Source organism: Xenopus laevis, chromosome 5S (genome assembly GCF_017654675.1).
Source record: "Xenopus laevis strain J_2021 chromosome 5S, Xenopus_laevis_v10.1, whole genome shotgun sequence".
NCBI classification, from domain to species: Eukaryota; Metazoa; Chordata; class Amphibia; order Anura; family Pipidae; genus Xenopus; species Xenopus laevis.
Window position 1 is genome coordinate 93,721,175 of NC_054380.1, and position 111,800 is coordinate 93,832,974.

The 111,800-nt window shown below is 39.0% G+C and overlaps 3 protein-coding genes across 5 annotated transcripts; 2 read left to right on the top strand and 1 right to left on the bottom strand.

Annotated features, from left to right (window-relative positions):
• The first annotated feature begins 1,655 nt into the window (after positions 1 to 1,655).
• LOC108718085 (lysosome-associated membrane glycoprotein 3) lies at positions 1,656 to 26,276 on the top strand. Of its 2 annotated transcripts, none has more exons than XM_041564830.1 (6): positions 1,656 to 1,807; positions 9,972 to 10,495; positions 12,223 to 12,342; positions 17,744 to 17,798; positions 18,153 to 18,320; positions 21,014 to 21,430. In XM_041564830.1, exons 1-6 carry the CDS (start codon positions 1,765 to 1,767, stop codon positions 21,151 to 21,153), a joined length of 1,050 nt encoding a protein of 349 aa, XP_041420764.1. In that variant the 5' UTR covers positions 1,656 to 1,764; the 3' UTR covers positions 21,154 to 21,430. The 2 variants fall into 2 exon arrangements, with proteins under 2 accessions (XP_041420764.1, XP_018121170.1); XM_018265681.2 differs by lacking the exon at positions 21,014 to 21,430 and adding an exon at positions 25,892 to 26,276 and having other exon boundaries at positions 1,658 to 1,807.
• Positions 26,277 to 38,543: 12,267 nt separating this feature from the next.
• On the top strand, positions 38,544 to 59,751 carry mccc1.S (methylcrotonoyl-CoA carboxylase 1 S homeolog). Its single transcript, NM_001092599.1, is given in 19 exon segments — positions 38,544 to 38,720; positions 38,938 to 38,984; positions 41,835 to 41,974; positions 43,481 to 43,576; positions 44,803 to 44,924; positions 45,414 to 45,561; positions 46,175 to 46,296; positions 46,543 to 46,654; positions 46,870 to 46,951; positions 48,456 to 48,583; positions 49,026 to 49,209; positions 51,234 to 51,343; positions 51,764 to 51,980; positions 53,511 to 53,597; positions 53,753 to 53,802; positions 54,155 to 54,292; positions 56,616 to 56,723; positions 58,338 to 58,409; positions 59,168 to 59,751. Coding segments are annotated over 19 exon segments (2,151 nt in total). The 5' UTR covers positions 38,544 to 38,652; the 3' UTR covers positions 59,288 to 59,751.
• Positions 59,752 to 78,504: 18,753 nt separating this feature from the next.
• LOC121394271 lies at positions 78,505 to 84,307 on the bottom strand. Of its 2 annotated transcripts, XM_041564832.1 has the most exons (9): positions 84,235 to 84,307; positions 82,288 to 82,329; positions 80,900 to 80,969; positions 80,748 to 80,787; positions 80,536 to 80,620; positions 80,387 to 80,440; positions 80,066 to 80,125; positions 79,558 to 79,707; positions 78,505 to 78,653 (listed from the first exon to the last, which is right to left on the bottom strand). In XM_041564832.1, the coding sequence occupies exons 2-9, from the start codon at positions 82,318 to 82,320 to the stop codon at positions 78,603 to 78,605; spliced, it is 543 nt and encodes a 180-aa protein (XP_041420766.1). In that variant the 5' UTR covers positions 82,321 to 82,329; positions 84,235 to 84,307; the 3' UTR covers positions 78,505 to 78,602. The 2 variants fall into 2 exon arrangements, with proteins under 2 accessions (XP_041420766.1, XP_041420765.1); XM_041564831.1 differs by lacking the exon at positions 78,505 to 78,653 and having other exon boundaries at positions 79,407 to 79,707.
• Positions 84,308 to 111,800: the final 27,493 nt, after the last annotated feature.

The window sequence follows — 111,800 nt, forward strand, 5'->3', positions numbered from 1 at the left end:
TACTTTTTTGATATACCTGTATCATTATCATAGTAAGCTCTCTCCAGATAAGACTCCATTTAACATGTGCAGGTCTGTTGATATGCAATGTAGAAGATTTAAGAGAATAGCACAACACCATATATGTTGCAGGTGGGGAGCTTACCCCTTTTATTTAAAGTGACCACCTGTGCATCAATGTTTCGGGGGGATTAACCCTCCCTTCGTCAGGATACAAACATTTGTGCTACAAACATTTTTAAAGCATAGGGATACATAGAGTCCCGCCCAATTCCCATAGTCCACCAGGGTGTTCCAAAGTGAGGCTTGACACTCAAAGTCCATGTCCTGATATTATTGTCCAAAGTCCAGTTTCACATCCAAAAACAAGCATAAATGCATATTTGAACCATTCTATCCCAATTTGGTTACTATATATTAACACACTTGGTTACCAAATATTAGGTTTAACTACTTACGACCAGCGGGAGTTTTACCATTACCTCTATCATTCATTTTTCCCACTGGCAAAGATTATCTGTGAAAAAGAAACAAAGTGTCAATCAAAGTGGAAAAGTTATTTACAAAAAACAAGTCAAGCTAAAACTCTGATTTTGGCCCTTAGGTTGTACGATGTCAAGTTTCCACATCCAGAATGCTTCCCTTTTGAGAAGGGCCAGCTTCATTTCGTTGCCTTGCAGTACCACAATTTTCTCCAGAATTTGCCACCTTATTTGCGACACTGTTTGCTTTTGTGTGTAGAAGTGTTTTGCTAATAGCGTTTCTTTTTTGACTTTCTCTTTCTGTTTACTTTTTTTTTTTTTTTTTTGATATGCAAAGCATTGTCGGCACAGGTGAAACTAAATATACATCAGACTCCATGGGGGGCCTGGACTACAGGGTATGCTGTATTGTAGCCCCAGCCCCTCACCAACTTCAAATTTTACCAAAAATCCAGAGACCGGATGAAAGAAGGTAGCAAGCAAGTGCCTGCTTTGTGCAGAACTGTATTCACAAGGGGAGGGCAGGGGGAAGAATGTAGGCCGGCTTTTTAACCCCATGTGAGGTACACAACACAGTCATATTTCCTGACAGAAGTGCTCTGCTCATAAGCACTCATACACTTCTGCATGGGCATAGTAATTGCCCCCCGGTGTCTCACTGAACCCCCTTAATATCCTGGGTCCCCAGCGCTCACAAAGTCTACTTCCTCTGCAATTATGCCTCTGAAAGTTTTAATAGAACATGTAGTCATAACAAGCAATGCAGAGAATAACTATGTACAGAAAGATACTCTTTTAATAAGCAATCACATTTACAAAATACATTTATAATCATCCAAAATGTAAATGTAAATGTAAATATATATTGAAAAGATGATGAGAATTACATTTGCCATTGTTAACTCAAAATTTGAGTTTTTATCAACTTTAAAATGTTTTTACTATTGTACTGTACAATTCATATATATTTACTTTATGAACACTGTTCGATAATTTTCATTTCTAGTGCATAGGCACCTGCAAGGGAATTTCCCTTCATGGGAGAAATATGCTGCATGTTACCACAGTAATACATGTGACCTGCTCTAATATCTTTCTAGAATGTGTCTCTTGAGCTGTGGGAAGAGTTCCTGAACACACCCTTTTCATTGCTGTACATAAAACTAAAAACGAACTTCAGCATTTCCTCATACTTGCGTAATACCTGGCAGACACTGAAGCGTTTCAGTACTTAATGCAGTTCCATTTTTCCTTTAAACATCACAAGTGAGCACAGATCACTATGGACCGCCTGAGCCTGTTTAGGACCATCCTGCTTGTGTACGGTGAGTACCTGCACCCAGCTTCTTCACTTCATACATTATTGCTGCTTTCTTTCTACACATTCAAAGCTGTAAGAAAAAAAACTGATTTAGTTACGTGTGTGCTATAGATCTTGTGTTGTATTTGCCAGCAACAGCATCAGTTCTCTTCTAACATCATTGTATTATGCCTCTGTGCAGCTTAATTCTCAAAACTATTATTTCCGAGAACAGTTCACCATTACAAGATATGGGAAAGGTCAACAAACATGATTATCACTCCTGTTTACCCATGTTGTCTCATGCTCATGAAAATTATTGGCTCCAACTAAACCTGCACTTATTACAACTACAGCCTAAGGGTCATTGTCTTTATCATGTCCCAGGGCAAAAGTACAAGAGCACAAAGGGGTGCACTTCTATCTATTCACAACAGTAACTTTCCGGCACTTGTTGGTCTCCAAATTGAATACTGTACCCCTCAAACAATGTAGGTCTCTATAAAAAGATATTGCTTAAAACAGCTCATAGGTAGAACCCTGCTTCATGTAAATAAACCATTTTCACAATAATATACTTTTTTAGTAGTATGTGCCATTGGGTAATCATAAATAGAAAATTGCCATTTTAAAAAATAAGGACAATCCACTGGGATTGTATGATTCACGGGGCACACAAACATACCAAACAAACCATACTTGTTAGGTCACATGAGCCAATTAACAGACAGAGTTATGTCTTTTGCTTCAACGCTTCTTCCTGTTACAGTTCGAGTTGTAATATTTCTTGTCAGGTGATCTCTGAGGCAGCACACAGACAATCACAAAATGGTGGTTCAAGGCAAGAGATGTAAAAGGGCAATATTTTCTTAAATATATATACCAGTTTGATAAGATTCTTTAATATGCTACATACAGTAATTTGATATAAACTATCAGTTGCTCAAGTATACATTTTGGGGGTATAGTTTTCCTTTAACTGTTTGAGACATCAGAGCTCTTTTCTCAAGGGCCAAGGCATGCAAAGCTGCTGAACTGCAGTCTGCACCACCCTTTTCTCTCAACGATCCCTAAAACTTGAGCTTATCCAAGATGCAGATTTTAGTAATCTGTGCACTAACTGCCACTGTTGCCAAGCCCTTCACTCTCTAATTACCCCTCACACTGTGGAATATTGTAGGTAGTATGCTGTAAGACATCATGGCAGTGTTCCCCAACCAGAAGCTCACAATGGCCTCAAAGCAGGTGCTTATTTTCTTAAATTCCAGGCTTGGACACAAGTTTAGTTTGTATAAAAATAAGGTGAACTGCTAAACAGATCCTCCTGTAGGCTGCCAGTCCACACACCAGACTACCAAATAGCCAACCACATCCCTTATTTGGCAGCACCTGAAACTATTTGTGTTGCGTCCCAACCATTTTTACATTTGAAAGAGGCTCATGGGTAAAAAAAGTTTGATGTCCCTGCAATAGGGGAACAGTTACCAAGAAGTAATTGTACTTACATTAAGAAAGATATATTAATGAGTAGTTAATCTGAACGTGTCCACATCACTACTAGTCACATTATTCAAAGCCAATTTGCATTGTTAATGTGGCCCCAAGGCAGATAAGGTACCTATATAACTTGGAGGGAGGCATTTGGATAGTAACATTAACTTGCTAAAATAACCACAATCTTATATAAAATATACACAAGAAAAATTGCTCACATTGCACATATTATTTTACTAGTGATTTTTAGTATATTACCCTGCTATAACTCTTGAATATTTAAAACTGAAGAGATCAATGGAGCCCACTTGAACTGTGCATGTGGAACCACTGCTGAATGTGTTGAAGAAACAGTTGTAACTGTGGCACTTTATTATTGGATCATACAGTTCTTAACCTCTCACTTTGTTAACATTGTGCAAGTGCAGTCACATGTGCGCATGATGGATGACAAATTACTTTCAGTTCTCTCCTGTCTACGGCCAAGGGAAGGAAATGAAACTTGAATTGTAATTGTAACTACAATTACTACACCAGTGTACCAGTGTAACAATTTACACATTCTACCTAAGATCTGGACAGAAATAATCATACTTATAATCCTAGTTAGTCTGAAAAGCTCTGAGCTAAGGGGTTAAAAAGGTGTATGGGAAGGTACAATGTCCGACAAATATGTATTTGTGATATACATATGCTGAAGAGACTTAGGTGCAAAGTTTGTGTAGGTTTAGTTACTCTCAGCATTAAATCAGCATGGATGCAGATAAATTATAGTTGATTGTAGTGCAACTAATTACACCATTTCTTTTAATAGGCAGTAGCCCCAAGGTTGGCTTTTGGTTAGGTCTTTCCCCTAGGAAACATCTAGAAAGAGAGAGAGAGCCAAAGACATAGAGCCTATATAAGGGGCCTATGTACCATTTTATGGTATTTTCCACAACTCCCAACTGTCCCGTTTTGAGCGGGACAGTCCCGCTTTTGACAGCTCAACCAGCAGTCTTGGCTTGTTACTGAAATGTCCCAACTTTCTGTTTGATCTCCTGTACTGAACAGCCAGAAAAAGATACAAAGTTTTTTAACTTAATTGACTTTTTGCAGAGAGCCCAGAACACCTACCAGGTGCACTTGGAAACTTTTTTAACAATTTCAGATAAGCAAATAAGTAATTGTAACAATTTAACATGTGCAAGTCCCTTGAGGAAACTGTGACTAGCAGCTTAAAGAGCAATTCACTTTCATTAGCAAAACTGTTATAACATTAAAACCACAGAAATGTGTCCAAACTTTTAAAACCTTCTAAATAAACATGGCAATTAAGGGGCATGGCCACAAAAAATGGGCATGGCCAAAAATTCACCACACTACGAACAGCAAGTCTTTTTGACCCTCTTTCTATTTCCAGTATGTTGTGAGGTATGGTATTTTCCACAGGGTTAGTCAGTGACAGGGTAGAGAAAAGTGGAGCCCACTTTAGGAGCAAGAGTTAGCCAGGCTAGTGAGTTGGGCAGCTCACATGCCAAGGGAGTGTTTCATGGGGTTGAAGAACCCATGGGGAAGCCACAGTTTGGGAAACAAAGTGACTGTAACCATAAGCAGCAGAAGGTGTTTTTGCTGGGAAGCCAGGGGGAGAAGGTATAGATCTTTAACCTTGTATCTTCTGTATACCGCCAGAACCAAGCAGGATGGCACATTGGCAATTTCATGTATAAATACCAATAGAACGCATAGCAGGATGGCACAGTGGCGATTTCATGTACAAATACCCCCAGACTAATAGCAGGATGGCACAGTGGCAATTTCATGTGTAAATACCACCAGACTCATAACAGGATGGCACAATGGCAATTCCATGTACAAATAGCCCTAGAACCCATAGCAGGATGGCACAGTGGCAATTTCATGTATAAATACCCCCAGACTCATAGCAGGATGACACAGTGGCAATTTTATGTATAAACATCCCAGAACTCATAGCACGATGGCACAGTGGCAGCTCACTAGTCAACCTAGGTGCCCTAGGCAACCTGGCTGGTCGCGCTGCCTCTCACACGCTGGCATGCATGTGCACATACATGCAGATAGGCACGTGAATAAGCGAATAGACACACTGGAACAGCCAGTGTGAGAGTGCAGAGAGGGGACCAGACTAGGGGTAGGAGGCAGAGAAGGTATGTGTCTGGTGCCCCCAAGCTTTGCGCCCTAATCATCTGCCTACTCTGCCTTCCCCTAGTTCCAGCCCTGCATAGTGGCAATTCCACGTATAAATACCCCAACCCAAGTACAAGTAAAAAAACTCTTCTTACCTCTTCTCTGCATTGAAAGTTCAGGGGGAAAGGGGGGTTCTGCAGAGTTGCCATGCCATACAAATTCCTATAGAGTCAGATAGTGTAAAAAATAAAATACATTTCTTCCCCCTCACTGACAAGCCCATTGTGTGGGTGGGAAATTTGAATACCGATCTGTAATCCAATCACTGCAGGACTTCACTTTTCTGCAGTTGATTAAGTGCCCTGCTCTCACTGTATTGACACATCATGGATGCCTGGAATGCAACTTGCCGGGAGGTGGGGCTCCGTTAACTCTGGTAATTAAAGAAACAGTAATACCAAAAAGTAAAACATTTTAAAGTAATTAAAATATAATTTACTGTTGCTATGCACTGGTAAAAGTTATGCATTTGCTTTAGAAAGACAACAACAGCATATGTAAATAGGCTATTGAGTAGCCATGGGGGCTGCCATTCAAGCTAAAAAAGGAGAAAAGACACAGGCTGCTTAACAGATAAATTCTGTAATAGAATACGATGGAACTCTACAGAGTGAATCTGGTATCTGCTCTATAACCTGTGCTATGAATGACTGCCCCCATGACTACACAGCAGTTTGTTTATATAAAATATAGTAGTGTCTTAAGCAAACACACCAGTTGTAAAACTGCAGGGACACTGTACATTATATTTTAATTATTTTAAAACACTTTAATTTTTTGGTGTTACTGTTCCTGTGTCTGCACTGCTTCTTAGCTGCCAGCTGCCTGCTCCCTGCCACGGCTCCCAGCACTGAAATGGAAAGCAGCGGCAAAGTCTGACACCAATTGGCTGCCGTTTACAAAACTCGGGGGGGGGGGGGGGGAGTGTAGTGTGGTGCTGGTGCTCTAGACCCCACCCACAAGGTGTAACATACCATAAACATGTAAAAGTTTCAGAGGATTCTATTTTATTTTTTTAATTTGCCCATGCTACTTTATTTGTATTGATGTCAAAGAAGTGTTTGAAAATCTGCTACTTTCTCATGAAGGCTGCATTTTGGCATCTGTCTGGACTGACCTTTTTTCTTAGAACATTCTTTGGTGAGCTGGCAGGAGATTATCTTGTAATAAAGTATAATTACACTTGTCCTCAAATCATCCATTGTAACATTGTTGTTAAACATTCTATTTGTAATTTTGCCTTAAAAGTATTTGCCTAACACTTTAATATTTCCAATCTGAATACCTATATTCCCCTAAGATGGGCTGCCACATTTGTGCCAAAAATGATCAATATTACTTATATGTAGGTTTTAATATACATTAATATTCCAATGAGAAGTTTTTTTTACTCACTTTGAAGAAAAAAATTGGCTGATGATAACAGTTTCAGCCTGGGTATGCAACCACACCCTGAGGCAGGTTATTAACACTTTTGTTCTTAATTAATGCCTATAAGTAGGCTTAGAACATTTATCTGTTTAAAAATATTTTGGAATTTAATCTCTTACCTTCTACCTACATACCTTTACACTTCACTTTTAAATGCAGAGCTAGACCAGAGTTTTTCAAGCTTTTTTTTTTACTCATGACTCCTTTCATACTTGAAATGTTGTCACCCCCGCCCTCACCATAAAACTTAATATGTAATAGTGTTTTTTCTAATGCTTTATAAGGTTTTATACACTTTATTTCCCAATGTCCTTACTTACCTACTTTAAGTTCTGTCTTTTAAGTTACTTCTGTCTTCTAAAATACTTTTATCCTGCTTTCATCACCTCAGTTTATTTTTTTTTCTCCTCCCTGAATCCCTTCCTTTCTCTTTTATACACAATTAACCCATGATTCTTCTCCCCATTTGTCTCCATTTCTATTTTGTTTTACCTTTTTTCCATGTACTTATTTCCAATGCTTTCACTTCTTGTCCATATCATTTCTGTTCTTTTGATCTTTGTTATATTCATGCTGATTTTACCCTTCCTTAATATATTACAATTTTATCCCACTTTTCAAGTTCTCTTCGATTGCTCTCTTTCATTTAACATTTTGTTCTGCCACTCTGAGACAGCAGACTCTCCTAGGTGAGTTTGTTATTCCCAAGAGGAATATACACAATTATTGTTGCTGGTTTTTGTCTCTTATGATCTGTCCTTGATCTGTTATTGAGCTAGCCCTTCCTGTGTTGTCAGTTCCATTGAATGCTCATGTGGTAGGCCAGTGAATTAAATATACTGTATAGGACCACTCCGTCTGCTGTTACAGCAACACAATTCTTGCTTGGATTTATCCACTTGTCACTGTAATTCCTATTGGCATTGAAATTGCTTATCTGTGCCTGCTATAGGCTAGTGTGGTAAGGGAATCACCAGCATTTTTCCACCCTCCTATGATGATGATGATGATGTCCTTTCATTCCCTGGACACCTTGTGATGTTACTTTATGGAACAACATTTCAGAATTATAATTACTGAGTTTAGGCTAATGTTACTGTCAATTGTGTGCAAAGAATATTACATATCTATCCAGCTACACATCTGAGTGCTTGCTGTCATATCTATTGAACCCTAGAGAAATCCTCCATAGAATGCAATACTATCGCACCATAGTTGTCATCAAGATATCTATCTATCTGCTATCTTCCCTTTTCACATGACTACAATCTTGGTTAGTGGTTTAGTCATATGTTATTGGCACTGTCACGTTGACCTACAGTAGAACTTTGGAAGCACATTATTATTTTAGAATATTATTGTATTGCTTTAGTCAATATCTCATTGTGCACTAAAGAAAATAACTTAAAATTTGAAAGATACATATACAATTCAAATGTTTTGTTATTGTAAAGAATTATAAGGCATGCTGCTTAATCTGTATCTTTTATTAATTGAAACCCATAGAAAATGAGGTATATTAGTTTTTGTTCTAATTTGCCTGGCAGTACACCCCATCTTCACATATCTGACCCAGTGTTTACTACATATATATGTATTAGAGTCAGATTCATCAAATGTGAAATTAGAACTCCCCTCAGTATAATTCCACCACTCTCTATTCATTCCTATGGGATTTTAAGGGGTATATTTAGCAAAGAGTGAAGTTAGAGGTCGCCACAGTCCTCTGAGTGAAATTCTGCCACTCTCCATTCATTTATATGGGATTTTTGAAAGAGTGTTGAAAGTGAAAGTTCATCCTTTGATAAATATGCTTTTCAAAATCCCGTAGAAATGAATGGAAAGTGGTGGAATTTCACTCTAGAGCACTGTGGTGCTCCAAATTGATTGTGGTTCCAGTCCCATCCAAATATACAACCTTCGCCTTTTTGTTAACATGAATTCAAGTAAATCAATTTTGCATTGACACTATAGATTGCAATTTTTAAAGGAATAGCAATATAATTTAGTGGTGCCCTGTATCGGTAAAACTGGCATGTTTGCTTTAGAAACTCTACTACAGTTTATATACACAAACTGCTGTGTAGCCATGGGGGCAGCCATTCAAGCACAGGATACACAGTAGATAACAGATAGGTTCTGAAGAATCACATTGTATACTAAAGAGCTTATTTGTTATCTGCGGTGTATCCTGTGCCTTTACTCCTTTTTCAGCTTTAAATGGCTGCCCCTATGACTACACAGCAGCTGGTTTATATAAACTACAGGTATAGTAGGGTTTCTGAAGCAAACACACCAGTTTTACCAGTACAGGGCACCACTACACTATATTTTCATTACTTTAAAATAATTTTTTGATGTTACTGTTCCTTTACAACCACTCAAACCAAATTTCCGCTGACTTTTTTACTATATTTATCAATACATTCACAAAAAAATCTGGTGCGGAAAAAGACTTAATTAAATTGTAAAAATATCTGAATCGTATGATTTTTTCAGATTTACGCCCAAAAACTGAAAATCTTTTGGATTATTGCCCGAAAACCACAAACTCTTTGGATTATTGTACAAAACCCAGAACAAATCAGAATATCTTCCAATTGTAAACGGGACATCTGTCAGCAGATTTGAGATGGAGTACTTTTTTAATTCTGACTTTTGGCACCATCGGAGTTTAATAAATCACGAAAAAATCTAGGGTTTTTTTTTCTCTGAAAAAATTGTGTTTTCCTCTTTAAAAGTCTGAACAGAAAAAAAACAGACTTTCATACATAACCCCACTAATGTAGCAACAATGATATAGTAATACATACACCTAATTCATGTTTGACAACCAGGGTAAGATAATTAAGGCAAATGGTAAATGGTTAGTATTAGTTGCACCACTAGGATGGGGTGAAGACAATATACTGCATATGGTTTGCAGCTGGAATCACTATTGTAGCACCTTTGTGACCTGAAGAGAATACTAGAGTAACAAATTGAAATAAATCAAATCAACAGTTAAAGAAAATTCTCTCTTTTGCCTTGTTTAATTTCCTTTTGTTCTTCTGCAGGACTTGTATGCATCAATGATGCATATTCTGAGAAGACATTAAAGATAAACATTCAAGCCTCTCCAAAAACAACCACTCCAGCATCCAATGCCACTACAACCCCTGCAACAACAAACACAACCACTCCAGCATCCAATGCCACTACAACCCCTGCAACAACAAACACAACCACTCCAGCATCCAATGCCACTACAACCCCTGCAACAACAAACACAACCACTCCAGCATCCAATGCCACTACAACCCCTGCAACAACAAACACAACCACTCCAGCATCCAATGCCACTACAACCCCTGCAACAACAAACACAACCACTCCAGCATCCAATGCCACTACGACTCATGCAACAACAAATACAACCACTGCAGCATCCAGTACCACAACCATCCACTCAACACCTACACCGACATTGGAACCAAAACCTTCTCCACCTGAAACTGGCAACTACATAGTGGGAAATGAACAAGAGGTTTGCATCAAAGCCATGATGGGTCTAGAACTAGAGCTGACAAATTCTTCAAAGGTACAAGTCTTTTCTAAAAAGAGAAACATTTTCTGGGGTAAACACATTGAAGTGGAAGTCCACCAAATACCTCAATGTGTAAAAATTACATAATCAATTACAGTATTATGTCTGTATTCATTATCTGTTATTTTCTTTTATTGAATAACAGCTATACTGACTTTCCAGTTAGTTGTAATATACTGGTGTATAATGGTGTTGCATGGCAGTTCCCTAAAAGTGCATAGATATTATTTGCTGAAATTAAACAGTATCACAAAAAATTCCATTTGACTTTAGATTGGGTCACATATCTGAACTCTTGTGCAGCTTAATCTTAATTGTACAGTATTTGAATATTGCACAGTACTTGAATATTGTTGACTACGGGGCTCATTTACTAGTGTGCAGCACAGCTGTAGCAGTAAGTTAAGTCAAAAAGGGGCATGGGCACACGGAGATGTAGGCTCAGCTGCTCTCGGCCTGCATATTTTTGCAGGCTGAGAGAAGCAGATGGTCAGTCAAAATATGCAAAAGGAGGCATCTTCATGGCTGACCCCGGCCACACTTTACTGAGTGTGTGTCAAAAATGACTTAGATTAAAGGGATCCTGTCATCGGAAAACTTGTTTTTTTCAAAACACATCAGTTAATAGTGCTACTCCAGCAGAATTCTGCACTGAAATCTATTTCTCAAAGGGGCAAACAGATTTTTGTATATTCAATTTTGAAATCTGACATGGGGCTAGACATTTTGTCAATTTCCCAGCTGCCCCCAGTCATGTGACTTGTGCCCTAGGAGAGAAATGCTTTCTGGCAGGCTTCTTTTTTTCCTTCTCAATGTAACTGAATGTGTCTCAGTGGGACATGGGTTTTTACTATTGAGTGTTGTTCTTAGATCTACCAGGCAGCTGTTATCTTGTAAAAGCTGAAAGAGAGGAGAGCACTCATATGCCATGAAAATACAGTTTGGACAAATCAAACTACTGTTGTACAGTATGAGGATATTAGAAGTCACCTTGGAGTTCTATGACCTGTATGTAAGCACTCAGCCTTTGGCCTCTTGCCTATAGGATTATAGAACTCATTTGTGACTAATAATATCCTTATATTTTACAGTAGAAGGTGCATTATTCACTATATCATTCACTTATAGATATATATACTCATGCTACAGAAGCTAGGATTGGCCAAGCTATGCACTGTGCTGCATTCTACCCCTCACCGACAAACTCCTGGCACACACACATACCAAAATACCAATCAGGAGTAACTTGCATCTTATATGATCAAGCTTCATTGTATACGCCATGGAAAGTGGCTAAATTGTCCAAGCAGCCGATAGTTCTGATAACAGAATATATAGAAAATAATATCATATCATCTTATTAGTTTCCAGTTATGTTACACACACTGAGCTACAGTATATAGCTATGTGTATTTTCCATTGTTACTATTACTGACTCGAACTTTATTTTCTTTGAATGGTGAATCTTTGCTTCTTTGACAGTTATTTTACTTTTACACTTATGAGCATATTTATTAACATGATGGTAAGCAATCAGCAATTAGACTTAAACACCTACAAGTCACCCGGTGGGTTGATTATTGTCTCCAATGTTAGTAAATATGCCCCTTAAACTGACAACAGGAGGGGATACAAATGTTTTGAAAGCCAATGGATCTATATATATATATATTCATTTTATTTATTTTTTTTCCATATAATATTTTCTCTTTTTCATCTAGACACAACAGTACTTTAATATTATACCAACAAAAACAGGCTTCAATGGGACATGTGCTAAGTCAACGGCAAATCTAAACCTGACATTTGCAAACGGGTTTATCAACTTTGTTTTTACACAGGTAAGTTTCTTTTATGCATGCTTATGCTCAGTAAGGGAGTCATTATTTCAATGTGTCACATGCACATCCTCTCATTTATAAATGGTCCAGTTAAAAAACTTGATATCTGCCAATATTCGTAACAACTCTAGGGATTATTAACCAGTGCTGCCCTTAGTGCTCTTTCAAGTAGTTCTCTGTATCTCATAACACCCTAACTTTTCTTTCTTCATTTGGGATGCAGGCACCTTTTGCAATTCTAAAAAGTGTAGTTGTACCATGGGGTGCAAGGTAGCTCTGTCCTTGATGCCTGTTATTACAGGGCTCAGTTACTACCTGCACCCACTAGCCCTCCCTTATTGTGCATCTGAATTTGCCGCAAGTTAGAAGATAGGTAGGGGGGAAAAAATCTGTGGCCAGATGAGTTGATGGTGGGGCAGGGTGAAAAACATGGAGGCTTGTGGCTGTTTAAACTTTTCACTCTGCCCTGCCATCAGTAAATTAGCTATTTTAAGGGTTTACATTGTAATAAAAAATAAATTGTAGCAATGATGCAATCAAAGCAAAACTTTTATGGTCCTAAAGTAGCATTCAAATCAATCTTTGGCACAATGCTTACTGATTTTTTTTTAGATAATTATAGGTAGTACTGTACTACATTTGTGACATTTACTGGTAATCTTGCAGTCTTGTGATGCATCTACATTTATTCTAATACATTAAAACTAACTTGCTTGTAACTCTGTGTGCATAAACCTTACATTTATTAGCAGTTAAAGGACATGTAAAGCCTACATTTTTACCATGTATATAAGTTGGGCATATCGTCCCCACCCAAGCCACATCATTTGTATTGTATATACCCCCTCCATTTGCAAGCACCATCTCATTTTCCTAAAACACATAGCATTTTAGCATTTTCCCTCTGAATCATCATCAGTAACATTGAGACATGTATGCTGTAAAGTTCATGCAATGCAGAATGAAGTTTTACGTAGGCACAACATACGACATGCTTGGGTTGAGCACTCAAGGAGAAAATAAATAGGATCAGACAGTTAGAGTTTCTCTGGGAACCAGCAATGCTATCTCTTCATTGGCTGTTAGACTAGAGGGTGTGTTAAGTAATCTGAGCTGAGAAGAACTAGCATGCTCATGGAGCCAACAGCCAAAGCAAATTTGTGAGAGAGGGGGCTGAGGGGGTTAGAGGAGGAAAAGTATTTTTAAGTGATTAAGGGGATGCTGCAGCCTTACTGTTAACCTTTTAACAACCAGAGTGCCAGTTATCTAAAGATTTCAAAGAGGCTGTTCATTGATTACATTTTTGTGGAGGGGGTTTACATGTCCTTTAATGTTTTTTTCTAACAACATCACATTGCTGATTCCTGCAGTAGTTGCTTGTAAATTATACTCAAACGTCCCATTTGTAAGACGTTTATGCTCTCTTACAAATTCAGATCACAAATTTTTTTACACCAATTTTGTGGGCAGACTAAATATTGTTCTAAAGTTTGAAATCCAAATATATTGCCTTTAGTCAAATTTGCCATTTTCTTCCTCATAAAAGTATGCTGACCCTTTAATTAATTTTATAGCATCTTCAAAATGTTCCCTAAGATGATAGAATTTTTAATGATCTATATTAATTGTTTATATTTACAGTATATTGTTAATAGTGTTCCTTTTTCAAAGACTGATATGAGATTGGATTAGCAGTATTTTTTCACCACTTGTATTTCATTGATACTGTATAAGTAGAACTAGAAGAAATAACAAGCCATAATTTTTATATTTGACAGATTTATTAGGCCTTATACTGAGTAGGTTAAATACAAGTCAAATTGCTGCACTATAAAAGCCACTATAAAATGTACATCCAACAATCATTCTTCTTGATATGTACGTCATTAAAAACAGCTTTTATTTTACATAAAATGCTTCTTTATAGAAAATCCTTCTTTTCTGAATCAACATTTTGATCTTCTAAAAATCATACAATTACTAAACCTTACGTTTGGTAATTTTCTACATCTACAATGTAATTCCAGTCATGCAATACATTTTACACTTGACTGAGTCTTTGTGATTGCTTTATGTGTGATCCAAACTGTCACATGATTCCTGAATTCTTGATAAGGCAGAAGAGCACACAAACGCATACACTGCAGATTTTAAGTGAACTGAGTAAGTCACTTGTCTTAAGAACACAAAAATGAAGTTTAATGTTTGCTCTGCAAGGTTGATTCTTGCACAAGGGCCAAACACACTTCCGTATTACCTGCTTGGAAGAATGTGTTTGATTTCTGTTCATGAGATCTAGCAGCAGAATACACAGATTTTAGCTACTTGAAAATGTTTATACAGTTCTATCGCCATATATGGGAACTTTCCCAATGTATAATTGAGAAATGTATTCATGGCAAAATGAAGTAGCATGTTCTTTACAGCATAAATCGGCTATTGGGTTTTTGTATACTATGATTCACGATTCTTCTAACAGTCCATCATCCTGTCCCTTATGAGATAAAGTACAGGTCTCTGTCTCTCATCCCCCACATGAGTCATGCTGGAAATTACAGCTTCCAGAAAAGCTGCAAGGCCACATCATTAAAGTAGGAGAAGACTGAAAGTAAAAGCTCTTGTGAAAGAATATTCACAGTCTAGGGAAATTATCTTGAGTTAACACAGAAAGATACTGTTATCAGATATTATTTTTAATTATACTTTTTATTTAGTGCTGCATCAGTTCCTGTCAATACAGTGATTCAGACTTCAAATATTTATAAGGGGGTCATTTACTTTCCACAGCATTCCTGCTAAAAGGCACTTGCATCAGCATGTGCTCCTTGCACACCCATATAGTTGCTCTCTAGGTCTTCAGGGTCTAACACTGCGCTGTCCTATTCACTCAATCCCTCACTGGCTGGGTACCTGCTGGAAAGCTATTCCCACTCACTCCTCTGTGGGGCTAGAGTTGCCTGTACACTGTCCTAACCTGACTCACACTGTTGCAGTGTGCTATAACAAAATGAAACCTACTGTATACTAGCTAGGCATCACACTTCCTTACTCAATTGGACACTAAGGGGCCGATTCACAAAGGGTCGAATATCGAGGGTTAATTAACCCTCGATATTCGACTGGGAATTTAAATCCTTCGACTTCGAATATCGACAGTACTTCGACTATCGAATGGTCGAATAGTCGAACGATTTTTAGTTCGAATAGTTCGATTCGAAGTCGTATTCGTAGCTGAAGGTCGTAGTAGCCCATTCGATGGTCGAAGTAGACCAAAAAACACTTTGAAATTCGAAGTTTTTTTACTTCGAATCCTTCATATGAAATTAGTGAATTGGCCCCTAACTGTAGTTTTTTCAGGTGACTTCTTTGGTATATATTTCTCCCATGATGCACACCTATCCCTGCAACTTGTCCCCTTTTACTGTATATGGTCCTAAATTCTACCCTTTCTAATTTCTAGAAACTCTTCCCACACCCTAGAACTGTATAGTTACAGAACGCTATAATTACTAAATGGAAATTAAATGGAAATTAGTCAAAAATAAACTCATTTAGGACAGCTGGAGGACAACATTTGGCTTCTACACTGCACTGAAATCTACTTTTAAGAGCAAACTTTTTTTAATTTAATTTTGAAACCTGACATGGGGCTAGACATGTTGTCAGTTTCCCAGGTGCCCTCAGTCATGTGACTTGTGCTCTGATAGACTTCAGTTATTCTTTACTGCTGCACTGCAAGTTGCCCCCCAGCAGCATATCAACAAAATAATGGAATGGTCCCAGGATAACAGTTCCCTGACACAAGATAAGAGCATCATGGTAGATATGAGAATAGCACTCAATAGTAAATATCAAAGCCCAACTGTGACTACTCTAGTTACAGTTCCCAGGATAACAGTTCCCTGACACAAGATAACAGCATCATGGTAGATATGAGAATAGCACTCAATAGTAAATATCAAAGCCCAACTGTGACTACTCTAGTTACATTAACTAGGACAGTGCTGTCCAACTTCTGTGGTACCAAGGGCCAGGCTTTTTCTGGCCTATGAGGTGGAGGGCCAATAATGAAAGCCTGTGTTGACCACTCCCTGTTTTTAAGACACACCTACTTTAAACCATACCTATTTTACCAAAGGATCTTTTAAGACCATGTCCACATTAATGGCACTAGCACACCAGAATAATCTATTGGCTGTTGCTCACTGCAGAGATATCACCCATCACTCATATATGAAAAGGGCAGAGTATGGCACACACAGGGAGCAGGCAGAGTATGACAAAAGAAAGCAGAGTACGGCACACATAGTTAAGCAAAGTACAGCACACACAGGTGAGAATACGGCACACAAAGGTAAGCAGAGTACATCCCACAGAGGTAAGCAGAGTACGGCACACACAGGTAGGCTGAGTATGACACACACAGGAAGTATAGGAAGGCAGTAGGCAGATAACGACACGCACAGGGAGAATAGGGAAAGCAGAATATGGCAGGAGACCTATCAGGTATGCTCAGGTAAGATCATACAGTATGCTACATACAGTGACACAATGCTGTTGCCCCTTCAGCAGTTTGGATGAGGTGTAAACAGGTGAACAATGAGGTTTTGGGCCTGAATCAGAACAGTACAGGGTTTTGCAGTTGTGAACAATGCAGTGGGATTACAGGTGTGAACAATGCAGTGGAATTACAGTCTGACTCTTAGATGTGAACAATGCAGGGGCCAGTTAATCTTAGTACTGATACCAAATTTTACACAAAATAAGCAGTCACAGCAGCCAGAATCTGGCCCTATGAGAACCAATATTTTAAATATGTTCCATTGTGAGGTGCTGGCTCTTTCTGATAGCACAGCATGGGACAAAATGACCGAGATAGCTGCCTACACCACAATATTACAGCTAGAAAAATACACTTGTTAGTTCAAGAATGACATTTTATATGGTAGAGCGAATTATTGGTAATGTAAACAGTGTAATTTAGAAATAACATCTGCACCATAAAAATCATGACAGAATCCCTTTGTAGTGGAAACTAGGATAATGTAATTATTGTACAGAACTGTGTATGGCTTGTAAACTTTCAGTAAATACCATATGTTATATTACCAGTCTGTTTGGGGTGAGCTATTTTAATGTATGTATTTTTTTAGCTCCCACTTTAAAAGTTATTGGTGATATATACTTTTCCTTCATGAGCATCAATGTTAACAGGCAAAGTAGTGCAGAAAACACAATAACTGTTTTATAGGAAAGTGTCATTAATAAGATAAAAATCATATTTTACAGCTTTTTCTGCCAAGATATCTAATACAATGTTCAAAACAGTATCAATATATAAAGAGCGTCTGTTGGATTGAATCATTTTCTTTAATTTTTTCTATTTTCTTTTTCCCTTCAGGATGAACATTATTACTACCTTGATGGTGTAAATGTGTCTTTTCTCACACAATCAGGTATCCAATCACTATCAGAAAAGATTCTTTTCACAAATCATTTTATTACATACGCTGAGCTTTACTACAAACATAAAATAATATATAGATATATATCTTCTAGCCAATTGGCAGTGAAAAAGTAGGTCTTGCAACAGAATTTTTAGCTTTGCATTAATAAGAGTTTGCACAACCAACAATACCCATTCAAAGCTTAAGGCTTCTCACCTATGCAATAACTTTTAAACTTTAATTAAACTGATCAATATAAATAATAAAACTTTCAGTTGAGGAAAAAAAACTCTACTCAAGGTGTCAATGTTAATCAAGCAACATCCAAATCTAACCAGCAAACTCTGTCTTCTGTTGTTTCAGAATCTTGGCGTGGTACCGCTTCTAATCAAAAATTATTACAAACAGAGAAGGGCTACTCTGTAAAGTGTAAAAACACTCCCAAAATTCAGCTGGGTGACACCATTAACCTTGTGATGACTAATGTAACACTTCAAGCTTTTAACATTAAAGATAAAGATTTTGGAAAAGGTAAGTGGCGATCACTTTCGGTTTTGTTAGCTTTACAAGTAATGGGTTAATTTCTATCCTCAACATCGATTTCATTTCAGGGCATAGTTCCCTCAACTAGTTTTTCTTGTTTTCCAAAATATGCAACATCAAGCATTTGTTGTGTTCATTGTGAAACTTTGAGTGAACTTCCGGTTATCGTATTGTAACTACTCACTAGATAAATGTTGCCACTGATGCGAATGCAACAAAAAACGTTTGCATTCTGTTCAAGGTGGTACGCCTCATTTAATTTCTATGCCTTCCCCTTATTAATTACTATATCTACCCCTAATAAAATAATAACAAGAACAATAATAATAAATCATGCTTGGCAGAGGAAAACTTTACTAATTTGTCAAAAGTGTGGGTCTTTCAGATCTGTCAGATTTCTATGCCTTCCCCTTATTAATTATCTACCCCTAATAAAATAATAACAACAACAATAATAATAATAAATCATGCTTGGCAGAGGAAAACTTCACTAATTTGTCAAAAGTGTGGTCTTTCAGATCTCAGGAGGACTTTAAAGGAATACTGTCATGGGAAAAAATATTTGTTTTCAAAATGCATCAGTTAAAAGTGCTGCTCCACCAGAATTATGCACTGAAGTCCATTTCTCAAAAGAGTAAACAGATATTTTTATATTTAATTTTGAAATCTGATATGTCAGTCTCCCAGCTGCCTCCAGTCATGTGACTTGTGCTCTGATAAACTTCAGTCAATCTTTACTGCTGTACTGCAAGTTGGAGTGATATCACCAGTGAAATAAAACAACATCATAAAAATCATAACAGAATCCCTTTAAGCATCATCATGAGACTCTTAAAAGAGGGGTCTTAAACCACCATTTTTCAGTAAGTTTAACTAGGGTTAAAACACCCTAGTAAGTAGAGTCACGAAGTGACAAAACGCCTGTGGCAAGTCACATGCAACAGAAATGAGGTAAGGGATAGAAATGTCGGATGCAGTCGCAGCGCATCGGATCGCGCCGAAAACGTCCATGTAGTCCTACCCTAAATGTAACTTTTGTTATAATTCTCGTGCTGCACTACTGTTTATTGTGACATATGCTTTTACAAGGGGCAATAAACACAGAAACATGGAGTCATAATTTCAAACAAACAACAAAAAACTGTTAACTATATTGTTATCAACTGTTTTGTGCTTTCTTTTTCTGCCATTTGTGCAAATGTATTCTTCTGTTTGAATTATGCACAAATGCATGTCATTTATACAATATTATTATTGTATAACACATTTTTGGACTATCCAGGCCAACGCGGTTAATATCCAGCTAGTATACTAGAGCATTGGTTACACTGGACACTTAAGCAGGGCCTTCGCAAAAGGGAAGTATTGATGGTGCCACTGTGCTTTAACCAATAAAGAAATGGGCACCAGGAAGTTCTTGCAGTCAATCAGAATAAACTTTTGTCATACTAACAACTGCCCCACAGGTTACTTAAATCAGTAAAGAGGCATTTGCAGAATATATAGTCACACAGCTCAGACAGTATATCAGAGGTAGATGCAGGTGCATTTTCCTGAGGCTGTAGTCAAGGCAGTTCAGCATTACCCCAGGCAGAAATACCTCAAACGTGGTCTGGATCTCACCCAGTGGAGTGGTCAGGGAGGAGAACATAAAGCCTGACACCCTATCCGCTGTGGTCCCTTCACTGTAGGCAAATCTTACAGCCTGGGAAGCTACTCCCTGCTACACATCCTTGATGGAGCACTAAGCTGCTCTTTCTCTGTTCTCTCACTGTCTTACTCTCCTAAAGAGTACTATAACTATTATATTCCTGCCACTCACTAGCCTCATTCATGGGGTCCCTGCTCCCCGACTTCCACACTAGAGGTTCAGATCCCTTTAGGGCAAACTGGCTTTACTGGGCCTTATTGTACCCAGGCTCCCTGGAAACATCCAGCTGGATCAGCAACCAGAAGCCAAAGAGGACAATCCACCACTTCTTACTCACTATACCAAAGTGTGACAGGAAGTGGTAGGGATTTAAAGCCATAGGGACACATTAAACCTATGAGTCCCTACATAATATTATAATCTACAGTTTTATAATCTATTCTTAAATAATTCTACCACAACTTTAAATCTTGTGAAGACAGCCATTGTTAGTGTCCAAAAATTAACTGGAACTCTGGGACTTAGTAAAAATGCAGTGTTGGGGGCCTATTTACCATTTGGTAATCATTGTTACCACATTGCCTCAGAACTCATTGTCATGTATGTGCTAATCTACCTTTTAATACATTTCTAACCTTTCAAAAGAAGTATTATAATTAGTGATGGGCGAATTTATTTGGCAGGCTCGAATTTGCAGCAGATTTCTATGTTTTGCCGCCGGCAAATAAATTCACAAATTTGCTGTAAAAATTCGGCAACAATTTAGATGATTAACGGACGCCCATCAACTTTGACGCCGGTGCCCATTATGACACTGGTGAATTATTGCTGGCATCAAAATCCGTGTTTCGTGAATTTTTCGTGCGTTTTGCAAATTACGTGGTGAAGCAAAATGGGACAAATTTGCCCATCACTACTTATAAGCAGCTAAACACATACTAACTACAAAAGCTATACCTGCTCTTTTATAAATACATATTTTGCTCTGCAGTATTTCATTAGAAAATGTCTGCTGTGGCTTTATTTGCAGAAAAAGAATGTTACCCAGACAGAAGCCACAAATTAATCCCCTTGGCTGTGACACTGGCGGTTGTGGGATTGATTATTATAATCCTGCTCGTGGTTTTCATTTCAAGAAGACAAAGGAATTTAGGATATCAACGGATCTAACGCAAGACAATGAATATTCTCTCTTTGTTTTATCTAGAACCAGAATCTCATTACTATATAGTGTAAAAATAGGCCCACATGATATGCTTCCATCATAAACACTTTCCCTATTAAAAAATATAATGGGGCTTCACAGCAGCCACATTTCCTCCACGCTAGTCAATATATCTAGATATATGATGAGGGAAAAACTTGGTCACCCACACTTTGGACCTTTAAAGTAATTATAATTGAAAGGGGTTGTTCACCTTCCAAACACCTTTTTTCAGTTAAGTTGTTTTCAGATTCTTTGGCAGAAATAAACTTTTTTCAATTGCTTTTCTCTCTTTTATTTTTTAGCTTTTTCCAAATGTAAATTTAAAGTTTAACGTTTCTGCGTCTGTTGTTTCAGTCTGGCAGCTCAGTAATCCAGGTGCAGATTCTGAAATGTTACACTTTGCTATATTTAATTGATACATTTCTCAGCAGCATCTGTGGAATATTAGTAACTATTGTATTAAAACAGCTGCCTTTAATGAAACTGCTCGGCAATAATAAGCTAAAAGATAAGAAATGTAACAACTAAATTTATCAATTAAGAACAGTTACAGAATCTCTAACCCCCCCCCCAAAAAAAGCTTAACAAAGACACAAGGTGATTCAACTTCAGTATTAGAAATTATTATTAGAACAATATTACATTAAACAGTCACAAATAGGAAATAGAAAGTAATTGAAATAGTCTGAAAACCCCTTTAAAACTCCTTTTATGATTACAAGTGCAAAATGGAAACAAAATTGAGCAGATATTAAGATTATTCATAAAGGTACTTAAGCTCAAGTGCATGCCTAGGCCTGCCATTAACTTAATTAAAGGGTTCCCTTATTGGTTTGCATCAATACTTTCAACAGACTGGTGAACTGGTTCACTTGCAAGCTGAGATGAATTCTGGGGGAAAAAGCTGAATTTTGGGGGGAAATGGTGATTTTTATACACACTTTGCAAAGTGCATTGAATTTGTAAATGAGGGTTTTGGTCCCTTGGGCAGATTGGGGTATTTTGAATACTGATCCATAACTCCCATCCCCACTATATATTGTTAAGATGGATTTATAAAATACCATCTGCACTTTAAAAAAGTGGGTTGGTAGTTTGTACCATGAAGCAACAGGTTGAAAACCTTTATTCATTTTCTAAAAAATGGGCCTACTTTAAGACTAATTTATCATATGGTTACAAAAAACAAGAATTTAAATATTATGGTGGGGTATGGTGGGAAATCTGACCATGGTATGATGGAAACAAAATAATTATTTACTTGGAATGGTCCAAAAAACAAGACATAGGTGACAAAGGAAATGTAAAAGGGTGGAACTAAAATAAAATAAAATAAAATATATATATATATATATATATATATATATATATATATATATATATATATATATATATATATAGGTGTATTTACAAACAAAGCATCCTAGTTCCTTTCGCGCCAATCTCTCTGAACTCGTGCTCTGCAAACTTCCGGGTTTTGACACATGTTCGCATCTGACGTCATCACCTTTGGTGCATCAAATATTTAAAGGCGCATCTTACTTCTCCCAATTGGCCAACATAAAGGTTCCTTCCAAAGTTCCTGGGTTTGTTTCTAAAGCTGGCCATAGATGCAAAGATCTGACCGTATGAATCAAGGATTCGTAAGATCAAGGATTCGTACGATTTTCGGACCACGTGTGGAGAGTCCTGACATTTTTCGTCCGGCCGAGATCGGTCGTTTGGTCGATCGGACAGGTTAAAAGATTTCTTTTGGCTGCGGGTAATATCTCTGCATGTATTGCCGATCGTACGATTTTCAGAGGGAGTCTGTCACTAGCTTTGGTCGGACATAACTTTCTTACGATTGCTGTCAGGGGTAGAACATCGGCTGATCTGTTCTTTTGTACTTTATTTGATCGGAATGGTTAGTGGCAGGTCGGGAGATGGGGAAGTCCGATCGTACCAATCATCTTTGCGTCTGTGGCCAGCTTAAGTCTCTTATTAGTCCAATATTTGGTTTTGATCCTTGCCTGCCCCTGACTTTGCCAATCTGCTGCCTGAACTGACCCCCTGCCTGTGCTCTGGATCCTGTTTCGGTGCTGCAGGTCTGCTCTGTGTATGACCTTGGCCTATGACCTTGACCTTGTCCCTGCAGTATCTGAGTAGCGGAGTGCTCCACCCAAAGCCAAAGGAGGCTGCTAGAAGAGTGGGCCGTGACCAGAACCTTGGAGTCTGTTCTGGGTTTGGGACACCCTACGTCACATAACCATTTAGATTACAAGTAGGAATAATAAATCAGATGATGTTCTAGCCATTGATTGACAGTCACCATCTGTACAAAAGTTATGTCCAAGAAATAGTAGAAATAGTCGCCCATGGATATCGTTATACAGGCAATACATGCAAAGATATTATCATAAGCCAACAAAAATATTCTGACTTGTCTGATCGACAAAACAACTGATCGCAATGGTACGAAAAATACATAGTAAGTAAGTAAGGTTGAAAAAAGACACACGTCCATCAAGTTCAACCTTTTAGTTTTTTTTTTTTAATCTACCTAACTGCTAGGCAAAAGAAAACCCATCTGAAGCCTCTCCTATTTGCCTCAGAGGGGGAAAAAATTCATTCCTGACTCCAAAATGGCAATCTGACTAGTCCCTGGATCAACTTGTTCTATGCGCTATCTCCCATAACCCTGTATTCCCTCACTTGCTAAAAAGCCATTCAACCCCTTCTTAAAGCTATCTAATGTATCAGCCTGTACAACTGATTCAGGGACAGAATTCCACATCTTCACAGCTCTCACTGTAAAAAACCCCTTCCGAATATTTAGGCGGAACCTGTTTTCTTCTATTTGGAATGGGTGACCTTGTGCCAGCTGGAAAGACCTACTGGTAAATAAAGCATTAGAGAGATTATTATATGATCCCCTTATATATTTATACATAGTTATCATATCTCCCCTTAAGCGCCTCTTCTCCAGCGTGAACATCCCCAATTTGGCCAGTCTTTCCTCATAGCTAAGGTTTTCCATACCTTTTACCAGCTTAGTTGCCCTTCTCTGTACCCTCTCTAATACAATAATGTCCTGTTTGAGTGATGGACACCAAAACTGTAAGGCATATTCTAGATGGGGATATTCTTACATCCCAGGTGCATGACTTTACATTTATCAACATTGAATCAACATTGAATATTGAATGGCTGAACAATTATTCCCACAAACAGTCTGAAAATCATATGAAATTAACTATACTGTAACTACTATATCAACTATATCTAGCTTAATGCTTCAGCAAGTCAAGCAGTAATCTGAGATAGATGTCAGCTAATGTCCTTCTGCAGTTAAATGTTATTAAGTAATTACCCATACAGAGGAGTCAACCTTTCCTACTGCCTAATTTTTTAAGACTTTAGTCCACATCCTTGATCCAAACTGACTATGTCCCGACCCACCAGTTACACCCCCTGCCCCTTAAATTCATTATTTTCAGTTCAGTTGATACCTGCAAACAAGCTGTGGTACTCTGTTTTAAATGTTTTAAAACTGACCTTTTTGCCATTATATGCAAATATTGGAATTGGAATTATGCATGGAATTGGATTGGTGGTTTTCTTCCTTGATGCAGGCTAAAACAGAAGAAAGGTTAAAAAGTTAAAATGATAAACACAGAATTAACTTTTTTTTAGGTTTTGAATGTGCTTGGACTGTACTGTTTTCTTTCAGATCATCAATTATCACTTCCCCAATCAAGTGGGTCAGTTGACTTTGTAAGGTTTAGGGTATATTTATGATAACACGTGAATAATAATACATATTGCATGAATAACATACAGACAGCAGTCAGGGGAAATCTCCATCCTCTGTATTTCACATTACTGTTAGGTAACTCAAAGAAAGACTCATTAACTTAGATCCAGTAGCTTACAACTTGTAATATTCTTTAAAAATTAAAGCAACAATTGAAATAATCAAAAGCATAAATCAGAAGGTATAACTTTTTCAGCCTGTTTTTCTAGCTAATTGTGTTAAATGTGCAATAACCTTCTCTGTTCAGCATACAGCATTACATTGGCCTTTCAGACAATGTGTGTATAATGTCTAATAGGCAGAATTCCAGTTAATGAAGGCACAAAAATATCTTTCTATTTACTACCAACAAGCATTTGCAACATGGTTATGATTTTCTACATAATAATAAAGGATGTGGGCAGAGCCAGTTTAAGACACATGGACAGCCATTTGAAATAATTGATCACCATTGCTGATACAGCAAGAAAAGTAATTAACATTCATTTTCAAGGCGACAATGCAATGGAGTAAAAGGAAGACATATAGCCATAAATATTGAGTGAATACGCAGAAGTTTAATGTGATAATAACTGTTCCATTCAGGCACAGGTTTAGACGTTGTGCCTAAATATGCATTTTCACATTAAACAAATTATGGTGACATAGCACCTGCAATTGTGTCACAAACACGTCTATAGGCAGTTTAGGACTTTGCTGGGAAACAGTGCTTTAATTTTGTCACTGCATAACATATTGTGTTATCTGGCTAAACATCTTGTCAGCAGGAAAAGATACTGTATGTGTTAGTATCACTACAATAGATATTGTTGCATTATTATATTAATCCAAAACACTTGGAATATTCATGTTATTTGGTGATGAATATAGCAGTTTCCTTACAATTATTTATTCTGTCTTTCCAGAAACATCATGCAAATATGATCGCAACTATGGTCCAATGATTGCTGGTATAGTTATTGTAGTTATTGTTGTTTTGGGAATAATCATCTATTTTATCTGGCACAAGAAAAAATCATCAGGATATCAGAGAATATAACTGCTGAAAGTAATATGGTACCTTGGGAAATAAAGAAGTGCCTTTTAATGAAGAACCCAAACAACCTAAATGATCAACATCGCAAGAATAACTATGCTTATAACGCGCTAATTTTACTGGATCCACTTTGCTTTGTAGTAACCTTCTGAAAATCAATGTTAGGACCCATTTGGACAAGTCATTTTACAAGTGAACATTTACTGCTTTACAGTTGCTAAGTCATGTTAGTAAAAGGGATTTCTGAAAAACTCTCATCGGGAAACGTTGTGGTATTTTGACTACACCTAACTGTATTGGATGAAATTGAATTACTCTCATTTACCGTATATACTCGAGTATAAGCCGTCCCGAGTATAAGCCGAGGTACCTAATTTTACCTCCAAAAACTGGGAAAGCTTATTGACTCGAGTATAAGCCGAGGGTGAGAAATGCAGCAGCTTCTGGTAAGTTTCAATCAAAAAATTGAGGGTTTCTGCTCCCATTGGAGGTGCCGGCGTCTCGTTTTTGGATGCCGGCAACCATTCTTGGACGCTGGCGAATATTCTTGGAGACTATTCTTGGATGCCGGCGACTATTCTTAGGCGCTGGCGACTATTCTTAGACGCCGGCGACCGTTTTTGCGCTTGATCCGAGTATAAGCCGAGGTAGAGTTTTTCAGCATATTTTGGGGGCTTATACTCGAGTATATACGTATGTACATATATATATATAATTACTTTAAAGAATAAAAGTACTATGATCGTTATTCAGTCAAATGACAAGCAGTCTCAGAGAAGACTGCACAAATGAAGTAAACTAACCAAAATGCATGTTTATACACCACTGGCTTATAAAATGTACACATGATGTTTCAGTTTCAATGATCTATGGTATTTCCCAATGGTACTGACGAAACCTTGGGGACAATGGGATAATGAAATCAAAATATTGTGTTTACTCATTAAAAATAAGTGGACATTTTAGGGGAATTGTTTCAGGGTTATGGGTGGTGGTTTCCTTCTATACAAACAGTGGTAGCAGTGGAATAGAATAATATAATGTTTTAGTTCTTGTTTTTAACGATGGTATTTTCCAATGTTACTGATGAAACCTTGAGGAGATTGGGACAATGAAATTAAAATATTGTATGTAATCATCAAAAATAAGGGGAATTGTTTCAGGGTTATTGGTGGTGGTTTCCTGCTATAAAAAAGTAGTGGAATGGAATCATATAATATTTTAGTTCTTGCTTTTAACAAACATTATACTACACTCATCTTAATGTTTACATACAGGAGATTATTTCCCAACAATTATTTGATTATAATCCTTTGATACACAGGTAATCTTTGCACTGCTGAAGATAAAACTTTGGCTTTAATGGTGATTGTTGATCTGTTTAGCATATACTGTGAAAGTTTACAGCTCTGTACCTCCCATCAGTACCTATGTAGGTGAGATAGTCCTGAACTGCATACCCAAGGGGTGGGCTTTCTGAAAAGTGAGCAGAGTTTGGATAAATTGATGGTCTAGCTGGTTGTGCCCTGAGCAATGTAATGTGGGTTGGTGACACTACCCAAGTACATTTTTTTTTTGTCAATGAATGACAACAGTCAACCCCCACAAATATGCATTATACAGTGACAACCAGTCTTCACAGAGACAGAGCTGCTAACTGGGGAAACACAGGGAGTTCAGAATGCACCCTATAGTAAATTGCTAAAACTGTTCCAAGAGTTGCAGTTGCTGCAAAAGTTTCATATGAGAGCTTCCTTCTAAGCAAAATACAATTGTAAAATACTACTGAATGACTATAAAATCTGAGCAGTTATAACATTGCATAAATTCAACTTAAAGTGTATTATAAAATGTATTATAAGCATCGTCTTAAAAGAACAGTTCAGTGTAAAAACTGGGTAAATACATAGTATGTGCAAAATAATAAATTTTTCTAATATAGTTACTTAGGCAAAAATGTAATGTATAAAGGCTGGAGTGACTGGATGTCTAACATAACAGAACACTACTTCCTACTTTTCAGTTCTAACTCTGAGTTAGTCAGCAACTTTCAGGTGGGGCACATGGGACATAACTGTTCAGTGAGTTTCCAATTGATCATTAGCATTCAGCTCAGATTCAAAAGCAAACAGTTATGACCCATTATTCTTGAATCTGATACATCCACGTGACCAGAGTGGAGTGTTTGGGAACCTGGATAGCATGCTCACCTGACCTCAATTTGGACTTCGTTCGTGTACTATTCAGAGCAGTTATGACCCATATGCCCCCAATGTACTACTACTACTACCAGGAAGTAGTATTTGGATATTATGTTAGACATCCAGTCACTCCAGCCTTTATAGATTACATTGCCAGGTAAAAATTCACCAGATAAAAGTTGAGGTCCTATTAAAGTCAATGGGAGCTGAGCTGATCCTATTGGACCATTCTAAATCAATTCAGAATTGTAGAGGTTTTCTAATTTTTTTTCAATAGTAATTGTCCAAATAAATCACATTTTTAGAAGCCTAAGAGGTATCCATATATTTTAGGGGATTGTTCCGTGTTTTTTTCTCCATTTGTGCTTTTTACAATTTTAAATTGTTGATAAATAGGCTTCTAATAGTAAAGGTAAATTCAGTCTCCATATTTGAAATCCAAATTTGCCAATTTGAAATCCAGACCATGAACTGCGATATGATTAACCACGAAAAATGGGTCTTATGATTTGCATCCACCAACAATTTCACTTCTTGCTTTTGAATATCCTATCACATTGTTGGTGGTTCTCGCTGAGTAATATATAAAAGAGGAAGAAGTTTAGCCATATGTTAATACATATGTAGTCTTGAAAATCAGTTAGCTTCAGACTTATGTTACCAGAGCAGAGAAGTTTAATTGCTGATTAAGTGGTACTGGCTACTGTAACCCCAGAAAAGCATCACCAATTGCTGATTTAAAAGCTTTCTACACTTACTAGCTCATGTCAAATATGGTATCTGCCCTGAAGGCCTTTATGTAAGTAAACAGAATTGGCTGTAAAAAGACACCGATGTGATGTATGATCATTTTAGGGCTATTTTGGGGTGGTGATGAATATATAATATCTTTTGAGCCACTGAGCACAACAGACAAAGTAAGGCTTTGTTTAAACAACAGAGAAGACACCAAAGATGCTGCAATAAAAAACACACCTTCCATTGAAATAAAACATTTTAAAATGTACATAATTTAGAAAATGGGTATGTGAATTTGTGTTAGGGATGCACCGAATCCAGGATTCGGTTCAGATTCGGCCTAATCCTTTTGCACGGCCAAACAGAATCCTAATTAGGATTCGGTTCGGAATTCGTCCGAATCTTTCGCAAAGGATTCCAAAATAGTGGATTCGGTACATCCTTAATTTGTGTGCTTTTACTTTTTGGTTTTACTTGTCCTTTACATGCTTGGCCAATTAATTTTTTTCATTATTTCTGAAGAATAAACTGGTAAAAATTGACTTCTTATGTATATTTTTGCATAATAAACATTGTTTAAATAAGAACACGATATAGAAGTCATTATTACGTTAGAGAGGTATTGCTAAAATAGGTCGAAAAGTTGTATGTATTGATGCCAATTATTTTAAGTACTTGCATCCAAACATGCTCGTTTTGAAACTGGGGGAACCCTACAAATACCAACAAATACCACAGTTGTGGTAGTGCTAAGGTCCCTAACAGTGCTGTATGGGTAGACACACCAAACTTTTACCAAAATAATCACACGCTTACTGAATTGTAATGCTGGAACGCAATCCCCCAACAAAATGCTGCACTGCTACAAATACATTGAAATTCTGGGAAAAAGTTTTGGATTGCGGTTATAAACTTGACAATTTGCATCAGAAAATGGCAGTTTGCACACTGCATTTGCTAAGTTTATGCCCATATACCTGTATGTCTTTAAAAACTGTCTAATTATTATTATAAATATTTTTAAAAGTATAGTTTCAGTACTGAATTCCTAAATGAAGCAGTGGCATTGTATGTGTCTCATGAAACAGTGGTAAGTACATAAGGAGAAGTGTAATTCATAGTGGTTGCTAGGAATACTGTATTGCATACCCTGGAATATGGCACAAAGCCAGAAACTACCTACATACCAGGGAGTTGGCATTATCCCTTTTCAGCTTATTGTTGCAGTTTCAGTTTATCATGTGGACATTTGTTAAATTAATACAACAAAGAAGTATACTTTTTTTTTTTTTAGAAAAAGTTGCTTTTACTGGATACACAATAAAAGTTTGTGTAAAGTTGTCATTGAAGAAAAGGGCATTCTCATCGGTGTTAACTGCTCAGTATCTGCTGTCTGTTGCATTTTTTCTTTTTTTACTTACAGTATGTTCATAATATACAAAAATACTATAAACTCATATAAAATGCAGACAGTGTTTGCAGTTATCCTTTAAAGGGGAACTATTGAGAAAATGAAATTTAATATAAGCTTTGTCATACAGAAATAAGAACATTCCTAAATATAGTCAATTTAAAATGTTTAGGGTTTTTTCCTGGTGTACCGTCAAACTAAATAGGATTCTGTTGAACTGAATTGAATTTAAGGGGTTGTTCACAACTTTTAGGGGCACATTTACAAAGCTCGAGTGAAGGATTCGAATTAAAAAAACTTCGAATTTCGAAGTGTTTTTTGGGCTACTTCGACCATCGAATGGGCTACTTCGACCTTCGACTACGAATCGAACGTTTCGAACTAAAAATCGTTCGACTATTCGACCATTTGATAATCGAAGTTCTGTCTCTTTAAGAAAAACTTCGACCCCCTACTTCGGCAGCTAAAAGCTACCGAAGTCAATGTTAGCCTATGGGGAAGGTCCCCATAGGCTTGCCTGAGTTTTTTTGATCGAAGGATATTCCTTCGATCGTTGGATTAAAATCCTTCGAATCGTTCGATTCGAAGGATTTAATCGTTCGATCGTTCGATCGTAGGATTTGCGCTAAATCGCTCGACTTCGATATTCGAAGTCGAACGATTTTTGTTCCTAGTCGAATATCGAGAGTTAATTAACCCTCGATATTCGACCCTTCATACATCTGCCCCTTAATGTGATGTATTTATGTTTGGCAGTGCTGGAATTAGGGAGGGATGCTATCTAGTGCTGGGCACTCTAGGCAACCGGCCAGCACATTGCTCCCCCACAAGTGCATGTGCAAAAGAACAGGTAAGTGCATACATGTGATAGTGATCGCACACACGCTTGTGTCGCCAATTGTAAAATTGCTAGGGACAGAGTATTCTATGACATACTTAAAGTTGACTGAATCTCTGATACATTTGAACTTATTGCAGCTTGTTGGACTCAAGAGTTTTTTTTTTTAAAATACAATTAATACAATCATTGAACAAATTAACTCTGCTCTGACTAACATGGTTCATTATTTTACATCAAATTGGTCTACTTTGTATGTGGATCTCAGAAGATATAATATAAACTATGCAAGAGGCCATTCAGTACTGTATTTTATGTGGATAGGTGTGTTTTTATTGGCAAGATATCTTTATTACATACTCATAAAATATCACATGTTTTAACTTAGTTTTAAGGGTCACTTTCTTTGTCTGGAATTACTTTAGTATTTAAAGGACCAGTATTCCATTAAAAACATTTTCTATTATATCTGTTCAAAGTGCAGCTACAAATTATCCAGTTCCTGTGGAAGCAATTTATGCTTTTTGTATAGTTCATACAGATGCTAACAGTATACCCTTATTTGCACAGCTGGCATAACAATATAAGACAATTACATGAACTGCTTGCACCGGTATAATCTTTATTTCTGCACAGCAATCTAAATGTAGACTTTGGACTGCTGGCAACAGTAAACACTTGTTATCTAAAATGCTAGCATAACATTAAATACACAGAATTTGCACTGTCAGATTAAAAATACACTAATAAGTTTGCAAAAAAATATGCATTTACTGTTCGTGCTGATACAATAACATGTTGTTGTACAGTCTCTCTGTTTGACAGTAGACGAAGCCCAGGGTTTACATGTGCAGCCATGGGGTATTTATATCATTTCTGACATAAATAATATTTCTACATTTCAGTGACAGATGTCCAGGAGGTAGCAGAAGGAAGGTGTCTATCCAGTGGCACAGCTCACCCTTACAGGCAGTCACAGTTGAATATAAATTTAGGGGGTTATTTTTTAAGATCAGAATTTTTCTAAAAGGGGAAAATACATTTTTTTGGAGGATTTTTTTGGGATTTATAAAAGTCCAATGGTGTTGAAAGAAAAATGAAATAATTACTCCAACTCACACCTGCCAAGAACATGTAAAAGTCAATGGCAGACGTCCTGCTTATAATTGGAAGATTTTCTGAGTTGCGCTGGGTTTCCGAAAAAAAATCATAGGTTTCGGGCTTAGGTTTCGAGCACAAAATCCAAAAAATTGTAGGATTCAATTTTTTTCAAGATTTTATAGTGACTTTTTCTGTATTAATAAATAGGGGAGAAAGTCCATGCGGATTTGGAGTGGTTTTCAGAAAAAAGTGAGAACATTTCGGAGTTTGATAAATAACCCTCTTAGTGTATGAGTGCCTCAGGATTATAGGTATAGCATAAATAATTTCCCTAACATACTTACAGTACTTTTAAAAATAATAATATTTTATAGTGTACTGTATATAGAAGTTATGCTGAAACTTTATTCTGCCCTAATTAAAATATAAGAAAGCATGCTTTCTTACCTGAATATAAGCTTAAGTCTATTGCAGACAAACTGTTACAATTTGATATATCTGTTGCTAGAAACCCAGTGAACAGTTATGTCCCATGTGGCTGCCCTTCAAGTCGCTGACTAACTCAGATTTCGAGAGCTGAAAAGCAGGAAGTTGTATTTTGTTCTGTTATATTAGACATCAGCTTACGCCAGCCTTTATAGGTTACATTTTTGGCTAACTAACTAACTAACTATATTAGAAACATTTTTTATTTTGCACAGCCTATCTATTTACTCAGTTTTTATTTTTACACTGAACTGTTCCTTTAAATGCACAACAAATATTTACCATTTTTTCATCAAACAGAAGCTAAAGGTTCTTATATATTTTGAGCTTAGCACATTTACTTCATAATAATAATTCTATACAGCAAGATATGTATGGAGATGAATGTCAATAAGGAAGTGTAAGGAGATTGCTGACTAAAGTGATATTAAATAAAAAAAAATAACCAGGGAAGTTAACAGTTATGCATTCTGCAAAATAGTGGCAGCAGTAGGCAGTGCCGCCCTACTGATGTTAAAAGATCTTTATACCTTCAACCTTATAACTCCAACATCAGGTCTGTCATTGAAATATTGAGAAATGTGCTGTTTCCAAAAAAATAATTTTTTAAATTTAATTTCAGTAAAGCATCTTCATCACTGGCATACAGCCTACCATGACACCCACTTTTTGGCCTGTACTGATATTCTTCAGAACTCTAAATAAGGTTTCTCTACTGTCCTGTTTTTCGCAGGATAGTCCTGATTTTTACAGCATAACCTGCAGTCCCGGATTGTTACTGAAATGTCCCGACTTTCTCTATGATCTCCTGTACTGATCAGCCAGAAAAAGATACAAAGTTTCTAAAACTTTATTGGCTTTTGGCAGAGACCAGAATATGTGGCAGGTGCACTTAGATACTTTTGTAACAATTTAAAATAAGCAAAGAAGCAATTGTAACAATTTAAGATGAGCCGGTATCTTGGGGAAACTGTGACTTGCATCTTAAAGGGCAATTCACCTTCATAAGCAAAACTGTAATAACACAGAAATGAGTTCAAACTTTCATAACCTGTCAAATTTTGTCAAATGATCATGGTAATTAGGGGGTGTGGCCACACAAATCTGTGTTGGGAGGTATGGGGACATCTTTTCACTTTTTCAGTTTGGCTTCTATAACAGATGGACATAATAGATATGATATGAAAAATAAATAAATGAGTGTTCAGGATTCTACAGACAAACTTTCCATTATATAATTACACTATAAATAAGGCAACAAAGTTCTAGGCAAAAAGTGGGTTATGAAGATTTTTATCAGTCAATATCTATTATATTTATATTCATTTTGTTAAATGTAAGTTTTGTTGCACAGACCCCCCCCCCACTGTGTAAAATATAAATAAATAATATAAAATAAACAGAATACAATAATTATATAATCATCTGGAGATCACCTGTCTGTAGCTGGGAATGATGGAAGCTACAAAATTAAGCTGGCCACAGCTCCTATATAAACTAGAGCAAAAAAGAGAAAGTTGTTCTCAAGGCTAAATTTTCAACCATTTGGCAGAGGCAGAGCATTTTTAGTAGCTTAATGCACAATTTTGGAGGAATGTAATATAAGTCGCAAAGAGCAAAACAATTAGCACAAATATGAATAAAAAGTCTCATTTTGCAATGTAATACTCTTCCTTAAACTATTACATTGCGAATTTTAATTACACATTGCAAATTTTAATTGCGCATTGCCCACTTTTAAGAAGTGCTTGAAAGTGTCGTAATCTTTTGGAGCAAACATAACAACTTTTTCAGTAAGAAGTTTTATTACATTCACTGCGCACTGGCGCTAACTAGAAAATTTGCAAACCTTCTTCCACTGTCGGAAGTGGTCGCTAAACAGTTTCCGGGTTGCAAAAACAATATTAAATTTGCACAAAGGCAAATTTGTTCGCACAGAGTCATAACATTTTGTGGTCACAGCCTCATTGCACCCCATCTAATGATTTAAAATGTAGTGGTGAGCACAACTTACCTTTTAGACAAACACAGTTTATATTTACTTTTTACCAGCACCCTCGACAGCTGACCTATATAGTAAGGAAAGGGTAGCGCACCTCTTTCTCCGTGTGTGTGTATAGATAGATAGATTTATTTTTAAGAAAATTGTTTCCCACACTTAGGGGTCAATTCACTAACTTCGAGTGAAGGATTCGAAGTAAAAAAACTTCGAATTTCGAAGTTTTTTTTGGGCTACTTCGACCATCGAATGGGCTACTTCAACCTTCGACTACGACTTCGAATCGAAGGATTCGAAGTAAAAATCGTTCGACTATTCGACCATTTGATAGTCGAAGTACTGTCTCTTTAAAAAAAACTTCGACCCCCTAGTTCGGCATCTAAAAGCTACCGAAGTCAATGTTAGCCTATGGGGAAGGTCCCCATAGGCTTGGCTAACTTTTTTTGATCGAAGGATATTCCTTCGATCGTTGGATTTAAATCCTTCGAATCGTTCGATTCGAAGGATTTAATCGTTCGATCGAAGGAATAATCCTTCGATCGTTCTATCGAATTATCTGCGCTAAATCCTTCGACTTCGATATTCGAAGTCGAAGGATTTCAGTTCCCAGTCGAATATCGAGGGTTAATTAACCCTCGATATTCGACCCTTAGTGAATCAGCCCCTTAGCATTGCAATAAATGTCCTGTAGTGCCTATTGTGCACTCATGATCATGCATAGAAGAGAAGGTCTTAAAAATGGCTGAATAAATGAGTTATGTAACAACATTGTAACCAGTGTTTTTTCTACATATATTTTAAAGGGGTGGTTCATCTAAAAGTTAATTTTTAGAATGGCTTATTCTAAGTTTTCAATTGACCTTTATTTTTTTATATAGTTTCTTAATTATTTGCCTACAAATGTATTGTTATTGCTATTTACTTATCTTCAGGCCCTCTCCTATTTATATTCCAGTCTCCTATTAAAATCAGTGATTGGTTGCTAGGGTCATTTTGACCCTGGCAATCAGATTACAGAAATTGCAAACTGGAGAGCTGCTGAATAAAAAGAAGTGTAAAACCAGAGCAACTGAAATGCAATATTGTGACACTTTTGACATGTTCTGTGCAGGAAGTATAGCAGTGACTGCCATATGAAAAATGTTTCAGTTTCTGGAGTGTTTTTTAAAATTTGTTTGAAATTAAGTAATCCAGAAATGTGACGCTGAATATCACAGTGACCACTAGATGGTGATCTAAACAGGTAATATGTTGTGTTGTCTGGAAGTGATCATGGACCTGCTGCAGATTAAAGCACCTTTCATTAAACACCACAGTTACAGCATTAGAGGACCATGGTTATTAAAGTGGAGCTATAGCAAAAATGAAAATGTAATATAAGCTCCATCTGATTGAAATAAGACACTTTCTAGATTTAATCAATTATCATTATCAGCAACCTGACATTCTTCATGCTGCTCTCCACTAGTAGAAAGAAAGATGATTCCCCTACAGACTCAGATATCATCTACTTGTTGAGTTATGCTGAAATATGATTATTATCAGAACAGTAGATTAAACAAAATAGAAATAAAGTATCCCACATTTCCCAACTTTTATTTAAAATCTATTCCCAATTGTGATAGATTAATTCTCAAGATTAATTCTTAAACTTAATTCATTTGACTGCAATTAATCAGTGTACATATATTAATTAATTACCCCTAAGCTTTTCTATAAAGTACCAGTGCTATGAAATGATTCATGAATTGTTAAAAAACTAATTACATTTTAAATATGCTCAAAAATTCATTGTACGGAAATAAAAGTTAGGAAAATAAATAGAACATGGAGCTGTCTCTACTTCTACTGACTCAATTTTTTGCTATTTAGACTGTGGCCATGCAATTTACCTTCCCTATCTGATAAAAGAACTCCCTTCCCTAAAAGACCACAAATCAAAGGTACCTTAGAGTAAAAAGGAGAAGAAGATTGGAGGGGTTAATCAATAATAAGAACACATAAAAGCTGTTGGTTAAAACAGCCCCTGTATCTCAATTAGTATACTAATTTAAAATAATGTAGAGGTTTTGCCGATATGCATTTTACAGTAAGCTTTCTCAAGGCAAAAATAATCTTCATGCTCTCTTCATGCAGAGGTCTGGGTCACATTTTGATTGACAGATTGGTCTAATACGTCTTTTAGGGGGCACTCCCTTTTCCAGAAGATATTTTAGAGTTAATTCAAATAACCAACTCCAGCTCAAACAAAATCTAACAAAATAACTGACTCTGGCACACACAATGCATGTAGCAAAACAAGATTTCCATTAGAGCTGGTTATTTTAAAAGAGTGAGTTCTAATACATCTTCTAGACCAGTGATCCCCAACCAGTAGCTCGTGAGCAACATGTTGCTCTCCAACCCATTGGATGTTGCTCTCAGGGGCTTCAAAGCAGTTGCTTATTTTTGAATTCCAAGCGAGAAAGCAAGTTTTAATTGCATAAAAGCTAAGTATAGTGCCGAGTAGAGCCTCTTGTAGGCTGCCACTCCACATAGGGGATATCAAATAGCCAATCATAGCCCTTACTTGGCACCCCAGTAGACGTTTTCATGCTTGTGTTGCTCCCCAACTCTTTTTACATTTGAATGTGGCTCACGGTTTAAAAAGGTTGGGGACCCCTGTTCTAGACAAAGGGTGCAGCTCCCCCAAAGGATGTATTAGACACTCAAATACTGACTCCACCTACTACATGAAGAGTAAAGAAAGAGAGACAGTTTGTTGAGTGTGGGACAGTGAAGAGTAATTTGGTTATTTCATACACGTTACGGAATGTTTAATTGATTATATTTAAAAAGTTTCTTGTTTCAGTGAGATGAAGCTTATATTACAATTTTATTTTCACAATAGGTCCCCCTTTAATGCACCCTGTGTGCTACTGTCCTTTACACGTATTTAATATTGTTTATCTCATGAATTCTATATGTCTTTTTGCCTGTCCTAGGTTATTTTCTTTAATTTTCTATATAATCTGAATACTAATTGCACTATGCCCGTATCTGTGTGCTGCTACAAAGGAATGTTTGGTTTTTTTCATATACAGGGGCCAGGCTAATAATACAATATGTGACATGCTGGTAACAAACAATTTTTTTACTTCGAAAATTCCCTCGAATTGACTTCGACCTTTGATAAATCTGCCCCCTGGTGTCACACAGAACAGTTATAATTTTTCATTTTAGAACCTGAACTGCAGCAAATTGACTGCAATAAAGCAACAGGTACTCAATAACGTACAGACAAGGGGATCATTTGAGGCTTTTACCATTGTGACTTCAAAAAGCCGAGCACTCAGCACTGATTTGTTGCTAAGGGTTACTACGCATGCGCACCCGCAGCGTTAGGAACGCGTATACGTAATAAGGAAGTCACCCTCTGAGCACAAAAAAAAAATATCCCGAGCAATAGCAACAGTAGCTTTCACAGTAATGTCACTCACTCGATGCACAACCAAAACACCCCTTCTATCGTCTTTGCCTGAAATATTTACCTTTGGCACCTCCCATTTTTGTTATTGACTGTGAACTTGTATTAATTGTCAATGACTTGAGGCCCTCGCGCAAGCATTACAACGCGTGATACGATTGGCTGTGCTGACACGCCTCCTTATCCCAATTGGATCCTGTTATGTTTTACTTTCTACGGGCGCTCGCAGCGCCCAAACTACTTGTGATACGGATAGTGGCTTGAATGACAAGTAGAGACAAAAATTAGCGTATATCTTTGGCACAGATGAATATCTGCATGAACACCGTATCTAGTATCGTGTGCAGCTGATTTGGCTTTTGGGACTTAGTACAGCTAAAAAGAATCAACATGGCGGCCACCTTGGTACTGCTTAGAGGGAGAACCTGTCCTGGCTTCTCTGTACTCCTGCACCGGCGGTGGGTTTTCAAGTACACGGGTGTATAACGATGGGAACCCATGTAGCTCAGAGATGTCAAACCCAGTGCCTGTTGTACTATAACTTCCGGCGACCCCAGCAGCCTGGGTGACTGTTCGAGACAGTGGAAGATTTATGACTTAAAAGTTTTCATATTAATTATTTTTTTTTCACAGTTTATTTGTGTAAGTAGTGAGTTTCATTTGTTCTGTTTCTAGGCAATGGACTTGCGGCCCAAAACTAATCAGATATGCTTCAGAAACAGGTATGGTTATCATATTGGAATCTTGATGGTGTATCTTAAAGGGGTAGTTCACCTTCAGGTTAACTTTTAGTATGTTATAGCATGGCCAATTCTAAGAAACTTTTCAATTGGTCTTCATTATTGATAATAGTTTTTTAATTATTTGCCCCCCTCTAAAAAAAATCCTCTCTAAAGCTACACATTTATTATTATTGCTACTTTTAATTACTAATGTTTCTGTTCCAACCCTCCCCTATTAAAATTCCATATTCTCATTCAAATCGGTGCATGGTTGCTAGGGTAATTTGGATCCTAGCAACCAGATTGCTGACACTGCAAACCGGAGAGCTGCTGACTAAAAATCGAATTAACTCAAAAACCTTCAATAATAAAAAATGAAAACCAATTGCAAGTTATCTCAGAATAACAGTCTGTACGTCATACTAAAAGTTAACTCAAACCCTTTAACCTTATTATGCTTATAGGAAAAAAATATTTTATGGCTTCTGATCAAAACTCTGATGAGGCTCTGTTTGGCCAAGTCCAGATAAGCTGCTGGGTTAAACCAGTAGCTACTAATTAAAAAAAAGAGCAGGCACTTGCAAATACCAATCTTCCAGGCAGACTTGTCAAATCACAAGTAGTTTTATTCCAGTACACAAGGCTACAGCCTCACGTGTTTCATATTACTCAGATACTTAATCATAGGCTAAGTGCTCACATTTCCCATAGCATATTTAAAACAATATGGAGCCAATCAGTGTTAGGTAAACTTCAGCATCACAAACAAGGCAACATGGAACACAGCAATTGGTAGCATTTGATATTACATCATTATGTAGAATAGTAGGCAGGTTAGACACCATCTTGGTACTCTATATTGAAGTTATTTCAAGACAACATCAACTTTATAAAGACAAACTTAACAATAGTATAATAAACAAAGATATTTAAGAAAATGGTAACTAAGGAATAGAACAGCCGTAACAGACTATAATAGTAAGCAGTGCAGACCATGTTCACTACATTTAAAAGGCAAGTTAAATACTTCAAATTAGTTAGATATGTTGCTACTAATGTATGGCAAGATCTCCTGTCATTAGGGATGGGTGGATTTTTTCGCCTTGTGTCTTGTGCTCACCCCCATTGCCCCATGTGGGCAAAGTTTCAAAGCTTGTTCAGTAAGGCTCTACTATATGAATACAATACATTAGGGCTCATTTACACAATGAAAATGCAAAAACCTTGTGCAATCTGTTTTTTGGGGTTTTTTTTTTTTTTTTTTTTTTGCACCTTGCTTTTGCACTCACTGAATTACTGCAGTTCTCTGCACTCTGTTTGGGCCCCATACATACAGTGCTACCTGTGTTCTGTAGCATTGAATTTGTGAGGGGTAAGGCATGTAGGTGCCCTTCCACCCATAACTTGCACATCATTCATATGCACATGTTATGGAGCAGTGGAGGCTGCTGGCAAAGCCCTGTCAGTATGTTTTAAAGGAATTGTTCTGTGTAAAAATAAAAACTGGGTAAATAGGCTGTGCAGTATAAAAAATGTTTCTAATATAGTTAGTTAGGCAAAAATGTAATGTATAAATGCTGGAGTGACTGGATGTCTAACATAATAGCCAGAACACTACTTCCTGTTTTTCAGCTCTCTTGGTTTACGTTGACTGGTTACCCTGGTTACCAGGCAATAACCAATCATAGACTTGAGGGGGGGCCCATGGGTCATAACTGTTGCTTTTGAATCTGAGCTGAATGCTGAATTGCAAACTCACTTAACAGTTATGTCCCATGTGCCCCCCCTTCCAAGTCGCTAACTCAGAGTTATAGAGCTGAAATGCAGGTATTGTTCTGGCTATTATGCTACACATCCAGTCAGCCCATGGCCAAAAGAGTGGATCAGCCCAGTTTAGCCACCCAAATGACCATCGATTCACTCATTTGGCGGCCTTGCTAAATGGCAGAGCTTGCAGTGTATATCTGATTTAATCAAGTAGCTTTTTGGTGGATTAACGTGTGGGGTAGTTCTTTGTTAGGTGCCTTTAAAGCGGACTACACATAGGCTAGCACAATGAGCTGGCAGCTTATTTTACAGTGAAAAGCTCCAAAATTATTCAGGCTGGCTGGAAAATTGTGTTGGGAGGAGACCACATACAGCCAGCTCCTTAAGCTTCTGCAGTCCTCGCCCAATATGATTTTACAGCCTACACAGAATTTTGCAGTGATCTTGTCTTTGGCTCAGGGACCAAGTAATATTAGCCTAACTTAACACACATAAATAGCAACATTGAGCAAATGAAAAGTTTCATGCAAATAGAGTAGGCCTTTCTCTTTTGTGTTTATGCTTTTCAACAGGTAACAACCCTGTGCTGGTTCTTACAGGTAGACCCCCCCCCCCAAGGCTAACTACCCCCCCGGGGAAATGCCCCATACTCCATACTTAACCCTTGCAGCAGATTCTTCCAGCGGAGTTCCACGCATCCATCTTCCAGCTCCTCTGTAAGCTGACTGAGAAACTCACAATTTCCGTGTAATTCCATGCATGCGCAGTTGTCGCATACTGGCAAACTGCTCCAACTGCGCATGTGTAGAAATTCGATCTCCCAGTCAGCTTACAGAGGACGCGGAAGATGGATGCGTGCAACTTCGCTGGAAGAATCTGCGGCAAGGGGTAAGTATGGAATATGGGGCATTGCCCCGGGGGGGAGAAGGTAGGGGGCTCTACCTGGGGTGGGGGGGTACGGGTTTTTTTCCCCACAGGTTGAATTCTCCTTTAAGCTACTTCGTACTACTTGTTGCAATCCTTGTAAATGAAAAGTTCTTTAATTTTGTAGAAATACTTCACTTTGTATTTTTGACCATAAAGGAAGAAGTAAAATCGAAAAAGTCCTTATTGCAAACAGAGGGGAGATTGCCTGCAGGGTGATGCGCACTGCTAAGAAGATGGGTGTTCAGTCTGTAGCAGTTTACAGTGAAGCAGACAGGAACACTATGCATGTCTCCATGGTACGTTGCTGGTTTACACAAAATGTATTGTGTTTTGTCTAAGCAAACTGTCCCTCCTAGAGTACAGTTATAGATACTGTCAATAACTGAGCACTGATCTCTGCACAAAAAATCATCTTAATGTTATTTACTAGGTTCTAGTTTTACATTAAACCTATTAAAAATAGGTTGTCACCCAGGTGTGATAACCCCAAACCCAGGAGAACCCACAGATTAAAAAAGATCAGAAACAAAACCTAATAGAAAACTGATCATAAATATCCTCGTTTGAAAATGTTATTATGTACTTGAATATATGCAATGTCTTTAAGATCCAATCGGTTGAATTTCTGTTGTATTTCCAAACACATGAAAAACTAAGATATATTGTTATTTAAAAAAACTTAAAGGAAAACTATCCCCCCCTGAACAATGTAGGTCTCTATAAAAAGATATTGCATAAAACAGCTCATGTGTAAAACCCTGCTTCATGTAAATACCATTTTCATAATAATATACTTTTTTTTATAGTATGTGCTATTAGGTAATCCTAAATAGGAAATTGCCATTTTTAAAAAATAAGTGCAACACCCTGGGATCCTAGGATTCACGGTGCACTCTAACAAACCATACATGTTAGGTCACATGATTGAGAGTTCTGTGTTTTGCTTCCACACTTTTTCCTGTTACAATTGTAGTATTTCTGGTCAGATGATCTCTAAGGCAGCACAGAGACCATCACAAAATGGTTCAAAGCAAGAGATGTAAAAGGGCAATAGTTACTTAAATATATATATATATATATATATATATATATATATATATATATATATATATATATATATATATATACCAGTTTTTTAAGATTCTTTAATATGCTACTTAATTTGATATAAACTATATTTGACATAAACTGTATTCATTTTGGGGGTATAGTTTTCCTTTAATTCAAAAAATTTTTGAAAAAAATTCATTATTCAGAACTGTGCAATCTAAATGAGTTTTTGATGGGGGGAACTGTATACCACTGCTTCTTGCAGTTCTCATTAGACATGTTTTACTGAGAATGAATCCTGTGTTTATCTCTAACTGGTAACAGGGAGAATTATTTCCCATTGGTACTTAGGCATGCCCTGATATGTTACAACATACTATACTAGTGCACAGTAACCGGTTTTTTAGCCCCTTTTGGTTGCCTGATATTATCCTTCCCCCTTCCAATTGTAATCCCATTAACCATACAATGATTTGAGCAATGCTTTCTGGTTGTATAAAATTCTTATGGCCCGTAGCTGTCGCTTGCCTCTGCTAAATTCTCTGCTGTCTTCTGCTACTAGTCCATTTAAGTACTGAAATCATTAGGGGTTATGTTAAATAGGGGGAAAGTATTACCCCTTGCAATTGTATATGCAACTACTGTACTTGACACTTTATTTCATTTTCTCTGAATATCTGTCCTTTTTTATGTATATCTAATCATTCAGATTTTCTGAGAATGAGTAAATGTGAATGTTTTCGCAATTCCAGGCAGACGAAGCATATTTAATTGGTCCAGCTGCTTCACAACAGAGTTACCTAGCAATGGACAAAATACTGCAAGTAGCAAAGAGGTCAGGAGCACAGGTAATATATCCTAAATATATAAAGATGAAATATGGATTTCTCGTATAAAGGCACTGCAGTGTGTATGCAGTGGACAATCCTTTGTGTATGAAAGCGTTTTCACGGTGTTTCTTAAGAAATTTTGTTGACCATTTTCAGCCACATTTAAGTCCCTGTGGAGCCTCAGACAAAGATCCGACTAGTGGGCCTCCTCGTCTTAGAGACCCACACTGTTAATAAATGCAATACATCTGTTTCAGCGTAGGTATAATTGGAATACAAGATGCAAAAAATACGGTAGCTGTGTTTGCATTTTCTGACTCTAGACAGTTGTGCAAAATAATGATCAGTGGTTGATCGTTCCACTTTTAGTAAACGTATAGATTTGGCAGATGAATGACAAATGAAGGCTTAGTTGTGATAAAATTCCACACATATGAACAAAAATACTGTACATTGAGTCATCTGTCCTTTAGTAAAATGAACCATTTGTTACTGACACTTTTAGTTTCATGTTGAATTTCAAACATACATAAAGTCAGCTGCCTCCTTTTAGGAAACTGAAAGTCCTCATGCATATCAACATTTCTAGTTCTATCTGCAGTCCCCTGTTGCATTCCTGGGTCTCTGCACACCATAATAGGAGTTACAACATACAACTTTGGTCTGATACCACCAACTGCAGAAAGGCAAATAAAATAGGCCGTAACCATGAAACAGATTCCTCCATGAAAGCATAAAAAGTGACAATACCTTTATCAGAAGTAGAGTAAAACTTTTTTCCAGTACTGCATGAATGTACACTATAGGATTCATTTATTGATGGCAGGGCAGTTACCAAGGCTTTTGCACGGTACAGTGCGGGTACCCTTCCCCTTATACATTGCTGCCTGTATTTAGCCATGCCTTTCACCCACTGGTCTGCACTCTTTACCTTGTTCTTGATTGTTTCAAAGTGCAGGTATGCCCCGGATTCATGTATGTTCAGAATGAGCACTAAGACAAGTGATTTTGCATCCCTTAGTGTTGTAAAATATATGATTTATAAAGAACACATTAGTATCAGATAAGGCTACATTTTGCCTGCCAGTTGTACATGGCTTTTCACTCCTCACGTGCTCTCCAATCCCTTCATTTTCTCTGCAGAATTTGTCTGCAACAGGATGGTTTATCTACTCTCTGCATTACCTGCCTATAATTTGTCTTGTACCTAAACCTTTCCTTTAATGGGTTACAAACAATTGCAGGCTATTCACCCTGGCTATGGCTTCCTCTCTGAAAATACGGAATTTGCAGAACTGTGTAAGAAAGAGCGTATCATTTTTATTGGTCCACCTTCATCTGCTATTCGGGATATGGGAATTAAGAGGTAAGAATGAAATTACCATATATATATATATATATATATATATATATATATATGTATGTGTATATATATATATATATATATATATATATATATTATATATATATATATATATATATATATATATATATATATATATATATATATATATATATATATATATATATATATATATATATATATATAAAGTAGTCCAAAAGCCGGCACAACACGTCAAACGGTCATAGTTGCCTGGGTGCAAAAGGCCCAAAAATTAAATAGATGAATGAAGAAGCTCGCACTCTCAGGACTTATCACATCAAAAAAGTGTTTATTCCAAAAACAAAACGACTAACGTTACGGCTCGCACTCAAGCCTTTCTCAAAGTGAAAGGCTTGAGTGCGAGCCGAAACTTTAGTCGTGTTGTTTTTGGAATAAACACTTTTTTGATGTGATAAGTGATATAATGACATTAAAATATTAGTTAATTTTTAAGCTTTTCTATCATTCCAGCACTTCAAAAGCAATTATGTCCGAAGCTGGTGTTCCAGTTATTGAAGGCTACCATGGTGACGACCAGTCTGACCAACACCTTAAGGAGCAGGCTGGGAGAATAGGCTATCCTGTCATGATTAAAGCAGTTCGAGGAGGAGGTGGCAAGGTAAGTAAACAAAACATGCCATATTACATTGTGAAAGTAGAGTCATGGTTCAGTGGCTCCATCTACTGGACTACAGAAGTATACCAGCAAAGCTCCATCTACTAAACTACAGAAGGAAAGCAGCAAAGCTTCATCTACTGGACTACAGAAGGGTAGCAGCAAAGTGAAACAAGCAATTTGGTAACCTGAGTGATAAAAAATTGGTTATATTTTAAAAAGTAAGCAATGCATTGAATATGTTTTATAATATAGACGTGAGCTACTTTTTTAAAACCAGCAGGATACACTTTTGCCCCTTAAAGTGACAACTACTTGTGTGAACTTGAATGTAATGAAAGAATGTGCTGTACATAGTTTCTAGCAGAATTGTGTCTGATTTATGCAAAGTGCACACATAATTGCATTAATATTGACATATTAGCCGCAGTTGTGTCAGATGCAATACCCCCTGCAATCAAAACAATGCTGGAATTCTGGGGGGAAAAACATGGAGATTATGGTCAAAATTACACTTTGCTTACTGCACTGGTGGATGTTAATGACCCCTTAAATGTTTGTGTATATATTTTTATATAGTGTAAAAATAAAAGGTAAAGTTTTTTATGTATGTTAGGGAATGAGGATCGCAAAATCTGAGGAGGATTTTTTCGAACAGTTGGAATCAGCACGTAGAGAGGCAAAAAAGTCCTTCAATGATGATGTTATGCTGATTGAGAAATTTGTTGAAAATCCAAGGTGAGGACCTTTTATACTGTTCAAACCTGCAACTGATAATTTACTGTTCCAGTGTTATACAAGCTAGTGATTTTTACACTTTTTATAATTTAATGTTACCGCAACTTCTTATGTACAATATATTCTGATGCTTAATACTATTTCTTCTGAAATGGACAGTGAAAATATACCAGTTCACTAATCTGATGTACTACTGCTATGTACTGCTGGCTACTTTATAAACTCAGCAACTCTTACCTTTGTCAGGCATGTAGAAGTTCAAGTATTTGGGGACCAGCATGGAAATGCAGTGTATTTATTTGAAAGAGATTGTAGTGTTCAAAGAAGACACCAGAAAATTATTGAAGAAGCCCCAGGGGTAAGACCTTTAAAAAGAAAATGTACTGTATTAGTAAAGTAATAGTGTCTGCTGAGTTTTTCACTTGAGAATATTTTGCAGTTATGCTAACACTGTTTATTTAGTTGCTGTCAATGTCATGTAAAACATTTAACTTTTTTTAATATATTAATAAAGTAATTAATTTGTTTTTTTTTAATTGTAACATATATTAAAACATTTTAATTCTAATGCAGCCAGGAATCAGTCCTGAAGTTAGAAGGAAGCTTGGTGAAGCAGCAGTAAGGGCAGCAAAAGCTGTGAATTATGTAGGTGCAGGTAAGTGTTAGCACTCTATATACATTTGCACCTTCACACAGTTTAAAAAATAAATGATCTCAACATATGCACACCTTTGGTGAGGGAAATTATTTTAGGGCAACAGGTGCCCTTTAACTATTAAACTGCAATTCTCTTGCAACTAGTTAACTCCAATTTTCAGTACCCTGTATAATAATTACTAGGATCCAATCTCAATTTCTTTCCAGACGTAACACTGTTACCCTGGGGGAAAGATAAGGGATAAAAGATATATATAATAATGAATCTTTCTCTAATCTATATAATTTATACATTCAAGATTGGTCAGTCACTCTAATACATAAAACATACAATTATTACAAGTCTGCTGGAAATCTATTTAAAAACAATTTAATAGGGAAAACATATTTCATTAAGTAATGTCTTCCAATTCATAAGTTTCATTCAATGTCCCAAATGAATCACAGTGTTGTCAATTACATAAAGGTAGCCTTTAGTATAGGAAGCAATGATTTAAACTGGGTGTTGTATAGTTCACACCAATTTTAACACAATAGTGCCTTGAGGAAGATTGATACAACAATGTTTTATATATTCTGAAGCTGCTATATATAGGCAAACCTATAATAGTTATAGTAAATAAAATATATGTTTTGATACAGACACATTAACAGTGATAGGAATCAAGTTAGTATAGTTAGGATGTCTTTAAGTGTTATTTTAAAATAGCCTTTCAGCATCACTGTTTCCTTCTGACACACTACCCAGTAGGGTTGGATCTGCCATGTTGAGTGGAGAGTGAAATTTGCATATATATATATATATATATATATATATATATATATATATATATATATATATATATATATATATATATATATATATATATATATATATATATATATATATATATATACACACACACTGCCCCCAGCCCAACATGATAGGATTTATGGAATCACACTGCCCCCAGCCCAACATGATAGATCCAGCACTCATGTAAAGAGTATCCGAGAGAAAAGGCAATTGTAGGATGGTGGGTCACAAGTCTAATTGTAGGAAAGACAAAATATGGGATTCTGCTTGGTGATGCTGACACTAGTGAATATGGTTGAAACGGGAACATAAACCCTTTTAAAAAAGTAGGGCCAGCTTTCACTATATTTTCTTAGAAATGTTCATTCAAACATAGGAGTGTAAGCCATGTCACAAAGCCTGATTTATCTACCTACTGGAGACCTGTATTTTTATATCATCATGATTTTGTGGATTTAGTACACCCCCAACATGTGGAGTATCAACTAGTCAACCTGTACAAAACTGTCAGATTAGACTCCACATGGTCGGATGGATGTAGGTCTGTTATGGTACCTTTGAACCCTACAGAGGTTTTTTTGTGCCAGTAATACAAAACCGGAAGGCTGAGCCAATTTAGATGTTATCTAGCTTTACACGCCAATTATATGTAGAATTGTACTAACACTTCTCTATACTCAAACTATGTTTGCTGGCATACTTTTAGGAACTGTGGAGTTCATAATGGACTCCAAGCATAATTTTTACTTCATGGAAATGAATACACGTCTACAAGTTGAGCACCCTGTCACTGAGATGATCACAGGAACCGATTTGGTGGAATGGCAGCTTCGGGTAAGTGGTTTAAATCCATTGAAAATGGTTTTAAAAAAAGTAGTTGTGATCAGAATGAATGATTTATGCACTAAAGGCAAATTATGAGGTTAATCTTGTTTGTCTGTATTTTAAAGGACAGGAAAATCAGGATTTACTGGAGGGGTGCCAATATGTTAAGCACAGTTGCAAAGTTTTTCCCCAAGCCACTGTTCCTTTTAGGAAAAAACTGCAATGGCGTGACAGCACAGTGCTGCCATGTTTCTTATACTTCTTATATTTCTTTGACTAAGCCTTGGCATGCAAATAAGTTCTTCTTACTCATAAGCAATTCTGTAGGAGGTTACTTTGCCTCTTGAAATATGTCAGAAATAATTTTTTAAAATACTGTGTAATGACTGCATTAAGTTGTAAGGAGATGAATATAGGCAGCAAGGTAAAAGCAAGTCTGCTTGTCCTACAGGTTGCAGCTGGAGAGAAGATTCCTATGACTCAGGAAGAAATCACTCTCCATGGTCATGCATTTGAAGCACGGATATATGCTGAAGATCCTGATAATAACTTTATGCCTGGAGCAGGTCCCTTACTGCATCTTTCTACTCCACCAAGCGATGTTTTTACTCGCATTGAAACTGGAGTCAGACAAGGTTATATAAATTGGTCTTAATGTGTTAACGCTTACATTGATTGCAGAAAGACATGGATGCAGATTATTGTTTGCTTATGACATTTTCCACCATTCTGCTGCTCTGATGTTTGAAAGTTTACAAGCTGTAGTATTGTTAATGGGAACTTCCATAAAGAAGTAGAGGAGAATAGGGCAATGTCCAATGTACTGGCCATTTTCTATCCTAATCTCCTAACTATGTAGTAGAAGCCATCTGATTCTTGTTAAGAAACATGCTAGGCTGACTTCTGCTACAAAATCAGCAGTTTACTAAATACATTTCATTGGGTATAATTGAATTTCTACATCTATACTTGGTTTAAAAAAAAAAAACATATGGTCACACCCTCATTGCACCCCCGCCTAATGTTTTTAAAAACTAGTGGTGAGCACAACTTTCCCTTGTTTGTTATATATATATATATATATATATATATATATATATATATATATATATATATATATATATATATATATATATATATATATCACAATCCGGTGCACCCTCAACCAACTGGCAGCAGTCTGGGTGCTGGTTAAAAGGATTAACATGTGATTGCGGTTTTTTTCCTCTGTATTACCTGTGTGTGTGTGTGTGTGTGTGTGTGTGTGTGTGTGTGTGTGTGTGTGTGTGTGTATATATATATATACACACACACATATACATATAGAGAATTCTTAATGAATCAGATGAAAATTGAGCGTAGGACTGGCCAGATATGGGATGACTTTGATGTAGTTGGCTAGCTTAAATATATTGTAATATACGGATAAACAATCCCTATTTTGTTTAAAGGGTAAGGCATTTTTCAGTAGCACTATGCACAAAATGTCGCTGTCTTAAATATATTGATAATGGGTTGAGTGCAGAGGACTCTTGTATTTGACTATATATATATATAGATATATAGATATATAGATATATAGATATATATATATATATATAGTCAAATACAAGAGTCCTCTGCACTCAACCCATTATCAATATATTTAAGACAGCGACATTTTGTGCATACTGCTACTAAAAAATGCCTTACCCTTTAAACAAAACAGGGATTGTTTGTCCATATATTGCAATATATTTAAGCTGGCCAACTACGTCAAAGTCATCCCATATCTGGCCAGTCCTATGCTCAATTTTATCTGATTCATTAAGAATTCTATTGCTTCATTATACATTTTACAAAGGGACTAGGTATTACCTGCAACTTAACTTGCTGCTTTCAAAGTAAACCTCCATACTTGGCTGCCCTTTTATTAGACACCAGTGGGATCACCTGACTATAGCTGGGAAGGGTGGGAGCTACAACATGGAGCTGGTCACTGCTCCTGTATAAACTATAACAAACAAGGGAAAGTTGTGCTCATCACTATTTTTTAAAACCATTAGGCGGGGGTGCAATGAGGCTGTGACCACAAAATACATATAGTCAAATACAAGAGTCCTCTGCACTCAACCCATTATCAATATATTTAAGACAGCGACATTTTGTGCATACTGCTACTAAAAAATGCCTTACCCTTTAAACAAAACAGGGATTGTTTGTCCATATATTGCAATATATTTAAGCTGGCCAACTACGTCAAAGTCATCCCATATCTGGGCCAGTCCTATGCTCAATTTTATCTGATTCATTAAGAATTCTATTGCTTCATTATACATTTTACAAAGGGACTAGGTATTACCTGCAACTTAACTTGCTGCTTTCAAAGTAAACCTCCATACTTGGCTGCCCTTTTATTAGACACCAGTGGGATCACCTGACTATAGCTGGGAAGGGTGGGAGCTACAACATGGAGCTGGTCACTGCTCCTGTATAAACTATAACAAACAAGGGAAAGTTGTGCTCACCACTATTTTTTAAATATATATATATATATATATATATATATATATATATATATATATATATATACATATATACACTACATATCAATTTAATTGTATGAATAGTTTAATCAAAATTAAACAAGAGTTTAATATCCCTCTTCCCCCCCAAAAAGGTGATGAAGTTTCGGTACACTATGATCCCATGATTGCCAAACTGGTTGTGTGGGGCGAGGATCGTCAAGCAGCACTAATGAAGCTAAAGTACTGCCTTCACCAATATAATGTGGGTAAATTTTATCTAACCTCCCCTTTACCTCAGTTTGTACAATGTACATTTTTGCACAGCTTATAAAGGTTAAGGGAAAGCACAGAAATAACTAAATTATTGGAATACAAAATTGTGCAATTGCAGTATATGTTATGATCTAATAGGAAGCTGCAATTTGTTTCCTGGAATGTCACTTTGCTAAAATACTAGTGATGCCTAGTATATGATCTGAGATTCAGATGAATTTACAAATTTTCAGTATTGGTATGCACTTTAGTGAAGTGCAACTTGATTATCCAGAAAACGTGCATAATTTTTTTTGTTTTATATTTAGAAAGTTTCTTATTTCCATGTGCTTAACATTATGTTTCTGTAATAGTTTCCCTTTGCAAGGAATGAATGGCAAATTTTTTTTTTTTCATTCTGTCTTTGCAGATTGTTGGGCTGAATACCAATATTGATTTTCTCCTAAGTTTATCTGGACATCCAGCCTTTGAAGCAGGAGATGTACACACAGATTTTATTCCCCAGCATCATAATGAACTCTTCCCAGCCAAGAAATCCACACCTAGAGAATTCCTGTGCCAAGCTGCTCTTGGCCTTATTTTGAAGGAGAAACTTCTAACCAAGGAGTTCAGTATAGAGTCTGGGGGTTTGTCATCCTTATTTTGTTTCTAAACATTAGCTGGGATTAGCACAGTGATTCACTCATCTGTTCAGCCTATAGACAGCCATATATGGTTTTATAAACCAGCTGGTATTATTTCTTTGTATACAAGCATGACCCTCTATAATGAACTTATAGGAGAATTCAACCGTAACTAAAAAAAACCCTACCCCCCACCCTACGTAGACCCTCCTCCCCCCAGCCTAGCTGCCCCCCCCCTTGGGAAATGCTCCTAACTTTTTACTTATCCCTCGGTGCAGATTCAGGGATTGCAGTTCACGGCAGCCATCTTCCGGGTCTTTATGTCTTCTTCCGGCGCTTTGGCAATTTCCATCCATTTCGGCGCAGTTGTTGGAAACCGGGAAATTGCTCCAATTGTGCATGTGCCGATTTGCCAGTCTCAGCTTACCAAAGACTCGGAAGATGTCTGCTGTGGACTGCGATTCCTGAATCTGCACGGAGGGGTAAGTAAAAAGTTAATAGTGTTTCCCCGGAGGGGGGGAAGCTAGGCTGGGGGTGAGGAGGGAGGGGGGTCCACGTAGGGTAAGGTTTTTTTTAATTTTCCTTTTAACATTAAAGGGGCTGTTCACCTTTAAACAAACTTTTAGTATGATGTAGATTGATATTCACAGACAATTTGCAATTGGTTTTCATTTTTTATTATCTGTGGTTTTTAAGTTATTTAGCTTTTTATTCAGCAGCTCTCCAGTTTCAGCAATCTGGTTGCTAGGGTCCTATTTACCCTAGCAACCATGCACTGATTTGAATAAGAGATTGGAATATGAATAGGAGAGGGACTGAATAAAAAGATGAGTAATAAAACGTAGCAATAACATTAAGGGGCACAAATACTAAGGGTCAAAGTGAATTTTTGAATTCAAAATTTTCAATTTGATGGTCGAATTTCGAAGTTTTAGCACTTCGACATTCGACCCTTTGTAAATGTGCCCCTAAATGTGTAGCCTTACAGAGCATTTGTTTTTAAGATAGGGTCAGTGAACCCCATTTGAATGCTGTAAAGAGTCAGAAGAAGGCAAATGATTCAAAAACTAAAAAAACAAAAACAATGAAGACCAGCTGAAAGTTGCTTAGAATTGGCCATTCTATAACATACTAAAAGTTAACGTAAAGGTGAATCACCCCTTTGATGGTTTGGTATTATTTATACCAAATTTTTGGTTTTCCCTAAAGGACATATATGCAGGCTTCTAAGCAATGCATACGAAATAGCTACAAGCTACTCATTTATCTTCTGTTTTACATCATATATTTACAGCTATTAATTTAGCTAAATTAACAGTTGATGCGAGTTAATGGTTAACTGAATGAGAGCTATAGTGAGCTTTTATGGAGATACCTTGCCAGAAGATGGTATCTCAGTACATGGCTGCCATCAGGGGGAACTGGTGTGTGTGTGTGTGTGTGTGTGTGTGTGTGTGTGTGTGTGTATCAAATATATTTATCGTTTAGCAGCCACATCTTTATTTCTGTCTCTCTCTCTCTCTCTCTCTCTAGACCCTTTCTCCCCATTTGCTTTCAGCAACGGGAGAAGAATAAACGTTTCTTTCACAAGAAGCCTAACTTTACTTGATGGAGAAAATAGTAAGTAGTCAATCTTACAGGCAATCATTTATTGTATCTTCGAATCTAAATGTGTGTGCAGTAAGCATCTTTTTGACTCAACTCTAAGAATCTTGAATACAGACATCTCTAGTATGCAGTAATATTATGGCTGATTTATTGTTTTTTTATCTTAGAAGTGGAAATGAAAATACATTATAACAAAGATGGATCATATGACATGCAGGTAAAATGTAATGTGGAGTGGTGAGTAAAATGTTTCGTTTTGGTTAATTGTAATTTGATTGTAAGTGATCCTGGCACATTGTTGTCAAACTCCAGGCATTCCACTGGGTGTTCTGCTCTGATAAATTGTAAGTTGTAAAAAATAGGAGGTGCCATACTACAATTTTTGATTATCTATCATGAAAAATGTTGGAAAGCTTTAAACAGGGAGTATTTAACTTACTCTGTAAGCAAAGGCATACAAACATATATATGAGAGACATTTGTTTTATGATTACATGTGTAAATATTCTTTCCTTACACCAGTTTATATACACTTTATTTGTATTCTAAAAATGATTTTTATATTGCAGATACAAGATAAGGTGCTGAATGTTTCAGGAGAACTTGTCAATGAGGGTGATGTCACCTATATAAAATGTTCAGTCAATGGAGTAATGTGCAAGCCCAAGCTAGTTATTGTGGATAACACAGTATATCTCTTCTCACCGGTAATTCAACCCTATCCCAGTCTGCCATATTATTGTTCTAGAAGTTATAAACTAACTCTAGAAGCAAGTCACTGTTCTCTATTGTGTTTTAAACTTGATTACGGCTTGCTGTTGAATACACATAGGGGCGTATTTATTAACATTGGAGAGAAACATCACTTGATGTGCACATAGCAACCAATTAGACCTTTGCTTTTGTTTCTTAGTAGGTGACTGTTTAAACCAAATTTCTGATTGGTTACTATTAGCAACATTACCATTGATGTTTGTCTCAAATGTTAATATGAACTATACTGTATGTTATATTTTTTATGCAATGCTGCAAAGGTGAAAGTTTTCTTAAGGCCAATTAGCACTAAAGGAGTCTGACTTGCAGTTTACAATTGCAACCTATCGGCACTTAGTTTGAACAGCCCATTTAAAGGACGTCAACCCCAAAAAAATTCCCTAATACACGAAAACACAATTATAAGCAACTTTCCTATATGAATATATTAAAAATTGTTGCTTTAAAAGTTATTTGTAAATGTAATTGCTACTGAAAGCATCTTTTGCCTAACTCCTGGTTGTTATTTTTTAAACAATGTTGCAAAATGTCTCCTCTAGCAAGACAGGTCTGTCTGTACGTTGGCTTGTGATACATTGTTTAAAAAGCCAGAGCAACCAGGGAAGAGAATAGGAGGGGACAAATACTGCTTTCAATTGCAATAATACAAAATGTGTAATGAATGTATATGTATGAATGTATAACTTTATTTGTAAAGCGCTGTTAAGGAGCCACAGCGTTGTACAGTGCATAAAAGTACAATGTATATAAAAATATACACTGGGAAGACAAATCACATAATAAATATGTACAGAATCATATCAGACAAAGAGCTTAAGTTGGCACAAATTGGAAAAAGTATGTATGTATATTTTTATTTGTAAAGCGCTCCTTGAGGGCAAAGCACTGTACAACAAAACAATAAATCAGTAGTAACAGACAAGGGGTCGTTGGAATAAAAAGTAACAATGAGTGCATTATTAGAATACAATTCACATAAATATAAAATATAATTACAATGCAGATTAAGTGTTCAGTGTCAAGGAAACAAAAGGCTAGAGGACCCTACCCCATAGAGCTTACAGTCTAAATGAGATGGTAACATACAGATACAATTCAGAGGGGTATTAAGGTGCTGTGGGTTAAAGTGTGCAAGTTAAGGCATAGTCAGTAGGGACAGGACTAGGCTAATGTTCTAGTGCTCCAAAAGGTAGGCTCTTAGTTTTTTCTTGAAGAGACTGAGAGAGGATTCCTTATGGAGGAATTCAGGGATGGGATTCCAGAGTTAAGGAGCAGCAAGATAGAAGGGTTTGAGACTAGAGGTGGCAGTGGATGTGGATGGTGTAAAGAGAAGGTGGCTCTGAGAAGAGCGGAGAAGACAACCAGGAACATTTAGCGAGACGAGAAGAAATGTAGTGAGGAGCAGAGGAGTAAAGGGCTTGGAATGTTAGTAGAAGGGTTTTATATGATATCCTTTGCTTAACAGGCAGCCACGCTAAGGACTTTAGTTGGGGTTGAGCAGGTTCCCTCTGAGGAGAGAGCAGAAGGATCCTGGTAGCAGAGTTTAAGATTGATTGGAGGGGAAAGAGATGGGAGTCAGGAACACCGGTTAGCAGGATATTGCAATAGTATAAACTATTTTGCAAAGTTGCTTAGAATTATGTTTACTTTTATTAGGCAAAGACCTTTTTTTTGGGTTGACTTGTCCTTTAAAGTTGGAAAATGAGGGCAAAATACTGATTGGTGGTTATGAGCAACTGCATTTCTTCATTGTAGCACCTATCTTTGCAAGTAATACCTAGATATTTTGACCCTTATAGTGCTACATCCCCTTTCTGCTTCTCCTTTTAAATAAGGTTCAGTGTAATAAAACTGTGCACCTTAGTGGAAACTGAAGCCCCTATGTTATAAACATGGTTCTGTATATGGATAGGCAATCCTTGTAATCTAGAAACAAATTCTTGTTGATCTCCTTGTAAGGACAGTGACCCACAGGGTGTTTTGCTTGCTGACATTTCTTATGTGCTTGTCATTATTTTTAATGGGAAGCATGTATTCTAGAGCACACTAGACTCATTGTGGTCTTAAAATGTGAAATCCTGCTGATACATATTCGCTTTGTACTACGAACCTGAAAAAAAATATGATTACTGTATTGATAATTTATTTAAAATGTATTTATTTCATTTATTTTATAATTTACTTTATTGGCTGAAATGTTACTGGATTGTAGCACAGCATATTTGGTGATGTGTTCTGGTTTTCTTATTATTTTAGGAAGGCAGTGCGCATCTTGGGATTCCAATACCAAAATTTTTGTCAGAAGTCAGCACTACTGGAACGCAAGGAGGGGCTGTAGCACCCATGACAGGCACTATAGAAAAGGTACTTGAAAACCACCCTGGCAGCTAAGTTTATTATTTTACAGATACTCTTACGTCTCTCTTCATTAGTTATTCTCTGATAATTATATTCTAGCATTCTGCACATTTTTAAATTTTTAAAGTGCCACCATACATCTGTCAAACTTCATGCTTGGATTGCTAGTTTGTCCAGATCCTTCTGCAACAATGACACCTCTTGGAGGGGTTAAATTAGTTTTGAAGCATCACCAGATACATTGATTTCAATGCACTACTTTAAGGGGCAGATGTATTGAGGGTCGAATATCGAGGGTTAATTAACCCTCGATATTCGACTAGGAACTAAAATCCTTCGACTTCGAATATCGAAGTCGAAGGATTTAGCGCAAATGCTGCGATCGAACGATCGAAGGATTATTCCTTCGATCGAACGATTAAATCCTTCGAATCGAACGATTCGAAGGATTTTAATACAACGATCGAAGGAATATCCTTCGATCAAAAAAACTTAGGCAAGCCTATGGGGACCTTCCCCATAGGCTAACATTGACTTCGGTAGCTTTTAGCTGTCGAAGTAGGGGGTCGAAGTTTTTTTTAAAGAGGCAGTACTTCGACTATCGAATGGTCGAATAGTCGAACGATTTTTAGTTCGAATCGTTCGATTCGTAGTCGAAGGTCAAAGTAGCCCATTCGATGGTCGAAGTAGCCAAAAAAACACTTCGAAATTCGAAGTTTTTTTACTTCGAATCCTTCACTCGAGCTTCATGAATCGGCCCCTAAGTCATTAATAAATTGTACTAAAAAAGGGAATATTGTGCAACCCTGTGCACGTGAATTAGATCCCTGTGTGTATGTGAATCAAGCCATGACAGAATGACCACACCTAGTCACTTACTGTTACACCACTGGGTAACTTCACACTTACTGCATCATGAAAATGCTTGCAATGATTCTTAATATAATTCTGAATGATAACAACTACTGTTAGTTCTACAAAACATAAATTTTACTATGATCTCTTAAACCTTCAAATAACATCCCCATACTGCTGTCAGACTTAGAGACTAATAAATGCCTAGTTGAGACTGTAACGGCAGAGACACATGTGGTGATTCAGGGAGATTAGGTTCCCAGCAACAAATGGCTTCTTCTTCGGGCGACTAATCTCCCCACAATGCCATCCCGCCGGATAGAATCTAAATCGCCGGCAGAATGGCACTCGGAGCGCTTCATTTTCCGAAGTCCTCTAAAGTTTCATTATGAGGCTGACTTCGGAAAACTAGATTCTAGCCGGCAGGAAGGCAGTTTGGGGAGATTAGTCGTCTGAAGAAGAGGCGATTTGTCGTCGGCCAACTAAATCTCCCCCCGAATCTCCACGTGTGTCTCTGCCCTAAACCCTTCAGTTTATCTGTAATCCATTGATATCATGTCCAGATAACAGGGAGTATGAGAAATTAGAAATGATAACCTGGCTTAAACAAAACTACGATCTGTAAGTAGTGAGTTTATCCCATCAGATCCCTGGAGCCTGGTTCCGATACTTAAACTAAAAAAAACTACTCATCAAAATATCAATGTACTTTAAAAGTTGTCTTGAAATTATGTTAATTGTTAACTTTTTTTTTTTTTTTGTAAGGTGTTTGTAAAAGTTGGTGATAATGTTGAAGTTGGAGACCCTGTTATGGTTATGAATGCTATGAAAATGGAGGTGAGTTGTCTTTTGGGTCATCCTGATTTTTAAGTTAGTTATAGGTATGAGATATACAGTAGAGGTATTCACTGTCCTTTAGTGTTTTCATGCTATATATCGCTTCCATTATCCATAAGCCAAGAGCTTCCCATCTGCTATATTTTATTTTCCATTTGCCTGATCGCTCTCTAAAGAAAATGCATCAAGATGGATTGCTCTTAAAGGGGTGGTTCACTTTTCTGTTTACTTTTAACATGTTAAAGAATGGACAATTCTAAGCAATTTTTCAATTGGTCTTCATTATTTATTTTGTATAGTTTTTTTCCATTATTTGCCTTTTTGTTCTGACTCTTTACTGCTTTCAAATGGGAGTCACTGACCCCATCTAAAAAACAAATGCTCTGCAAAGCCACAAATATATTGGTATTGCTACTTTTTATTACTCATGTTTCTATTCAGGTCCTCTCCTATTCCCATTCAAGTCTCTTATTCAAATTAATTTGTGGTTGCTTGGGTTGTTTGGACCCTAGCAACTAAATCGCTAAAATTGCAAACTGGAGAGCTGCTAATAAATACCTGAAAAACCACAAATAATATAAAAAGATAACCAATTGGAAATTTTCTCCAAATATTACCATCCACATCATACTAAAAGTTAACTCAAAGGTGAACAACCCCTTTAAAGCACAGAAGGATCCACCTAGGAACAGTGTTAATGCTATATTATTTGCATATATGAGTACTACTTAATAGATTTTTATTCTGTTTCTTTGCAGCATACAATACGGGCTCCTAAACAAGGCACTATAAAAAAGGTTTACTACAAGGAAGGTGACCAAGTCAGCAGGCATGCTATACTAGTGGAATTTGAGGAGGAAGAATCTGGATCAGAATGATTATTTTTCTTTTGTTTTTAGAAAGTTTAAATATATTGTACATTTCTAATCCATTTACAAGAAAGTATAAATATATTGTACATTTCTAATCCATTTTCTATGTAGTAGATGCATTATACAATATGAAAGAAGGTGGACTGTAAATTACAAAGATATCTGGATGATATTCTTTTGAATGGGTCATTTGTCATGACATGAATGGAAAGTATTGCAATTTCTGCAGGACCACTTTCACCTAAAAATGTGCACAAGAATGCTTTATTATCAGTAGTGGGACATCATTACAAGTAGCACCAATCAAAAGTCCATGTGCGTTACAGTCGAGTGTTCTATAATGAATGATGATATAAATCGATGGCCAGAAAGGGAAAACACAATATTTATGAAAATGTTTAGAGGCCCGTTTATCGAAGGTCGAATTTGTGAATTTTTTTTAATTCGAATAAACTCGAAATTTCTTCTGGGAGGTTAGATAAAAAATTTGAATGTTTAATATTTGATCGAACGGTTCCGACCTAAAAAATGCAATCATTTTAGTTTTGTATTCAATTCATATTTGTTACGTACGAATCAAAATTTTCTCCCAAAAAAAATTGAATGTTGAGAAGGCTATTGACATCTCCAAATGGCTAAATGGGCCTCTGCCACTGAGTTGTAAATGAAATGAAGGTTTTAGGTGGCAAATATTCGAATTAGGACTGTTTCCATGGTCTAGGTGTGATCAATCTCATTCAAATTTATATTCGAATAGGGGGATTAAAATTTGAATGTGTGAATTTTGACCAGTGTTGGACTGGCCCACAGGGATACCAGGAAAAGTCCCGGTGGGCCCAGGTTTCAGTGGGCCCTCCTGCTGCTAAACATTTGGCCTATTTCATGGCCATTCCCTATTTCTATGAGAACAAAGAGACAAAATAGATTGAATAATAGATTATAGCATGTAAAGAAAAGAGACTAGCTGAATAGAGGTTGAGTGAGGAGAGGAATTATAATAGTAGTGAGAGTGGGCCCCTGATCTAAGGTCTGTTGGTGGCCCCTGGTCTAAGATTTTTGGGTGGGCCCCTGGAGTCCCAGTCTGACACTGCCTCTGGCATTTGCCACAACCCACAGATTGCCAGTCCAGGTCTGAATTGTCAGGGTTTGGCAGGTGTTGCAGTTCAAAAACAACTGATTTCCATTACACTTTACCCTTGGCTAACACAATGTTCTCTAAGGAGGCAGTAATACATTACACTGAATAACAAAGCACTCGCTGAACTAGCACTCCCCAAACCCCCGCAACAGTCCAGATTGTGTCTGGTACCTGCGCAGCCTGTGCAGCACGAAACATGCTTAGTGATAAACATTCTTATTTATAAACAGCGACCCCCATCAACCTCCCCCTATGCCTACTGACCAGTAGCTCTTCCCAGGACGTCACATGCTGACGGATTCCCAAGTTCACTAGAACATAATGACGGTTCCGACGCTGCAACAGCAGTTCGGCTCCAGCGAGAGAAAAGGTGATGCTACTGAACGGCTCCTAAAGAAAGTGTAGCAGGTACAGACCAAGAGTCCGGGGGAGGAGGCGAAACTTAGGACTCAGGTGCAGCTCAGCTCTTCCTCCTGCCTGTAGTACACATCACATACAAGTACACATCACATACAAACACACATCACATACAAACACACAGCCCTACTGGCAGGAGCAGAGCCACCCATTAACTACACGCCCCGGGGGATTCTACAGAGTCACCTGCGATGCGTCATAGTTCAGTCAGGGTGGGTTCTCCCTCTGTCAGTCAGGAGTTGGACTCTTCCTAATCGCTGCTGTGCTGCGCCGAGGTGTTGAGCGCGGAGGTAAATGTCGCACAGAAACTGCTGAGATTACAGGTTCATACGAACACCATACAAAACATACATATTTAAGTGCAGCCCAGGCACCATATCCAGTCACACAGCTGCCAGGAGTATATCGTGAATAAAGTACCAGGTGTCATGGCCTTATTAGAGCACGAGGCTGAAGGCAATGGAACTGTAGATGTGACTTCAACAAGGGGCACTTTATTTACTATGAAACACACAGCAGGGCAGATTAACGCATATGAACAAAGTAAGTTTGTAAGGAAAAACAAGCGGAGCTCACCAACTCGGCGTCCAAGAAACACGTCTCCCCTCCAGCGGCATCCCGCAAGAGCTCCACAGGTGCAAACAATCCCAACTCTTACGATACAAGATGAGCTCAAACACTGCCGGCGCTCAGCCGGAGAAAATAGGGAACGTTAAATCTTCATCAAATGTGGCTTTTATTCACGCAAACTATGTGACAAACAGTGGCAATCATAGTGCAGTTAAGCCTACGCGTTTCGTGCCCAAAACAACGGCACTTCTTCAGAGCTAAATTCGTAGTGAGTGAACTCCCCTTTAAATACTGTGATGAATCCACCCCCTACACATATGGATGCAATTAATGATATATTTGCATAAAACGAGTAAAATACACCTTTAAAATACACCTATACAAATATGTATTATGTGTGAGTCTACCACTATGTAAGCTAAGTCCCAATCATTAAAAAACCAATCTTTAAAAAACACTCCAATCGTGCATATATTAAATACACGCTAAGAATAAATCGTGCAAGTTATCTCATATATAAATGTTAATATCAGTATTATGCGTTTATAAAATACCATAAACTCTTATTAATAATGTGTTTCTATAATGTGTATTAAATGTGCAAAACCGTGTGTCATATATCCGTACTATATCCAATATATTAATACAAAGTATAGTATCACCTCTTCACAACTATTAATATACATAACAACATCCCACATTTCTTATACATTTTTTATATACATTTTTTCGTTTCTTTCGTTCACTTCGTGGTCCCATAAAAGAAATGTCATCATCCATATATATTTCCTATTCACTGTAACAGAATCACGAAACAAATGTTAGTGGAAACAGTATGCTAAAAGAGTTACATATATAATAATTAAAAGAACAACTGATATTAACATTTATATATGAGATAACTTGCACGATTTATTCTTAGCGTGTATTTAATATATGCACGATTGGAGTGTTTTTTAAAGATTGGTTTTTTAATGATTGGGACTTAGCTTACATAGTGGTAGACTCACACATAATACATATTTGTATAGGTGTATTTTAAAGGTGTATTTTACTCGTTTTATGCAAATATATCATTAATTGCATCCATATGTGTAGGGGGTGGATTCATCACAGTATTTAAAGGGGAGTTCACTCACTACGAATTTAGCTCTGAAGAAGTGCCGTTGTTTTGGGCACGAAACGCGTAGGCTTAACTGCACTATGATTGCCACTGTTTGTCACATTGTTTGCGTGAATAAAAGCCACATTTGATGAAGATTTAACGTTCCCTATTTTCTCCGGCTGAGCGCCGGCAGTGTTTGAGCTCATCTTGTATCGAATTAACGCATAGACTAGGGGCCCATTAGTGGTCAGGGGCCCAAGTGATTTTTGTTGGAATTTTTTTTTTTAAATTCACTGATCGGTGGGTCAGTGCCGGCCTTAGGCTGATTGGACCTATTGGGCCCAATCAGACCCCGCGCTCAGCTGCCCAGCCTGCCTCCAGCTTTGATTGGCCCAGCCCACCCTCCGTCACAAGCTGAGCCCAAGCCTTCCCCCACAATTGGCCCAGCCCACCTCCTACTCAGATTGATGGCCGGCTTGTGTGCAGTGCGCAGGAGCAGCACAGCGTGGGCCTGAACTTGCTCCTAGTAGCTTAAATCTTTTGTCTATGATCAACAATAAATTACGATCCAGTGGCCTTAAACCCCTGAATCAGTTACACAGGTCCGGTAACAGTGCGCACTTTTCTCGATAAAAGAATGTGGGAGGATTGGACTCCACTGCGCGCATGAAGTCTACTGCTCTGGAGAAGCGCACAGTCTTACTGGATGGCTGCTGTTAAGTTAACTGGGGGGAAGTGGGTTAAGGTCACAAGACAGATCATAAATTCACTATGCATACTGGTTGCTGGAAAAGGGGGTTCTAAGGATGCAAGACACATGCCATTGTTGTTGGCTATGCTTGCTACAGTTTACAATTAACTGTTTCAGGGTATGGGGAGTAGAGACAGAAGACAACAGTATTGTTCCCTATTCTGCTGTTTAAAATTAACTGTTACAGGGTATTGAGGCAGGATTAACTATCCTATTGTTGCTGACTCACTCTACTGTGAAACATGATGCTATCAGGGCCAAGGCAGCTTTTGCAGTCATCATTTAGTGTACAGAACAAATAGGAAGAGATCAGGGCACAAAAAAATGGGAGAGCTGTGTCAAAATATTCAAGAGGCAGTAGTCACAGTCTGAAGAGAAAGGGGAAAATGGGTGATACAAAGAAAAGAGGGGTGCTAGCTAATGAACAGGAAGAGGTAGAGCAGTATGTAAAGAGAAGTAACGAAATATTGGAAGAAAGAAAAAAGACAGAAATAGAAGAAAGCAAGACACAGATGTATAAAAAAAGAAAAGGGAAAGAAAAGCAGAACAGGCAGCACAAATATAAGGTTAGTAGTATGTTGGTTTAACATATTTTATATAAATGTATGCATGTATAATGTGGGCCTTTCACATGGGTAACCTGTGTTCATAACAATTTGCTTGTTTGCGTTGGCATGTTGGTGGAACTATAACTTACTCTTGTAATGATTGAACAGCATTGTATGCTATTGCTATTGCTGGTTACACACCTACCACTCTGTTTCTTCCCTGTCGTATTTAACATTGGTGCTGTAGCTTCTCACCAGACACTTGTGAGCCTCAGATAGATAAAGAATACCTGTAAATTCAACTCTCAATCCATTTGACTCACAAGTGAATGTAGGGAAGTTGCAGCACAAAGGCCTATTGCTGACAGGGTTAGAACTGGGAGCCGGGGTTTAGAAGTTATCTGTAATAGATCACATTTTGTTTTTAATAAACCTTATCTCCATTCTCTTTTTTGTAAACTAAAAGCCTTCCCTCTTTTATACTGCTGTGTTTTCGGGTCATTTAAAGGGGTTGTTTACCTTTGAGATAACTTTTAGTATGATGTACAGAGTGATATTCTGAGACAATTTGCAATTGGTTTTCATTTTTTATTATTTGTGGTTTTTGAGTTTTTTTATTCAGCAGTTGTTCAATTTGCATTTTAAGCAATTTGGTTGTTAGGGTCCAAATTACCCTAGCAACCATGCATCAATCTAAATAAAACACTGGAATATAAATGAGAGGGTCCGAATAGAAAGATGAGTAATAAAAAATAGCAGTAAGGATAAATGTGTAGCCTTACAGAGCATTTGTTTTTTTAGAAGGGGTCAGCAACGCCCATTTGAAAGCTGCAAAGAGTCAGAAGAAAAATTATTTCTATATAATCTAGTCTGGTCATTTCTCTAATGATATATGTAACCACAAGCAACTTGTCAATAATACAGAACAAATAGGACTTACCAATATTTTATTAATTTAGTACTCCTCTTTGTGAGTAAAAGATAATTTCCTATTGCAGGGTTTGTAGTGTCTGATTCAAAATAAAGAGAACCGACTCAATCAGATCAACAGCTGTGTGGTGCCATTACCCAGGTAAGTTGGATTCATTAGATGACATTAAAGGGATTGTTATTGTCGAATATAAAGCCAAACAAATTCTAAGCTCCAGCAGTACCTATTGCATGGTTTTATTTGGATGTCCGAGGACTGTGCTTTAGCAAACATCACACATCTAAAGCTAGTCCATATTGCACACAAGTTAGAAAATCATAATAGCATATAGAAAATCATGACGGCGGCGGTCTGCAACAAAATTTTGTATTCAGCATAGGCCGAGGATTGAAATTATAAAGCTTTATGCTGCTATTTGCCAACAGGGAAACCAAAGCATTCACATTATTGAGCTGCTGATAATAAACAAATTGAATTTACTAGATATAATGGTATAATGGTGACAGACCGAGTCAGCAGCTTATTGGCCCCTGTGTGGGATCCTCCAACGATCTTCCCCAATTGGTATCTGGAGATCGATCGGGCAGGAGAAAAAATCCTGTCGGATCACAGACTGCACCTATTCGTTGATGTGGTCCCGCGATCTAACCGCCCGGTTTGATCTGATCATTGGGCCTTAGAGCCCATGATGGGTTCAGCCCAGTATCGCCCACCTCATATGGGGGATAGATCCGATTGTATGGCAAAATCGTCAAAAATATCGTGACTTTCCACACACGGTCCGAAAATAGTACGAATCCTCAATTTATAACGATCAGATCTTTGCGTCTATGGTCATCTTAAACCAGGTATTTAAACTAGGTCTTTTTTCAAAGGGGTTTACTCCAAGCTCCTAAAAGACTTTGCTAGATGGTTATCTATGAGAAAGTTTGAAGAGTCAAAAGTAGATTTTATGCTCTAAACAGGGGTCCCAAACCTATTTTACCTGTGAGCCACATTCAAATGTAAAGAGTTGGGGAACACAAGCATGAAAAAACTTCATGTGGGTGGCAAATAAGGTCTATGATTGGCTATTTGGTAGCCCCTATGTGAACTGGCAGTCTACAGGAGGCTATTTTTGGCAGTAAAAGTTTTACTCACGGAGCGTCAATGGCGGAGCTCACCCGGATCAACGTGTCTTCCTGCTTGATCGCAGCTCTCGCGATAAGCCGGTCACAGATCGCTATCAAGCGCTGACCAAGAACTTCAGGAATCCAGCACAGTTATCATCAAACTTCGGCTTTTATTCGCACATAAAAAGGATTACAGTGGAGGGTGTACAATTCTAACGCGTTTCATGCCCCATAGCTGGGCACTTCATCAGAGTGATTGTGTGCACTTGTGTGAAGGATTAAATAGCCACGTATGTGCATGTGATTAAAACAAAATAAAGGCAAAGTGATACCTCAGTGTAATTAATATAATCGAAACAATTTTATATCATGTGTAAAGACTTTTTTATGTGTATTTGTATGCATGTATAATTATGCCATATAATCATATAAGTGAATTGGATAAGTCAATGATTATCTGACACCCACCTGCTGCATGAAGACAGAATGAAGAGAAACAGATCCTGAGAGAGGAACAGTGAATATAAACTTGATTATTTCAGAAACAATTCAGAATATTTAATTGATTGTATTTACACATTTTCTTATTGCAGTATGGTGAAGCTTATAGTTAATTTTAATTTTCGCGATAGTTCCGCTTTAAAAATAAGCACCTACTTGGAGGCCACTTTGAGCAACATCCAAGGGGTTGTGAGCAACACATTGCTCACGAGCAACTGGTTGGGGATCACTGGTCTAAAACATTGACTATAGAGATAAAGCTAAATAGCTGCACATTGAGTTGCTGCACAGACACAGGCATTAGTTGTGAAGTCCGGTTAAATAACGTGCTGTACTGTCACACTCACCGAGCACACTAATCTTCTACAAACCAGAAGTGTTTTGTAAAGTTTTGGTAATGTTATTTTGTAAACACACATGGTTTCTTTTTTTTGTCAGCTGCGCACAAGAGAGTAACATTAACCTTTCCAAAAGTTGGCAAATTGGAACTCCTGAACATTAGCAAGAAGCCTATATTTACACATACAAGTGGCCGGGAGGGACACATTATTAAACGATCAATAAATATCAAAATAACCAGAGAAAGCTTTCTCGTGGTCTTTTTGCCCTTACACGATGGCAGGAGCTACGTGTGGGTTAAGAACGTTTCCTATACATAGTAAAAGCTTTAGCATGTCAGGTGAAGATAACAGTGTGGGGTAATGGAGCAGATACAGTGACAATTAGACTGGTTTATGAATAACAAGATATACATTTCATTTTAAATGACACCTAAAGAATAAAATACTAGAGATGCCAATATGTTGGAAATCCCCCCTCCCCAGAGTAAAGTAAATCACTTACTCTATCTCATGGATCAGTGCACATCTTACAGAAAAATCAGACAAGCCCAATGCACATTCTTCAACACCCCCATGTGTGAGAATAGTACTTCTGGAGTTTAATATCGGAAATTTGCCCAATCCTAGCACATACTGCAGGATTCAAAATCCATTTTAACAAATTGTTAAAATTATGACTAAAATAAAAGATTTAATCACCTTTACAAAGTTAGTAATCAGCAACCTATTCTTTAAGTGATGGATAGCAACTCCATATTCAATTAGTTAATTTCCATAACATATTCATGACTACAGCAGTCATGTCGCTGCCTCCTGAAAAGTCAGAAATGAGCACTGAGATAGAAAATAAATTGTAATTCATATATCTCGGTTGGTTTGTAGGTCATGGGGTTCTAATATCTTTCCCTCCGCATATACAAGCCTGGAAAGAAATGTGATTTTTTAAGACTGAGCTAACATACCATCAGTTCACAGATCACTGGATACATTCACTAAAATAGTGTATTTAGCCAATAAGCAATTTCTAGATGGATGTAAATATACCCCCAATACACATATACAACAAAACAATTATTACTCTTTACTCATCAGTTCATTTTCACACCTATTAATGGAGTATTTTAAGAATGGCTGACCTTTAATTTAACTTTTAGTATGTTATAGTAATCCAACTTTAAATCCAACTTTAAATTGATCTTCAATATTAATTATAGTTTTTTTTTAAATTATTTGTCTTTTTTTCTGACTTTCCAGCTTTAAAATAGGGTCACTGACCCCCATCTAGAAATAATGCTCTGTAATGCTGCAAATGTATTGTTATTGCTACATTTTTATTGCTCATCTTTCTAATCAGGTCCTCTCTTATTCATATCAAGGACCCTAGCAACCAGACTGCTGAAATTGCACACTGAAGAACTGCTGAATAAAAAAATAATAACAAAGAGATAGAGAATATCACTTTCTAAAAGCAGATTTCCAAGGGAACTCCAATTACCATCTCCTGCTGCCAATACCCCTAATAAACCTTAAAGGGGTTGTTCACAGTTAAAGGAAAACTATACCCCCAAAATTAACACTTAAGCAACAGATAGTTTATATCAAATTGAATGACATATTAAAGAATCTTACCACACTGGAATATATATTTACATAAATATTGCCCTTTTACATCTCTTGCCTTGAACCACCATTTCGTGACTCTATCTGTGCTGCCTCAGAGATCACCTGACCAGAAATACTACAACACTAACTGTAACAGGAAGAAGTGAGGAAGCAAAAGGCAGAACTCTGTCTGTTAATTGGCTCATGTGACCTTACATGTGGTATGTTTATGTGCACAGTGAATCTTACGATCTCAGGGGGCGGCCCTTATTTTTTAAAATGGCAATTTTCTATTTCTGATTACCCAATGGCACATACTACTAAAAAAGTATAAGTATATTATTATGATAATGGTTCATTTACATGGAGTTTTACACATGAGCTGTTTTACTCAGTATCTTTTAATAGAGACCTACAGTGTTTGGGGGGTATAGTTTTCCTTTAAGCTAACTTTTAGGGGCAAATTCACTAAGCAGCGAAAATGTGCTAGCAACGGCTTCGCAACACTTCGCCGCATTTCGCCAGGCGAAGTTTCGCCAGGGCGCCGCCAATTCACTAAAATCCAAAGTTTCACTCGGAGGCGAACGGTTGCGAAGTTGTGCTAGCGTTAATTCGTCAAGCAAAGCGAAGTTACGCTAGGGATGCCTAATTTGCACACTGCGCCAAGTTAAAGTACAATGGATGTATATGTAGCAACAATACATTACACTACAGAAGCCTGGGAAAGCTTCATAAGATAAAATAGAGTTGTTATATTGCCCTATACATGTGCCCACTGTATAGTTTAGGTGCCATATGTTAGGAAATGTAGGGGGGAAGGAGGGTACCCCCAAAAAAATGTATTATCTTTTTCAGCCTATCACCCTTAAAAAAGGAAAAGACGCCAGTGTTTTTTGGGACTTATAAAAAATGTCAACTTATTTTGAAGCAATCCCTATCTACTCTATTGCCCTTCTCCTGGTCTGAAGTGGTGAAGGCAAGTCTGGCGCAAGAGGTATCATTCAGTAAAATGCGCAAGTTAGTGAATTAGCGTAGTTATGTCCCATTCGCCATAGTGTTACTTCGCCTGGTGTAAGTGTGTGAAGTAGCGCTAGAGTAGGTCCACTTCGCTAGCGAATTTACGCCAGCGCCCGCTAGTAAATCGGCGAAGTAACGAAATGACGTCACGCTGGTGAATTTGCGCTAGCGTTAGCCACTTCGCACTTTAGTGAATTTGCCCCTTAGTATGATGTAGAGAGTGATATTCTGATATAATGTGCAACTGGTTTTAATAATTTATATGTGGGTTTTGCCTTATTTAGATTTTAATTCAGCAGATCTGCAGTTTGATATTTCTGCCATCTGGTTCCTAGGGTTCAAATTACCTTAGTAACCATGCACTGATTTGAATAAGAGACTGGAATATGAATAGGAGAGGACCTGAATAGAAAGAGGAATATTAAAAAGTAGCAATAGCAATACATGTGTAGCCTTGCAGAGCATTTGTTTTTTTAGATGGGGTTAGTGACACTCATTTGGAAGCTGGGAAGAGCCAGAAGAAGGCAAATAATTTAAAGGAGACATACAGGATAAATGAAAAAACACCAATTTTGTAGGCAATTATGAGTAATATATGGTGTTGCTTTTACATGGTGCTAAAAAATTATATTATCTTTAAAAATCGCCCCTTTATTAGAGCTCCCTATAGTTGTTTACTGGTCCCTGTCTGTGTTTCAAATGAGGGGTGGGCAGCGTCCGACTGGCCCACAGGGATACCAGGAAAACTCCCGGTGGGCCCAGGTGTCAGTGGGCCCTCATGCTGCTAAACTTTTGTCTTATTTCACGGGCATTCCCTATTTCTATGAGAACAAAGTGGCTAAATAGGTGGGATAATAGATTATAGTATGTAAAGAAAAGAGACTAGGAGAATAGAGGTTGAGAAGAGGAAGAAAATCGTACTGAGGGTGGGCCCTCGGTCTAAAAACTTTTGGTGGGCCCCTGGTTTAAGATTTTTTGGTGGGCCCCTGGTGTCCCAGTCCGACACTAGGGGTGGGTGTGTCCTAACATCCCTGCCAGAAGCACAGTAGGAGGAGGACAGCCAATCACAGCCCTCCAGTCACACAAACTGAGACAGGCTTCAGTTCCCTATCAGGGAACTAGTCAGGTGTCACAAGTCTCATCTAGCGAGATATACATCCGTATATAAGTACAGTCCATTTAACAGCAGGGGGTATGGAATCACACGTTGCAAAAAATCAGGAACGGACTCCACCGGAACAGTAGACACTCAGGGAACCAGCATTAAAACCGTAAATACTTTATTGGATATGGATTAAAATCACCAGCGGGCAGGGGATGTGCGCTTGACGCGTTTCGTGACCATTATGTCACTTCATCAGAAGCATGAGTGCCCTCTGTCGGGCTCACACTAAAATAACACACATCGTTAAAATCAAATGAGAACACCTGAGTAAAAATCACGTAGCGTGCATTTGCCACCAAGTAGAAAAATCTATTATATATTAGAAATGTAAACTCTTTAAGCAGTCCACTACAGTATGAATATAAATCCATTAATCCTATACAACATAATTAAATATTAAACTTTGAATATTAAATTTTGAAAAAATGTTTTGAAAAATCTGAAAAATCAAAAGATATAAATATATAAATATATGTATGTAATGAAAAATCAGACATTATTAAAGGGAAAGGAAAAACAACAAAGACATAAATAAATACAAAAGAATATACACTTCTATGTAGATAAACAAATATGCAAAGGAAATTCCTGAAAATATTTATATAAATGTAAATAAATAAATGTATGCATATGAAGGGGGGAAGCAAAGAAAAAAGAAAAAAGAGTGAAAGAGATAAAGAGAACGGTAAGAGGAAGCAAAACTAATGATCAATGAAACAATTCAACTCCCACTCCCTATTCAACCCATTTGGAGAAACAGTATCCAATCTGTATATCCACATTGCTTCTTTTCTAAGGAGTGGTAAATCCAAATCGCCCTTGCGTACCCCAGACACCACTCTATCTATAACCTGGGCATGTACACACAGAGCGCTATTATGACATTCTATCAGATGTTTGGCCACTGCAGAACTGGAATCACGCCGTGCTACACCGCCTAGATGTTCCGACAAGCGCTTCCTAAAAGGTCTAGTTGTTTTACCAACATACTGGAGACCACAGATACAGGTAATTAGATAGACAATATTCCTGGTACCACAATTGGCATAAAACTGTATATTGTATATTCTGGGGTCTTGTCTGCCTCTAAAGGATTTGGTTGGCCTCATATACCGACAAGCACCGCAACGTGTGCCACCACATCTATAAGAGCCTTTAGTTGTTAACCAATGTGTGGGTCGCAAAACATCAGTGTCCGAAAAAAGGCTGGGGGACAAAATAGAGCCAAGGCTCGGTCCCCTCTTATAAGCAAATTTGGGTTGTGTGGGCAAAATACCTTTCAATTTGGGATCCTGACCCAAAATACTCCAGTGCTTCTGAATTATCTTGCATAATTGTGAGCTTTTGTGTGAGTATGTTGTAACAATACGTGGACAAACACGTTTAGCCTGTGTTGGATGTTCCCTATAATCCGAGTGCCAACTTGGTCTGCTCTGTATATTACTTCTTGATGTCAAAAGATCATGACGATTGGCACCCACAGCTCTATCATAGGCATTTTTAACATCCCAAAATTTATACCCGCGTTGTATGAACCTATCCCATAGCTGCATAGCCTGTTGGTTGAAAGAATCCCATGTGGTACAGATCCTGCGTAACCGCAGGAACTGACCCACCGGTACTCCCCGCAGCACATTTCTGGGGTGGCAGCTGTCAGCATGCAGAAGAGTGTTTCTGGTAATTGGTTTACGAAATAAATCTGTCAAAATCCTGTTATGCTCAACACTAAATTTGATGTCTAAAAAAGACATAGTGGTAGAATAGTGTTCACTGGTAAAGGAGATCCCCCAATCAGTTTCATTGCAGTAATTCACAAATGCCCGCACAGACGTATCATCGCCATCCCAAATCAAAATCAAATCATCGATATATCTAAAAAAAGAAATTATATGGGATCGAAACGGATTATGGTCACCATAAATGAAAAGGCGCTCCCAGTGCCCCATAAAAAGGTTGGCATATGAAGGGGCAAATCGTGCTCCCATAGCCGCCCCTCGTTTCTGGAGATAGTAAGAACCATTGAACATAAAATAATTACTATTAAGAAGGTATTGTAAGGCCATTAGTAAAAATTCATTTTGTATAGCCGAATACAAATTCACATGCTTTAACCAAAAACTAATCGCTGTCAGGCCTCGCGTATGTTCAATGGAGGAATAAAGTGAGGCTACGTCCATTGTGACCCATATATAGGAAGGATTCCATCTAACCTGCTGTAGTTTATTAATGCAATCTAAACTATCTTTCAAGAAGCTAGGCAGTTCAAAAACCAAAGGGAGAAGGAGACTATCCACATACTCCGACAAATGCTCATTCAAGGACCCTATACCAGAGACTATAGGTCTCCCTTTTACATTAACTATCGATTTATGAACTTTGGGCAACCAATGAAAAATGGGAATAACAGGGGTCAGGCAGTTTAAATAGTTAAACTCTCCATCCGTCAAAATTGACTCATTCTTGGCCCAAACTAGAATTAAATTTAACCTGGTACTAAAAGTGCTAGTAGGGTCACATGCCAGAAGCTCGTAGGTCTCTCTATCACTCAATTGTCTCATCGCTTCCATTTTGTAGTAATCTGCATCTAATACTACCACTGAGCCCCCCTTGTCCGCATTCTTAATGACTATCGTCTTATTTGATCTTAAGGTGGAAATAGCCTTACGTTCCCAAGTGCTCAAGTTATTAGATGCAGAATTGATCTTAAATGATCTATTTTGTCCCCCAGCCTTTTTTCGGACACTGATGTTTTGCGACCCACACATTGGTTAACAACTAAAGGCTCTTATAGATGTGGTGGCACACGTTGCGGTGCTTGTCGGTATATGAGGCCAACCAAATCCTTTAGAGGCAGACAAGACCCCAGAATATACAATATACAGTTTTATGCCAATTGTGGTACCAGGAATATTGTCTATCTAATTACCTGTATCTGTGGTCTCCAGTATGTTGGTAAAACAACTAGACCTTTTAGGAAGCGCTTGTCGGAACATCTAGGCGGTGTAGCACGGCGTGATTCCAGTTCTGCAGTGGCCAAACATCTGATAGAATGTCATAATAGCGCTCTGTGTGTACATGCCCAGGTTATAGATAGAGTGGTGTCTGGGGTACGCAAGGGCGATTTGGATTTACCACTCCTTAGAAAAGAAGCAATGTGGATATACAGATTGGGTACTGTTTCTCCAAATGGGTTGAATAGGGAGTGGGAGTTGAATTGTTTCATTGATCATTAGTTTTGCTTCCTCTTACCGTTCTCTTTATCTCTTTCACTCTTTTTTCTTTTTTCTTTGCTTCCCCCCTTCATATGCATACATTTATTTATTTACATTTATATAAATATTTTCAGGAATTTCCTTTGCATATTTGTTTATCTACATAGAAGTGTATATTCTTTTGTATTTATTTATGTCTTTGTTGTTTTTCCTTTCCCTTTAATAATGTCTGATTTTTCATTACATACATATATTTATATATTTATATCTTTTGATTTTTCAGATTTTTCAAAACATTTTTTCAAAATTTAATATTCAAAGTTTAATATTTAATTATGTTGTATAGGATTAATGGATTTATATTCATACTGTAGTGGACTGCTTAAAGAGTTTACATTTCTAATATATAATAGATTTTTCTACTTGGTGCAAATGCACGCTACGTGATTTTTACTCAGGTGTTCTCATTTGATTTTAACGATGTGTGTTATTTTAGTGTGAGCCCGACAGAGGGCACTCATGCTTCTGATGAAGTGACATAATGGTCACGAAACGCGTCAAGCGCACATCCCCTGCCCGCTGGTGATTTTAATCCATATCCAATAAAGTATTTACGGTTTTAATGCTGGTTCCCTGAGTGTCTACTGTTCCGGTGGAGTCCGTTCCTGATTTTTTGCAAGTTGTTGTATGCCGCGGCCAGAGCGGTTCCTTCAGGACACACCGGCATGCAGATTCCCTGCTAATGGGCTCACTCCGTCAGTTCTTTACTGCTCCTGTGAACTCTTCTTTTATGGAATCACACGTGAATGCTCTGCTGATAACATGCAAGGCGAGCAAGCTGTGGGCGTCTGATCACTATTTTCTTTTTGCACCGCTAGAATTTGTCAGGGTGTGGGTTGCTGGATCTGCAGCTGCCGCCAGAGCCAATGTTTCAAATCAGGTGTGCTGCTGTGACGTTCGGCTCCTCTTCTGCTCTTTGCTGCGGGCCAATTAAAATTGGATGGCGGGCCGCATTTGGCCCGTGGTCTGTAGTTTGGACACCCCTGGGCCAGGCCAACCCTGAGCCAGTCGTTGTCTCCGCTTAAATGAGAAACAAACCATTAAAGGGATACTGTCATGGGGAAAAAAATGTTTTTTTTAAAATTAATCGGTTAATAGTGCTGCTCCAGCAGAATTCTGCACTGAAATCCATTTCTTAAAAGAGTAAACAGATTTTTTTTATATTCAATTTTGAAATCTGACATGGGGCTAGACATATTGTCAATTTCCCAGCTGCCCCAAGTCATGTGACTTGTGCTCTGATAAACTTCATTCACTCTGAGGGGCAAAACTCTAAGGAATATAATAATGGGTATAGATGGGGTTACACTATGACCAAACAATAGAAAGGGCTTTGTCATTAGTTGGAGAATATACAAGGTATGTATGGGGGGTATATTCTTCTTGTAAGGGACAGATGGGTGGGGCAGCAGCAAAAATCATTCATTACTCTGGCAGTGACCAGGCCATTGCATCTTGGGAAACAGGAAGTGATGCTGCATATAGACTGATGTCAGTAACACAATATGACACAAGGTTTCCCTGCCAAATTGGGCTACTAATTTAAACCTCAAGCAGGTTTTTAAAGTCCAACCTAACCAAGATACGGATTTGGGTTACTTTTAGCGGGTTTGTGCCATATTTTTCCATATATAAAGATATGACCAATGTTGGGTTCATATATTCTCGCTCCTCTTCCCATAGGATTCTCGATTTGGGATATAGGATTCTGGACCACAAAGAGTAAGCCCCTCTTGGATTTGAATAAATACTTACTCAAATTGAGCCTGGCCCCCAAGTTCCCCTGGGGCCTGATTCAAACCAATCCGATTCACTCAGGTTATTAACCAGACGGCTTTATTTGAGGTATACATTAATACACAATGTTACAATACAGGGTAAATAATCACTCTTATGTCCCAAAAGCTTGTGAGGACATGGGGGAACAATTAGCAATAGAACATGTTACAATGTAAGCACTTCTTCCCATGGTCCCATGGTAACCAGTCATCATCCTTGTTTTAGTATAATTGTGCCCCTCTGTCCATCTAACATCAGCACAATAGCCAAATAAGGTGCATCTGCTGTATCAGCACAGTGTCCAGAATGGGATCTGTGCTGTGGGGATATTTCTGAGACTATTAAAGAGTCTACCTTGACATGGTGGCAGGCTTAATAATCCTTTGGCCAAAAGTTACTGTTCAGCGCTCATGTCCATGTGACCTTTTGTACTGAGTGGGGGAGTTGTGGGTCCAGGGACATGGTTGACCCAACTTGCCCCTACCTTCCTTATTACCCCTCACAGTGTTGGCAGGCCTAGCAAACAACAGAGTGTGTCATTGTGGGGGCAAGTAGAAATTAAATACTCCTCCATCACTTTAGCAGGAACCCCCGCCTATCAATAGGCTGGTGGGAAGTGGCTAGAATTCCCATATTAAGAAAGGGGACGCAGACTTAGAAATGCTATTGCATTGTGGCCTATGGAGTAAAGCAATATTGTAGTTCCTTCCAGTATGTGTCCCTAGGTCTTTTAGCCCCATCATGTACATATTAATCAATTAACCCTGCAGAAATATTAACCCATTCCCTTCTTCAACTAAATCCCTCTATCAGCACAACCACCCAGTTTTACCCCATGCCGCCTTTGCCCATTTTGAGCAGCCCCAGCAATATTAATTAGTCCGTCACCCAACTGTCAGTCATCTTTAATAGAATGAGGCACAGGAGCCCCTTCCCTCAATATTCACCATAGGGATTAAAGAAAAACACAGAGACATATTTATGGGGAAACCAGGCATTGAGCACAGGATTTATTAAAATAAATAGCCAATTTATGTTTGGGCATCCCTAACGGCTGATGATCCAGAGGAAGGAGAAAAACCCTAAAGTGCTTGGGAATGATCTGCACTGAAGGTAAAAATTCCTTCCTGACTCCAAACGGCAGTCGGTTTTACTCCCTGGACCATGGCTTTCTAAGTTCATTAACAAACAATAATTCAACTACACACACACACACATCAAACCACCATCCTTCCCCTACACAGGCTCCCACCAACCCTTTCTACATAGACTTGCTACCCACACCTTATACTCATGTACCAACCCATCCCTCATACATACACCCTCGATCTTATACACATGCAACCACCCTCCCTCTTGCATACGCACACACCCTCCCACTTGCATACAAACCCACCCCTCATACATACATCTTCCCTCCTACACACATGCACCAGCCACCCTCCCTCCTACACACACACACACACACCCTCCATCTCTTCTACAGACAAAAAACACAAACCCACCCTCCTACACACATGTACCTACCCTCCCTCCCTGCTACACACAAGCGCCCACCCTCCTACACACACACCCACCATCCTATACAGACGCACTCACCTCGATCCTGCAGATAAAACACACACACACACACTCCTACACATACACACCAACCCGCCCTCCTACAGACAAAACACACCCACCCTCCTTCCTACACACATGCACGCACCCTCCTTCTAACACACATGTACCCGTCCTCCAATAAACACAGGCACCCACCTTCATTCCTACAGACAAACCCACTCTCCTACACACATGTACCTACCCTCCCTCCCTGCTACATACATGCACCCACTCTCGTACACACAAAAAACACCCACCCTCCTACACGCATGCACCTACCCTCCCACATACATACACACCCACCCGCACACATGCCCCACCATCCTACACACAGTCATCTACCCTCCTACACACATTTAACCAACCTCCCTCCTACACATGCACCCAGCCTCTTACACACACACACACCCTACATCCCTCCTACAGACAAAACCCACAAACCCACTCTCCTACACACATGTACCTACACTCCCTCCCTGCTACATACATGCACCCACCCTCATACACACAAAACACACTCACCCACCCTCCTATAAACACACAACCACCCTCCTATACAGATGCACCCACCCTCCCTCGTACAGACAAAACACACACACTCCTACACACACGCAACCTCCCTCCTACAGAAAACACACTCACCCACGCTCCTACACACATGCACCCATCCTCCTTCCTACACACATGTACCCACACTCCAATATACACATGTGCCCACCTTCCTACAGACAAAATACAGATACCCACTCTCCTACACACATGTACCTACACTCCCTCCCTGCTACACACATGCACCCACCCTCGTACACAAAACAAAACACACTCACCCACCCTCCTACACACATGCACCCACCCACCCTCCCACATACATACACACCCACCCTCCCACATACATACACACCCACACGCACGCACACATACTCCTATACAGATGCACCCACCCTCCCTCCTCCAGACAAAACACACACACACTCCTACACACACGCACCCTCCCTCCTACAGAAAACACACCCACCCATGCTCCTACACACATGCACCCACCCTCCTTCCTACACACATGTACCCGCACTCCAATATACACACATACCCACCTTCCTACAGACAAACTATACATACCCACCCTCCTGCACACAGCCACCCACTCTCCTACACATATGCACCCACCCTCCTGCCCACATGCACCCACCCTCCAACACACATGCACCCACCCTCCCTCATAATACACATACCCACCCTCTTTCCTACATACATGTACCCACCCTCCTACACACGCACCCCGAGCATGCACCCAAGAAGCTAATGATCCAAAGGAAGGCAAAAAAACCAACCAAGTGCTTAACAGCCAATCTGCACTGAAGGTAAAAATTCCTTCCTGACTCCTAGAAATGGCAGTCAGTTCTACACCCTGGATCATGGCTAGACACACATATACACACACAGTTACACACTTGCAGGACAAGTAAAAAGGATTCAGGTGGTGGCGGTGGATCGATGACAGCAGGCGAGTTTTCTGGTGGAATGCTGAAAAGAAAATGTTTAGAAAGTGTTGAAATAAGAATAAATTACAGACAAATACTTGTTTATTTCTGATATAAAAGGCTTAGCCTGTCTTTAAGAGCATACTATTTGTTAGGTCTGTGGGGACTGTTTGGGTCTCTTTACATATACAATGCCAGGGCCTGTTATGAATCTCAGTTTTATCAATCTCAGTGAGCATGCACCATTTATTCTTTTATACTCTTTGATCACTTGGTGCCAGTTCATTACCCAGTGGCAACCCATTTCTAAAGATGGATATCCAGGCTAGATGCACAGCAGCCCTATAAGAGTTAACTACCTTCCCTCTTATTGGCCTACTATAAAATCAACACTTTATCTGCAGACTTAGATCTCAGCCTCTGTTAGCAACCTTTTACAAGCTTAAGGCAGTCATAAATTGGTCTATCATGTAAGCCCTCAAAGTGATCAGCCTGCGGGCTGAACAGACAGGGTGTATAACGCCAGTGTCAGACCGGGACTCCAGGGGCCCACCCAAAAACCTTAGACCAGGGGCCCACCATAAAACCTTAGACCAGGGGCCCACTCTCAGTAATATTATTCTTCATCTCCTCAATCAACCTATATTCTCCTAGTCTGCTCTCTTTATATTATAAACAATTATTCCATCTATTTAGCCTCTTTTTTCTCATAGAAATACGGAATGGCCATGAAATAGGCCAAAAGTTTAGCAGCACAAGGGCCCACTGACATCTGGGCCCACCGGGAGTTTTCCTGGTATCCTGGTGGGCCAGCCCGACACTGTATAACTTCCTTTCTATTGTTCTGATTGAAAATGATCAGAATGGCCGGAAGTAAAGTGGAACTGCACTGGACAACATGGGGCATCTCTAGATGAAGGGTAATTGACAGTAAATAGATACATTACCCAAACTCTCTGTAGCCTCTTCATGATGGCCTTCCTGACCCGTTTTCGGAGGGTCAGCCTTTCCCCCACCGGAGGATGAGCAGCTTCCTGCAGTTTCTTCTCCTTCTCCGAGAATGTCATGCCAAGCTGGAGAAGGTGAGATTGGACAGTCTGCGAGCGAAGGGGAAACACAAGGATAGGAAAGAAAGGAGACAGTTATGATTATGCCCAGGGCCGCCATTAGAAATTATGGGGCCCCGTACAACAAAACTTTTGGGGCCCCTGGCACCCAAGCCCCACCCCTGATCCCACCCACTCCACATCACAGTTAAAAGACCACACAGACATCAGCGCTAAAAAAGTAACCCCCACACATACAAGTTATAAAAAGCTATTGATGGTCAGGTCCCCCTTATAGGTTAAAAAAAAAAAAATGTTGGCGCCAGGGCCCCCCATAAAAGTTTTTTTTAAACTTGCAAGTGGTTGAATATCCAAGAAAAGCATCAGAGACAGTGATCAGGGAACTTACATTCTGCAGCCGCAGATACTCCAGATGCTGCCTCCATATTTGCTGCTCTGTTGGTGTCTCCTGTGGAAGAAGAGAGTCAATGTTAAGCACTGCTTTGCACCAATGCCATTATTTTGCCCATGTGGCCCCTTGAAACAAAACTCTATGCAGTGTCTGTGCATAATGACATTTTTGTTGCTGGTGAAGATGGCACTTAGGTGGGTGACTTTAGATGCCCCCCAGGGGAGCAGGAGATACAATGAATAATAATGTTCCTAATTATTATAAAGACACACAGTGAACAATAACCTCTGTTATAATAATTATAATAGTGACACTTACAGGAGACAGCGACACATCAATGCAGAGGGTGGCATGCTCCCTCTTGAGCTCTTCCTGTAACATAAAGAAATTAACAGTGTGAGACAAGGGCTGGCAAATTAATATAATGTATTCCATATTTATCTAAATGTCTATTCTGCATTACTTACCAGATAGTAAATCATTATCCAGTAATGGATAATGTTCCCATTGATTGTGCTCGGGTCCAAAAAGTAGAGCAGTATAAACTGATCTCTGAAAAAGAGAAATCCCAGTGTTAATAACACATTGCTATTTTCCACCCTTACTTCCCTTGCACTTACCCCTGGCTCAATAGCAAATTATTCACAACATTTAATAAGACCATTTTTGTTATACTTACAAGATGACGTTGCTCCCATATTGGACCCGGTAGTGATGTTCTGCAAAGAAAAACACATTTCCATTAAACACTGAGCTAAAGGGGAAAGGAATTCTCATATAATAAAACTAAAGCTGCAACCTCAGCAACTGATAAATAATATAAGATTTTACCGTAATAAGAGGCGAGGGCCTCAAAATCTGTATCCTCCACCCTGAAATCCTCCAGGACGGAGTACAGTGACTGTAAATGAAAAGGAAAAGCATTAGGGACATAATACTAAATGCGTCTAAATGCTACTCATAGTCAGTCTGGCAGGGCCGGGCCAAGGTATTTTGGCACCCTAGGCAAGGGCTTCAATCAGTGCCCCCACCCGGTCCTGCATTACCATTTCCCACCTTACTATTCATGTTGCCCCCATTTGTACCTGTGCCAATGCCAGTCAATCAATCAGATTGCACCCAAGCCCCCAATCTGTACCTGTGCCAGCATAGCCCAAAATATCCATCATATTGTTACCCCCAATCTGTGCATGTGCCAGCAGCAGCCAAAAATCCACAATATGTCCCCCAAATATGTATTTGTGCCAGCAGGAGCCAAAATATCCACAATATTGCCTTCAAATATTTACTTGTGCTGCGCAGGCATAAGCCAAAAATCCATCATATTGCCCCCAAATATGTGCCTGTGCCAGCAGCAGCCAAAAATCTACAAAATTGCCCCAAACATCTGTGTACTGTGCCAACAGCCACCATATTGCCCCATGTACCTGTGCCAGCAGCAGCCAATCCCTCATATTGCCCCCAATCAGTACCTGTGCCAGTAGCAGCCAAAAAATCCAAAATAATGCCCCTAAATATGTACCTTTGTCAGCAGGAGCCAAGAGGGAGGTGGGGAGTACTTCTGCCTGCAGTACGAATAATGGGCAAGAGGGAGTTGGAACAGGAGGTTTATAAAGTTTAAAAACTATTAAAGGCTAAGCATACCAGAGTTTTAAAAAAAGAAATTCCCCTTAAAAGTGCGTCCCCCCATGATTGCCCCCTAGGCAGGCGCCTACTCTGCCTACCCCTAGTTCCGGGCCTGCAGTCTGGCTTTGAGGAGAATAGAGACAGAAAAGGTTTCTATGGTACATACATTTTTTTCTGAAAAAGAAAATAAATGTAGTAATTCGATTCCCTCAATGTCGGCTCCCACCTATGTCGAAAAGGAAGCAGTGCAGACAGACAGCTGCTTAAGGGTTAGGGCAAACGGGCAGATTCAGGGAGATTTAGTAGCGTTGCTTCGTTGCCCGTAGTTTCCTCGTGAGGCAACTTCAGACGACTTCGGAAAACAAATCGGCGCGAGTGGCATGCCGCAGGCGGTTTTTAATTTTAGCAGGCAGAAGGCAGGGGGAAGCAGTTCGGGGAGATTAGTCGCCCCAAAGAAGAGGCGATTAGTCGCCAGGCGACTACATCTCTCCAAATCTGCCCGTGTGCCCCAACCCTAAGGAGAGGTTATATAAAAGAGTGAATGGAAACAAAAGTTCAGATGAGAGAGTATTTTTTTTTCACTGAGGCATTACCAGGAGTGATGGAATTCTCTCTGTCTCGTTCATCTTCAAAACCTAAAGATACAAATGGACATAGTCAGACAAAATGAAGTCACAGTTAAAGAGGCTGTTCACCTTTTCAATTTTTCTAATTTGTCATTTTTGAGTTATTTAGGGGCAAATTCACTAACGAAGCGCCTAACGCTAGCGTTGGGCATTTTCGTTACTTCGCAAATTCACTAACGAACGCTGGCGTAAATTCGCTAGTGTTACTTCGCACCCTTACGCCTGGCGAATTTTTGCTACAGATGTAACTACGCAAATTCACTAACGCGCGCAGTGTACTGAACGCTACCTTTTACGCTAGACTTCCTTTGCCACCTCAGACCAGGCGAAGTGCAATAGAGTAGATAGGGATTGCTTGAAAAAAAGTTCAAATTTTTTCTAAGTCCCAAAAAACGCTGGCGTTTTTTCTATAATATGGGTGATAGGCTGAAAAAGATCAAAACATTTTTTGGGGCTCCATTCCTTCCCCCCTACATTTCCTAACTCATGGCAACTTAACTATACAGTGGGCACATGTGTAGGGCAAAAAAAAAAAATTTATTTGATGTTTTGAAGGTTTCCCAGGCATTTGTAGTGATTGTACGTATTCCTCCATTGAAATTTGAATTTGGTGCCGTATGCAAATTAGGCATCGCTAGCGTAACTTCGCTTTGCTTAGCGAATCAATGCTAGTGCAACTTCGCAACTTTACGCTACCCCTGTGCGCAACTTCGGATTTTAGTGAATTTGCGGAGCGCTGGCGAAACTACGCCTGGCGAAACTACGCCTGGCGAAGTGTGGCGAAGTGCGGCGAAGTTGCTCCTGGCTCAACTACGAATCTTAGTGAATTTGCCCCTTAGCTTTTTCTTCAGCAGCTCTACAGTTTGCAATTGCAGTAATATAGTTGCTAGGGTCCAAATTACCCCAGCAACCATGCACTGATTTGAAAAATAGTAGCAATAACAATAAATGTGTAGCCTTACAGAGCATTCATTTTTTAAATGGGGTCAGTGACCCCCATTTGAAAGCTGGGAATATTCAGAAGAATGCAAATAATTCAAAATTTTAAAAATAAACAATGAAGATCAATTGAAAAGTTGCTTAGCCCACTTTAAGGATAAACTCAATTGATAATGGTTAATGAAAGACTAACCAGTATACGTATAGATAAAAATGAGAAATTCAAGGAAATATGGTAACCGTGTTATCGATATTCCTTCCCAAATACAGAAACCCCTATGATCTTTTTGTAATCACTATATGATAGCAATATATGTTACACTTTATACTTTCTCAGATGTGGAATAACTAATACGTAACAGTTGTATTTCAGGTAATTCATTCAGCCTATAGAATTATCTTCTATTATGATACTTAAGGGACCTCGTGGAAACCACTGTAGAGCATGCAACGCTCGATACAAATGTTTCATAATACATAATATGCCGTCAAAGTTAATTTCAGTTTATTTATTTCTCTTTCTTTAATCAGCAGGTCCATTGGATTAAGAAAGGACCGACTCCATCTCTACTCTTCTCTCTTAACTCCTTTCCTCCAAGTAAATACTTGATGTTATTACATAACTGTTATAACTTCTCATTTTTCTTAAAATGTTAAAACTCAATAAAAACTATTGAAAAGAAAAGTTGCTCAGAATTTGCCATACTATAACATAATAAAAGTTAACTGAAAGGTGAACCACCCATTTATTTCCTTATCTATATTATCCCATTTGTATGAAACATTGTTCCACTCAATGACAAAAGCCCATTATTAATGCTGTTGATGGCAATGGATTGGCTTCTTATAAATACCATATACAGTAAACATATGGGCTGATATGGACAAAGCCACGTAGGACTCCAACAAGAGAATTTAGAGCAGACTTGCTGAAGAAGAATTCATGAACTGAATCAATTGTATTTGCAAGATTACCTGTTAAAGGAGCTTTTCAGATCTTGAAAAATGTAGGGGCCGGCTCAAGGCCGGGGTACCCCAAGGGGGTCTCACTAAGGAGACCCTGGCTATCTCTTACACTTGTTCAGACGAGATGGATTTATCTGAACAAAGGAGAAGCCAAAAAATAATAAACCCAGATGTTAAAAGGCAGGTGTAGCACCAAGTCGCAGTCCAAAAAGGCAGGAAAAGCACTGTAGCAATCTGTATAGAAAGAGAATAAAAAGGCAAGTTAATGAATGTAGCACTTAATATTTCCTATATAATACAGAGGGAGGCAGGCAGAGATCTATGTTACCCTAAACTTGAGCTTTGCATCACTTCCAGAAGGTAATGGGCCTCAGTTTATAGAATTAAGCATTGGTGCAGTTGGAATGAGCACACAGTACATTGGTGCCATTCACTCCATGTTTTTTTAAGTAAGGCCCAGTTATGCCCCTTGGGTGACTTGGCTAGAGAAGTACAGAATTCATAGAAAACTCAAAGCAAATACTTCTGATTGATCTACAGAAAGTGACTGGTTTGGTTGATATGGGGAATGACACACATGGCAGTAAATGAAGCTTGTTGTCCCCAGTTCATGGAAAGACTCATTGATCTGTTAGATCTCCAACTATTTCATACACTATTCATAGCAGCAATGCACCCGATCTACCATTTCAACTGAACTTAACTCTGCAACACATGATTAATATCTAGTTGCTAGGCTTCATGGCGTTAGCAACCAGGTGCCTAAATGTAAAAGAGCACTTGCCAATAGCAACAGATCAGCTATTCGCTTTTATTCATCACCACAATTTTTGGACTAAAGTACCTGCCCTATATACCCCCTATCTTTTATAGTTGTTTATAACTGTAGGCAATAAAACATTGTGACTTACCATGTACCCTGTTGCCCCCCTCATTTTGGCATTTGAAGGGAAAGAGCATGCATGAGATTTACAAATAAATGTTATTCTTTAAAAGGAAAAAGAATTGGGAATGATTAAATTTAGTTTTATAAGGTACATAAGAGCAGGGCAGATACCCGGGGTCAGAGGGGCAAAACTCTAAGAAACCTGTCGGTACTGGCAGGAAAAAATAAGTATGTTATGGTGAGGTGCAGGGGTCCCAAAATGTTTCCTGTTTATGGGGCACTAGTGGAAAATAAGAGTAGATATGCTGGCAGCCTGCATAACATCCAAATCCTGGGTCTGTGTTACCTAACCAGCACTAAGATTAAAAGCAGCTCCAAAGCCCATTTTAGGGGAAAAATCTCTAAGATCAGTGAGAGAAGCAACACCTGTTAGTCTGGGGAGGTGTCACTTAACTATTTCCCCTATTTTTTCTACTAATATAAGGGATATTTGGCAAAGAATCCCTCAGAGGGAATATACACTTATCACAGTGTTAACCAACGGACAAAACCAACTGTCAAACCCTAGGTATGCTCACCTCCCTTATATGGGATCCTGCTATTTGTCCCCTACTCATTTGCTATCACCCCCCCAACTGTCCAAATGGCACGTGCCTCTGCTGCCAACTGTTGCTGTTGATACTGGGAACAAAAAGTAAGCACCTTATGGTTGGTACAGGGGTCCCCAAATGCTACCTATAGTAGGAAGTGGTCATATTTGCTGGCAGCCCTGCATAACTGACAAATCCTGGGTCTGTATCTCCCAAGCAGCGCTTAGATTAAATGCATCTCCAAAACCAATTTTAGGGGAAAAATCTCCAGATTCACTAAAATCAGTGAGAAAAGCAACACCTGCTAGCCTGGGGGGGCATCACCCAACTTTCCCCTCTTTTATTTTGCACTAAAATAAGGGTTATTTGCCAAAAACTCTCTCAGAGGGAATATACATTTAACACAGTGCCAACCAACGGACAAAACCAACAGTCTAATCCCTAGGGGTACAGTCACCTCTCTTACAGTATATGGGATCCTGCTATTTGTCCCCCAATCATTTGCTATCACCCCTTAACTGTCCCCATGGCACGTGCCTCTGCTGCCCTCCCCTAGTTCCACACTTTGATAAAGGGAGCATGTATTTAGCTACAATGTTGGTAGATAAGAGCAGGGCAGATACCCCAGGGCTGAGGGGCAAAACTCTAAGGAGCCTGTTAATACTGGGAACAAAAATTAAGCACCTCATGGTGTAGTACAGGGGTCCCCAAATGCACCAAAATCAGTGAGAAAAGCAACACCCGCTAGTCTGGCGGCATCACCCAATTTCCCCCTATTTTTTTGCACTAAAATCAGGGTTATTTGGCAAAAAATCTCTCAGAGGGAAAGTTTACTTACCTCTCACCACAATGCCAACCAACGGACTGAACCAACTGTCGCATCCCCAGGTATGAAGTCACCTCTGTTCCCTGCTCTTAAAGGGGAAGTGTCCCCTGTTGTTGAGTGAGGTTTATATTTTGCCTTAAGCTGGCCATAGATGTACAGATTTTCAACAGATCCAATCCATATCGTGAGACCAAGATCTTCTGAGAACCATCGTACGAACGTTCGAACTGTCCATCAACTAAAACGACCAATTTACCAGGAAAACAAAGGGGAGCTGCCTGCTTGGCCCTGCAAACATCCATAGATTGTACTGGGACCGACAAAGATTTTTTAACCTGGCCGATCAATTTCCTGGCAGATGTCGGACGAAAAATCGTAAGATGTACGATCGTTTGAATCCCACTAACCGCACGATAATTTGACGAATCGGTCGGGCTGCGCTGAAATCGGTCGTTTCGCAAAGAAGAATCGTCGCGGCTATGGGGCCCATTAGATGTGCAGTACATACACAGCTTATTATGTACACAGAGCATTGCTTTGTATGGGTGGCCTATTGAGTCAGTGCAGTTACTATGCTGCCATATCTGTTGGATCCATTCATTTATCAGCCATGGTTCCAATCACTGCTGCTGCTGTTGCTAAGTCTGGTGGAACCGGGGGGTCCTTTGCTTGTAGGGGTTCCCTTCCTTAGCCTGAATAGTGGGTTTAGATGGGGTTACACTCTGACCAAACAATAGAAAGGGCTTTGTCCTTAGTTGGGGAATATACAAGGTATGTATGGGGGGGCATATTCTTCTAGTAAGGGACAGATGGGTGGGGCAGCAGCACAAATCATTCATTACTCTGGCAGTGACCAGGTCATTGCATCTTGGGAAACAGGAAGTGATGCTGCATATAGACTGATGTCAGTAACACAATATGACACTGTGTTGGCGGTTTTCCTGCCAAATTGGGCTACTAATTTAAAGCTCAGGCAGGTTTTTAAAGCCCAAACTAGCCAAGGTACGGATTTGGGTTACTTTTTGCATCTTTTGGCTGGTTTGTGCCATATTTTTCCATATAAAAAGATATGACCAATGTTGGATTCATATATTCTCGCTCCTCTTCCCATAGGATTCTTGATTTGGGATATAGGATTCTGGCTCACAATGAGTAAGCCCCTCTTGGATTTGAATAAATACTTACTCAAATTGAGCCTGGCCCCCAAGTTCCCCTAGGGCCTGATTTGAACCAATCAGATTCACTCAGGTTATTAACCAGATGTTCTTAGCCTTGCACTAGGAATACTTCTGACATGAGACAACCAATGTATTCTTTGTATTCCTTTTATCTCCCTGCCCTTGATTCATGATTACTGATGGCAGTGGCGTAACTAGTTGTAACTGGGCCCCACAACAAATTATTTTTCTGGCCCCCAAAATTTCTAGAGGTTGGCCTGTTTTACCAATATTTATTGACAGGGTTGGACTGGCCCATCGGGGCTGCCACATCAGGCCCCCCCAAACCCCCCACAAGGTCTCCCTCCTCAGTCACAGTCTTCCATTCTCAGCAAACCACCGTCTGCCCTCTCGGAGCATACCTAATTCATGCAGAGTGGGCAGGCAGGGCAAGTGAGCGTCAGGAGCGAGTTGGAGGACAGGAGCAGAGGGGGTCTGGGCCGGCGGGCCCACAAGGACTGGGGCCAACTGGGTTTTTTCCCAGTCCTACGGTGTTTATTGAAATTGTTTATTAATTGGGGCCTTTTTGGGCTGCTATACCTCCTTGGCCCCCCCACTGTAGTTACGCACCTGGTGATGTGAAAATTCACAAAAAGCATATTTTCACATATATTATTTGTTAAGGCATTTTTTTCAATTGCATATTGTGCTATTTTTGGGCTACTTTTGAAGTGCCTTTTGGCTAGTTTTGGGCTGGTTTTGAAAATTAGACCTGGCAACCATGTTCCAGCCTGATGTCAGTAATACAATTTGGCAGACCTGTTACACAAACCCCCATAACACAGGGAACCTCCTCTTTGCGATAAACCTTTTTGCCTTGGCAGTCTCTGTCTCTATCTCTATATATATTAAAAATGAGTTTTTGAGCAGTCGCACGCATGAAATACTGAGGGGGTCACGCTGTGTCTGTCAAGAAATCCTAAGAGGTTATGCTGTGTCGGTCATGAAATGCTTAGGGGCCATATCTTGAGTTTTTTTTGTCATATTTCATTTCAATTGTATGTTTTTAATGCTGTAAAAAAAATACAATTATAAAACGCTGCTTCCGGATGTACTGTCTTTCCCAAAAGGCAAAAAAGGCGACTGCAAGATCCAAGGTGCATCGCTCTACATCTCTACCTTGCCAGCCTTTTAAACTGGAAGCTAGTTCTAGCTGCGTGGAGTGTAACTTCTTTGACGTCATTTATTTCTGCAAAAGCAGGATAGATCTGTAGGTGGAAAAGAGTAGAGTGGATTTTTAACTTGAAAAAACTAGTGTTACTGGTCCTTTAAGCTGGCCATAGATGTGCAGATTTATTCCTTGTGCAATGGAAACTTATTCAGTATAGTCTAATTATCTACCATTAACCATTCAGTCCTAAATAAATAAGAAATATAAATAAAATGATGTTCTAGCCATTAGTTGAGAGACAGCAATCGTACAAAAGTCACCCATTGATATAGTCAGGCAATACATGCAGAAATCTTATTGGTTGCTGATATAAATCTTTTAACCTGTCTGATTGACAAAATGACCAACTGTAAAAAAAAAATTTAGACCCTCCTTTCTTGTAATTGGAATGGGTGACCTCGTCAGCTGGTAAATAAAGCATTAGAGAAATTCTTATATGATCCCCTTATATATTTATAAATAGTTATCATGTCACACCTTAAAGGGATACTGTCATGGAAAAAAAAACATTTTTTCAAAATGAATCAGTTAATAGTGCTACTCCAGCAGAATTCTGCACTGAAATTCATTTCTCAAAAGAGCAAACAGATTTTTTTATATTCAATTTTGAAATCTGACATGGGGCTAGACATACTGTCAATTTCCCAGCTGCCCCAAGTCATGTGACTTGTGCTCTGATCAACTTAAATCACTCTTTACTGCTGTACTGGAGTGATATCACCCCCCCCCAGCAGCCAAACAAAAGAACAATGGGAAGGTAACCAGATAGCAGCTCCCTAACACAAGATATAGCTGCCTGGTAGATCTGACTGACACATTCAGTTACATTGAGAAAGAAAAACAGCAGCCTGCCAGAAAGCATTTCTCTCCTAAATGGATTCCATACTCTATTTCATACTCTATTCTATTTATAGGCCACAAGATGGTAACAGAGAGTAGATTTTTAGCCTCTAAAGAAGCAAACCAAAGATGCTTTTATTTGTATTAAATAATCACTGATTTTTTCATTCAGAATTGCATTTAGGCTGTTTTACTTTGCTGATCCTGCTGGAGACCATTGCATACTTTTAAAATGGGATTGTGCGTCTGGAAAGCTCTGGAAGGTTTGTCCCAGCAAAGCATCCATAGAGGGAGCTTGTGGCCAGCTAACCAGGAAGCCAGACTGTCTGTACAAAGGAGTGTATAGCAGGGAGGCAGGGACAGAGAGGAGAACAGCCTGGATTTGTAACAATGTGCCTGAAGTTTATCAAACTGTGAGTTCAGATTTTAATAAATAAAAACTCCCCCATTCATTCCTATGGGATTTTTGGAAGCGTATTCATCAAATGGTGAGTTCCAATTTTCACCCATTGATAAATATCCTTCTAAAAATCCCATAGGAATGAATAGAATGTGGAGGAGTTTTTAATTTATAAAAATCTGAACTCAAAGTTTCATAAATCTGCTCCTAAATCAGGGCTTATTTATTAGGCTCCGAATTTTTGTAGTCGGATTTTTAGGGGAAAATACTGTTTTTTATGTGAAAAAAAACTAACATTTTTTTGGTGTTAAAAGTCAGACCTGTTGAGAACATGTAAGAGTTAATAGCAGAGGTCCCGTTAACAACTGGAAGATTTTTTGAGTTCCGAAATCCAAAAAAATCTTAGGATTTGGATTTTTTTTTTACGATTTTATTGTGACTTTTTCCACACAAGAAGACATTTTTGAAAAATTATTTATAAATAGCCCGTGCAGATTTGGTTCGGAGTGGTTTTCAGAAAAAAGAAAATTTGAGTTTGATATATAATTACCCTAAATAAACCAAATAGAATTGTTTTACCTCTCATAAAGATTAGTTATATACTAGTTGGGATCAAGTACAAGATACTGTCTTATTATGACAGAGAAAAGGGAAATCGTCTTTTAAATTATTTTATTAAAATGCAATTCTGTAAGCTCTCTGGATATGGATCCTATACCTATAATAAAAAAAGCACAACAGAAAAACAAACTGAAAAAGGTCACTTGTAAATTCTGATAAGAATACTCCCATCTCATCAGCACTGCATTTTTTAGGAAGAGATGCTTTCCTATAAACCAGGATAATCTCTTCTCAGACTTGACCATAAGATTGTGTGAAAAATCAAATGCTTTAAAGAACCCAGCAAGAAGGGTGCTGCTGTCTAAATGCAGTTCAGACAGCAACTTGCATGTATTAAAGATGTCCTATTATCATAAAACTGGAATTGGGAAAAGGAACTTTTAGGGGGTTATTTATTAAAGTCCGAATGCCAAAAATCTTTTCTGCCAAAAAAATGTATTATACGCAGAGGATGGAAAAAGTTTGAATCCGAAAATCCGGCATCTCCGACCTACTGAGGTTGTATATATGTCAATGGATGAGGTCCCTATCCTATTTGGAAGTTTTTGTGGTCTGTGCTGGAATTAGCCTGACAATGCGACTATTTTGGACTTTTCGGGCATAAATCCCAAAATTTTGGGCTTTTTGTGGAAAAGGCATTAAGGGAAAAAACTCTGCAACAAATCGATTCGGATTTTCGCTAGATTTTTTCGTGTTTGTTCCCTATCCGATTAAATTGTGCTTTTTTTTAATAATAAATAAGGTCCAACAGTAGATTCTAGTTTGGTTAGTCTTTTTGTTATCTAAATAGTCAGAAAAATTTGGATTTTGATAAATAAGGCCCTAACTTTCTCAGAAAATTATACTGCTTAGATCCTATAACCACTAAGGGTAAAAGCTTGATTCTATAAATATTGTGAAAAAGATAAACCTTTTAAGTGGTTAAATTCCATCAAAACCCCAACAGTAAAGAAAACTGAAAACTATTAACCCTACTAGGGTCAAGGTAAGTACTTAAAGGGGACCCGTCACCCGAAAAAATTATTCCAAATCCTATTTTATCTAGTTATTCAAGCAAAATGAACTTTAAATACACCATATACATTATTTGAATCTTCAATCTGTGAACTAGGGATGCACCGAATCCAGGATTCGGTTCAGGATTCGGCCTTTTTCAGCTGGATTCGGATTCGTACGAATCCTTCTGCCCGGCCGAACCAAATCCGAATCCTAATTTGCATATGCATATACAAATTGGGGGCGGGGGGAAATCATGTGACTTTTTGCCACAAAATAAGGAAGTAAAACATGTTTTCCCCTTCCCACCCCTAATTTACATATGCAAATCAGGATTCGGATTCAGTTCGGTATTCGGCTGAATCTTTTGCAAAGGATTCGGGGGTTTGGCTGAATCCAAAATAGTGGATTCGGTGCATCCCTACTGTGAACTCAAAATGATAGCAAGGAGGCAGGAGCCATTTTGTGGACAATGTTATTAAGGCAAGCCTTGTATCATCTCAAAATTGTGTTTGTGAATCAGAATAGGGGACCTGATGTCCAACCCCATGCACTGGTTACACAATTAAATGGGGAAGAGGGAGGGGGAATGTGGGGAGAGCAGTGACATATATTAAGTGCTGAATGGAAAGTGAAAGTAATTGTCTGCCTAAGGCATAGAGGAGGGGTCAGGGCAAGTAAATTAAAGGGTCATTTTATTGCATACAGTCAGGTTAAAGTATATTGAAGATAAGTTCTTTTTCATTAAAGAAAGTAAAAATTTTATTTTATTTTTTGGCCTTTACGTTCCCTTTAATGAAATAGTTGTTATTGTCTTTACTGCATTATATACTTCTAAATACAAAATACATTGCAAATACCTTGTCCAAGATTTTAGCATTTGGTGAAACCATATTGGAATATCACATTTGAAATACATTATGTCTAAAGCAACTGCATGTTGATTATTATTGGAAAGGTTTCGCCACTTTAGTTCAGAGTGATAGAGAAATAAAAAAATATTACTGTTCTATGCAGGACTAAGCTTGGGATACCCAGACATAAGGTAAGATGGCAGTGAGACACCCATGTTGGTGCAGTCCCTAAAGGAAGCCTTGGGATAAAATTTGCAGTTGGACTCACTGCCGGGGGGTGCCTAACATTTTGCACCCACCCCCAGTAAATCCACCAGATCCTTTAAACTTGGTATATAAAAGTCTACAGTATGTTGCATGACAAAGTATTATCTTGGAGAGGGCAACTCCACTTGGTTACAGTCCTGAGTGTTGATCTCTACAGGCTGATGGCAAAAAATCCAAGTTTAAATCAGGGATTCTTTATCTATGGATGGGTTTGGTTTTACCACTACAAGGGGTTAGAGTCAGGCAAAAAGACATGGGTCCCGAAAGCAGTCCAATGCCAACCTCAATATCCCATCCCCAGAGCTATGTGCAGAGGGCTCATCACAGCAGGGAACCATTGCTATTTAGTTATCAGCGAATTTGTCCAAAAATTTCACCAAACTGCAAAAAAATTTGCGAGACGAGGAGATTTAGTGAAACTTATTGAAGTAAATGGATGTTTTTTCTTATGGTTACTTTTTTTGTCCTAATGCATTAAAGTCAATGGGTTTTTTTTTCTCTGCAAGTTTTCGCAAGTTAACCTGCTTGCAAGAGTAAGGGATGTCTGGGGTATCAGGGCTGTAGCAAGCGGTCAACAGCAGCTAAAATGCCATTCCCATTCCTGAGAATATTAATTGGCTGATCAATAAATGCTTCCTGCTGATTGATATGGGTTTGTAGTCAAGCTGTAAACTTTGCACCTTTTATTACATTCCCCCTTAATGTCATGTGAGCTGAAAAGAAACAGGTTGTGCAGGTTCTCTCCATTTCTGACTCCCTTCCTCTATTTATTATTGGGTAAAAATGAACTGCAACACCAGAAAGAAGAATACATTAGAAGGTTGCCCAGTGTGGTCAGTGACAAAGCTAATTTAGGATGTCCAGCCTGTCAAATTGCTATTCACAATTGTTTTCTCTAAATGCCGTAGTTACTCCCACCTTGGTCCTGAATTTGTAATACAGCAACTGGTGCCTAAAGTCCCCAATCATGCCATGTTTTGGTTCATTTGTGTATTTCCATGCCCACAGAGGCACACTATCCCAGGCTTGGAAACTTACTGTAAGCCGCTATTACAAATAATAATTCTTCCTGTGACTCCTGCAATCAGTCTCTGTAAGTGTATGCATGCATTGCTGCTGAAATAAAGTTTTATGGCAGCTGAGAGTAAAGCTGCCAACAATTTGACCATCACCTAAGGCACCTTTAAAGGCTTTAGTTGATAGCACATAGTAATCTTAAGATGTGGTCAACTGAACACTCATTTAATGAAGCTAACAGTTTAGGGCTATAAAGAATACAGAGTCTATTTTGCTATGCAGTCCTCAGGGGCCACTTAACCAGTCAGGATATAATTACTTGACATATATATCTGACATGACTATGCACCTGTTGCACGTGTGTCTGCAAGGATACGCATTATTTATTGCTTTCAGGCCCCTGTTAGCAGATACTTCTAACCAGAATACTTATGCATGCTCTTAAAGAGGTAGTTCAATGTTCCAATACAGTAGCCCAAGATCACAGTTTGGCCACCTGTGTAAATGTGCTGCTTGCTGGTCACCAAAATGGATGTTGAGAACAAAATGTGCAAAGCTAAAGGTGGTGGCCAACATTTGCTGAAAGGCTCTGTACTTCTGGGGATGCTTTAGGGGAACAGGTAAGTTGGAACAAGTATTAGTAACACATTGGGGAGGGGTCTGGGGGCAGTGTACTGGTACTAAAACTAAAAACTTGCCAGGGAGGCTTTACTTCCCCTTTGAATAAAGAATTTAGCATATATTCACCCAAAATGTTAATTTTGCCTTATTCATTAAGCAAAAACTAGCAAATAATGCAAAAGTGAAGTAAATCAAATTTTTGTCACCTATTTTGTTGGCAGTAATACATTTACTTAGTTCGAGTGAAGGAATAGAATAAGAAAAACTTCGAATTTCGACGTTTTTTTCGGCTACTTCGACCTTTGGCTACGACTTTGAATCAAACGTTTCGAACTAAAAATCGTTCAACTTTTGGACCATTTGATAGTCGAAGCACTGTCTCTTTAAAAAAAACTTTGACCCCCTACTTCGCCACCTAAAACCTACCGAACTCAATGTTAGCCTATGGGGAAGGTCCCCATAGGCTTTCTAAGCTTTTTTTGGTTGTAGAAAAATCGTTCGATCGATGGATTAAAATCCTTCGAATCGTTCGATTCGAAGGATTTAATAGTTCAATTGAACGATTTTTCGTTCGATCAAACTAATTGCGGTACATCCTTCGACTACGATATTCAAAGGATTTACCTTCGGCAGTCGAATATTGTTTGCATGGAGGAGAAATTGTTTCTTGCCCACCTAATGTTAGCATTAGAGGGCGCCCTCTAATGTTAGCAAACATGAATACAATAAACTGAATGAAAAGGGCTTTTTCTAAACACTATAAGTGGCACCTAAAACTGCACTACGACAACACAGCGGCACCTGAAAATGAAATAACAAACAGTGGAACCTGAAACTGCCCTAACATAGCACCTGAACCTGCATGATATCACCGCGGCACCTGAAACTGCACCACTACAAAACTACAAAAAACTATTTGCAGCTGCTGTGGCTAGACAATGTAGCAGTGCAATTTGTTGCCACGGAATAGCAAGTGACATTGGCTTCCAAGCCAGGCCTGGACTTGCTGTGTTTTTTCTTGAAGACGTTTCACCAGTCATCCAACCGGCTTTCTCAATTCAGAATAATTTATAAATAGGATCTTTCGGGAATATATTATCTGGAATCTTGCTCCAATCAGTGTAATCTTTTTATCATAATCAGTCATGAAGTTAAGTGTTGATTGTATTAGCATAATTGGAGCTTGGAGGTGTTATTAAACCTTCCAGGGAGAGGTGCCAAAACAGCATTGTATGTGGCAGACAATAGATGCAGTGTGTATGTGTAACATTGTGTATGCAGTGAGGAGTGTTCTGATTTGTATGTGGGAGAAACCAAACAACAGTTACACCAGAGTATGGTGCAGCACGGAAGAGCCGTGTACCTACATCTAAAAGAAAAAGGACACACGTTTGAAGACTGCCAAGTCCAGATTCTAGACCGGGAGAGCAACTGGTCAGGTTCGACATCTATTTTCTGCCAATACAGAGAAAAAGGAAATAATCATATGATTAAAATGGAGTCTATGGGAGATAGCTTTCCCGAAATTCAGAGCTTTCTGGTAAATGAGTTTCTGGATAATGGATCCCATACCTACCTGTACATCACATTTTACAAGACATGTACACATATGGTCACGGGTTGGGGATAAGGCAGTTGCGGGTCTGGGTCGAGTAGCGGATCACAGTGGGTAAATATGAGGGTTGCGGTTCGGGTCGCAGAAATTAGTTCTGCATATGACTCTAGTGTAAGTAGGGTTGGGACCTTTTCTGGAAAACAATACCGGCCTTCCTTTATATTTATCTTTTTTCCCTATTAATCACATTGGGATTAATCATCATTTTTACCGGCCAGGCCGGTGGCAACCCTAAGTGTAAGGGTAAGATACAGGTCTAATAACCTGCTAACACCAATCTGTAGGCAGCATTTAGTGGTGTTGCCCTTGGCTACAAGATATTGCACCTGGGCAAAGTTGCCCCTTTTATTATATTATTATTACATATTAGTATGTAAAGAAAAGAGACTAGGAGAATAGAGGTTGAGTGAGGAGAAGAAGAAAAATAGTACTAGGAGTGGGCCCAGGGTCGGACTGGAGGGCCCGGGGCCCACCGGGACTACTGTCCAGGGCCCCTTCCGACCCGCCCCCCAACCCCTACTGCGACGCGCTGAGCGCGCGCACACAAAGGCGCCGCTTGGCGCGCTAGCGTGAAGGCGCCTGGCGCATGCGCAGAAGGCGCTGCGCTGATCGGCGCTGCGGGAGGGAAACTTTTTTAAAGATATCTGGAGAGGTGTCTGGCCCGGCGGGGGCCCATTAAGGGTCGAGGCCCACCGGGTATTTTCCCGGTGTCCCGCCGGGCCAGTCCGACACTGATTGGGCCCCTGGTCTCAAATTAATTGGTGGGCCCCTGGTCAAAGGTTTTTGGGTGGGCCCCTGGTGTCCCAGTCCGACGCTGCCCTAGGCTGACCCAATGCCGGCACAGGTGGAACAGTCCATCAAGCAGCTGGCACAGGTGGAACTCACCTCTCTGCTTTCATAGTCCAGAGGCATGAGGGCCCCATAAAGTGAACTTAGAATGGGGACTGGATGTCAGGCAGGTCTGGACTGGGAGTCAAAATAAGCCCTGGCATTCCTAGTACAGATAGGCCCAATCAGCTCCCCACCAGCCCACTAAATAGTGACTTTCTGTGGCATCTTATGACAGCCCCTCTGGCCAGTGTTGGACTGGCTCACAGGGATACCAGGAAAAGTCCCGGTGGGCCCAGGTTTCAGTGGGCCCTCCTGCTGCTAAACATTTGGCATATTTCATGGCCATTCCCTATTTCTATGAGAACAAAGAGACAAAATAGATTGAATAATAGATTATAGCATGTAAAGAAAAGAGACTAGCTGAATAGAGGTTGAGTGAGGAGAGGAATTATAATAGTAGTGAGAGTGGGCCCCTGATCTAAGGTCTGTTGGTGGCCCCTGGTCTAAGATTTTTGGGTGGGCCCCTGGAGTCCCAGTCTATCACTGCCTCTGGCATTTGCCACAACCCACAGATTGCCAGTCCGGGTCTGAATTGTCAGGGTTTGGCAGGTGTTGCAGTTCAAAAACAACTGATTTCCATTACAGATACACTTTACCCTTGGCTAACACAATGTTCTCTAAGGAGGCAGTAATACATTACACTGAATAACAAAGCACTCGCTGAACTAGCACTCCCCAAACCCCCGCAACAGTCCAGATTGTGGCTGGTACCTGCGCAGCCTGTGCAGCACGAAACATGCTTAGTGATAAACATTCTTATTTATAAACAGCGACCCCCATCAACCTCCCCCTATGCCTACTGACCAGTAGCTCTTCCCAGGACGTCACATGCTGACGGATTCTCAAGTTCACTAGAACATAATGACGGTTCCAAAGCTGCAACATCAGTTCGGCTCCAGCGACAGAAAAGGTGATGCTACTGAACGGCTCCTAAAGAAAGTGTAGCAGGTACAGACCAAGAGTCCGGGGGAGGAGGCGAAACTTAGGACTCAGGTGCAGCTCAGCTCTTCCTCCTGCCTGTAGTACACATCACATACAAGTACACATCACATACAAACACACATCACATACAAACACACAGCCCTACTGGCAGGAGCAGAGCCACCCATTAACTAAACGCCCCGGGGGATTCTACAGAGTCACCTGTGATGCGTCATAGTTCAGTCAGGGTGGGTTCTCCCTCTGTCAGTCAGGAGTTGGACTCTTCCTAATCGCTGCTGTGCTGCGCCGAGGTGTTGAGCACGGAGGTAAATGTCGCACAGAAACTGCTGAGATTACAGGTTCATACGAACACCATACAAAACATACATATTTAAGTGCAGCCCAGGCACCATATCCAGTCACACACAGCTGCCAGGAGTATATCGTGAATAAAGTACCAGGTGTCATGGCCTTATTAGAGCACGAGGCTGAAGGCAATGGAACTGTAGATGTGACTTCAACAAGGGGCACTTTATTTACTATGAAACACACAGCAGGGCAGATTAACGCATATGAACAAAGTAAGTTTGTAAGGAAAAACAAGCGGAGCTCACCAACTCGGCGTCCAAGAAACACGTCTCCCCTCCAGCGGCATCCCGCGAGAGCTCCACAGGTGCAAACAATCCCAACTCTTACGATACAAGATGAGCTCAAACACTGCCGGCGCTCAGCCGGAGAAAATAGGGAACGTTAAATCTTCATCAAATGTGGCTTTTATTCACGCAAACAATGTGACAAACAGTGGCAATCATAGTGCAGTTAAGCCTATGCGTTTCGTGCCCAAAACAACGGCACTTCTTCAGAGCTAAATTCGTAGTGAGTGAACTCCCCTTTAAATACTGTGATGAATCCACCCCCTACACATATGGATGCAATTAATGATATGTTTGCATAAAACGAGTAAAATACACCTTTAAAATACAACTATACAAATATGATACAAATATGTATTATGTGTGAGTCTACCACTATGTAAGCTTAGTCCCAATCATTATAATTAACGCATAGATTAGGGGCCCATTAGTGGTCAGGGGCCCAAGTGATTTTTGTTGTAATTTTTTTTTTTAAATTCACTGACCGGTGGGTCAGTGCCGGCCTTAGGCTGATTTGACCTATTGGGCCCAATCAGACCCCGCGCTCAGCTGCCCAGCCTGCCTCCAGCTTTGATTGGCCCAGCCCACCCTCAGTCACAAGCTGAGCCCAAGCCTTCCCCCACAATTGGCCCAGCCCACCTCCTACTCAGATTGATGGCCGGCTTGTGTGCAGTGCGCAGGAGCAGCACAGCGTGGGCCTGAACTTGCTCCTAGTAGCTTAAATCTTTTGTCTATGATCAACAATAAATTACGATCCAGTGGCCTTAAACCCCTGAATCAGTTACACAGGTCCGGTAACAGTGTGCACTTTTCTCGATAAAAGAATGTGGGAGGATTGGACTCCACCGAGCGCATGAAGTCTACTGCTCTGGAGAAGCGCACAGTCTTACTGGATGGCTGCTGTTAAGTTAACTGGGGGGAAGTGGGTTAAGGTCACAAGACAGATCATAAATTCACTATGCATACTGGTTGCTGGAAAGGGGGGTTCTAAGGATGCAAGACACATGCCATTGTTGTTGGCTATGCTTGCTACAGTTTACAATTAACTGTTTCAGGGTATGGGGAGTAGAGACAGAAGACAACAGTATTGTTCCCTATTCTGCTGTTTAAAATTAACTGGGTATTGAGGCAGGATTAACTATCCTATTGTTGCTGACTCACTCTACTGTGAAACATGATGCTATCAGGGCCAAGGCAGCTTTTGCAGTCATCATTTAGTGCACAGAACAAATAGGAAGAGATCAGGGCACAAAAAAATGGGAGAGCTGTGTCAAAATATTCAAGAGGCAGTAGTCACAGTCTGAAGAGAAAGGGGAAAATGGGCGATACAAAGAAAAGAGGGGTGCTAGCTAATGAACAGGAAGAGGTAGAGCAGTATGTAAAGAGAAGTAACGAAATGCTGGAAGAAGATAAAAAGACAGAAATAGAAGAAAGCAAGACACAGATGTATAAAAAAAGAAAAGGGAAAGAAAAGCAGAACAGGCAGCACAAATATAAGGTTAGTAGTATGTTGGTTTAACATATTTTATATAAATATATGCATGTATAATGTGGGCCTTTCACATGGGTAACCTGTGTTCATAACAATTTGCTTGTTTGCGTTGGCATGTTGGTGGAACTATAACTTACTCTTGTAATGATTGAACAGCATTGTATGCTATTGCTATTGCTGGTTACACACCTACCACTCTGTTTCTTCCCTGTCGTATTTAACATTGGTGCTGTAGCTTCTCACCAGACACTTGTGAGCCTCAGATAGATAAAGAATACCTGTAAATTCAACTCTCAATCCATTTGACTCACAAGCGAATGTAGGGAAGTTGCAGCACAAAGGCCTATTGCTGACAGGGTTAGAACTGGGAGCCGGGGTTTAGAAGTTATCTGTAACAGATCACATTTTGTTTTTAATAAACCTTATCTCCATTCTCTTTTTTGTAAACTAAAAGCCTTCCCTCTTTTATACTGCTGTGTTTTCGGGTCATTTAAAGGGGTTGTTTACCTTTGAGATAACTTTTAGTATGATGTACAGAGTGATATTCTGAGACAATTTGCAATTGGTTTTCATTTTTTATTATTTGTGGTTTTTGAGTTTTTTTATTCAACAGTTGTTCAATTTGCATTTTAAGCAATTTGGTTGTTAGGGTCCAAATTACCCTAGCAACCATGCATCAATCTAAATAAAACACTGGAATATAAATGAGAGGGTCCGAATAGAAAGATGAGTAATAAAAATAGCAGTAAGGATAAATGTGTAGCCTTACAGAGCATTTGTTTTTTTAGAAGGGGTCAGCAACGCCCATTTGAAAGCTGCAAAGAGTCAGAAGAAAAATTATTTCTATATAATCTAGTCTGGTCATTTCTCTAATGATATATGTAACCACAAGCAACTTGTCAATAATACAGAACAAATAGGACTTACCAATATTTTATTAATTTAGTACTCCTCTTTGTGAGTAAAAGATAATTTCCTATTGCAGGGTTTGTAGTGTCTGATTCAAAATAAAGAGAACCGACTCAATCAGATCAACAGCTGTGTGGTGCCATTACCCAGGTAAGTTGGATTCATTAGATGACATTAAAGGGATTGTTATTGTCGAATATAAAGCCAAACAAATTCTAAGCTCCAGCAGTACCTATTGCATGGTTTTATTTGGATGTCCGAGGACTGTGCTTTAGCAAACATCACACATCTAAAGCTAGTCCATATTGCACACAAGTTAGAAAATCATAATAGCATATAGAAAATCATGACGGCGGCGGTCTGCAACAAAATTTTGTATTCAGCATAGGCCGAGGATTGAAATTATAAAGCTTTATGCTGCTATTTGCCAACAGGGAAACCAAAGCATTCACATTATTGAGCTGCTGATAATAAACAAATTGAATTTACTAGATATAATGGTATAATGGTGACAGACCGAGTCAGCAGCTTATTGGCCCCTGTGTGGGATCCTCCAACGATCTTCCCCAATTGGTATCTGGAGATCGATCGGGCAGGAGAAAAAATCCTGTCGGATCACAGACTGCACCTATTCGTTGATGTGGTCCCGCGATCTAACCGCCCGGTTTGATCTGATCATTGGGCCTTAGAGCCCATGATGGGTTCAGCCCAGTATCGCCCACCTCATATGGGGGATAGATCCGATTGTATGGCAAAATCGTCAAAAATATCGTGACTTTCCACACACGGTCCGAAAATAGTACGAATCCTCAATTTATAACGATCAGATCTTTGCGTCTATGGTCATCTTAAACCAGGTATTTAAACTAGGTCTTTTTTCAAAGGGGTTTACTCCAAGCTCCTAAAAGACTTTGCTAGATGGTTATCTATGAGAAAGTTTGAAGAGTCAAAAGTAGATTTTATGCTCTAAACAGGGGTCCCAAACCTATTTTACCTGTGAGCCACATTCAAATGTAAAGAGTTGGGGAACACAAGCATGAAAAAACTTCATGTGGGTGGCAAATAAGGTCTATGATTGGCTATTTGGTAGCCCCTATGTGAACTGGCAGTCTACAGGAGGCTATTTTTGGCAGTAAAAGTTTTACTCACGGAGCGTCAATGGCGGAGCTCACCCGGATCAACGTGTCTTCCTGCTTGATCGCAGCTCTCGCGATAAGCCGGTCACAGATCGCTATCAAGCGCTGACCAAGAACTTCAGGAATCCAGCACAGTTATCATCAAACTTCGGCTTTTATTCGCACATAAAAAGGATTACAGTGGAGGGTGTACAATTCTAACGCGTTTCATGCCCCATAGCTGGGCACTTCATCAGAGTGATTGTGTGCACTTGTGTGAAGGATTAAATAGCCACGTATGTGCATGTGATTAAAACAAAATAAAGGCAAAGTGATACCTCAGTGTAATTAATATAATCGAAACAATTTTATATCATGTGTAAAGACTTTTTTATGTGTATTTGTATGCATGTATAATTATGCCATATAATCATATAAGTGAATTGGATAAGTCAATGATTATCTGACACCCACCTGCTGCATGAAGACAGAATGAAGAGAAACAGATCCTGAGAGAGGAACAGTGAATATAAACTTGATTATTTCAGAAACAATTCAGAATATTTAATTGATTGTATTTACACATTTTCTTATTGCAGTATGGTGAAGCTTATAGTTAATTTTAATTTTCGCGATAGTTCCGCTTTAAAAATAAGCACCTACTTGGAGGCCACTTTGAGCAACATCCAAGGGGTTGTGAGCAACACATTGCTCACGAGCAACTGGTTGGGGATCACTGGTCTAAAACATTGACTATAGAGATAAAGCTAAATAGCTGCACATTGAGTTGCTGCACAGACACAGGCATTAGTTGTGAAGTCCGGTTAAATAACGTGCTGTACTGTCACACTCACCGAGCACACTAATCTTCTACAAACCAGAAGTGTTTTGTAAAGTTTTGGTAATGTTATTTTGTAAACACACATGGTTTCTTTTTTTTGTCAGCTGCGCACAAGAGAGGAACATTAACCTTTCCAAAAGTTGGCAAATTGGAACTCCTGAACATTAGCAAGAAGCCTATATTTACACATACAAGTGGCCGGGAGGGACACATTATTAAACGATCAATAAATATCAAAATAACCAGAGAAAGCTTTCTCGTGGTCTTTTTGCCCTTACACGATGGCAGGAGCTACGTGTGGGTTAAGAACGTTTCCTATACATAGTAAAAGCTTTAGCATGTCAGGTGAAGATAACAGTGTGGGGTAATGGAGCAGATACAGTGACAATTAGACTGGTTTATGAATAACAAGATATACATTTCATTTTAAATGACACCTAAAGAATAAAATACTAGAGATGCCAATATGTTGGAAATCCCCCCTCCCCAGAGTAAAGTAAATCACTTACTCTATCTCATGGATCAGTGCACATCTTACAGAAAAATCAGACAAGCCCAATGCACATTCTTCAACACCCCCATGTGTGAGAATAGTACTTCTGGAGTTTAATATCGGAAATTTGCCCAATCCTAGCACATACTGCAGGATTCAAAATCCATTTTAACAAATTGTTAAAATTATGACTAAAATAAAAGATTTAATCACCTTTACAAAGTTAGTAATCAGCAACCTATTCTTTAAGTGATGGATAGCAACTCCATATTCAATTAGTTAATTTCCATAACATATTCATGACTACAGCAGTCATGTCGCTGCCTCCTGAAAAGTCAGAAATGAGCACTGAGATAGAAAATAAATTGTAATTCATATATCTCGGTTGGTTTGTAGGTCATGGGGTTCTAATATCTTTCCCTCCGCATATACAAGCCTGGAAAGAAATGTGATTTTTTAAGACTGAGCTAACATACCATCAGTTCACAGATCACTGGATACATTCACTAAAATAGTGTATTTAGCCAATAAGCAATTTCTAGATGGATGTAAATATACCCCCAATACACATATACAACAAAACAATTATTACTCTTTACTCATCAGTTCATTTTCACACCTATTAATGGAGTATTTTAAGAATGGCTGACCTTTAATTTAACTTTTAGTATGTTATAGTAATCCAACTTTAAATTGATCTTCAATATTAATTATAGTTTTTTTTTAAATTATTTGTCTTTTTTTCTGACTTTCCAGCTTTAAAATAGGGTCACTGACCCCCATCTAGAAATAATGCTCTGTAATGCTGCAAATGTATTGTTATTGCTACATTTTTATTGCTCATCTTTCTAATCAGGTCCTCTCTTATTCATATCAAGGACCCTAGCAACCAGACTGCTGAAATTGCACACTGAAGAACTGCTGAATAAAAAAATAATAACAAAGAGATAGAGAATATCACTTTCTAAAAGCAGATTTCCAAGGGAACTCCAATTACCATCTCCTGCTGCCAATACCCCTAATAAACCTTAAAGGGGTTGTTCACAGTTAAAGGAAAACTATACCCCCAAAATTAACACTTAAGCAACAGATAGTTTATATCAAATTGAATGACATATTAAAGAATCTTACCACACTGGAATATATATTTACATAAATATTGCCCTTTTACATCTCTTGCCTTGAACCACCATTTCGTGACTCTATCTGTGCTGCCTCAGAGATCACCTGACCAGAAATACCACAACACTAACTGTAACAGGAAGAAGTGAGGAAGCAAAAGGCAGAACTCTGTCTGTTAATTGGCTCATGTGACCTTACATGTGGTATGTTTATGTGCACAGTGAATCTTACGATCTCAGGGGGCGGCCCTTATTTTTTAAAATGGCAATTTTCTATTTCTGATTACCCAATGGCACATACTACTAAAAAAGTATAAGTATATTATTATGATAATGGTTCATTTACATGGAGTTTTACACATGAGCTGTTTTACTCAGTATCTTTTAATAGAGACCTACAGTGTTTGGGGGGTATAGTTTTCCTTTAAGCTAACTTTTAGGGGCAAATTCACTAAGCAGCGAAAATGTGCTAGCAACGGCTTCGCAACACTTCGCCGCATTTCGCCAGGCGAAGTTTCGCCAGGGCGCCGCCAATTCACTAAAATCCAAAGTTTCACTCGGAGGCGAACGGTTGCGAAGTTGTGCTAGCGTTAATTCGTCAAGCAAAGCGAAGTTACGCTAGGGATGCCTAATTTGCACACTGCGCCAAGTTAAAGTACAATGGATGTATATGTAGCAACAATACATTACACTACAGAAGCCTGGGAAAGCTTCATAAGATAAAATAGAGTTGTTATATTGCCCTATACATGTGCCCACTGTATAGTTTAGGTGCCATATGTTAGGAAATGTAGGGGGGAAGGAGGGTACCCCCAAAAAAATGTATTATCTTTTTCAGCCTATCACCCTTAAAAAAGGAAAAGACGCCAGTGTTTTTTGGGACTTATAAAAAATGTCAACTTATTTTGAAGCAATCCCTATCTACTCTATTGCCCTTCTCCTGGTCTGAAGTGGTGAAGGCAAGTCTGGCGCAAGAGGTATCATTCAGTAAAATGCGCAAGTTAGTGAATTAGCGTAGTTATGTCCCATTCGCCATAGTGTTACTTCGCCTGGTGTAAGTGTGTGAAGTAGCGCTAGAGTAGGTCCACTTCGCTAGCGAATTTACGCCAGCGCCCGCTAGTAAATCGGCGAAGTAACGAAATGACGTCACGCTGGTGAATTTGCGCTAGCGTTAGCCACTTCGCACTTTAGTGAATTTGCCCCTTAGTATGATGTAGAGAGTGATATTCTGATATAATGTGCAACTGGTTTTAATAATTTATATGTGGGTTTTGCCTTATTTAGATTTTAATTCAGCAGATCTGCAGTTTGATATTTCTGCCATCTGGTTCCTAGGGTTCAAATTACCTTAGTAACCATGCACTGATTTGAATAAGAGACTGGAATATGAATAGGAGAGGACCTGAATAGAAAGAGGAATATTAAAAAGTAGCAATAGCAATACATGTGTAGCCTTGCAGAGCATTTGTTTTTTAGATGGGGTTAGTGACACTCATTTGGAAGCTGGGAAGAGCCAGAAGAAGGCAAATAATTTAAAGGAGACATACAGGATAAATGAAAAAACACCAATTTTGTAGGCAATTATGAGTAATATATGGTGTTGCTTTTACATGGTGCTAAAAAATTATATTATCTTTAAAAATCGCCCCTTTATTAGAGCTCCCTATAGTTGTTTACTGGTCCCTGTCTGTGTTTCAAATGAGGGGTGGGCAGCGTCCGACTGGCCCACAGGGATACCAGGAAAACTCCCGGTGGGCCCAGGTGTCAGTGGGCCCTCATGCTGCTAAACTTTTGTCTTATTTCACGGGCATTCCCTATTTCTATGAGAACAAAGTGGCTAAATAGGTGGGATAATAGATTATAGTATGTAAAGAAAAGAGACTAGGAGAATAGAGGTTGAGAAGAGGAAGAAAATCGTACTGAGGGTGGGCCCTCGGTCTAAAAACTTTTGGTGGGCCCCTGGTTTAAGATTTTTTGGTGGGCCCCTGGTGTCCCAGTCCGACACTAGGGGTGGGTGTGTCCTAACATCCCTGCCAGAAGCACAGTAGGAGGAGGACAGCCAATCACAGCCCTCCAGTCACACAAACTGAGACAGGCTTCAGTTCCCTATCAGGGAACTAGTCAGGTGTCACAAGTCTCATCTAGCGAGATATACATCCGTATATAAGTACAGTCCATTTAACAGCAGGGGGTATGGAATCACACGTTGCAAAAAATCAGGAACGGACTCCACCGGAACAGTAGACACTCAGGGAACCAGCATTAAAACCGTAAATACTTTATTGGATATGGATTAAAATCACCAGCGGGCAGGGGATGTGCGCTTGACGCGTTTCGTGACCATTATGTCACTTCATCAGAAGCATGAGTGCCCTCTGTCGGGCTCACACTAAAATAACACACATCGTTAAAATCAAATGAGAACACCTGAGTAAAAATCACGTAGCGTGCATTTGCACCAAGTAGAAAAATCTATTATATATTAGAAATGTAAACTCTTTAAGCAGTCCACTACAGTATGAATATAAATCCATTAATCCTATACAACATAATTAAATATTAAACTTTGAATATTAAATTTTGAAAAAATGTTTTGAAAAATCTGAAAAATCAAAAGATATAAATATATAAATATATGTATGTAATGAAAAATCAGACATTATTAAAGGGAAAGGAAAAACAACAAAGACATAAATAAATACAAAAGAATATACACTTCTATGTAGATAAACAAATATGCAAAGGAAATTCCTGAAAATATTTATATAAATGTAAATAAATAAATGTATGCATATGAAGGGGGGAAGCAAAGAAAAAAGAAAAAAGAGTGAAAGAGATAAAGAGAACGGTAAGAGGAAGCAAAACTAATGATCAATGAAACAATTCAACTCCCACTCCCTATTCAACCCATTTGGAGAAACAGTATCCAATCTGTATATCCACATTGCTTCTTTTCTAAGGAGTGGTAAATCCAAATCGCCCTTGCGTACCCCAGACACCACTCTATCTATAACCTGGGCATGTACACACAGAGCGCTATTATGACATTCTATCAGATGTTTGGCCACTGCAGAACTGGAATCACGCCGTGCTACACCGCCTAGATGTTCCGACAAGCGCTTCCTAAAAGGTCTAGTTGTTTTACCAACATACTGGAGACCACAGATACAGGTAATTAGATAGACAATATTCCTGGTACCACAATTGGCATAAAACTGTATATTGTATATTCTGGGGTCTTGTCTGCCTCTAAAGGATTTGGTTGGCCTCATATACCGACAAGCACCGCAACGTGTGCCACCACATCTATAAGAGCCTTTAGTTGTTAACCAATGTGTGGGTCGCAAAACATCAGTGTCCGAAAAAAGGCTGGGGGACAAAATAGAGACAAGGCTCGGTCCCCTCTTATAAGCAAATTTGGGTTGTGTGGGCAAAATACCTTTCAATTTGGGATCCTGACCCAAAATACTCCAGTGCTTCTGAATTATCTTGCATAATTGTGAGCTTTTGTGTGAGTATGTTGTAACAATACGTGGACAAACACGTTTAGCCTGTGTTGGATGTTCCCTATAATCCGAGTGCCAACTTGGTCTGCTCTGTATATTACTTCTTGATGTCAAAAGATCATGACGATTGGCACCCACAGCTCTATCATAGGCATTTTTAACATCCCAAAATTTATACCCGCGTTGTATGAACCTATCCCATAGCTGCATAGCCTGTTGGTTGAAAGAATCCCATGTGGTACAGATCCTGCGTAACCGCAGGAACTGACCCACCGGTACTCCCCGCAGCACATTTCTGGGGTGGCAGCTGTCAGCATGCAGAAGAGTGTTTCTGGTAATTGGTTTACGAAATAAATCTGTCAAAATCCTGTTATGCTCAACACTAAATTTGATGTCTAAAAAAGACATAGTGGTAGAATTGTGTTCACTGGTAAAGGAGATCCCCCAATCAGTTTCATTGCAGTAATTCACAAATGCCCGCACAGACGTATCATCGCCATCCCAAATCAAAATCAAATCATCGATATATCTAAAAAAAGAAATTATATGGGATCGAAACGGATTATGGTCACCATAAATGAAAAGGCGCTCCCAGTGCCCCATAAAAAGGTTGGCATATGAAGGGGCAAATCGTGCTCCCATAGCCGCCCCTCGTTTCTGGAGATAGTAAGAACCATTGAACATAAAATAATTACTATTAAGAAGGTATTGTAAGGCCATTAGTAAAAATTCATTTTGTATAGCCGAATACAAATTCACATGCTTTAACCAAAAACTAATCGCTGTCAGGCCTCGCGTATGTTCAATGGAGGAATAAAGTGAGGCTACGTCCATTGTGACCCATATATAGGAAGGATTCCATCTAACCTGCTGTAGTTTATTAATGCAATCTAAACTATCTTTCAAGAAGCTAGGCAGTTCAAAAACCAAAGGGAGAAGGAGACTATCCACATACTCCGACAAATGCTCATTCAAGGACCCTATACCAGAGACTATAGGTCTCCCTTTTACATTAACTATCGATTTATGAACTTTGGGCAACCAATGAAAAATGGGAATAACAGGGGTCAGGCAGTTTAAATAGTTAAACTCTCCATCCGTCAAAATTGACTCATTCTTGGCCCAAACTAGAATTAAATTTAACCTGGTACTAAAAGTGCTAGTAGGGTCACATGCCAGAAGCTCGTAGGTCTCTCTATCACTCAATTGTCTCATCGCTTCCATTTTGTAGTAATCTGCATCTAATACTACCACTGAGCCCCCCTTGTCCGCATTCTTAATGACTATCGTCTTATTTGATCTTAAGGTGGAAATAGCCTTACGTTCCCAAGTGCTCAAGTTATTAGATGCAGAATTGATCTTAAATGATCTATTTTGTCCCCCAGCCTTTTTTCGGACACTGATGTTTTGCGACCCACACATTGGTTAACAACTAAAGGCTCTTATAGATGTGGTGGCACACGTTGCGGTGCTTGTCGGTATATGAGGCCAACCAAATCCTTTAGAGGCAGACAAGACCCCAGAATATACAATATACAGTTTTATGCCAATTGTGGTACCAGGAATATTGTCTATCTAATTACCTGTATCTGTGGTCTCCAGTATGTTGGTAAAACAACTAGACCTTTTAGGAAGCGCTTGTCGGAACATCTAGGCGGTGTAGCACGGCGTGATTCCAGTTCTGCAGTGGCCAAACATCTGATAGAATGTCATAATAGCGCTCTGTGTGTACATGCCCAGGTTATAGATAGAGTGGTGTCTGGGGTACGCAAGGGCGATTTGGATTTACCACTCCTTAGAAAAGAAGCAATGTGGATATACTGTCACGTTCGGTATCCCACAACCCAGAGTTAACCCCAATGTCCCGGGCTCGGCTCACGCTTCAGCCTCAAACCGCCGCCTTTCACTTCGGGATGAGCCCTCCGCTACTCGGATGCCGCCAGGTCTTAAAGTGAGGGGACTAAGAGGACTACAACTCTGAGCGAGCAAGGGAACCTTACGTAAACGTATATCAAAGTCCAGAAACAGGCCAAGTCAAAACCAATCGGAAACAAGGTACGGAATCAGTAAGAAGTAGAGTAGTCGAGGTCACAGGCCGGGTCAGTAACAGTCTTGGGCGAAGTACAAAATCGGGATCCAGAAAGCGTAGTCAGAGGAAAGCCAAAGGGTCAGGGCAGGCAGAGATCAATTACAGGAGTCAGGACTATCCGGAAGGTCAGGAGAAATCAAACAGAATCGCACCCAGGAACTGAAAAACTAGAACCTACGTTGGGCAATGCAGACACTGTGCATTGCCTTTTTATTTTAAATTTTGGCGCCATTGCATGCGTCGCAATGACGCCAGCGCGTCTGCGCCATGACGTCAGCGCGCCTGCGCGAACGCGCCTGCGCCTTTAAGACCGGCGCATGCGCGCCGCGCGCTCCCTAAGGAGCCGGCGCCTGAGGCCTAGAAGCGGCGGCTGCCGCTCGGCGTGACGGGCGTCCCCGCCGTGGGGGCGGCAGGCGTCCCTGCCGTCCCACAGGTAAGTTTGTTACATTACCCCCCCCTCCAGAGGGGGCCACTGGACCCCTAGGCTTGTTGGGAAACCTAGAGTGGAACTGCCTCACCAAGCGATCAGCCCTTACATCCGAGGCAGGAACCCAAGACCTTTCCTCGGGACCATAACCCTTCCAGTGAACCAGATATTGTAGTTTACCTCTAGAGATACGAGAATCAACCAACTTGTGAACTAAATATTCAGATTGCCCCTCAACAGAAACAGGAGGAGGAGGAGAAGTCTGACGCACCACTCTAGCAGGTTTTAAAAGGGAGACATGAAAGGAATTAAAAATCTTGAGTTCGGGAGGAAGATTTAACCTGAAAGTACAAGGGTTAATAATCTTAGATACAGAAAATGGACCAACAAATTTGGGACCCAGTTTGGCCGAAGGGACTTTCAAAGAAATATTCTTAGAGGACAGCCAAACTTGATCACCAACCTGATATTCGGGAGACTCTCTTCGCTGTTTATCAGAAGCCCTCTTCTGAGCAGCTACTGCAGAAGATAAAGACTTCTGAACCTCCTGTCAAACCTTAGAAAAGTCCTGAGTAATAGAATTGACGGCAGGAAGGTCACAAGAATCAGAAAACGAAAAAACCCTGGGATGGAGACCAAAAACAGTGAAAAAAGGAGACCTGCCAGTGGAGGAGTGAATGGCATTATTATAGGCAAATTCGGCCCACGGAAGAAAATTAACCCAAAGTGACTGATTGCAGGAGACGTAACATCTCAGATACTGTTCCAGGGTCTGATTTGTCCTCTCAGTCTGACCGTTAGTCTGAGGATGGTATGCGGAAGAGAAAGACAAATCAGTACCCATTAATGAACAAAAGGCCCGCCAGAATTTGGACACAAATTGAACCCCCCTATCAGACACAATATTAAGAGGAGCCCCGTGAAACTTGAAAATATGGACAATGAAAAGTTCAGCAAGGGTCTTGGCAGATGGAAGGGTAGGGAGAGGGATAAAATGGGACAGTTTACTAAAACGATCCACTACTACCCAGATGACCGTATGACCCTTAGATGGAGGTAATTCCACAATGAAATCCATGGATATATGAGTCCAAGGTTTCTCGGGAATAGGAAGTGACTGCAGCAAACCCTGAGGTAAAGATCTAAAAGGCTTAGAACGTTGGCAAATTGGACATGAATCAATATATTTGGCAACG

Bases quoted from the DNA above. Each gene is read 5' to 3' on its own strand.
- LOC108718085 (XM_041564830.1), top strand. From the start codon at position 1,765: ATGGACCGCCTGAGCCTGTTTAGGACCATCCTGCTTGTGTACG. The intron at 1,808-9,971 runs GTGAGTACCTGC...GTTCTTCTGCAG, and splicing joins GACCATCCTGCTTGTGTACG to GACTTGTATGCATCAATGAT. The intron at 17,799-18,152 runs GTATCCAATCAC...CTGTTGTTTCAG, and splicing joins GTCTTTTCTCACACAATCAG to AATCTTGGCGTGGTACCGCT.
- LOC121394271 (XM_041564831.1), bottom strand. From the start codon at position 82,320: ATGAACGAGACAGAGAGAATTCCATCACTCCTG. The intron at 80,621-80,747 runs GTAAGTATAACA...TCTCTTTTTCAG, and splicing joins TATGGGAGCAACGTCATCTT to AGATCAGTTTATACTGCTCT. The intron at 79,708-80,065 runs GTAAGTTCCCTG...CTTCGCTCGCAG, and splicing joins AGTATCTGCGGCTGCAGAAT to ACTGTCCAATCTCACCTTCT.